This window comes from Antechinus flavipes, chromosome 5 (genome assembly GCF_016432865.1).
Source record: "Antechinus flavipes isolate AdamAnt ecotype Samford, QLD, Australia chromosome 5, AdamAnt_v2, whole genome shotgun sequence".
In the NCBI taxonomy this organism is placed as follows: Eukaryota; Metazoa; Chordata; class Mammalia; order Dasyuromorphia; family Dasyuridae; genus Antechinus; species Antechinus flavipes.
In genome coordinates, this window is record NC_067402.1 from 280,172,102 (window position 1) to 280,316,280 (window position 144,179).

Consider the following 144,179-nt stretch of genomic DNA (forward strand, 5'->3'; position numbering starts at 1 on the left):
AAAAAAAAAAAAAGAGTCTATGGGTAGATTTCAGAGTCTCTGAACTTGATTGAACTTTATTTCAACACCACAGCACTGGTTTCCTTGTATTACTATGTATTTTATACATTTAAAAATATTATTCTGAGAAGTGGTCCATAGGCATCAGCTGATTTCCAAAAGTATTCATGACACAGTAAATGTTAAAGAGTCCCTAGGCTTCACTATATTGCCTGGGCTGGTTATTAGGCAAAGGCAAAGGAGAACCTCCAGAGGAGGGAAGCCAGGATAAGGAGAGAGTAAGGTTTTATGTCCTGTGAGGACCAGTTGGAAGAAGAGATGAATGAATGGAGAGGAGAGAACATAACCATAACCAAGGATAACTATATCCAAGGGTTGGACAGGTTGTCATGTAGGAGAAGGATTAGTTTTATTCTATATGGCCCCAGAGAGTTCATCTCAGAGCAACAACACCAGAAAGAATTTCTCTCTCCTTCCTTCCTTCCTTCCTTTCTTTCTTTCTTCCTTCCTTCCTTCCTTCCTTCCTTCCTTCCTTCCTTCCTTCCTTCATTTCTTTCTTCCTTCCTTCCTTCCTTCATTTCTTTCTTCCTTCCTTCATTTCTTCCTTCCTTCCTTCCTTCTTTTCTTTCCTTCCTTCCTTCCTTCATTTCTTTCTTCCTTCCTTCATTTCTTCTTCCTTCTTTCCTTCTTTTCTTTCCTTCCTTCCTTCTTTTCTTTCCTTCCTTCCTTCCTTTTTTCCTTTCTTCCTTCCTCCCTCCCTCCCTCCCTCCCTTCTTTCCTTCCTTCTTTCCTTCTTCCTTCCTTCCTTCCTTCCTTCCTTCCTTCCTTCCTTCCTTCCTTCCTTCCTTCCTTCCTTCCTTCCTTCCCTCCTCCCTCTTTCCCTTCTTTCCTTCCTTTCTCCCTACCGTCCTTTCTTCCTTCGTTTCTAAAGCTTGTTACTTTCAAAATATATGCTTGTGTTCCAAATCTTTTTCTTCCTTTCTCCCATCCCCTCCCTTGGAAAGCAAGTAATCTAATATATGTTAAACATGTGCAATTCTTCTATATATATTTCTACAATTAGCATGCTGCACAAGAACGATCAGATCAAAAAGGGAAAAATGAGAAAGAAAATAAAAAGCAAGCAGACAACAAAAAAGTAAAAATATTATGTTGTGATCCACACTCAGTTCCCATAATCCTCTCTCTGGATGCAGATGGAAGTTCTCTCCATCATAAATCTTTTGAAACTGGCCTGAATCATCTCATTGTTAAAGAGAGCCACGTCCATCAGAATTGATCATCATATAATCTTGTTGCCGTGTACAGTGTTCTCCTGGTCCTGCTCATTTCACTTTGCATCAGTTCGTGTAAGTCTCTCCAGGCCTCTTTGTATTCATCCTGCTTCTCGTTTCTTATAGAACAATAATATTCCATAACATTCACATACCATAACTTATTCAGCCATTCTCCCACTGATGGGCATCCACTTAATTTCCGTTTCTTAACACTACAAAAAGAGCTGCCACAAACATTTTTGCACATGTGGGTCCTTTTCCCTCTTTTATGATACAGGAATACGGGATACAGGCCCGGTAGATGCTAGATCATAGAGTCTGTAAGGTTTGATAGCCTCTTTGGGCATAGTTCCAAATTGCTCTCCAGAATGGTTGGCTCAGTTCACAACTCTACCAACAATGCATAAGTGTCCCAGTTTCAAGAAGAACTACTAACTCCACAAGTACGGCTGGCTCCTTCCTTAGTCCCACTTCCCTGCCATCACGGGGAGGCAGTTTCCTTCCTTGAGGCCTTAAAACTGGGGCTGGATGACCATTTATGGAACATGCTGTAGGAGATTCCCTTAAGGTATGGGCTGGATTAAATGCCAAATCTGTGGCGCCCTTCAGATATACCATAAGGGTCCTTTGATTTTAACTGAAGAGTCCTCCAGTACGCTGGGGACTTTAAGGGAAGATGTGGACAAAAAGCACGCAAAGTGGGCAGACACGGGACCTTAGGTTTAGATCCTGAGGAGACATTAGAGACTCCTTTTACAGATGGGGAAACTGAGGCCCAGAATGTAGAAATGGCTTGCTTAAAGTCCCACAACTAGGTCTGTGCTTGAGGTGGGATCTGAAGACGGTCTTCCTGCCTTCTGTGTTGGACGGCCTCTCCACTACTCCCGGCTGCCCCTCCCAGCATGGCGAGGCTGTGCTCTGCCAACATGCCAGAACACCCACGCTACCGAGATGACACTGAGCAGCACCTGCACCCACCAGAGGGACTCACACAGAAGAAGCTGTTGGCCAATGTGTTTTAAAAACTCATTCACTAAAGTGTGAAAGTTTCAGATCCCTTTTTTTTTCTAAGACCAGGAGGGCATGGGGTGGTGAGACAGAGACGGGAAGCAGGGAGGCTGAATCGGCCAACTTCATCTTTTTCTCTAATATAGGAGAGACCGAAGGAGGATTCCAGTAGGTTCTGGTGGAAAAAAAAAAAAAAAAAAAACCCTTTTCTTCCCAGCAACAATCCAGATATTTGAGGAAATCTCTTTGCCCCATTAACCCCCATTTGGGGGATTAGATTTGACTTTTGGGCTTCAAAATCTTGTTTCTGCCCCCTGATACCTATGTAATGTTGGGCAAATAATTTCTTCTCTTTGGCCTCAGTTTCCCCATCTATAAAATGGGGAGATTGGGCTAGCTCATCTGTAAGAGCTTTTCCAAAGGTACAACCCTGGTATTCTGATTCTCTCAGAGGATTTGGTCACCAAGTCAGTCAATCAATATACATTTATTAAGCACCTACTACATGCCAGGCACCGTGCTAACATAACTATACATAAATATAACATAACTAAAAGGGAAAACAAAAGCGAGTGAATTTTACTGTGAAACTGAGTGTTTCCCTTAAAGATCCAATTCACAAGGAGCTTCAAATTTTGCCAAATCATTGTTCTGTAACTTTTAAAAAGTCGCCTCAGAGTTTATATCTTCCAGGATTTTAACTACAATTTAACTGTAAGCCTTCTGCAATCTCCCTCCACTCATCCTACATGGTTCCATGTGTGTTTCGGTAAATTTCTTTTTGGAAAAAAGTTTTAAGTTTCCTAAGCACAACTATTCAAATACATATAGGTAATAAGGTCAGAGCTGTAGGGGTCTCAGATCGCACAGGATCTAGACTATTAACAGATTTGCCCGGGATCCCCCAGGTCGGGAAGTGGAGGCAGCGGGATTCGAACCCACGACTCTGCTTCTTGGCGTGCTCTAGCTCCCTCTGCCTCCTCGCCCCCTTCAGCGGATGAACAAGTCCTGGGATGTTTCGTTATGCTGGGGCAGTGACCGTTAGGGGAGCCCGTTCGTTGCCTGGCAACTCCGCCCCGCCCTTCCCCGCGGGGCGCTCGGGGGCGGAACCGGCAAACGGAGGTTGCGCCCCACCAATGGCGGCGCGCGGTGGGAAGGGGAGAAGAGGGAAGCTGGGGGTCTGGGGGCGCGCGCGAGAGCGCCGGCGGCGAAGATGGGAAGGATGGTGAGGGGAGGAGGGAAGAGAGAGGAGGGGTCGCGCGTGCGCGCTCGCGGACGCCTGTACGCAGGCGCGGGGAAGAGGTCGCTGGGCTGGCAGCGTTGGGGAGCGCGCGTGCGCGTCCCCGCGGGAGCGAGCGGCGGCGGCGGCGGTGGCGGCGGCGGCGGCGGCGGCGGCGGCGCTGGGAGGAGGGAGCGGGCCGGGTGGGCGTGGGTCGGGGCGGGGGGAGGCTGCGCGTGTGTCCGGGAGGAGGGCGGGCCGCGCGGGCGCCACGTCCGCAGCCCGAGCCCAGAGCCCCAGACGCCGCTGCCGCCGCCGCCCCGGCCCCCTGGCCCCCAGGCCGAGCAGCGAGCACCACGAGCCTCCCGGGCTGCGGTGAGTGAGGAGGGGGTGGTCGCCTCCCGGGGCCTGTGCCCCTCCCGCGGGGTCTCCCTCTCCCCCCCGGGTCCCCGTCTTCTCCCCATCCCTCCTGTGGGGGGTTTCCCCGTCCTCCTTCCCCAAGGTCCCCATCTCTCCTCGGGGGGTCCTCACCCCTCTCCTGGTGTCCCCCTACCGCCCTCCTGCGGGGTCCTCCCCTCACCTCCCCCTAACTGCCTTTTCTTTCTGTCTCTTCTAACTGCGTGGGAAATCCATTTTCCTCTCTGTGTGTCCCCCCTTTATTCCTCCATTTTCTCTTCATAGGTCCCCCAGTGCTCTCTGCTGGGCTTTTTTTCCTTCCATTGCCCTCTCTGGGGGTCCTCCAGTTCTCCCACTCCCCTTTCCCCTGCTATCCAACCCTATTTCCCTGTTGGTGGGGTCCCCCTTTTTCTTCTATAGATCCCCCATTTCAGTGACTCCCCTTTTGCCTCTTTTGTGGTCCTCCATTTCCTCTTCCCTGGGTCCCCTTTTCTCCTCTATGGGACCCATTTTCCTTTCAGTGAGTCCCCTTTCTCTATTATCCCTTTTGTGGGTCTCCCATTTCCTCTTCTGTGGGTCCCCTTTTCTCCTCTCTGGGTCTCCCATTTTCCTTTCAGTGAGTCCCCTTTCTCTATTATCCCTTTTGTGGGTGCCCCATTTATTCTTCTGTGGGTCCCCTTTTCTCCTCTATGGGACCCATTTTCCTTTCAGTGAGTCCTCTTTCTTCCTGGATTATTACTTTTGTGGGTGCCCCATTTATTCTTCTGTGGGTCCCTTTTCCTCTCTGTGGCTTCCCATGTCCCTCTCAGTGAATTTTTCCTTTTGCCCCTTCTGTGGGTCCCCCAATTCCTTTTCAGTGATTATCTCTTTTCCCTCCCTGGGTCCCCCATTTCTCTTTCAGTGCTCTCCTTTCTCCCTCTATTATCCTTTCTGTGGCTCCTCCATTTCTTCTTTCATGGGTCCCCTTTTCCCCCATGGTCCCCCATTTCTCTCTCGTAAGTCTTCCTTTTTGCCCCTTCTCTGGGTCTCGCATTTCCTCTTCCATGGATCCCCTTTTCCCCTCTATGGTCCCCCATTTCCTTTCAGTGAGTATCCCCCTTTCCCTCTATTACCCCTTCTGTGGGTCTCCCATTGCTGCCCCTTTCCTGCTCTCCTCCCCCCCCCTCCCCAGGCATCCCTTATTCTCTCTCCTCCTTTTTCCAGGCATCCCCCTTTCCTCCCCTTATTTCTTCTCTTTCCTCTGCAGACGTTGAGAGGGAGAGTGGGTATTGGAGGGGTCCCCCCCTGAGAAAGATGTCTGGGAGAGGGCGCTTGTGCCGCCTCCCCCTCCAGACTCCCGGTGGTTCTGTTTGCCTTGGCTGGGGGAGGAAGGCAGCCGTCCCCGCCCCGCAGCAGGCGCCCCCCCCACTTGTGCCTCCCGGAGACACCCCTGGGCGCGGGAGGGCAACGTGGAGGAGGAGGAGGTGCCACGCCGAGGCCTGGGTCACTTTCTGCCCTCCTGCCACGTCACTGCCTTTCCCGGAGAAAAACAGAAGGCTCGTCCGGTCTCAGGGGAAGCCGGATTCCCCGGGGAGAGCCCCCGGGATTGGTTCCCGTTAGCTGGGAAGCTTAGCCGCCCACGAAGCTCCTCCCGTGGCTGTGGCAGCCGCGGGGACTGATGGTGGGAAAGGGGTGCGGGACCCTGGGATGCCCGAGGGCAAGGGGGGCCGCCTCGGGAAGGCAGATGCCCCGGACCGAGCCCCTGGGCTCCCGGAAATGGCGGTGCCTTTTCCTCTTATTTAGTCCGGTTATCAATGGGGCGCCTTAAAAAACCAACTCCGGTGGGTTTGACGCTTGTTGGCGCCTTTGGGGTTGGGGTGAGAAGCGCCACCGGCGGGTCCCCGGGGAGGCTCAAGGAGGGCATCTTCTTAAGGCGTGCGGGCCGGCGGTCCGGTCGGACCCAGGACTGAGTCCCTACAGAACGAGAAGGGCCGAAGCTTTGGGCCCGCGGCGGCCCCGCGTCTGTCCCTGTGGGGCCCCGCTCTACAGCTTGCGCCCTACCCCGCACCCGAGGCGGCCTCTTTCTTGTCTGCGCGGCTCGTTTTTAGGCTGGGACCAGTTTAAGGCTCTGGGTGAAGGTGAGGCAGGGCCTACAGATCCAGGACTGACGGTCCTTTTGTCTCACACAGAAACACTGGCAATTTAAATGCTGTAAATAAAGCGTTGCCTTTGCTAACTAATATTTGTTTTCTGAAGAGAAGTGATACCAGTAGGGGAATATCTTTGATTCATCATGCTGGGTTTATTTTTGTTGTTGTTGTTGTTGTTGTTGTTTTACAAAATTACATTCCCAAAGTATGGTTTCTTTTTTGATATGAATTGAGTAGAATTTGGTAAAGTTTAAAAAACAAACATAACTGTTTTCTACCAACATCTTTTTCTGTATGAACAAAAAGGAAACACAAAACCCCCAACAAAAAAGACAACTCCCAAGAAGCCCTTGTTTTTGTGTTCCTATTTTTGGAGTACATTGCCCTCTAGGGCATGTTGTTGTTCTTTCTTGCTCACTCAATTTGCCAGATGCTTTTCTGTCCTGTATGACAAAGGTTTCCATCCACCAGTAACACTTCAGTGACATGGAGGTGCGGAGTCTCTCCATCAGTGCTGCTCACCACCTGTAAATTCATTTCTTCTCATTCAGTTCTGATCCTTGGTCTGCCATGGATCCTGCTCCTTTCTTTTTTCATGGAGAATTACTAGCGGCGAAGTTAGCTGAGCCCACCTCCTTTTCTGCTAAGTGTTTTGCCCAAGGCCACTTAACCTCTCACTGTCCACGTCATCTCTCCACGTCTTTTACCAGGCTCCGACCACCATGGGTAGGGAGTCCCTGTGTCCTTGAAACCGATTGTCCATTCTTTTAGAGGAGAGGAACTTAAGAGTAGATTAGTTCCCATTGAGGGTTGGATTGTGAACCATTTTGCCACAGGGAAGAATGTTTTACACATTATTTGTGCTTATATTTGTATCCACAAGACTAATTGTGAGTGAGAGCTTCCATGTGCCAATAGTAAATTCAAGTGATTTTGCATTTCTTTAGTTGAGGCTCAGCTCTGACAGGTCTTCTGAGCTTTTGAATCCAATGGAGGCAGCAGGCTAACAAGTATGGAGCTCCCAGCAGAGAATGTGGCTCTTGAGTGGCAGAGTGATAAGGATTCCTCTTTTGGACTGTGATTATCTTCCATAAAAGGGGGCGGTCCAAATCTCACCCAACACCATGCCTGGGTTGGAAAGAAATTCAGGAGCATGGCTTAAGCCTAGGAGAAAATTGATTAAAATTTATAACTGATTCATATTTAAGTTCTTTGAAAAGTACAATTCTAAAATGATTGCTGAACCACCAGCTAAACTTTCTGTATGAACAAAAAGGAAACACAAAACCCCCAACAAAAAAGACAACTCCCAAGACGCCCTTGTTTTTGTTAAACCTCTTGTAGTTCAGGTCAGAAAAGTGTCTCAAAGGGTTGTTGTTTATGATGCCCTTAGAATAGTTTGTAGCAAGTAAACTTCTTGGGTCAGGAGCACCCAAGGTTTGAGGCTTTTGTCAATCTATAGCCTATGTATGAATTGCTCCAAAGAATCATATTTTTAAATGCAGGAAATGAAAGACAAAGGAGTACAAAGGAAACTTAGTATTTTTGAAATTGTCATCAAGAAATATATTTTAAAAACCACATTCACAAACCCCAGGTTAAGAACCTCCATCTTAAAGGAATTTAACTTTAGATTTTTTTTTTAAAGTTTCCTGTTAATTGATATGATAATGTCCAAAGCCTAAACTGTACAGATTAAAATACTAACCTCTCTAGTTGTGCTTATAATTGTGTGTAGGATATGAAAAATGGACAGAAGGTGATCTACTATTGGGTTGGAGAAGAGAGTTTGGATACTGTTATTAGAAATTTCTCATGGTCTAAACTCACTGGTTCATTACTTGAGTATCAAACAAAACGAATCGTTTCTGGTTGCATCTTCAGCATATGTGTATGGTGTAATGGAGAGAGCAGTGATCTTGGGGATGTGTTGAAGTGCAACTCTACTGTCACTTAGGTATAGGGCTTGTGAATTGGTCTTTGAGACCTTAGTTTCCTCATCTATAAAATGGGGTGATTCTTCTTGTTAACCTCTACATTTCCTTCCAGTTTTGAGGTTCTCTGTTCTTCATCATGAATGGCCCAGGTACTAAAGATCCAGAAGCCTGTATTTGGAGGAGGTAGCGGGCAGAAAGAAGCAACTTGGCTTTGTGTCCCATCTCTGGGGCTTAGAGTGTGACCTCAAACAAGTCACTTAACGCTGTGAACTCAGTTTGTTCACTTGTAAAATGGGAATAGCAAAATACAATCTATCTCTGTTGTTATTAATCAGCATTAGTCACACTTTTGAATTTGACAGTAAAAAGAGAGCTAGATTTGGGGCCGAAGTTGGGCCTGTAAGTGTGGCTCCCACTGTTTAATTAGCTGTGTTACCTTGGACAAGTCATTAATTAAAAACCTGTAAAAGAAGACTTGTTTTGGGTCATAACGGTAGCAAATAGGGGAGCCCCAGCGCGCTCGCGCTTTCTCTCTCTCCATATATATATATATATATATATTTTTTTTTGTTGTTGTTGTTGTTGTTGTTGTTGTGGCAGTTGGGGTTAGTGACTTGTCTAGGGTCACCCAGCTAGAAAGTGTTAAGTGTCTGAGGACAGATTTGCGCTCAAGTTCTCCTGACTTCAGGGCTGGGGCTTTATCCACTGTGCCATCTAGCTTCCCCCCAACTATATTCTTTACCCTCAGACTTGCATATTATCTAAAAGCACACATATAAAAAATTAATGGTGGAATGAACTCAAATGCCAACTTATTTTAGTCCCCTCAGCTGAAGAAAGCTGTTCACAGACATTGTAAACACCAGATTTCTTGCTAATGGTGGATTCAGCCAAATATCCTGAGTTCTCCTTTAAACTTAAGTGCTTATTGAGATATGAGAAAAATTGCAAAGGTTTTTTGTCAGCCTGCTGTCCACTTTCCTTTGGAGGCCAGACATAGCACTCAGGCCTTCTCGAGGTGCTGGGACATTGGTTTCCATAACTTGGAGCCTATTGGACTTTGCCTGGCCAGAAATGTGCAAAGGGGCGAGACAAAGGTCTTTAATTTGGTTATGTAGGGAAGAGAAAAGTTACTGAGTGAAGACTTGGGATGGAAGCAAGAAAGGTAGTCAAAAAAAAAAAAAAAAAAAAAGAACAGGTAGAAAGTGCATGTGAGCAGGGGCAGGATGTTAAGGTGGCTGTTTGGCCCAGCCGAGGTCTGGGGAGGAGGCCGCTGTACATTCGGCTCGGGCATCGTCCTTTGTTCATTTTCATGGTCTCTGCTTTACATTTTGCAGAGGTGATAAAGGCTAGTTGTCCCATCAAGGATTGCGCTGAGTGGAGGTCAGACTTGTTTCTCTTGGGGCCATTCAGGTGCATGAGTAGAGAGAAGTATTCCATTCCGTCGCCAGCGCTCCTCATCTGCCATCCCCCCATCCTGGGTAAAACCAGAGCCCCGCTGCTCACAGTCTCTGCCTCAGTGGTGGGCTGCTCTTGGGGGAATGATGCTGTGCCAGCTGACTCTTCCATGTGGGAAGCATTTCCAAGTGTGAATTGAAATTTCCCAGTGCCTGAGATCGGTGGTGTAAACTCACATAGAAGCTGAAGATCACAAATTACACATTATCGAGGTTGTTTTTTATTTACTTTGATTTCTCAGTTACATGTTAATTTGGTTCTGCCATACTTCCGAGTTCCATGGGCCCAGGTTTGACAGCTCTGCCTTAGACAATCTTCATGAACTGCTGAAACTGAAAAAACTCCTTAACCAGGGCTCATCCGCTAGTGGGGAGCCTTTCTGAGCTTTTGTGAAATGTTTATTGGTCTCGGGCTGTGCTGATAAGGGATAGATATGAAGAAGGCAGTGTGGATATCCCTGATGGGAGCCGGAGAGTCGCCTGCCAGGAGAGCCGAGGAGGCGTGTTCATGGGCTCTCGGACTGGCGAGGGCAGGAGGGTCAGACGGGAAAGCTCCAGGATGGGGCCTGCTTACCCGGGGCTTCGGAAACCAAAGGGAGGGAACGGGAGTTGTTGGCAGTTATTGGGTGGGGGTGGGTAGGTGATATGGTGAGAGCCTTGGGACCAGGAGACCAGCCTCAGCTGTCTGGGCTGGAAGGGCTGGGCGCCTGCCCCAGAGAGGGCGAGAGGGGCACATCCTAAAAAATGCTGCAGAGGTAGATTCGACAGGTCTCTTGTGGCAGATGGACAGCAGGGTATGGGAGAGGAGGAGTCATCAAGGATGGTACCAAAGCTGGGAGCCTGGGAAATGGGAGGTTAATGGGGTCCTCGACAGCGGGAGGGCATTCAGAGGGAAAGCTAATGAGCTTATCTTTGAACTTACTGGGTTGGAGATGTCTGTGGGATGTCCTGTTTGAGATTGTTTGCTGGGCAGTTGGAGATGCAAGACGGGTGGTCAGGAGATAGAATCAGGCTAGATGAATGGATCAGAGAAGCGTTTGCATAGCGATAATTGAATCCAGGGCTCTTGATGAGATCACCAAGGGACATGGTATTGAGGGAATGGAGAAGTAGGCCGGGCCAGAACCTCGGGGGTCACCTACTGCTAGTGAGTGTAGTTTAGATGGAGACGTAGCAAAGAAGGGGTTGTGGAGGGGGGAAGCCGGGACAGAAGAATATCATAGAAACTGTTAGGCTATGGAGAGCTCCGGGTGGATGGGAAAGGAGAAAAGGGCATTGGATTTACTTTAGCAAGTGAGAGTTTGGAATTATTCTTGTTTGAGTTGTGGTAGATTGTCATTGGAGACCATTGATCAAAGGAGAATTATTAACCTCCTCAGAGAAGGTACCACAGATTTCACCTACCAGCCTGTCTTTTCACTATTTTATTTGAAATGCAGTAATTCACTTGACATTTATTAACTTGCCCTGCTTTGTGCTAGGTGCTGTTCTCAATGCTTTGGACAGAAAAGGGTGAATAAAGTGTGGGAAGCGCCATGTGTTAAGCATGGGGCATAGAGCAGAAAGCGGGGAGTGCACGTTCCAAAGGGGCACCCCACCCGGGGAGGTCAGACAGAAGCCAGGGGTCTGTCCTTTGGGTTGGGTGTAGAATGCCCACGTCCCGGGCCGCAGAGGAACCCTTATCCATCATATGCATCTTCAGAGTATCCAGGAATCTTAGGGCAGTTTGAAGCTGTCAGAGCTTCATCACAATAATACCAGGAGGGAATCAGGGAAGACTTTCCAAGAGAGGTGACAGCTGTGGTGAGAGGATTCTGACAGGCCATGTGGCCTGACTGGTCTGGGCACCATGTATGGTTTGTGGCTGGGAGCAGGGGAGACTCTGCTTTGGCCCCTGGTCTGGGAGTGACAGTAGAGAATGGCTGGGGGCGTATATCTTTTCTGGTCTTGTACCCCAGATCAAAGCCTCTCATTGTTCACCAAGTATAATAATTAAAAAAAATCAGTAAAACTGACCAACCCAATGAACAGTACATGATGTGACATAGACAGTCCTTGGATCCTGGTGACTGCCAGTGAGCAGGTGTGGTCTTGCATGTCTTTGGGGCTGATGGTGAGAATACAGCTGCTCACAGATGAGCAGCTCTGCTCATTTTCCTTGTCTGCATTCAGCATGTTCATTGTTTTTGCATAAGAGTAATATTTTATTACATTCATGTGCCACAGCTTGTATAGATCACGTCATTATAGATCTATACACTTGGTCAGTGTGCCATTTCTTTGTTTCCAATTATTTGTTTGTACAAAAAGGTATTGGGAACTTTTAGTATATTGGAGCCTTTCTGTTGTCAAGGTCATTACCTCCTTAAATTATAGTAAATGCCTACTGGAATCTCTGGGTATGGACAAGTCATCATTTTATTTGCATAGTTTCAAATTGCTTTCCACAATAATCATATGATTTCACAGCTTCACCAGCATCGCATTAGCATTCCTGTTTCTGCATAAGCCCTGAAGCATTGACTTTCATTAGGTATAATGTAAAACATTTTATAATCATGAAAATGTAAAGTGAAAAGTAAAAGGATTGGGTTTTAGTCTAGTAAGTGTCTTAAAGTGTTTCATAAATGGATAGAGTTGATTGGATCGGAAATGTAATTTTCATATCAATTGTTTTTACAATACAGGATCATAATAATGTCTATTATATATCTTTTCTAGGAGACCATGAATCAGACAGACAAAAACCAACAAGAAATTCCTTCGTACCTAATTGATGAGCCACCAGAAGGTAACTATTAATTCAGAATGTCCAGAAGAGATGATTTCCATGGTTTTAATGCTGTCTCTTAGTCAGCTCACTCATGCTGGTGGACGCAGTCAGTCACTGGGCCCTTGCTTGTGGATTGACGTTTAGAACTCTTGGCCATCTCTACACCATCCTTAAGAAGCACTTTTGATTAGTGTAATTGCTTCATTCCTATAACCAAAGAGATGTTTGGCTTTGTGGTAAGAAAACACAGCTAATTTAAGAGGAAGAAAATGGTTAGTTGTAGGGGCTTATGCATCTGCAAAGTCTTGCTACTTGCAGTACATTCTCCAGTTCCTTTGATTTCTCTGGTGCCACCTATGAGTAAAGAAAGTTACCGAAGAATATTGTAGTTGCAACAACATCTGGCAAGCAGAGTTTAAGAGGCTTTGTAGAAGAAAGGCCTCTTGGGTTTTCTTGAGTTCTTTCATTCATTATATCACAGTTGGTAGCTGTGTCTATTGCATCATTAACTCCTTTGGGCTCTACTTAACCATCACTTTGGACCATATGAAAATTTGTGTCATGGAGTGTTTTCTAAGTTAATAGCGTAATTCTTCCTTCACTTGTAGAATAATCTCTGAAAATATAATTCTATCCATGAATTGCCTTTGCTATACCCAGAAAAGATGTCAATTCTTGTCCTTTTTTCCCTAATGGAAGGGAGCAATAGTGTGGATAATGTTAAATGTTGGCTAATCCACTTGGGAATCTCATCCTTAGTTCAAAAGTCTTTATTCCTGGAAAAGAAATCAGGGAAAAAGTTAAGGGAGAAAATATAAATTCATTTAGAGGGCTCCTTGGTAGCCATTCCTTAAACTGCAATAAGGGGCAAAAATGAGATTGCTAGGAAGAGAAATAGCACTTTTCTTTTATTAGGTTTTTCAAATGGGTAGGATTAGAGTAGGAATAAAGACTAGGACCTGTGATTTCCTATAGGAAACTCCCTGCATTAAAGCATGTTAGTTGCTGTTACTGGAGCACATAGCATTAGGGGCTGCCTTGCTTTGCCCAGACCCTTAGTTTGATGTCAGAGGCAAGATCTGAAATAAGGATTTCTGCTTCTGAGACCAGCTTTGTCTCAATCGTGACATACTGTCTTTTTTGAAAAAGTATTTTTTCTTTTGAAACCTAAGAGAGAGAAGACTGACCAACTTGGTTGCTTTTCTTTATGATGATAATGGACAGCTTCACAGCACTTTAGGTACATATCACAACTAAGTTTCTCCACAATCCTGTGAGGTAGATACTGGTACTTTCTCTTGGTTTGTAGAGTGACAGATGTGTTGTACAGCTAGGAGATCTCAGAGGCAGGATCTGAACCCCTTGCCACTTTGCCTTCTACTTGCTCAGGGAGAAATAGACTGAGAAATCATTGACTCAGCTCCTGCCTTCCCCTCTTGGCTTTTTAAAAATTAGATTTGGACAGATGGCAGTAGAGTAAAAGGTAATGAAGGGAAGACTAGGGTTTGCACAGGAATTTCTTCTTAGAGAAACTGACAGATTTTGTGAAAGCAAAGGGAAGATAAAAGCCCTGGCCCAAGGGATCGACGAAAGAAACACGTGTGCATTGTGGGTAACTCTCATGTAAATGGTGGAGAGTTTTTGTAATTCATTATGTTGAGGTTATGAATATTGACTTCGTTTGATTAAAAAGAAATATTTTAGTCTCTCACATCTCCTAATACTCTTTAACAGTCCACGTTTGAAATTCTCAATGGTAAGTAGTGCCCCTTGGGCACTTATCCTGAGACCTAGACTATGACTAGTCTCTTGATACCAGTTACCCTTCTTGGTTACAATTGGCTGTGATCATTCTCTCCCCCAGTAATATATTCCAAATGCTGGATTATTTATTTCATTGCACATATCTGGACTTGGTAAAATATGTATTAACTTTCCTTGGGATGGGTTTTAACAAGAAAACTTGATGGGTTGGATCTCAAGCAATTGTTTTAAGATATGTGCTTGTTTAAGATTTTCTATCCACAGCAGTGATGGAGATTCTTTAATAAAAGATTGGGAAAGAATGAATTTGTTCTTATTGTTCATCAGAAATTATTTTCAGAATGTTTTCTTTTTCTCTGTTCACCCTTTTTTTTTCTGTTAATCTCATTCTGTTAAGGTAATTTTTACAGAATCCACTCTTTTAAAGCATATAATCTTTTATTAGATAAAATGGAGAATGTTTATATATCGTGTGAGCATAATCAGAAGTAAACTATCTGAGCCTTTGAAAATATAACATATAAAGGAAGCAGGGAAGAGAAGTGTGGTTACTTAATTTCTTAATTTACTTTTAGATTTCAGACCATTATTTATGGGCAGGGCACATGCCAATTTGACTAGATTGGAAGAAAAGAAGGCTTGAGTGTCACATTTAAGTTACCAAACTTTAAGAGTCGCAGGGACCTTAGAGCTTTAGTCCAACCTTTTCATTTTTTTCTTTTTTTAAGTGAGACTTGTATCCAGGTGGGGATAATTTGGGAGAAGTCTTGGTGAATTTTGCCCCAGTGTCATAGAATTAATTATTAGCTTTTTTATAGCAATGCTTTTTCTTTTCCTTTTTCTTTTTTTGGTCCTTTGCCTTCCTTTAATTTGATCCTTAGAGCAAAGTTTGCCATTGTCTTTTATGTCCATTAAAAGAGTGCACAGAATTGAGAAAATTAACTTGAAATAGAGTTTGGCTCTAAAACCTGATTGAAATGGCTCTATGAGACTACCATACTATGAAAAATGGGATTGCTTTATTCAGCATTATTCATTTTCTTAAAGCTATTAATACTTAACAGTTTAAACTTGAATATTTAAATCTACATATAGTGAAACCAAGTAACAGTCCCCAGTGTGGTGCTCTGTTCTATACACCAAAAATATTTGTTGGATTGAATTTCTGAGTCCTAGGTAGCTTGAGGGGCTGCTGGTCAGAAATTTCTCTTTTCTGAGTGTTGGGACCCAGGGAAAGGAGGATGTCGTTCCTTTCTCACTGCATCCAGCCTACCTCTTAACGATGATTTATTGCCAGAGCATGAGATGTTTAACTGTGGCTCTCTCTTGGTAAGCCGCCTGGTTGATTGGTGTTTGGGGTCTACCCAACGATTGGGCACGGTTCCCTTCAAAGACACTGACGCGGACGCTTGCGCCTCTTCTCTTGGCAGGCTCCATGAAGGACCATCCCCAGCAGCAGCCTGGCATGTTGTCCCGTGTAACCGGTGGCATCTTCAGTGTGACCAAGGGAGCCGTGGGTGCCACCATCGGGGGCGTGGCCTGGATCGGAGGGAAGAGTCTGGAGGTGACCAAAACAGCCGTGACCACGGTGCCCTCCATGGGCATTGGCTTGGTCAGAGGAGGGGTGTCGGCCGTGGCCGGCGGGGTCACAGCTGTTGGCTCTGCAGTGGTGAACAAAGTGCCCTTAACAGGAAAGAAGAAGGACAAGTCTGACTGAGGGAGAGCAGAGCGATGGAGAAGGTGACTCTGGCTCTCTGCGAGCAGCACCGCGATGCCGGTGGCTCTGGGACTGCGACGGAGCCACCTCCCGGGAACGCTTCTCTTGTCACGTGCTGTGTGGGAAGTGTCGGGGACTGACTTTGATCTGAATCGAGCAGGTGCCAAGACTCTCAGACAGTTTGTGAAGGTTCCTCAGACTTTGATTCCAGATTTTTAATTGGTGAAATGTTACACTCGTTCAGTAGTAACTGAAGGTATAGTATGTCTCAATATTTACTGTAGGTCTTTCAGTTCAGTTAAAAATGTGAAAATTATATTTAGTGGATAATCTTTGCCGTTCATCCATTGATAATGTGCCAGGGGACTCGTGGCCCTTAAGAGAGCTGTAAACTCTAAAAAAACTGTACCTTTGATGTGCCTAATAGTTTTGGATGTCTCTTAGTTTTTAAAAATTGTATTTTATTTAGGCTAAGAGGCATATTTTGCTCATTTAAGCTGGTAAGATAGGAATTGGAGATGTTAAAAAGTAAACTTTGTGTGATAATCTCTGAGCGCTAACTATCCTTTGTTAGATATGCATTATGTTCATTTAATCATTGATGCCTTACAAGAGGACATGTTTTCTGATGCCCTAAATATCATTGCAGTTCCTAGCTTTTGACTATTTCAGTCCATACATGAAATGAAGACTTTTTTCATTTAAGAAAAGAATCTCAGGAGTATTTAAGTAAAGGCAATTCTTGTCACCTGCAGATAAGAATTCACTCTTTTATTACCTGTCTGCCACTTACCAAAAACATGACGAGTAGACGAATCAACATTTAAGCCCATGTTCCACAAACTCTGGAGTAAATACCTTGTAGTGCCTAAAGATACCTTTCTTAGCTGTTCACTTAGAAAGTCATGTTGGATGAGTTTCATATTAAGAGGTGTTATACGTGTGACAGATAACTTTTATAGTTGCTCTTCAAGGAGTAGCTGCAGCAGCCAAGCCAGATACAGAATTCTTCACTCCTATTCAAAAAAAAAAAAAAAAATCTGTAGGGCTGGTTTAAATCACAGTGGCACTACCAGCGATTTTTAAGGACATTGTAAGTTTTTGAGAACTGCTTTTCAACTCTCCAGGTGAGCCTGAGACATGAAATGGGTATAAATGCTTCCTTTCAGATTTGTACCTAGAGAATATAAGATAGATTCTAAGCTTTATAGACAGAGGGTTTCCATCATTTTTCTTTCCATTTTTTTCTTTTAAATTTTCAGCCAGTGAATGATTTTCTTGCTAATGACAGTACTAGTTTCTGGTACTAGTGCTTTTGTTTCCCAAGAATGAATTTTTAGCATTCAGTGTTCTTACTAAATTCAGCTTCATGAAAACAAACTAAGGAAATTATTAGATGTTATCTAAGGAGATGATAATCTAGATAAATTTTAAGAGTTATATTTACACTTGAATTTGATGTTCTGTCTCTAATCTTTGTGCTTCGGTCCTATGTGTCTAAATTATATTACTCAGCTATGCTTTGGGCTTACTTAGGGGGTCATGTAGTGTGTTAAAGTGATGTCCAAGAGGACTTGAGCCAAACCACTTCAAGATCTGGAGCTAAATGTTTGTTTACAGTGAAGTAGTTTACCTTAGTGTGCATCCTCACATAGCTTGAGGATTGTGTTCCTTAATACTTAAAACTTTCTTGTTTTCTTTTTAAGCTTTCATTAGCACCGTCACAGTTTAAGTGAATCTAGAATGTTCCATGAAAACTTTATATTGGACATTGTTAGGACTGAAGTAGAGCGTTCAGTCCAAGATTTAAATAACTTGCTGTGTGGAGAATTAGGATGTACTCACTGGTTACAACTCTAATTGAAAAGCATTTGGAAATTGATACACGAACACTATTGAATTGGCTAAAGAAAACCTTTATTGAAGAATTTATTTACTGCTGTTTGGGAAATTCTTTTTTGCTTATCTAGTAGTTTATTTTATTCCTAATTTATATTCTGCAGTCATACTCTTCAATGCTTTGTACCTAAATTTCTTTTACATGTAGAACTTTAGGATTTGTTTGCATATTTATTTTTAATTGTGCTTGTCTCTAAATATTTTCTTGCAGTAAAAAGTGTTGAAATTTCCTTTTATGGAAAAATCATCCACCCATCTTACACGCTATATTATAGAACTTGGTTCATGTTCTAACCTTCAAGGGTGTTAAGTCATTTTACATGTATTTCTGGGAAGGGCTTCCAGTAACAGGGCAAGGGTTCGGTTAGTGTAGGCATCTGTGTCGGCATGAACTTGCCAGTTGATTATGTGTACAACTACATACTTGATGTTTTATTCCAATTTATTTACATAGAATAGCAATTTGACCCGTTAAACAGGAGGAGCTCATTTCAAGAAACTTAAGGACATTCATTATCCCTGGAGGCATCTGTCGTTTGTGATTGGATGGCTCGAATAACCCGACCTGTTGAGTGGACATTGGAAGAATGAAGATGCAGAATTATATGACTCACCCAAATGACTGAGACAATCATGTTCAAGTGGTGTGCCATCACTGTTGACATCACGGATCTGATATGGAGGGACTTGGTAACTGCTAATGGAATGAAGGTTTTCTACAAAAGGTGATGGGAAAGAGAACTCAAAATGAATAGATGAGGAAAAGCACTATGAGCTGCAAAAGATGAAATGTTTTATAAAGACATAAGAAAATAAAGAGAATTTCAAAAACACGTTTTAAGGCAGGCTCCTTTTCTCTGATTTGGGCTTTTTGTGGGCATGTAGTATGTAAATATCTTCTATTAACTTTGGGTTATTAAGCTATGCAAATTTGGGCATGATGTGCTTAGCAGAGTGTAAATGAAGGTTTAAAGAAAGAAGTGTTCTCATTTTGCTGATAAGACAGTTTGAAGGTAAAACATTTTGTAAGAAAATAGTAATATTTTGGTTCCTAAGATTGCCATTAAGGAAGAGTAGGTTCCTTTACACCCAGGAGGGCCTGGAGTCAACTCAAGGAGGGATGGTTTCTCCCATACCTGCTCTGAATCAGAGTAATCAGCTTTTAACCTAGGTTCTTTAGTTAGCTCCAGATCGCTGAATCAGATCTCATAGATTTGGAGAAAAAAGCTCCCCTCCACCTCCATCCTTTAACAGATGAGACTTAACCATTCATTCACCTATTGGCCATTGGGGTACACAATGGGTTGTGCAGAGTATATATAACCTGCTACCTGGAAGTTTCTTTCTTATTTATTGTGGTAGTTAATTACATTTGACTATAGAAATGAAGTCCAGTTATATAAAGTAAGTATGTGGTGAAATTACTCCTTGTTTTTGAAGGCAGAATTCCCCAACAGGCAAAACTGTAGGAGCTGTTTCTCTTCTAGTTCATATCTGACGCTTTGTGGAGTGGAAAATGGGTGGAAAAGTTTGTGAAAGGTTTATTACATACCAGGCAAGCATCTTGCTCAACACTGGGGGGATACACACAGAGAGAGTCTATCCTTGTTCTCAAGGAGCTTCCCGTCCCATTGGGTAAAACCATACATAATGGACAACATTGAATGGACATCCAATGGTGATTGAATGGAAGGATCAGCTGGTATTACTTTTCTGCTGTAATAATTTTTTTAAAAACAATTATCTGTTTTAAAACTTCTTTAATGATGTTATAATCTAGAATGTGTTATCAGGAATAGTAGAAAGAGAATTGATAAAAGTTCCTTCCAAAGGAGAGATACCAGTGCAGCACTGGTTGCCTGTTATCTTTGAATGTGGAGACTTCTTTCATAATCTTTCAGTTGGAACATTAGCCGTGGACTTTTTCTTCCTTTTCACATCATAAGCTCCTTGAGGGATCATCCCTTTTCCACTCTTTGACATAAGCATCCGGACATGTTTGTTGTCTGTATCTCCTGGTTAAAGGATCTTTCTGGGTAAGGATCTTGTTTTCAAAGGAAGGTGTTTTTACCTAGATTTTGAGTTGACAAAGACCGTGCCATTTCTCTCCTAGTTACATGATTATAATCCTGGTGTTGAAGAAAATTCAGACATATTTTGCCCACAAAATACTTTTGTTCTTTGAAACACTTTTGATGTATTAATCTTTACTGAGGATGTATGATTGCCTTTGTAGCTGAATATCTGTCATAATACTGTTTTCTGATTCTGCCATATCAGCAGGGCTAGAAAAGTGAGAAAAAATAATTTTACATAGATGCAGGACCCACATCTCCTGGTATGCAAATCGTATAAAATGCATGGGTAGCTTCTTGCTTTGCATAATAGGCTTATCAAATTTCAATTTTGGAAGTGGAATGATTTAAATCTGAGTGCTTCTATTTTAAGGACCCATGTGATATGACCTCTTTTAAAAGGAACTGTGCTTCCTAAAAATAGTTGTATACAGTTGGAGTTTTTGGTATATTGGGTTTCTTTAAAGTGGGTCATATTTACAATGTTATTTACAATTATTAGTTGGGATTTTCATGTAAAGTACAATCAAAGCATCATTGAATTTAAAAGCAAGACATTCAGGCTAAAAAAAGACACAGCTTCTATAATTACATGAATTTTAAGCAATCATATCAGATTACCAACATTTTACATTAATTTCTTCACTGATTGTAACATCATTGTAACAGAGATATATTTAAACTTGAAATCATTGGGAGATCTTTGTCAAGTTGCTCTGAAAGGATCTGTTTATAATTTAATTAGTTGCTATCCAGAGTAAACAATAAAAAACTAACATGCTACTGGATGAATGATATTAACTTTTATTGAAACATGGCTCAAAAGGTTTTCTATACACATTTACATTTCATGATTACATTTCATCACAAAAGTATGATTTATCACAAAGTCCAGAATATGTAGCAAATGATATGGCTGAGAGCCTTAGTGATGGCTCACGACTCAGATCCTCCATCAGGACCACAAAATGTGTGCTGGGAGGATAGTGTTCCCAGCCACTACATTGTTGGCCATGTTTAATTACTCTTCCATACGGTTGTACAGAGGCACCCTAATTACCTTATGTTACTCTTCAACATTTAAGGGTGCTACGGGATTAAATATTGGTCTTTCTTTCTTTGCTTGTATTTTACCAAAGTTGAACTCAAACTCTTTTTTGGTTCCATTTAGATTTTCTAGATTTCCATTCCTTATGCTATATCCCAAAGCATTTAGTTTTCTAATTCTGAACTGTACAATTTGTGGTGTTAACTCAAGTACCATTGGTGTGTCTCTTATTTGAGATAAAGAAACCCCTTCTTTCAAGAGACCCTGAATTCGCTCTTCTAGAACTGGGACAGTATAGTACAAAAGGGCAGGGCATTTTAAAATCAGTTCCTTCAGGTCCTGATCTGTGCACTTAAAAGTGTTTTTAGTGAAAAAGATGCTTTCTTGTACACTAGTAGGGGAAAGCTGAAAAAGAAATCCTTTGAGTTTGGACAGAAGTTGGAGAACTTCCAAGTCTGTGAATCCTTGCTTCTGGAGAAATTCCAGTGTTTCCTTTACGGGAGTAGAAGAATTTAATAGAATAAACGGGTCTTGACTCAACAATTTTAGCAGCCAAACTCTCATGTTGGCTTGGGAGCCCCCTAAATTCAAGTAACTTTCCTGTAGCATTTTGATCGTTTGTTTATTCTTCTCTACAGAATTACAAAAAATATTGGGTGCGGTTGTCAAGAACCTACTAATGATCACATTCTTGAGTCCCAATTCTTGAAAAAAATTAATATTAAGCTTCTGATTCTCCTGGTCTTTAACGATAAAGAAAGATTCTGGAAATTGTTCTATTAATGCCACTAACTCTTTTTTATTTCGGCAGACAGACTGCCACAGGTCTATCTGAGCATTGACTGCTGCTGGACTACAAAGGATAGCCTCTGGACAGCGTTCCAAGATGCTGGCTATTGCCGTTTCATTAGTGCCGATTTTCTGTAAGATGTTGGCAATTTCTTCTACATAAGTTTCCTCCTTGAAAAGCACCCATCCCTTTATTCTTCGGATTTTCCTGATGTCAACTGATAACCTGCAGAGGTTTCCCACGGTCGCATTATTCTCATGTTTGGGCTGTTGTTTGTCAGTTGTAGAGGTGAAGTACTTTAAGAAAGGTTCATACTTGGATGCTTCGATCTTTTTATAAGAAAACAGAGGGCATGGCTGGGATCTCATCAGTAACATCCTAAACATGTCTGGAATCCCGTGGCCAATGCCTCTCACCATTGCGGAGCTGGCAGTGTATTAAATATCTGGAAGAAAGCAAAAGTAGAGTTAGTGCTGCTTCTAGGCAGGATTAGTTTAACTTTAAACTAAGCCAACTGAAATTGTGTCATTTCCCAAAGATTCAGGTTAATTCCACTATTCAGCAGTTCACGTTTCAGTACTGCTTCCAGCATAAAAAGCCATTTCCTCAAAACAGCCCTGAGAGATATCCTCTCTGATGGAGCCCTCCGGGGAAGTTGGGAGACCTTGCCAAATTCATCTTGATAAAACCAGATGGGAACCTTGGCAGTTGTGGCCTCTGATACAGTACAACTCCACAAAACCTTCACTTTTAGAAGATGTGCATGTTACTTGATAAAGTAGTAGCTTATTTGCATAGATATCAAATTATAATCAACCCAAATGAAGTCTCACAAAAGCAGATACTATTAAAAGTCATTAAGATGGGGCAGCTAGGTGGTACAGTGGATAGAGCACCAGCTCTGAAGTCAGGCCTCAGACACTTAACACTTCCTAGCTGTGTGACTCTGGGCAAGTCACTTAACTCCAATTGCCTCAGCAGGAAAAAAAAAAAAGTCATTAAGATACACGAAAATAAAATGTACATGAATCCTGATTTTTAACAAGTCAGTGGGAGATTTTAGGAACATTTTTACCATTCCTTAGAAAAGCCAGCCAGTAATTACAAAACAGCATAAAATTTCAATTAAATTCGTTCTGGAAAATGTCCATTAAGATCTTGCATTTCTAATTTTTTAAATTGAAGGCTGGTCAAAATGAGAATGTTGAATCAGCAGAATTATACAGGAAGAGAATGTTTCCTTGTTAATAGATACTTAAATTTTCTTACTAATTATGTCAATTCTCATTTTAGAAGTAGAATTGTCACTTTGTAAACAACACCTGCAAGGGCCAACCTTTAAGAAGTTGTGTTTCTTCAGAGGCACTTGGCTTTAAATTAGGGAAAGTTGCCACCAGGTTATCCATGGTTCTCTGGCTAACAATCTGGAAGGCACGGCCTTCCTGCTGGTGTGGCTAACTAATGGAAAGGTAGGCTGCTGGGTCTCTATGTGCAGCTGTGCTTTTAAGCATAATCACCGATTTAAAACAGCACAGTATGTACATTAAAGCATACAGTAGAATTTTAAGATCAAGTTAAAAGAGTCAGTCTTTTAATAGTACAAAGATTGCTGGACCAAGAGGTGAAGGACTGGCGGTTTAGAACCAGACTTCTGGTATAACTGGTCACTAAGATGAGGAGACTGTTAGAGCCTTAAGATAGTCACGGGAAACAAAGAACTTAATGGTTAGCCATCACTGGTTTTCTGCCTCTTTTTAGATTCCATCAGCTTGCTTGTACATCATGTCATTTCCACTTTGTGCCTGTTTCCTCATCTGTAACATGGGTCTAAAGCCCTTACCACTTCTGGCTGATTTAGAGGTTTCTTTCCATAACTGTGGTTAAGGTGAGGACTGTGGTTAAGGTGACAATCGAATACTCAGTGCCATCTCCTCCCCACCTCGTCTTGATCTCTGACTTGCCTATGCATTTTCATATTAGACCATAGCAGACTGTTAGATTTTACCCTTTTCCCTCTCCCTTTGTACCTGCTTTCTTGCTCTTTCCTTCATAGGTAGAAGCAGAGAGAGGCTCTGTCTGCTAAAGTCTCTATTACATTTGTTTTTCTTTGCTATTTCTACTAGCTTCCTCTTACCGTCAGGATTTGGCCATTTGGTGTTGCTAGAATGTGCTAGCAATCTGGTTTCTGATTAATTCTATTTTATTTTTCCATATCAAATTCTCTCCCTTCATGAGTCCTCCACCCAACAAGAAGGCATGATTTACAATATCATCTGTTATACAAATGAAGTCATGCAAAACATTTCTGCATCACTCATGTTGTGAAAAAAGGTCTAACATCTGCACTGAGTCCATTATTTTTGTATCTCTGGAGGTGGACAGCATTCCTTTTTCTTTTTTTATAACAGCTTTTTCAAGACATATGCAAAGAAAGTTTTCGACATCCACTCTTGCAAAACCTTGTGTTCCAAATTTTTCTTTCTCCCTCCCTGTTACCCTGGAAAATAAGTATTCTAATACAGGTTAAACATGTGCAATTCTTCTAAATATATTTCCATTTTATCATACTGCACAAGAAAAATCAGATCAAAAGAGAAAAAAGAAAACAAGCAAAAATCAAAAAAGGTGAAAATAATATGTTGTGACATATTCAATCTCCTCTCTGGTTGAGATGGTTTTCTCCATTATAAATCTATTAGAACTGGCCTATATCTCCTCATTGTTGAACAGAGCCACATCCATCAGAATTGATCATCATATAACCTTGCTGCTGTGTACAATGTTCCCTTGGTTCTACTCACTTCACTCAGCATCAGTTCATGTAAGTCTCTCCAGGCCTCTCTGAAATATCCCATTGGTCATTTCTTACAGGACAATAATATTCCCTAACATTTATACAACATAGCCTATTTAGCCATTCTCCAACTGATGGGCATCCACTCAGTTTCCAGTTCCTTACCACTACACCAAAAAGGGCTACCACAGACATTTTTGCCCATGTGGGTCCTTTTCCCCCTTTTTATGATCTCTTTGGGATACAGACCCAGTGAAGACACTGCTGGATCAAAGGGTATGCACATTTTGATAGCTTTTTGGACAAAATTCCAAATTGCTCTCCAGAATGGTTGGATCTTTCAGAACTTCACCAGCACTGTCCTACTTTTCCCACATTCCCTTCAACATATAACATCATCTTTTCCTATTAGCCAATCTGAGGTAGGAAATGGTACCTCAGAGTTGTCTTAATTTGCATTTCTTTGATCAATAGTGATTTAGAGCATTTTTTCATATGACTAGAAATGGCTTTCATTTCTTTATCTGAAAATTGTTCATATCCTCTGATCATTTATCAATTGAAGAATGGCTTATATTCTTATGAGTCAATTCTCTATGTATTTTAGAAATGAGGCCTTTATCAGAAATCCTGGATGTAAAACTTTCCCCCCAGTTTTCTGCTTCCCTTCTAATCTTGGTTACATTGGTTTTGTTTGTACAAAAACTTTTTAATATAATCAAATTTTTTTTTTTTTTTGAAAAACAGATCATCCTTACAATATTACCGGGTACAACACTCTTGGTTCTACTCACTTCACTTTGTATCAGTTCATCTAAGTCTTTCCTCAAACCATCCCTTTTGTCCTTTCTTACAACACAATATTCTATCAATCACATTCATAGAGTACAACTTACCCAGTCATTCCCCAACTGATGGACATGCTACTTCCATTTTTCTGCAACCAAAGAAAGCTGCTACAAATATTTTTTTCATAAAGGTTCTTTTTTCTTTGATCTCTTTGGGATACAGACCTAATACAGAAATGTTTTGCATGACTTCATTTGTATAAAAGATGATATTGTATTTCATGTCTTCCCAATGGATGGAGGAGGGTGAAGGGAGAGAATTTGATATGAAAAAATAAAATAGAATTAATCAGAAACCAGACTGCCAGCACATTCTAGCAATATCAAATGGTTAAAATTTGTTGGTAAGAGGAAACTTTCTAGAAATAGCAAAGGAAACTACTCTCTAGCAGTGATATTGCTGGTCAAAAGTATGCAGAGTTTTATAGTTTATTGCTCTTTGGACATAGTTCCTGATTGCTTTCCAGAATGGTTGAATTAGTTCACAATTCCACCAACAATGTATTAGTGTCCTAGTTCTTTTAAAGTTCATCTTTTTCTTTTCTTTGGCCAAATTTGCTTCCACTTTTGTATTTTTGTTTCATTCTCCTTAATTTTATAATACTTGCACACTGTTGTCATGGTACCTAGCTGCATTTTTTTTTCTCATTATACCTTCTGTGATGATTATGAATCTATTGGTTTACCTGTCTGGGAACTTGTTTGTACTTCAGTTTTCTTCCTAGACTTTTGGTCTCTGTCCTTTCTCTTATGTTCCCAATTATTCATCTTGTCCTCCCCGCCTTAATGTCGGGGGAAGGAGAAGTAAGGGAGTGTTGGAGCCTTGCCCTGGTCCCCATACAGAGATAAACAGATACCAGCTGATTTTCTAGTTTTCCTTCTCCGGCGCGGAAGCGCATTCCCCTTGGGACAGTCTATCCTGTGTTCTACATCTCCTTTCCTCTGACTAGCCCCAGCTGTTCTTTCCATCAAGACTGGGCAGAATTTGAGCCTGCTGCCTCTTGTGAGGGAAAACAAACATTCCTCTGCGTGACATGACAAGTAGTGACAAGGCAGAGACCCCCAAAGTCAGGCTCTGGATATTCATGCCAGACCTGTGCCTGGTTGGGGCAGGGAGTCTGGGAGGGGCTCTCCAAAAGCTAGACTTGTACAGCATCCCTCTCTCAACAGAGATCCAGAGAGGGGAAATTAAATTCTTTTTCTTTTTTAATTAAAGTTTTCTATTTTCCAAACATATGCATAGATCATTTTCAACCTTGTGTTCCCAAATTTTTTCCCTCTCTTTCCCCCACCCCCCCTTCCTTGGACGGCAAGTAATCCAATATATCTTAAACATGTATAGTTCTATATGTATTTCCACAAATATTATGCTGCACAAGAAAAAGGAGATTAAATTTCTTTCAATGTAGCCAATTAATTTTCCTCCTCCTTATCCCACATGGGGCCTGAAATGGCTTTTATAGAATCCCTTTGCCTTATTTTAGTTTAGAAACTAGAAGAGGAGCTTCCTCTAGGGAACTAAAAAGACCTCAATTTGACCCTCTTTAACAAAGGGTCTGTGATATGCAAGCCATTCGGAGCATAAAGATGAATGAATGAAATGGTATTTATTACAGTACTTTATATTTTGTAAAGTATGTTCCCTGGTTTGAGAAAAGGCTGCAAGACAGGCTATAACTTACTCTGCTCCCCATTTTAGGGAAACGGAAGCTGAGACTCGGCTAGCATCGGAAGCAAGGGCTGGCCCTTGTTCTCCTGACAATATCCATTAGACCACCTTGTCTCTGGAAAATGACAAATGACAAATGTCTTGACTCTTAGAATATAAAGGGGGCAGGGCTCACGTACAAATAGAATGTCACCTAAAATGTGAGGGCAGAGGGCTTCCTCTCCTGTCTTCCCCAGAAGAGGGCAGAGACTAAATTGTCACCTGCGGGGAAGGGGCTGAGGAAATGGGTCCGGAAAGGAGTGATGGTACCTGGAGTGTAAATGGCCCGAGCAACAGTGCGGAGGCTTCGGCTAGGAATGGAAGGGCCCGGGGAGTACCAGGGGCAGAACGAGGAGTTGTCTGCCATGAGCCTGGACAGAGGACCATGAGGGCCGGCACTGGGAAGTCAGTGCAGAATAAGACCCCAACATAGTGAGATTACTATGGGATGGAGACAGGCGAACCAAGATGGTGCATTAGGAGTGGAGATGAAGGAAGAAACACATGTACCCATAGTGGAGGAAAATCAACAATTTATAAGAGGGGTTGGATCCTGACTAAACAAATCGTGGTAAGTGAAGATAACAATGTTATTGCACTGCAGAAACCTGGGCAACTGCTGGGTAGCCATTTTGCATTATGAAAAGGACTTCTAGTCAGTCATCAATGCTGCTTCCCGAGTTCACCACCTTGAGCAAAGCTCAAGAGGAAAGTTAGAAAGAAAACCTGGGGTTCTTGACTGTTATGAGAAATGAGTCTCTAAAATAAAAAGGTTATGTTCCTTCCATACAATGCAATTATAACAAGATTAGTGTTTGTAGCCTGGGATGTTATGAGGAAGAAAGTGATTCTAAATTCAATGTAGGGCTTTAAGCACATCTACAAAGAACTGAAACAGTCCTGTTTGTGGTAAGTAAAGGCTCTGCAATAGAAGCTTTGATCATCACCAGAATTATTTTGTAGAACTATTCAAAACACATCTAGAACTGTTCTCGGAATAATCACCAGAATGTGTTTTTTCCTCCCCTCCCTGGCTTTGATCCCTTCTTTCCACTCCTTTGTCCTAAACCTAGCCTGTTGTCCTCCTGGAGGTCCCATGTTCCCTTTGCTTCCCTCTGACTTCTCAGCATTCTTCTTGGGGAGCCCCAAGTGTCCCTATGTCTTTTATCATCTTCTGCAAAACCAGGCCCACCCTCTGTTCTTGATCTCCTCCTGTCCTGCCTCCTGTTGCTCCTCCTTCAGCCTCCCTCACCTGCACAGTTATAGCTGGCTAATCATGGATAGTGCTGTTCTGGGTGAGGGGTCGGAAGCCAGGCTTGGAGAGAATTCAGGAGGGTGGGCAGAAAGAAAAAAGAAGCGCCCAACATAGGCCCTCTTACCCCCACAAGGGAGCAGACACCCTGGATGGCTGAGAAAGAGGGATGGGAGAAGTGCGAGTACGGCGATGACAAAGGGGCAATCTGCTGGAGAGACTGGGTGCTCTGGCAAGGAGAAAGGTCACCTTTATGTAGGGCAGGTGAGGGAGATGTTTTGAGAAATGAGTCTCTAAAATAAATCCAGGATCCAGGAGGGATCCAGGAGGGTCAGCAACAGCGGGAAGGGAGCCAAGAACCCACTGCCACGAAAGCCAAAGGAGATGGCAATGTCAGGAAATGGGGGCTCAGACTGGAAACTGGATTATAAGGATGCAGCGGATGAGGGCCGCAAAGGGCCTCTAGTCTGTCCTGGTCACAATGTCTGTAAACTATCTGCCAGACTACCTCCAGCCCACAGTAACAGAGAGCTCACCACTTCTTAATGGAACCCCTTTGCTTTTTCCTTAGCTTGTGACAAAAACTTGTCTTCCTCTTATTTCCATTCATCTCAAATGCAGAATTAGCTACCTAGTTCCCAAATTAGGCCAAGAGTTCAGAGATTGGTTAGGTTAGGTATTCACACTCCCTCTCTCAAAGAATCTCTCTCCCACTCCTAGCTGAATATGCTCAGAAAGTTAAATGATCTGTCTGCCCCCCACCCCCCACCCCCCTAGTAGGAACAAATGTGAGAAACCTGAATACAGGTCTTCCTGATCCTCAATCCAACACTATCCATGAATAATGCCACCTATTATCCCAAATTAGGCCAGGAAACTGATTTAAATCACTAAGAAACAGAACAATTCTTTATTTTTTTCCCCCCAGAAACAAGACAGTGCCAGAAACATGCAAAGCCTGATCTTCAGTTGGGTCTCCCTTAAAAATATCCCTAGTTGCCAGGAAAATTAAAAAACCATGTGGCAGAAAGATCCAGACTAGAATTCACACTTTGTAAATCACAGGAAGCTGCAAATGGATGTAAAGGGGACCTAAATGTAAAAGCAACAGCAAAAACAAATTAGAGAAGATAACCTTTCACAAGTACTGATAAGGGACAATCTTGTCCAAACAAGGCATTAGAATAACCAAGAAAGTTAAAGGGGCCATTTTTGACATGATTGAAAAGCTTTTGTATGAAATCAAAGTGGTTAGAATTAGGGAGAAAGTCTAAAGTCTGCTTCCAAACAGTAGCAGTCCACTAATATAAATACATTACAATCAAAGCGTCAATAACCACTGTAGAAAGGACTTATAATTAAATCCATTTTTTATTTTATTCTTTGTAACCCACAGAGTGCCATGCTTTGGTACATACAAAACTTAAGTCCTGACATACAAGGAAATCCAAGATTAAGATGGGTCTTTAGAAACAATTTTATAAACTATGAAACAGGCCTGGGGGGGATAAGATGTCTCACACGGGTGAGATCACTCAGCTAGTAAGTAGCAGTCGGTCCTTAAAATCAGCTCATTTTGCTCCAATCTAGGGAGATATCTTCATATCATGCTAATAAATCCAATAATATTTAAGGCTAAATTTAAAAAAAGCAAAATTCTCATAATAAGCAAACAGAATTCAGAATCCAAAACGGACTTTTAACTCATCAAAGGAGGTGGGAAGGGAATATCGTTTTGGGAGGGCAGTCACTTGGAAGACTTTTTCTCCTAGGCCCCCCAGGGCTGTAAGAAAGAGCAAGAGTGGAGATGAATCGCCTCTGTTCCTAAATTGCAAAGACACAAATTTAGGTACGAAAATTGGGCGTAGGAGAGATTTATGGGGTCACTTCCCACTCCAACTTTCTGTGAACCGAGTGCAAAGGATGAAAAGTGTAAAGAGGCAGATGCCTGGGAAAACTTCCTAACAGACTCGAAGTGGAATGGGGGCTCCACCCCGGGATCAGTGGTCTCTCACCCAAGACTGAGTGACCTTGTTATCAATGGCAGTGATGATGAAACACTGTTGTGACACTATGCGCCAGCCATTGGCTTGAGACCCAAGCCGGATTAAAATGGAAATACTTAAAACTTAATAAAAAAATAAAGACAATTAAAAGAAATGCAACATAATTTTGTTTTGTGGTTTTCTAAGTCAAGGAGTGACCAGAAGGGATGGAGTCTATGATGCTGTCCAATCCCTTCTTTTTACAAGTAAGGAAACTGAGGCCCAAGGGTTAAATGACTGGCTCAAGGTCATGCAGGGTCCTCGGAGGACATCTGGTTCAAAATCCAGGCACGGAAACTGAGGCCCGTGGAGGCCGGCCCACGGCCCATGAGAACAAGGAGCACAGCTGCGATTACGGATTTGAGGCTGACAGGGATCATAGTAAAAGGTCACTAAGTTCAAAGCCCCCATTTTACAGAGGAGGAAACTGAGGACCTGGGAAGTTAAGTGACTTGCTCAGTGACACGGGAGTACGTGGCAAAGCAGGATTTGAAGCCAGCTCCCTAGATTCCGGCTAATGCTCTTCCTGTTGCCTCCCTTTCGGTTCTAGGGACCCCGCCCAAAGCCCCCCGAAGTTTTACAGGACGTGGCGGAAGTTCTAAAACGTGCCCCTAATGCCTGACAAGATCGCAGGGTCCAAGGGCTCCGGCGCCACGGGGCTGCCCTGGCCCACTCCAGGTGAGCCGGAGCAGGCGGCGAGAAGGAGCCAGCGCTCCCCGAGAACCTCACCTGCCCGGGACGGCAGCAGCAAGGAGAGACAACCAGCTCCGAGCTCCATCAGCGGAGACTGGCTCCTCTCTTCCGGGAAGTTCGCCTACCTTCATGAAGGTCCCGCCTCAGCCTATCACGGCTCAACGTAGCCTGGCCCCAGCCTATCAGAGCCCAGCGCAACCTCATCTCAGCCTATCACAGCTCAGTCAGCATCGCTTCCTCTCAGCCTATGATAACTCAGGTTGGCTTTTCCCGGCCTAGTACAATTTAGCATTGTGACTCTCACCACAACTCCTCCTCCTCTTCCTTAATCTAGCCTATCAACACAACCGAATAGACCCTGGCATAACCTCACTCAGCCTATCATAGCTTGGCTTGTGCATTTCGGGGCGGGAAATATAATACGTCCTTTCTGGACTGTTCCAAATACTTCTACGGACGGGGGAGTGCCTCGGGGAAGAGGGATTGGACCGTACCAATCACATCTATTCAAATCACAAACTAAACGGGGGCTAAACTCCGCGGATGGGCCAAGTGGGATGGGCCACAGGCTCAAGTCCTGCCTCAGACACTTACTGACACCATGACCCTGATCAAGTCATTTAAATTTTCAATACCTGGACAATTCTAAGAATGCAAATTGCATATTTACTGCTTTCCATTGGTTGTACCCAATCAATCAATCAGTCAGTCAGTCAATTAAGGGCTGGAGAAAGATACAAAAATCAGATACGGTTCCTGCTCTTTGTCTAGGAAGGGGCGAGGGCACAACGTGATGGGCTGTCCCCGCGTGTGGCCCTGGGGGGGCCGTGTGCGGATGGAGACCTCTCAGAGGATCCTCCTCCACGGGACTTTAATCCTTGCTCTGCTCTCCCAGCCTCAGAGGGACGGGGTGCCCGGCTCTGGGTGTATTTGGGGCTACTTCTGGGCCGGTGCCCAGGGCCATCCGGGTCCGGTGGCCAGACGCAGATGAGGGAGACTGGGGAGGGGCAGCGGCTCCCTGCGGCGCAGGTACGCCCGGTGGGAGGGACGGCCGACGCCTCCGTGTTGTGTGCTAGAGCTCGGACGCCCTAAAACACACCTCACTGGATGAGGCTCCTGGTGGTTTGTGCTATAGTTACCCATCCGTTCCATGCTTGTGTTATATAGGTTATATATGGGCAGGGACCCCGTCTTCCCATAGTAGGAACTTAATGTTTTAACATTTAAATAAAACCATGCTCCAGGAAGATTTACTGGGCAGGGTCAGAGTCTGGAAGACTCAAATTCAAATCCAGCCTCAGTCACTTATTAGCTATGTGATCCTAGACAAGTCACTTAACCTGTTTGCCTCAGTTTCATTAACTGTAAAATGGGGAGAATAATAGCACCTACCTTTAAGGATTGCTTGAGATATATCTGTGAAAAGTACTTAGCACAGCACCTGAGCACCTGATAGATACTATATAAATGTTAGCTATTAACTATTACAGGAATCTTTCAAACAGTCCCTAAATTTTTATTTATGCATCATTTAATAATTTGACGGAAAGATCAGGACCAGGGAAAAGACAAATTAGACAACAGGAACTCCTGTTAAATCATAACCAACCAGAACCCAGACATCTCAGAGACTTTTAAAACCACAAAATACTTTTTTCTAAATTTATTTCCCATAACTTTTTAGCAACTCAAGACTGGCAAAATACAAACGACAGAAAGCAGAAATAGGTAACTGGTGATCGATAAAGATTAGTCTAGTATGGTTTGGGTGCCTCAATGCAGATTACGGTTTTATTAAAATTTGTTGCTCATTTAAATATATCAAACTTATTAAAGATGAAGTCTGTATACTCCATACATTTCCAACAAGAAGGCTCAACAAGGGACTTAGAATAGACTCTGTACATAGCAAAATTTATAATACCATAGTTAAAAGAGTTGGAAAGGAATCACAGGATTATCTATGTCGTATCCACCTATCTGTGTCTGTCTGTATCTTTGTCTATCTCTGTCTATCTGTCAGCATCTGTCTATCCATCCATCGAGACAGAGAATGGGGTTGGGGAGAAAAGAAAGAGGGAAAGAGGCAGAGGCAGAAGGAGATGGTGTTTATCGCTTTCCCAAATCATGAACCTCATTGATATCACCTTCGAAGACGTCATCCAGAAATCACTTGAAGACTTCCCTTGATAAGGAAGTTCCCACAGTACCATTCCGTTTTTGTGCAGCTGTTAGGAAGGTTTTTTTCCCCTTTGTTTTCCCTCTATTCCATTCTATGTAGCTCTTTGAGGATTCCAGGTTTTTCACTCAACCTATTAGCTGTTCTTCCCAGTTTTTTGTCATCTGATGATGTCCTACATCGATTCTCCATGTTTTCACCAGTCAGAATGTTGAAGGGATTATACTTCCTCTCCAAGTTGCCATTAAATTAGCACTTCTGGGGTCTGGTTGACCATTCTGAATCCACCTTAATCTATTATCCGTCCATATCTCTTCATCTTGTTGACAAGGAGAGTCTGAGAGAATCTGTTAATACCTCACTGAATACTACACTTATTAAATTTCCCTTTGCAAATAGGGAGAGAGTGATGCAGTGGAGAGAGCACTGGACCTGGAATCAAATTCAGCCTCAGACACTTAGTGTGTGACCCTGGGCAAATCACGTAATCCCGTTTCCCTCTCTTTTCTCATTAGTAAAAAAGGGAAAATAATTGCATGTCTCTCTCAGGGTTGTCGTGAAAATCAAAGACAAATTTGCAATCACTTAATCCTGTTTCCCTCTTTTCTCATTTGTAAAATAGGGGAAATAATTGCATGTCTCCCTCAAGGTTGTTGTGAAGATCAAAGAGATATTTGCAGTCACTTAATCCTGTTTCCTTTTCTTTCCTCATTTGTAAAATGGGGAAAATAATTGCATGTCCATCTCAGGGTTGTTGTGAAGATCAAAGACATATTTGCTTAGCACAGTGCCTGGTATACAGCAGGTGCTATATAAATGCTTATTCCCTTTACTCCCTCTTTAAGTCTATAAAAAAATCAAATAAGTTTAAATTGGCATGAATTTCCATGGTGAACATTTTCCTCCCTAAGTATTTTTGGCAGGAAATCGACCTCAATCTGATGGGCAGATAGTTTGAAATAACCGTCTTTTCAGACCTTTAAAAACTGACTCACATTTGCCTTGTCCACTGTCATTTCTTAAAGACAAGAATATAACCATATATCAGTTTTTGCACTGCTCTCTCTCTCTCTTTTCATAGAATACTTGGACAACACTATGGAAGGGCAAGGCTGGAATAGGTCTGAAAGGGAAATCAGAACATGCTTGTAAACTGCAAGGAAGCAGCCAGGAAAGATGTCAGTAAGGAAAGATTACTGCCACAAACTCCTGAATGAAGGAGATAGGAAGGAATAGTACGCAGGGCACAATAGAGTGCTCAGCTTTGTTTGTCAACAAGACGGGTGATGTTCATTCATTCTTTATTTTTTAAAGAAAAACTTCTGATCTCTGTTGAGACATGAGAATGAAGTAAGTCATAATAGCAACAAAGTTCTTTTAAAAAAAACACCCTATTTTCACATGACTATTTTTTTCACATTAGTCATGCTGTGAAATTCAGAATAAAAAAGGGGAAAAACATAAGAGGGAAAAAAAGTGAAAATCGTCTGCTTCCGTCTGCATTCAGACACTGTAATGCTTTCTCTCGTGGATAGCATTTTCCATCATGAGCCTTTTAGAATTGTCTCAGACTACTGCGCTGCTGAGAGGAGCAAAGTCTCTCAAGGTTGCCCGTCGCAGTGTTGTTGTTGGACAATGTTCATTTTCCAGGAAGAGACTCCAGAAAAGCTTTTGAGGTTTGTTGGAGAGTTAGCGAAGCTCAAGGTGGACGTCCTCAATCCTCTAAGTCATTTGCTGAAAGGATCTGGCAGCAGAGGAGGTAGAAATGGCTTCTTGAAGGATAATATTAAGGCTCCCAAACTGGCAATAAGTCCTGTTCCTTCTGCCCAGAGATCCGGCACCTTTCTACTTCCCCTGGCTCCTGAAGCAAGCCACAGGGCCACCACCAGAAGATCAGAGAAGGGAGAGCCAGAATGTGGACAAAGAAAGGCAGCGGCCATAAAAATCACCGGTTGTTCAAATGCTAGCTCCCTGGTGAAAAATCCCAAGCGCGTATCAGGTAAGCAACTCCAAAAACTGAGCAGTCACCTTTCCCTCAAGAGGACTTATAAATCCTTTTGAATAAAGAAGCCACGAATGAGTGGAAAACTCAATTAGAACAGCAAGACTTAAGAAACTGCTTTTCACCAAATAAAAGTGACAAGATCAATGAATGAGGGCAGCAGCCAATAACTATTGCAGGGACTGGGAGAAAGGAAAGAAACCTTACTGCTTTAGAGACCAAATTGAAGAGTTTTTGCGACGACAAAGCAATGGAACCAGTGTTCATGGGGAACTTGGGCTTTGGTCTTATTGATTATCACCATGTGGCACCTCTTCCAGAAACCCCCAAACAACAACTCACAAACATGGGGCTTTGTATTTACACTTTATTGACAAGGCCACTTGAGCGGTAAACAAAAAATAGAGATATTAAGGGAAAGGGGACATATAAATGATGTTTCACACAAGTATGGCTACATACCAGAGCCCATGAAGTTTTCAAAGAGACACAGCTATGTTTGGAAGCGCTCTACCCAACAACTATGGTTACATACATTTTCTAAATTTTATATTATCAAAGTATGCAAAGTTGGATCGTACAATGAGGTCAAGAAAACTGTGCCTCAAAATGTTAACAAAATCACATCAGAAAATCAGAGCCTCTTCATGTTTTCCCCCACGTCTGCTGGAAACTCTCAATTTTACAGCAGTTACAGCTTTGACTTTTTCCACACATGAAAGATTATCAAAAATATATTGAGAAGTCTAGCACTAATCATGAATATTTTCTATTTACATTAAACAATTTCATTACCGAGTACTTTATATACAAATTACCATTTGTCCTTTGTGAAATTCAATAAAAACTTAAAAATCATAGAAATGCCATTAGAAATAACGCATCTCAAAAATGTAACTGGTTTCCATCAAGAAAGAACATTTTGAAATAATTTATTGAAAGGGAATATTACTTTCGACTCCAATTTCACTGCAACAGCATTTCTTTCTGAATGGAGGGGAGCAAAACCACAAAGCAAAAATTCTGATTACGAGAAATCCATCAGATAATTTCCTATTCATCTCCAACTATCATCTGGGCCCTCTGCTGGCGAGGTCTTGCAGCAACTCCAAAATCTGAGCAATCACCCTTCACTCAAGAGGGCTTATAAATCCATTTGAATAAAGAAGCCACGAATGAGTGGAAAACTCAATTAGAACAGCAAGACTTAAGGAACCGCTTGACACCAAATGAAAGTGACAAGATCAATGACCGTTCCGGGGGCCGGGAGAAAGGAAAGAAAGCTTTTGGCTTTAGAGACCAAATTCAAGGAGTCCGGTGCGCTTCTGAAGCTAGCTTCAAATCGTACATAATTAAATACATGTCGGCTACAAGAAGTCTACCCGGCCTCTTCGAGTCATCTGAACTCCCCTTGAGCCTCAGAGAAAGGGCATGGGGGAAGGCAGCTTTGGGGCAGGACATGGGGTGGCTGGCTCTGCAGCTTCAGACAAAGGCCAGGACCCCACCTCCTTGCCCAGCCCCATTCATTTCCAAACTTGAATGGACCTCTGCCTCTAAAGTGGCGGAATGAATGAAGGAATCTAGAAAAAACTGAAGGTGAGGGGAAGTGCTTCTAGATGGGAGCCTGTGACAACCACCTAGAGCTAGCAGCCCTGCCGTTTTACATAGTCACACAGTCAGGGAAATGGGATGTTTGATCATCGTTTCGACATTTACTTTCGCCAGAAAGTTAGGGCCCGCAAGCTCCCTGCTTTGTCCAACATCAGACCATACAGTCTCCTCTCCAATTCCATGATTCAGTCTGTGACTCTGCCCTTTCGTGGAGGCGCAGTAACAAGTCTGTGGGTCTATTTTGTTGTTTTTTTTTTCCACACCAGGAGAAGAGATGAGGTCCTAGGGCAGAGACTCCTAGTTCACGCTCTGTCGCTGCACTTTGGGGCCAACGCTTTGAGTCTCCTCTTCTTGCCTAGGCCGCTTCCCGCCACTGAGGGAGCTTCTTCCTATATATTTAGAAATGTAAATTTAGGACAGAAAAGGCAAAGAGAACATTACGCTCATTCTGCTTGCTTCTTACCTTGCTTTAACATGTAAGCCTGCTGACTGTCTTCATGAGAATAATGTGAAATCCCACTCCCCTGAGAGTAACCTAGTTGTATTTGAAAAACAAGACACATTACTTGAGCTAAAGGACTCATTTTACTTCCTGGCTACCAGGTTCCTTATGAGACAGAGTTAAAATCCAAACGAACAAATAAAATTAATTTATTCAAATGTTGGAAACATTCCAATTTGGCCCATGACCAGTGTTCAAACTAGAGAAACATGAAGGACGTATTTTCCCATCCGATAAATAACAGAAAAGACAAATCCACCCGTGTGGGAGGAGGTGAGGCAACCGTTTTCCTCGATTTATGGGTGACAATTGTGTAAATACACCTCCTGTCACTCTCTCCCTCAATTTAGTCTACTTTTCTTCTGCAGTCCTAAAATATTCATTTGATTTCAGAAGAAATGTTGGAAGTTTTCTTGGTGTACTGAACTTCTTTAGACAATATACAAGAATTCTTCACAATGCTCTCTCTATAAACATTTTGGTTATTTGGTAAATCTTCTTAGTTTTACAAGTACAGGCAAATAGCCTCCTCTGGTAAACACTGACAATAAACGTTTTCGACACATACGTCACCTCTGAAAAGGTTCTGAGCTAAAAGGTTCCTTAGCCCACGATGTTTTGGCACAAGGGTGCCTTAAAACACCCAAGGTTTTGGACATTCCTCTTCTAATCGGGAGAAAAAGAGAATGTATAGTAATAAGCCATCTGCAAACTGTACAAATTTAACACATGGGATGGAGGCTGGAAATTCTCCACAGTCAATTAAAATCTAAGAAGGAAGAACGCAGAAAATCTTTTCAAAGATCTGCCTGCTAGGAAAAAGCATTATCAACGAGGGGCAGAAGAGAACACAAACAATAGAGGAATCTCTAATTTCGATCACATCGTATTAAGAAGGCTGTGTGTGAACAAACCCAATATAAGTATCAGCTGGGAAAAAAATCTCATCAAATTCTGGATAGCCAAAATATCCCGTGAACTGACCCATCTGTCTGTGGCCCAGAGCTGGTGGTTAATGGAGGAAGTAAGGAACAGACACAATTTTCAAAAGAAATGCAGAATGCTTTGAGCTGTATGAAAAATGCTGCAGATGACAAATGGAAGAGAAACGCAAAGGAAAATAAGCAAGGTTCCAACTCTCAATCTCTCAAACCGGCAGAGACGACAGCAACGGAGACGTGTTGGGAGAGGAAGCACTAGAAAGGCAAGCGCTGGGGGCTCAGCAAGGAACGTTCTGGGAAATTCAGCTAGAAAAGAGGCTGAACAGGTAGCGCCTCAGCGGTCCCAGTGCTCCTTCAGGTGGGCACGTAGTTGGGGGTGAAAGGCGGGTGAAAAGGTTTTGTTTCTATTACTTTTTAAATAGCAAAGAGCCAGAAATATGTCCGTCAGGGAGCAGTTGACCAAGTACGTAATTTTGCTTGTGAGAAAAAATGAATTGAGGAATTCAGAGAAGTTTATCCAGATGTTAATGACTAAAATGATGCAGAAGGAAGGCAGCAAATAAGATGCAATATCAGAACACACACAAGACCACAATAACGTAAATAAAACAACATGGGAATCATGTATTGGCCTTTGGAAGGCAAGAACTGGTTGCGGGCAGGTGGACGGCCTGCTCAGCGGGAGAGTGCCGGACCTCTGGTTTTGCTCTTTTCTGGCCCTGGCTCACCGATCGGCCCTGCCCTCCCTATTTGGGGCACTCTCACGTGTGCTTCCCGGAGAGCCGAAGCTCTGGGTCTAGGTCAGGAAAGTTTGACACATTCAAAGGTGTTCTGTGAAATACCTGGTTGCTGAATGCAGCTGGCTCCTGCAGGGGGCTCTGGGAGGGCACAGGACTGAAGTATCTGACCGTCGCTGGCATTCACTGGGGCTCCTGGGGACCAAAATGCCAGATTCTTAGAAAGATATTTAGGTTTTTAAGGAGCATCTACCATTCTACCACCATAGCACGTGAACGTTTGTTTGGAAAACAAAACAAAGACTACGTTTATTCTCTATTTTGATACTTGGTTCTAAAAGACATTTGTTTTTGTTCGCTACAGATAACAAAACTGAACATTCTAACTGCAAAATGAGCATCCCTCACAGGCAGTCTGGCTCTTTGATTTCCACTTGGTATGTTGAATAGAAATTGATGACCTTATGACATCATGGAAATGCTTTCCACCTTCCATCTGCATTCACATCCCATCCACTTAAACTAAACTCCAGAAGGTCATTTCTATGGGTTTGATCGATGACCAACCACAGCCACAGAAGGCCATCACCAGTACCAAGGCCCATGGTCTTTCCCTAAGGGTTAAGGGATGTGGAGGGGATCCCTGCCTGAAGAAGGCCCTTTTAACCCGTAGAATCTCCCTTTCGGGCAGTGTTCTGACCGACACCCTTCTGGGGCCCATGATGATGTGAGATGTGCATACCTCCACCACTGTTACAAGCAGGAACGTTTTCTCCAGATGCATAGCCCATGAGGCCCCCGTTCCCATTCGGGTTGGAGGGCACAGAAGCAAGAAGGCCTGTAGGGGAAAAGGGAAGAATGCCCGTTAAAATGTGATGCAGATCTGAGTCAAGGACAAAAGTCCAACTGTGCCAGACAACTCTGGACTTACCCAGTCCTCGATAGCGCGACAGCTGCTGATAGATCTGCTTCATCCTCTCGATGTTCAGACGACTCGCCTCGGCGTGATTTACCATTGGTTTAGGGTAGTTGACGCCTATCAAGCACTTTGCCACCTTCTGGATACCTTCTGGCGCATTCCAGGGATCGTAGATATATTTCGCAGGGAAGCCTCTCAGGACAGGCAGGTAGCGTCTTTTTGTGAGAATAAAGGAGAGAAGGGATGTGAATGAAGGGCTCCGAGACCGAATCCTCCATTTCCCCAGAGGGCCCAGGCCATGGGCCAGCTTGACTGCACGCAGGGGACCTGCTTGCAGCCAGTGAGCTCCGCCGGGAAGGCTTTCCCGGGGTCGGCTCTGCTGGTTACCTGATGTAGTCTCCATTGGGATCGGTTCTCCTACCAAAGCCGACAGGACAGTAGCAGTGGAAAAACTGCTGGAAAAAGGAGCTACAGGACAGCCACATCCAGCTCCCCGCGTTGATGCTCCAGTCAGCATCAAGCAGCAGCTCTTCAAAGACCTTCAGAAACAAGAGCAGCCCATGAGGCGAGCCCGGGCAACCCCCATGTGGCAGGTGAGTGAGCAACTTAAAAATCAGTCGCCTTCTCTGTTCCTGGGAAAGGGGAAGGGAGGCCGACTCCTCAAGAAGTGGAGGGAAAGCAGCCCCGGTGACAAACAAAACTGGCCTCCCCAGGGTGACTACACTAGGGTCCAGTCATGTCTCCATGATTTCAGGAGATAGAAATTGCCTCAAGTAGGAGGATTTTTAAATTGTTTAGAAAGCGATTTCTAATGATCATGGGAGTAACAGGGCCCTCTGTCTAATCCCTGCCCCAGGACTGGACTGACACCTCCTCACCCATCCTGCTCTCCACATTGGCTCCTGTCTACAGCTCCCCCACCCTAATGGAAGCATTCTGGGGTGCAGCCATCACCCCTAGTTGGCTCTGCTGCTCGCTATCTCCACACAAAAGGAAGGTGACCAGTGTAGGAGTTCTATGCTCTTCAGGAACATGGAAAAGCAGAGGACCCTCCTTTGGTCCTTCCCTCACACCCTTCCACCTCTGCCCTCTCCTTCCTCTTCTGCCCACCACCTCTACCCTCTCCTTCCTCTTCTGCCCACCTCTGTCTCTCTCACACACCTACACTAATATACATGATACACACACACACACACACACACACACACACACACACACACACACACACGTTGTTCTTTATAGCGGCAAAATTTATAAGCACAGTCCTTGACAACTTGGTCACTGTCACTTGCTTTGGTTGTCTGCCTGGCTCAATGGCGGGCACTCAAAGTTTCCTGAAGTTTTGCCAACTGAATCTGATTTCCTCTGGCCTAGGAGTGTCAGGAGCCTGACTGGAGGCACAGGACGTTTCTTGGGATACCCACGGGAACAAGAGGGAGACTATGGGCTGGAGGGCAGGACACAGCCACAAGAGGAACAGGCCTTGGGAGTGAGAAAACCCCTCCCAGTGAATGAGTCGCTTTGCTTTTTTTAAGCCTCAATTTCCTCATCTGTAAAATGAAAATAAATAAAGAAAACCCACAGCACCTACCTCTTAGGATTGGTGTAAAGAAGGAACTTCATGAGTGTTACAGTTCTATATTGGTGAACTCTGCTTTTTCAAAACAAGTAGTGTTGGCTGACGGGCACCTTCTCTCTGCCAGTCACCGTGCTCGCCGCCGCCCAACTACTATCTCATAATAGAAATGAGTCAGCCAGGCCGTGTGACCCCGAACCCCACCTCGCGCCCTGCAGAGCTGGCTATCTCTGTCACTGACTTGCTTATCAGATTTTCAAGTGAGCAAACACTGAGAGGAATACCACGAGAAATATGATGGAATTGGGGATATGAGAGCTCACAGCGGGTTTGAACAAGGCTCCAAACAGCAGCATACACTTAGGACCAAAAACAATCCGAATGTTACTGCACCGGCACAGAAGGGGAGGCTGGGTTTAGGTGGGGTTGCTATGAAAAATACTGCGGTCTGACAGGGTTTAGTGGACTGGACTTGGGGGGAGGGGGTTAATCCTGAAGAAGAGAACTGGGACAGCAGCAGGGAGCGGCACATTTGCCTTTCCATGCACAAGGGGCTACTTTGTGGAATGGTGATCAGAAGAGTGGGGCAGAAGAACGTTTACACTATCCCCAGAAGAATGGGCTTCCCCATGAAATAGGGATGTCCCAGCAGCTACCCCGTGGATGTGAAGAGGGGTGGTCCTGGCCAGCTGAACTTGGAGGTTCCTGCCAATCAAAGGTTCCAGATTTCTAGGACTGGGCAGTTTATAAAAAGGGCCACTATTCATTATGCCTTGAATGGCAACAGTCAGGACCCTGAGACTGGAGAGTAAATGGGACAGTTCTTCAAAGAGAAGGAGCTTCAGTGGGACTCGGGTCCTTCCTCTGAAGCAGAAGCTCTGCCACCAGGCCCCTGGAGGGATGGGAACCTTCCTGTAGGGCTGGTTGGCTTGGCCACTGCATGGGGAGGCCCTAGCCCCTCATGCCTGAGTCTTCTGGCCTCGAGTCTCTCTTGCTCCAGCCCATCTTCCATGGAAGGAGACCAGATCTGTCTAAACTTCAGGTCTATGTTCCATCTATTTAACAGATATCGATGGCTCCCTATTATTTCTGGGATCCACAGACAATGACTGATGTGGCTTCTACAACCCTCTAGTTCTTTTCTACCTTTCCAGTCTTTCCATCAGCCTCACGTGTGCCCACATGGATGCACATAACACACAAGTGCATACACACACACACACACTCACACTCTGGAATCTAGTGAGGCAGCCTCCTAGCCGTTTCCGGAGCACGCCATCCATTTCCTGCCTCCTGGCTTTTTTCAGGCCTCCTCCCACAGGAAGCCCGTCCCAATTGTCCCTAATTCAGTGAGTGCAGTTGTATGTATACAGAATGGGAGCTCCTTGAGGGCAGCAAATGGGCTTCTGCCTTTCTTTCCAGCCCTGGGCTTCACACTGTGCCCAGCCTCCCGTGGGCGCTTATTAATCAGTGCTGACTCTTGAGTCTCTAAGATTCTGAGTCACCAGAAATTCTCAGAACCTCAGCCCTGAGGACCTTATGGATCCGCTCACCATTAGGTGAGGACACTAAGGTCCAGAGAGGGATACACAGCCCCGGGTCATCCGACCTGGAGAGCCCGGGCTGTGCGGGGAGTGTGCCCACCTTCATGCCTTCTTCCCAGCTGATCCACAGGTCCCCTCGGGTCAGGAAGCAGGCGACCGCGTGCCTGGCCAAATGGTGAATCCAGCCCTCCTGACGCAGCTGAGTCATGATGGCGTCGATCCACGGGAAGCCCGTCCTGCCTTCGGCCCACTTGGCCAGTGCCTCAGGGTTTCTATCCCAGGGAATCTGAACACAGATGGGGTTTCCTTCCATTTTATCAAAGCGTGGGTTGTTTGTGGCCGCCGTGTAGAAAAATTCGCGCCACAAGAGCTGCCCATAGAGAGAGAGGGGAGGCGAGCTGTTCTTCTTTACCTGACAGGGAGAAAGCAGAGCGTTACGGGCGTCCAGAACGGCCAGGAGCTGCGGCAGCTGGGTTGGGGCACCCGGAACCAAGATCCTACCTTCTTGTAAAGGTCCGTCAGCTTGAAGTAGAACAGCCGACACGACAGACAGCCGAAGCGCAGGTAAGGGCTGAGGCCGGTAGGGCTCGCGAGAAGGGAATTCGCATTCATTCTTGGCCTTTCAAAATTAGCCACCCAAGCCTAAAGCCACAGAGAAGTCTAGTTAGTCATTTTTCCTGCTCGTTCTCTGACCCAGCTCTTTTTGGTGGACAATGGACAGAACTTATTCCATGCAATGCCCCTCTGACAGTGTTAGAAAGGAAATCAGGAAGCAAGAGGTCGGGGCCTCTGCTCCGGCTGTCCCGCGGGCTCAGCCATGGGAAGGAAGAGCCAGCCACAGCAGGCAGAGGTCTCTACACAATGTGGTCGTGTCTGAGGAGGTCTGGGTGAGGAGACAAGCAGGGGGCCGGGCTTCTCCCGTGCAGAGGGCATCACTTGGCCCACGTCAGGCGCGGGATCCCAAGCAGTGGCACAGAGATGCACTCCCTCTCAGGGAGGGACCTCGGAGGTGCGAGGACATGCAGCTCAGGGAAGGGGACGGGCCGCCCACCCAGCAGCAACCAAAGTGGCCCAGAGCCCCTTTGCTCAGCCAGGCACCTTCTCGCCCCATCAGGTTTAACCTGCCTTAGCACTCTCTGCTCAAATTATCGGAACCTGGAATGTGGTTCCTGCAATGCCCCTGCCACTGTTATTTTTAAAGGGAGGGGGAGAAATCGTTTCTAAAGTGCTAGCTTGGCAAGGGGGCAGAGATGAGCGTACTTTTCTTTCCAGATGCCTCTCCAAGCGCGTGAGGGCTTCCGTCTCCCCACCCGGCCACACTGCAGAAGGTAAGCCGTCAGTATCAAAGCCTGTGGAAACAGAAAAGACGGCCTTCAGTCAGGGAGAGAGCCAGAGGCATACAGGAGGTGCTTAGCTAGTGTTAAAGATGAACTAATGTAACATCAGCAATTATGTGAGTGTGAATAAAGCAATGGTTCTAAAGCACTTTAATGTTTGACTCATGAGTCTCACTACCCGTGCACCACAAAACAAAAGAGATTATTGTCTCTAGTGACATCTGGGGAAACCGAGGCTTAAGAGTAAATGTCTGGGCTTACACGGACACTGTCAGATGTGGGATCCGAATCCAGGTATTCTACCGTATTTATTTGAGAAGTTGCTGAATAATGCCAAAGATTCCTTTCGTCTCTTTTCCCTCTATCCAATTTCACTTAGTGACCTCATGATCTTCCTTGGATTCAATGGTCATTTCTAGGTTGACGTTTCTCAGATCGACTTTTCCAGCCCTTACCTCTCTCCTAAGCTCCAGCCTCACATCCCCAACTGAGCCTACTGGATGAGCACCAGGTCCCTCAAATTCACTCCAACATTGGACCCAATGGGTCTTGCCCTCTGGGGCCTTCCCTTTTCCCAATTTCCCTATTCCTTTTGAGGGCATCACTATTGCCTACGTTGCCCAGGATTGTCCCAATGTCACACGGGGTCCTCCTTCACTCTCACCCCACATCCAATCAGCTGCCACACCCTGTTTCTTCTAGCTCTGAGGGGTCAGCCCCTGCCACCTCATGACCGTATTCACCTGTCGGCCTCATCTGTCTACCCGCTCCCTCCCCCGTGCACCTGATTCTCCTCAAGCCCCAGTCTGATCCCCTGGCCAGTAAAATCTACAACTTCCCTGTCACCTCCAGAATTCGGTATGAAATCCTCTGCTTGGCTTTCATTGCCCCCTGGTCCCCCATGCCCTTCCTTCCTTAACCCCTGATCTGTGACCTGTTCCTGGCACCAGATATGCTGCCCCTGCCTCTGGGGGCCTTCACGGATGGTCCCCTGTGCCTGGAAAGTTCTGTCTCCTTGCCACCACCTCCCGGCTTCCCGGGCTGCCTTCAAGTCCCAGCTAAAACTCCATCTTGTACAGACAATCTTTCCCAGCTCCCTCCAAGAGGACTGCCCCCCAATCCTGCGTCTGTCTCATCTGCACACGGCTGTTTATGCATCTTCCTCATCGGACGAGCTTCTGGAGGCCAGCCTCAGGCCTGGCACATAGAAGGCACTTGCGTTACACTGGTATAGAGACTAAGGACAGGCCTGTTCTTGAGGCTTGCATCAGAAAGCTGCAGGATTGGCCCCAACGTCACAGGGCACACAAACGCAGATATCTCTAATGACTAATCTGTTAGTTTTTGACTTTCCTTTAGCATTTTTTGTCTTCCTTCCTCAGTAGATAGATTAAACGTTGGTATGGCAGAAGCTGAGTGCTGTGACTTATAATCCCTCTTAAATTCCAGCTAGAATCGTTTATTTTAACATTTTTATTCTATACTTAATTCTAAACTTAACATTGAAATGGACATTTCCACATATGAAAGAGATGCATGAAACTGCAATTCTCTATTCTGGACAGTGCTTAGCACATAGTAGGTGCTTAATAAATATATACTGATTAATTGATTGGAGGGTTGGCCTTTCCTTTTAAGTTTATAAGTTCAACTTCCCAAGTGTCTGTGCTTTTGTAATCAACACACAGTCAAGCAAAACCAATCACCACCATAGTCTCATCCCGGCCCCCAAGTCCTTTACCTCTGAGTTATAAATCCCTTCAACAAATCACAAAGAAGAGAAAAAGGACCCACATGTGCAAAATGTTTGCAGCAGCCTTTTTTTGTGGTGGCAAAGAATTGGAAAATGGAGTGGATGCCCATCAATTGGGGAATGGCTGAATAAGCTGTGATATATGAATGTTATAGAATATTATTGTTCTATTAAAAATGATGAACAAGCTGATTTTCGAAAAGCCTGGAAATATTTACATGAATGGATGCTGAGTGAAACAAGCAGAACCAGGAATACACTGTACATATTAACAATAAGAACGTATGATGATCAACTGAGAAAGGCTTGATTCTTCTCAGTGATTCAGTGATCCAAAGCAATCCCAAGAGACTGGGCAGAAAATGCCATCTGCATCCAGAAAAAGAACTAAGGACACTGAATGTAAATCATTACATGCTATGTTAATTTCTTTTTTCTGTTTTTTTCACCTCCACTCCATGGTTTTTCCATTTGCAATGATTTTTCTTTTCCAAACTGATTTATAAAGCAACGCATGGGTGGGAAGGAAGGAAGAAAGGAAGGAAGGAAGGAAGGAAGGAAGGAAGGAAGGAAGGAAGAAAGGAAGAAGGAAGGAAGGAGGAAGGAAGGAAGGAAGGAAGGAGGGAGGAAGAGAAAGAAGGAAGGAAAGAAGGAAGGAAGGAAGGAGGGAGGAAAGGAAGGAAGGAAAGAAGGAAGGAAGGAAAGAAGAAGGGAGGGAAGGAAAAAAGGAAGAAAAGAAGGGAAGAAGGGAGGGAAAGAAGGAGGGAAGGAGGAGAGAAGAAATTACTTCAACACACCTAGCTCTTCCAGTGAGGGAACGCCATATTTTTCATCATGTTCATCTGAGAGGGGAGTAACACACTTGAGCATCACTTCAGGTGTTATCGTCTCTACTGGCGTTGCTAATGGCTCCATTTTGCTGATCAGAGTTTGGAACCTTTTATACGTCAGAGGTGGTTGTCCACCATTCAATTCTATGATCCTGTTGTATAAGGAGAAACAATATCTAGTATTAGTATTAAAAAATATGAAACTAATTCCTAATTAACTTTGCAACATCTCTACTCAGAGATAGGAAAATGAAATTCATTTATGGTAGGTTAATTAAAATCCTTATACTGAAACTTAAATGGAATACTCTCTCATACACACACACACACACACACACACACACACACACACTCTCTCTCTCTCTCTCTCTCTCTCTCTCTCTCTCTCTCTCTCTCTGTCATTTGAAACACAAAGAGGGAATGGATGCTTCAGGACAGAGATGCCTTTGTGGAATAGGTGAGGAAATCTCCCTTCTGAGGCTATCCTGGTCTCCATAACTTCTTCCTAAAAACATAAATTTAAATTTGTCTGTCCCTTTATAATCTCTTGGAATGTGTACATCTATCCACATCTATCAGCTGATTTAGTCAGCTAATCTCACCATTATTCATGGTTTGGATTCTAATCTAAATGTAATATTTAGAAAGGTCTACCTTTCTTTAAATATATACACAATTACACATACAAGATATGAGAACAAAATGGTACAATAATGCTCAGTACATTCCCTCTATTTCTGCTGACATGAATGACTTGAAACCAAGAGTAAAGCCTTCCTCCTGGGAAGCAAATTTAAAGTTCATTATCAAAGGCATCTGAATTCTAGATGCAAATGAAGACATTTGGTAGGTCAAGACCATAATTATTTTCTGCTATAATTATTTTTTGCAAAGGCACTGAATAAATTACTTTGGTATAAAGTACACCGACTGTAGACTGGTAAGGCAAAGGATTTATAATACTAATTTGTGAAAATGAGCATCTAACTAAAGGAACACCAATTTGCCTACAAAGACTGCTAGGAATTATAACATTTCTGCAACATGTTATGTTGTTCTGTACTTATTAATTCAAGAAATATCAGTGGGCTTACTATTATCAACCACGAATTGCAATGAGTTATGTAAGGGGATATAGACATATTGCGTGACCCAAGGCCAAGGTCCCTCAAGAGCCACTTGTGTTCATTAAAGTAAAACAACACAAGGGTCCTCTGAGGTATAGACAAATACTTTGACTGGACAGTAAGGACTGATCACCGTGAGTCAGAATGAAGTGGTCAAGCACTGTTCTGTGACTATGACCAGCAGGCAGGTAACTATGAGCCCACCATGGAAAGCTGGCCTTGATTACTTCCTCTCAGCCCAGCAGATGAAGAGTACAATCGCTGAGAAATTCCCAGAGTCCATTTTGATTCCTGATGATGATTCCTTTTTTGGATGGGAAGGAAAGTGATGAATGGAGGAGGGGGCAGAGCATTCCAAACAGAGGGATGATATAGGATGAGCTAAGAAGATTTAAATCATACCCACATATACACAGTACTTGGCACACATAAAGTGCTCACTAAATGCTTATTTATTGTTTGTTAATCCCCACATGAAAGCACGTTTTTAGGATCCTGACACAGAACTTACTTGTCAAGGTCATACAGAGTGTGTGAAATCCGAACGATGACTTCCACGCCTGCCTCACTGGCCAGTTTCTTAATAGCTGCATCTCGTTCCTTCCCAAAGGGTTCAGAATCATATTCAATGGAAAGCTTAGCAATGTTCCATTCCTAAAATAAAAGAATGCAGATCAAACAAACAGATATTAATAAATTATTTCCCCTCATTATAATAATAAAAAAATACAATTAGGCAAGATTCTTCTGTAAAGATACATTTTGAACACCATTAATTTGTATTGATTCATCCCCTTTAATTACTTTGTAGGTCTCTAAAAACTGCTCACGTCTACAGCTTGTAAGATTATCTTACGTCCACCTCACAACAGTTAACAGGTGTATTACATGTTATGAGATCTACGGAGTTAATGTTGTTCATGGCAATGTTATCTTTTGCAAACATTTTATCTCAAAGAATACAGGGAAATGGGCTGGCTGCCTGAAAAGTCTAAATCTTAAAAGAGGTACCTCTGCAGACATCCACAGGAGGCAGGAGAAGACCACAAGAAGGCGAAATCAGAAACTATATCCCAGGACAGGGGAGGGATTACTATTCCATTCAAGAACAATTTATCCTAGGATGTCAAATGTATCACTTACTTGATACTTTAATTTGAATAACTATACAACCAGGGCAATATCAGACATTGACATCAAGAATGAAACGACAGGACCAGAGTGTGCATTTGTCATACACATATTCCTGAATTCAAAAAGCGTTGAGAGTTGAGGGGACATCAGAAGTTGGCGGTCCATTGACAAGATTTCTCGTAAATGGTTGCATGGTGGCTGTTGCACTAAATGAACATTTCTAATGACAGGGGATTCACTCCCCTTTCCCCAAGAGGTCATTTAATTTCTGGACAGATAAAATCATTAACAAGTCTTTCAGCCAAGTTTCTGAGAGGAGAATCACATCCTTCAGGATCTTTCTGAAATTGATCCACTCTAAGTCCCAGGGAGCCAGAGGTACCAGGATAACCATTTTCTCAAAAGACTGGGAGTTAGGTGTTTCTCTGACATGCAGAATATATTCTGGCTGTCTTGTATGCCCACCATGATGAGGTTTTGGAGTAAATGTTCCATCTGGTGTGGGCAAGTGAATCCCCAGGTGTTTCCTAATGCTTAAGACTGTCTCTATGTATATCTCTGACCTCATATATACCTCAGAATTCATATGCAGTTGGACAGCAGTAGAAGTAATGATTGTAGTTCAGATGCTTCCCTCACTTTCACCCAGGGAACCCAGGGTACAGAAAGACAAACTATAGAGGTTCCCACTTCCAAAGCTGATTCTGTCTATTACTCCATAAGTATTCATTAAATGTGCCAGCTACTGTCAAGTGCTAGGAATACAAAATACAAGCCTAGAGTCAGTTCCTGCCCTCAAGATGCTTACATTCAACTGGGGAAAAGCAACACAAAAAAGGAAGCTGCAAGGAGATGAGGATGATGGAGGATTCCAGACAAGTGCAGTCAGGTGAAAATGGTTGGCCCAGGTACTCTCACTGATGGAGATTCTGGGAAGGGAGCACCTGCTATGTCCCAAGCCCTGTGCTAGGCCCTTCACAAATTTGACAAGAGGAGCTGTCCAATGGGGGATAGAGAGGTAGAGAGTCCCCCTGAGGCAAAAAGTCTAGAGCAGAAGAGAGTGAAGGGCTTTCTGGGATCTCATGGAGAAAGGCAGAACAGCACAGAACATGCTCTCCAGTGAGAGGATCCTCCTTTCCTGCACTCTCAAACACAGGGCCAGGATGAGAGTGCTTCTTTACGACCAATGTAGTCTCGGCTCTGTGGCCTTTAGTGTTCTGCTCCTTTCTAGTCGCAATAATATACCAATCTTCCAATGATCTCCCGTCTTTTTCTGTGGTTCAGTAGCTGGCTCAGTTTTCCTTTCTTCTCCAATCTTGTTCTTATATTTGGAGACTTCAGATAGATGAATAAATACTTAGAGTTCATCAATCACCTCAGGTCCCCGACTTACATTTTCATTCTATCTCAAGAATGGCCAGAGTTTATTTTTTCTTTTAAAAAAATTTATTTATTTTTAATATGCATTGCTCTATGAATTATGAGAGAAAAATCAGAGCAAAAGGAAAAAACAATGGGAGAGGGGAAAAAAACCATAGAAAGAAGAAGTGAATATAGCATGTATTGATTTACATTCAATCTCTTTAGTTCTTTTTCTGTCCAAAGTCTATTGGGATTGCTTTGAATCACTGGACCACTGAGAAGAACTAAGTTTTTTATAGTTGAGCATTGTACATTTCTTGCTGTTATTGTGTGCAGTGTATTTCTGTTCTGCTTGTTTTGCTCAGCATCAGTGCATGTAAATCTTTCCAGACCTAGGAATGGCCACAGTTTAGATCTCACTGATAATGTCACCTCCATGATTGTAAATTCTGAAATTCCTCTTTCTGATCATACTTTCTTGGCCATCCATCTCTCCCTTTATCTTATATTTCCTAAACCTATTACTTGTCAAACAAGCAATCCACAAATATTTATTAAGGAACTACTATGTATCGGGTACTATCCTCCAATGACTGGAGATGCTCAAAGATGGATGGTCTGCCTCAGGAGGTAGTGGGCACTATCTCCTTAATGATCTCCCAGAAATAAGAATGAAATCATCCCTGATCTCAGAGAGCTTATAGTCTCAGGAAATGTTTGTATGTATGCTAATGTGTCCAATTAGAGAGGATGGAGAGAACTAAAGTATAAGAAGAATGCGAAGGCAGGAAGGGGCCAGCTGGAAAGGGCTGAAATGCCAGAGCACTTTATATCTGACCCTGGAGGTGATGGGGAGTCACTGTGGTTTACTGAGTAGATGAGTGACAGGTTTAGAACAAAATCTTTTTGCATGCTGAGTGGAAGGTCAGATTGGGCAGATTGGCCCCCGGGAGGTAATTAAAGAGGCAGCCTAAGCATGAGCCAAGGGCTTGACCCATGAGCCAGGCCTGCCAAATGGCTACATGAGTAGAGAGAGGAGGCACTGTATGAAAGATAGTATGAGGTGGAAGTGAAATAAGGTCCCTTGACAGACAGGTGGGAGGCAGCATGGGCCAGGAAAGTCGTTACTGCCTCCTTGACTACCATTTCCTCCCAGATCTCAGTGGAGACAGTCCGGGACCTTAAACTCAAGAGCTGTGGAGCTATCATTGGCCCACATATCATCAGGCCTGCTTCCAGTCTTATTCTTGAAACTATCATTTAGGGGAGAAATTACTGTGGAGAAAAGGGCCCTTTTCCTTACACCTTGTGAAGTTTAGATTACTGATTATTGACTTAGATTACTGAATGATTAGAGTTTTAGTTAATCAATGAAACTAATCACTATGGATCACATTAATTGCATCAGCCTTAGTAAGTAGAGCTTGTAAGACCCAAAGATGATCCCTTGAGGGAGATAATGAGGATGAGTGCAGGAGGAGTCAACTGGGCAGGAGGCTTTGCTCAGCACGGGAATCTCTCTGACACTGAGTGATTTCTCAGAGCTGTTACTCAGTTCTGTTTTCTCCATTGTTGTGGAACCCCTCTTGCTAATCCCCAAATGCCGTGCAGCCCTACTCTTCAAAGTCATACATTTGTTTGCATCTCTGGACCTCATGTAACCACCAAACTGTTTAAAAAGTTGTCTCTCTGGAGACTTACATGAACTGATGCTGAGTGAAACGAGCAGGACCAGGAGATCATTATATACTTCAGCAACAATACTATATGATGATCAATTCTGATGGACGTGGCCCTCTTCAACAATGAGATGAACCAAATCTGTTCCACAGAGCAGTAATGAATTGAATCAGCTACGCCCAGCAAAAGAACTCAGGGAAATGAGTATGAACCACTACATAGAATTTCCAATCCCTACAGTTTTGCCTGCCTGCATTTTGGATTTCCTTCACAGGTCAATAGCACACTATTTCAAAGTCCAATTCTTTTTGCACAGCAAAATAACTGTATGGACATGTATACATATATTGTATTTAACTTATACTTTAACATATTTAACATGTATTAATCAACCTGCCATCTGGGGGAAGGGGTGGGGGAAGGAAGGGAAAAAGTTGGAACAAAAGGTTTTGCAATTGTCAATGCTGAAAAATTACCCGTGCTTACATCTTGGAAATAAAAAGCTATAATAATAATAAAAAAAGTTGTCTCTCTGGTCACTGGGGCCACCAATCTCTGTCATTAGCCACTGCTAACTCTCACAAAAAATTACACTTGGACTTGTGGACATTACACTTGGACTTTTGTGCCTCAGATCCTCTATCACAGATTTTTATCACAACAAGCACAAGCAACAACTGCTGACCCAGTGTTACCAAAAGACCGATAGGGACAAGAATCCCGGGAATGGTAGTATCATCACATACCCAGACCATTAGGTCTGCTTCCAACACAGCTCTCACAGCCTCTGTCTTTTATTTCATTCTATACTACTACTACTTCCAAATTTCATCATTGTCATGGGTTCAAATGAGATATATAAAGTAATGATTACTCAATTCCCACTTTTATGTAGATGACTTTCAAATCTATTCTGTTTTTCAAACTACAATCCCATGGAACCAAGGACCCACAGGACATTTCCACTTGGATACCCCATTAGAATCTCAAAATCAGCACATCCACTCTACTTCCTCCACCTTTGTGCCATCATTACATTCTCCCATGGTAGTGATGCTGCCAGTCCTGAGGTTAGAGTCCAAATGGGGTCAGTCCAGTATCACTGACGACAGGAAGAGATTCTGAGAGTAATGCAAGCAGATCTGTTCCTCCTCTTGTCTATTTGTTATTCTCTTTCCAATTTCACCTACAAATGCTTTCAGAACAATAAACTTAAACTGGGCTAAGCACCTACAGACTTGTTTTCCTCTTAACTGTTGTTCTTGTTTTATTTGAGGGAAAGCTTTGTTCATTCTCCTATATAATGAGTAAAAGGCTTATGATCTGGATGGTGCTCTCTTGGAATGCAACATTCTCCACTTAAGAAACAAGGCACGCCAAAGCAGTATCCGCATGCCCCCAGCTTTCTTGCCACCACTCATGCTTCACAATGGTTATGCTTCTTTAAGCGTATGCTTTTACATACTTAAGAAATGTGGGTAAAACTCTACGTCTTTGTTTTTGTTTGGTTCTCATTTTTGAAAATCAACAATTTGTTTAAATAATTTTGACTGAAGGTATCACAATCAATTTCAGTATCTGTATCCTTTCTTTTGGATCCAGGTGATAATCTATCTGGGTTGAAAGTATTAAAATGACAAACAGGAGAATTTAAACTTGGGGGAAATCACAGCTCATTTTGTAGATGGGGAGCAGACAGGATCAGATGCAAAATGAGATTCAATCCAAAGAGAGAAAGGCCCTCCAGCAAGATGCTATAGAGTAGGAACATGGTGAAAAAAACCTGCAGCCTCCAGAGCAGTATTAAATGGTCTAAGACTGGAAATGCCAACTTCTTGTTGCTTAATTAACAAAGACTATTGAGAAAAACAGTGCTTGTTATTGGGTATTTCATTCTATTAGTAAACTAGCAAAGGATAGTCAAATCATATTATTATCAAATCACAGAAATCAGAGATAAAAAGATTCATGAACCTAAAAATCTATGTCTACATAGTTATTAGTGTTTGCTACTATGCCATCAACAAAAGAATTAGTTTTACTATTCTAGACAGAATACATCAAATTTCTTATTAGGGAATTTAATACAATAACGTGTGTGAATGTGTATATATGTGTATATGTTTACATATCCATAAACAGAAAAAAGGCAATTTATAAACTGGTAGACAGGAGCTACCTAACTTGACAAAACACTTTAAAAGTTTAAAACAATTAAATGTATCATATTTTTGAAAAAAAAAAACCCAGTGAATTAAAAAATAATCCAATCAAAGTCTGATTTTAGTTCAAATAAAAGGGTTTTTGCTCCTACAATTAAATGTATCATATTTTTGAAAAAAAAAAAAAAAAAAAACAGTGAATTCAAAAATAATTCAATCAAAGTCTGATTTTAGTTCAAATAAAAGGGTTTTTGCTCCTAATGTTACTGGTCATACACTGGCTCATGTGTATGTGTATACATACATACATACATATATATGTATGTATGTATGTATGTATATGTGGACAGATTTGTACACTCAAGTGTTTTTTACTTACTTTCTACATGAAACTCTTCAATGTAACTGAGAGAAAAGCAGGGCCCATGAATAGATGCAGTCATGGTCGGACTTTAATAGGGCCAGATTTCTTTCATGAAGGCCATGGAAAAAGGTTGGGAGTGAGATAGAATGGTGGGAGGCAAATAGGAGAGAAAAGCCACCACCAATTCTGATCACATCTTCAGTCTCTACTTAGCAAGCAACAAGAAAGCCCTTGTGGCCCCATTTAGCACACAACAATAGCACTGTCATCAGTGAGAAGAAAGTTATTTCTCTTTCACTCCCACGCTGGCTTCATGACCAGGAGTTATAGGAAGATTAAGGGAAGCAGAGGTTTCCCAGAGAAGTTGAAAACTGTGAACATGAGTTTTATCATTTGTGAAATAAAGATGTGACCCAATTCTAATAATAACAAATTATGCCAATTTGAATAAAACTAACTACTTCTCCAGGATTTATTTTGTGAATAAAGCAACTGGATTAGATGACCCAACATTTTATGAATTAAGATTCAATCACACAATTTCCCTAAACTTTGGTCCTTGGCTAAAATTTATACACCAAATATATTATTTTCGTAGTTGAGAGTATCAAATATTAAAACATACCTTGAAAAGTCGAGGAAACACATCTGCTGGCTGGCCACGAATTACAAACAAACGAGAATTTAATTTTCTTAGATTGGCATCAAGATCCTCAAGACACTGTAGCAGAAATCTAGAAAGGAGTAAAAAAATTTGTTTAAAAAAAAAAGGTTGTGCTGCATTACAAGAGATCTAGAAATATGAAATATACCAGAAGCTAACATATTTTCCTCCAAATCATATTCACTCAAAAATCTGAAAAGCGGAAGCAAGTAGCATTATGGTGAACTGTGTGCTAGACTTGGAGTCAGAAATGTCAGTTCAAATTTGGCCTCAAGTACTTACTAGCTCTTTGACTCTAGGTTAGTTATTTTATTTGTCCCGGCCTCAGTTTCCTTATCTGTAAAATGAAGATAATAGCTTCTTCTCAGGGTTATCATGGGACTCAAATGAGATATCTGTAAAAGGCTTTACAAACCTGGATGCCTTGTATATGTTAGCTATTATTATTAAAACTACAAGAAAAAAACCCTCAGAATTATATTGGATTGCTAAAATTTTATGTAAGTGAGAAGGTACAGATCAAGTTATCAATACAGCATTTAAACATTGTCACAATTTTTTTTAAATTTTCAAAGTTATCGAGATCCACTCTCCTTCTGAGTTTTCTTTGTTACCAAAAAACAAGGTCCTAATGATAGTATACATTTAGAAAAGCCAAAGATGTGCAGATTGACTTTTGCTTTTCCTGATATTAGTGAAGAAGATTCTTTTAATGGCAGCACAAATGTTTAATTTTTTGAGATGTAACTTCAGTAAAACAAAGCCCTGAAACATAAAGGGACACTTAGATTTTAGAAGAATAAAACCAGTTTAGACACTTGTGTATGGGTCTAGCATTTCTATGAGAAAAGCCTGGTGACCTCCTCTTCATGCAAAAGATCCCATATATTTTTCTAGGAAAATTACTTATTACAAAATCTTAACAACTGATGAAATAAGTACTTATTCAGTAGGTACTTGATGGTTATTGTATTCAGAGTGTTGAGTGTTCTAGACAATAGCAAAGCATAAAATACAATCAGTCCCCACTCTTAAGGGATCTACAATTTAATAACAGCTAATACCTATAGACTACTATGTGCCAGGCATTGTGCTAAGACCTCCTCCATGGAACTTTACAAATCTACAAAGTAGGGACCACTATTCCCCATTTTACAAATGAGGAAACTAGGGCAAACAAGAGTTTAAGTGACTTGCTCAGGTGACATGGCTAATACATGTTTGACACTTGATCTGATCTTAGGTCTTCCGGACTCCAGACATGGCAATCTCTCCACTGAGAAAAGTTCCTCTAAACTAGAAAAACAAGCCTAATACCCCAAGAACTAAGTAGAGAACAAGTGGGTATTATTCAGAAGAGGAGTTCAGAGAAGGCTTCCTATATAAGACAGGTCTGTAGGAGTTTAGGCAAAATATTAATGGAGCTGCTACACTAAAGGTTTCTTTGTAGCCTGCAGGTAACGATGGAAAATGGTGACCATATTCACTGTATCTGCATTTGTGAAAACATGAGGCATTCAACTAATGACAAATATTAAAAAGTTCAGAATAAATGGACCTTTCCTTATATATGATAATCTCTCTTAAACTCAGAGCTAGCACCAACTACATGAAAAAATGTTCTAGGCCTTTTCACCAAGACCTGTAGGAAAGCAAAAGCATTATTTCCTATATTGTGATTGAATTCCTGAATTCAAGGATTAGACTTTTCAAAAGAGGAAATTCCTTCTATAGCAACTTAGTTCTCCCAATGTATCTTGGGATCGAGTTCCCCAATTTCATTGATTTTATTTCCTTTCTCTAGTCTCTGAACTTGATCTTAAGGCTGTTAGGAGATTGTTCTCTCCAGTCCCCTTTGAAACCAATTCCTTACAACAATCTCTTAGTTCTTCATAAATATGTGCCTGGGGATATGTGTTTCCTTACTCTGATTTGGAAGCTATCTTAAGAGGGGTCAGGAAATCTCTCTTTCAAGAAGCAGGCAAGCTCAAATACAAACGAACATATTAGATACACACTCATTGTTTTATCCTGCTCATTCTGCATTTTTTTCCCCTTAAAAGAGCATTTAAAAGTATCTTTGACCTCATGTTTCATTCATCTCTTCTCCCATGGGATATGTAGGGGATCTCCTGAACCTTCTATCACTTCTGGGAGAAAGGGATGGATGCTTTTAATATAGCAACATCAAAGCATCTACATTTATATAATTATTCATAACCAAGTTTAACTACTGGCAGTAAAACATGGTAATAAATAAATACTCATTAAAGAGTAACTTTTACTTGTTTGGTAGTAACATTTTTAATGACCTTGAAACAAATAAACCAAGAGTTAAAAGGTGGAATATCACTAAATTGGCTTGCTGAATTATCCTCCAAAATATTAACTAGCAAGAGTAGGCCAGTGATGGCACTTCTTTTTGGCTATCATTAATTGATTTTTCTTTTATCACTAAAGTTGTCACACAAATAGGTGGTTCTAGTATCCTTAGGGAGAGGCAAGAATGTATAGTAAAAGAGTAATTTTTAAAAAAAGGCAAATTTTAAGAAGGCAAAGGGGAACAGAAAAAGACCAGGATTAATGAACCACTGTGGCTTCCTGCTAGTAATGGCCAAATCAGGATCCTCGCCACCTTCACAAACACTTTAATACTCAGCATTTCTGTACAGCAAATGGGTGGAAAGGAAGGTTACAATGGAAGTAGCTTCACAGCTTTAGAAGGCTCTGTATTTGGTCCCACTCAACACACACCTGAGGGACCGCAGCTAAACCATGGTGTTCACCTGGGAGAAAAGCCCAGCAGTGGAAGAAGTACCAAGAATGTGATCTATCTGGGGGAACCAAAGTCAGGCCAGCTATTAGTAGATATGCTCCTTTTTAAAACACAATAGCAAACAAACAACGTTAAGTTTTGCATCTTAAATTTCATTACAGCAAATAATGAAGCCTCAAGCTCCATTCTCCTTGCCCTGAATCTTCTCTTAAAGCTATGACTTTTAACACAGAGCTAAGATGAGAATTACAATGATCAATTTGGTCGTTACTCTTCTTTATGACAAGAATTATCCCATTCAGCAGTTGGAGACATGAGGCTGAGCACCAGTGGAAAGACCAGGCCCGAGCAGTGGCTTGGAAGTCAGTTGCATGAACACGGAACCAGGTAAGATCACTACCGAGAGAAAAGAAGGGAAATGCCAGTTTGGACTAAAGGGGGCTGGAGTAGCTTTGTGGAGATGCCCACAGTTAGGGAGAAGGAAGTCCAAGCAGCAAAGGACAGAAACAGAGACGTTGTGGTTAGGAAAGTGAAGGGAGAATCAGGAAGGAAAAGGGTGGGCTGAGGAAGGTTTTTTCTTTTCAGCAAAAAGAACAGAGAAGAGGCCACAGAAAGAGGCTATTAAGAAGCCATATGTGGACAGGCAGCACGGTCTATTGGAGTCAGACTAAGCGGAGCTCGGCTTCTGTTTCAGGCCCCAATCTGTATTGGGAGAGAGAGGTTCCTCACTGCAAGTTCTTTACACCAGTGGAATCCTAGGTCCAGCCCAATAAAACCAAACCCAAAGTGCGTCACTGTTACATGAGACATTTTGAGAGCCATGGGCTGGACAAAGCCCCAGTGTGTGTGGGCGTGGCCCAGACGGATGGCCAGGAAGTGGAAGTCTACAGTGTTAGCCCTTGGGAAGAGACACCGGGAACTCTGATTAAAGAGGGCACCACTGAGGTCAAACTGAGTCTTAGGGAAGGAGCCAGCTTTTCTCTTTGGCTCCTTCTACCTTCTGGCAGTCTCTGACCCGGCCCTCCTCCTGACACGGCCCTGCTGGCCATCCTTTCCCACACTGGCTGTACTTTCCCTACTTCCTCTCTGATCTCTGGGGGAGGGAGCATTTGGAAAATGTCTTGCTTCTCACAGCCTCTTCTAGGTTCTCCCCTTACCCCACAACACTCAATAGCCTCTCCTTGGAGGACCAAGCAACTCACATACTGTGTCCCCCACTAGAATCCGGGAAGCCACTCTCTATAGACTTCAGATATCCCCCTTTCTTCTCTCCCTCCTTCCTTCCCTTTCCTCTCTCACCAAGCTCAATGATCTTTCCTCTTGGGGAACTTTAACACACAACACTTCCCTCACAAACCCTACTCACTTCTCATGATCTACTCTTCCTACCTCAGCCACAAAAATGGTCATAGATTATGCCCACAGATGATCTACAAATACACCATGAAGCTCTGAAATTCTCTTATTTGACCAGGCTTTTACCTGGAACCTTTCCATCTCCATCTCGGCCTCTCTTTACCAAATGCTACTCTTTGTCCATGTGAGCAGCAAGGTATGCTGGGAGTCAGGAAGATTCATCTTGCTGAGTTCAAATCTGACCTCAGATATTAGCTCTGTGACCCTGGGTAAGTCACTTGACCCTGGCTGCCTCAGTTTCCTCATCTGTAAAACGAGCTAGAAGGAAATGCCCAACCACTGTAGTGTTTGTGACAAGAAAACCCCAAATGGGGTGACAGAAAGTTGGATACAAATGAAAAATGACAGCACAACTTTATTTACCTGGTGACCTTCAGGTCCTTTACCCTCAGTTCTCTCCCAGGCCATCCCTGCTCTAGTCACTTTCTCTTCTTTTCATCTTGACCCCTTGGTTTATCAGTTTAGCTTGACCCTGCCCTCTTCTCTGGAATGTTTGGCACCTTTATATCATCAATTGTGCTCTGCCAAATCTCAGCCTTGGGTCATTCCCACCACTTCAGCTTCTACATATGTGGCTGAAATAAGGTGGAGAAACTTATAGCACCAATCTGACTAGATCTTCTACAAATTTATGTTATATCACCTCAAGTGGGCTCTCACTGCTGTTTTGGCAATCTGACCAACTCACTTATCCCATTCCCCATAATGACTTCCAAATGTCTCCATCCTTCCTCAAACTTTCCACCTTGCCTCCCATTTCACAAAAAACTGAGGCCACCTGTTCTTTTCTCTCCTTTTCTTCATCTCACATCAGACACCTTCTGTTACTTTCTTCTTCTTTATTCTTGTCTTACAATAAAGAAGGTAGCCCTACTCCTACTCCTACTCCCCAAAGAGATTGAAAAACTCCCTATATAGGGGAACACCCTATATACACAAAAATACCTATGATAGGAGCAGCTAGGTGGTGCAGTGGATAGTGTACCAGCCCTGAAGTCAGATATTTAACATTCCTAGCTGTGTGATCCTGGGCAAGTCACGTAACCCCAAATGCCTAAGGGGGGAAAAACCCCAAAAAATTGTGTTATGTGATTATGATGGAATACTATTGTGCTATATAAGAAGTGATGAGCAGTATGGTCTCAGGAAATTCTGGAAATACTTATATGAGCTTATGAAAAGTGAAATGTATTGCGTAAAAAGTAGTAATAAGATAGCTGGCTGTGAATGACTTTGCTATTCTTAGCAATACAATGATCTAAGGCAACTCTGAAAGACTTAGGATGAAAAATGCTATCCCTATTTCCAAAGAACTACTAGTGTTTGAATACAAACAAAAGCATATCTTTTTTTAAATTTCTTTTTTTTTTGTCTATATTTTCTTTCACAACAGACTATTATGGAAATGTTTGCATGAATGCACATGTATAAACAGTATCAAATTGCTTGCCTTCTGAATGCAGGGGAGGAAGGGAGAGAATTTGGAACTCAAAGTTTAAAAACATGTTAAAATTGTTTTTATACTAATTGGGGAAAAATAAAATACTAAATTTATTTAGTATTTAAAAAAAGAGGGGGCCCTACTCAACAAATGATGTCACCATTCTATCCTGTCTTCTCTAACATCCTCACTTCTTATTTATTCCTATATTCTAGATATATTCTAGATATCTCGGCATCCTCACTCCACCCCCAACATGATCCTCCTATCCCCATTAACTACCCTTCTTTTTCTCTTCCCACAGAGAAGGCCTCTTCTCTTTTTCTTCTTAAGCCCTGTCCCGTAATCTGGATTCTGACCTTCTGCTCTCTCCAAAGATGCCAATGAGCCCCTAACTGCCAAAGCCAGTGACCTTTTCTCATCCTCATTCTTCTGGACCTCTGTGGTCTTGGACCTTCTCCATCATCCTCTTCTCCTAAGTTTAGCTCTCTCCTGGTTCTCCCCCTCCTTTTTGGGAGGCCACTCCTTCCCAGTCTCCTCCAGGTCATGCCCACTAATGGGGGGATTTCCCTGGGCTCTGGTCTGAGTCCTCCTTCCCTCAGGGATCTCACTGACTTCACCACCGTTTCTCTGGGTGGCTGATTCTGATCTCAAATCCACTCATTCAATGCTAGGTTTTCTGCCAACCTCCAGTCTCACTTCTCTGGCAGAATTTCAGGCATCTCTAAGTGGATGCCCCATGGACATTGTAAACGTGTCCTCCATCCTCTCTCCCCTTGGCTAAATCATTTTCTCTTCCAAACGTCTCTGCTACTGTCAGACGCTGCTGTGTGCCTGTCTCCAGGTGCCTGATCTCAGTTATTATCCTAACCCATCTCTCCTTCACCCCACGTATGAGATCAGTTGCCAAGTCTTGTTCTTTCCACCTTCACCTATCTTTTGCATGAGTCCTTCTCTAATACTTACACAGTTGGTCACTCAGTCCTAGGCCCTCTCACTCAAAAGTAGAATAGCTTAGGAATAGCTTCCTAAGAAGTCTCCTTGCCTCTCATCTCTCCCCAGTTAATTCTTTTCTTCACCCATGTATGCCAAAGTGATTTTTCCATAAGCACACATCTGGGTTTTTTCCTACTCATAACAGTTCCAGCAGCCAGCCATATTGCTTCTAGGATTTCCCATAGACCGCTAAGTGTTCAAAGCCCTATCTCACCTGGCCCCCATTACTCTTTCCAGCCTCACTAGACACAGACCCCTCTTCCTACACTTATCTTTCCAAACTGGTCATCTGTCCGTTCCTCAGGCATTTCTACCTTCATCTCACCTTTTCACTCCTTTCTCACATCTGTCTCCTAGACTCTCTCCATAGACTCTTCTAAGCACCACCACAAGAAGCTAGTTCCGATCCCCCCAAATACAGTCAAAGACTCTCTTCCCAAATCCTGCTTTCTACTATCCTTATACCTCTGCACCCAGTACCATGCCTGGTCTCTGGGAGGTACTTAATCAATACTGCTGATTGATTTTCCTTATCTCCACACATCTGCTGACTCTCCCATTAGAATATAACATCCTGCACAGTAGGGATGCTTTGTGTCATATCCCTACTACTGCCTAGCACATAATAGAATTTGACTGAGTTTCTCTTCCCAGACAGATTTCACAGATACCCTTAGCTAGCTTCTCTGCTCACAGGGAAACATGATCCTGGGCTGGATTTTCCACGGACAAATTATATAATCACCATATTGTGATACAAGATAGGCCAATAAATCCAAGAAAGGAACAAAAAGATTTCAACAGTATTCTTCTTATGGGTAAATTTAGGAAGTGTTAGATGGAGGAGGACGAAGTTGATCTCCCATCCTGCTCAGATTTACATCAATCCTTAGTATTGCTGTTTTCTCTCTTTCTCTCTCTTTTTCCTCTCTCTCTCTCTCTCTCTCTTCTCTCTCTCTCTCTCTCTGTATGTCTGATACACACACACACGTACACATATCTCAATAAGATTTATTAATTCCCTATACCATGCCAGGCACCAGCAATGGAAAGATGATAAGAAAACAGCCTCTACCTTCCAGGAGCTTAGTATGTTCTATTTTGGGGGAAACAGGGACACAGACATATCCAGAGGGAGACATTGGCTGTCTTTCTGTATTGGAAGGGCTTGGAAGAAGGATTAGACTTATTTTGGTTCTCCAAGACCTGTGGAGAAAAAGTGCCACAGAGCAATTTTGGTTTGACATGTAAAGGAAAGGAACAAATACTTATATAACACATACTATGTGTCTAGCATCATACTAAGCACTTTTTACAAATATCTCATTTTATCCTCCCAACAGCGCTGGGAAATGGGTATTGCTATTTACAATTGAGGAAACTGAGGCAAACAAGGTGACTTGCCTAGAGCTAGAAAGCATCTGAAGCTGCAATGAACTCAGCTCTTTCCTATCAAGAGATACAGGGAGGTACTAAGATCCTCACCCTTGGATGGCCTTTGAACAGAGGCTAACGTATGCTAGATGGTTATGTTATCATTTTCATGTGGAGCTGCTGTGGTCTCTTAGAACTCTCAAACTTTGTGACTAGATATGGGAGGACGACACATGTATGAGGAAGAGAGACCCTCAAAGATGCCTTGAATGGATACTAATGCCTCAACCTTGAGTGCCTGGAAATATGATAATGGCTGCAACAGTAATAAAAAAATTAGATAGAGGAGTGATGTTAAGGGGTGAGAGTGGAAAAGACAGTTCTCTTTTGACCTCTTGAATTGGAGAGGCCTATGTAACACCTAGTTCAGTGAGACTGAAAAATAAAAACGCTCTCTTAATTCAAAGCCATTCATACATATATGGATGTTGAAGTTTGTGGGTAAGAGTTTTACCAGAATGAAGATTTTCTTTAGTATTCTATTTTAATTTTTAAAGTAAAATAAATTAGATCCTCATAATTTAAATTTATAATTTCATATTATTTAAGTTTAGTTCATTTAGAATGTGAACTATTTGCATTTTTGTTTTTCTTCCCGGGTTATTCTTACCTTCTGAATCCAATTCTCCCTGTGCAACAAGAGAACTGTTCGGTTCTGCACACATATATTGTATCTAGGATATACTACAACATATCTAACATATACAGGACTGCTTGCCATCTAGGGGAGGGGGTGGAGGGAGGGAGGGGAAAAATCAGAACAGAAGTGAGTACAAGGGATAATGTTGTAAAAAAATTACTCTGGCATGGATTCTGTCAATATAAAGTTATTATAAAATAAAATAATATATATATATATATATATATATATATATAAAGTTTAGTTCATTTATCAATGTAGCGACATTATAGCAAAATTTACTTTATAATATGGTGTCATCTTTAGATTCTTGTTAGTCTTTGAACTAAGGCTCAAAATTTATCCTATAATCCTATAATTTTTTTTCTCTCAATAGTCATCACAGGTGAATTTTCATAAAATCTCAACCCTAAACTTCCAAAGCTTACAACATTCCCACTCAACCAGAGTATGAATCAAATACTAATGGAAATGAGGTCTTTTTTAAAATCAAAAATAATTTTTTTGGAAATGAAGTATTTCTAAAGCTAGTTAATTACAACACTCAACAAAAAGGTAAGCATTAATGGAGATGAGTTTTTCTTTTCACTCAAACTGAAAAAGGCTCAGTTTTCTTAACCTCTCAGAAATTATGACTTTTATATAATTCAATGCATATCTAACCTTGATCAAATCTCTAGGCTTTAAATGAGTGCACACACTTGGACATCTTCCAATTTCGCTTAGGTATCACATCTTCCCCCAAAGTTTGTTCGAGTGTTATCTTCATGTGAGACAGAGCTGGTTTTTAAATAGGCCACTTGATAGTACACACTACAATACATGGCCTGACATAAGAGCCCTATTTCTGTGGAAGCACAATTCTCATACTACTTAATGATATTGTGTGACTGTACCGATTTTAAAGCAGTCTGATGAGGTCAGGAAAAAAAAAATGATCTATTTCCTTAAAATAACCCCAACATTCCCGAGTCCCTTCTCTCTAACTGCCCCCCACCCTCTCTAACCTCAACATAAATATTGCTATTAGGAAAAAACTACACAAGGCTGGCTTCCTTATACAATTTCCAAAAGAACATTTCAATATGAATCAACAGAAATAGTTTCTTAAAGTAGGTCGTTGCTCTAGCAACCAGTGGGCGGCTTGGTTTATTCCCCGTCACAATGACCTACTTTCTCCCTTGTGCTAGAACAGCTTTATGTAACTAGAATTTTTAGTTCTGTCTATAAAAGTCAATAAAAGATAATGGCAAGTTACAACATAATCCTATCACTGCTCAAAACAAGGTATTAAGAAGAAGCATGTATTATACCAGAATTAAACCATATGGCCCCATGCTTTAGTTTATAATTAATTCAGTAATGAAAACTATACTTAGGTTATCTAAACTAAAACAATTTACTGGTGACCTTGAGAGAGCTGCACGCAAAAAATCTTTCCCCAAAATGTTTCTTCCCTCATCTTCTCTGAAGTGAAGGATGACAATTTAAATTATTCTCCATGTGGGGAATCTTTAAAAAAAAAATACACAAGAGAAAGGGAACTTAGAGAAAAGTCTCCATTCACAGCTGAAGATTGAAACTAAAAAAGGTAAAACTCTGAAATAATGGCCAGCTATTATACTCTCTGAAGATGTACACTATCACTAGGTCACTTCTATTATTGGCCTGTCGATCCACATCTCTTCCCATGGATGATCATTTGCTTGAGTTCTCAGGCTCTGTGGGGCAACTCTTTCACTATGGTGTCTGAGCAATGGCAAATAACGTGTGTTAATTCAGAGGAGTCCCGCTAGGGACTGAAAGCTCGGTACATCTTCAGCCACTACGTTTCTGGCGTACCAAGTTTCTGATATTTAAAATATTCACAATCAATACTTAGGACGTATATCAGAGTTCTTTCTCTCGACAAATTTGCAGTCTTGTGGGCGCAATATATCAGGGACTCATATATGACAAGGCAGACAGTACCTGGTGTCAAAAGCAAGGCTCCAATGAAGGGCTGATGGAAATGGAAGAGATGACACCAGAGAGAGGAAGGGAAAGGGTTTCTAGTTGGACCTCAACAAGGCCAGGAAGAAGAGCCAGTCAAAGCAAGGCAGGTTAATGGGAAAGTGCAGGCCAATTTTAAGAAATGAAAAATTATCTAGGAAACACAAGAAAAGCAGGCTTAAAAGATGGCTCCTTTATTAATAAGGTGTTCTCAGAGAACTCAGAATGTGAATTCCTTCCTCCAAGCCATACAATATTAAGATTAATCTGGCAACCACTGAATGTAGATTGGAGAAGGGAGGTAAACAGGTGAGAAGGGTCAGAAAAGGACTGCAGTATTTAAGGAGTGGTAATGGGCCTGGAAGCACAGTGGTTAGACATGAGAGTATTTGTCAATGTCTGGATCCTGAAGGGAAGAGAGACTTTCAAGTTTCATTACAGGATAGGAGGACCCTAGGACCATTAACAGAAATAAGAGAACCAACAGGGGAAGAAATTTGGGGAAGACAGTGAATATGGTTTGGACATGTTGGGAAGATGGACTTAACCCAACAACATGAAATTTATCAGTTCAACTGTTTATTTTCTATTTTCTTTTCCTCTTATTTTAATTATTTTCTGTTTTGTGTTTTTCTTTCAATTTAAATAACGTTTATTAAGCATTCATTATGTAGCAAGGTGCTAAACTATCTTCTGGGATTTAAAAAGAAAAAGAGTTTCTGCCCTCAAGGTGGTTCTATTCTCCAGGGGCATGGAGTTAATATGTACAAAAATAAGTAAAAAGGAGGTGATTTGGGGAGAGCAGTTGTCAGGAAAGGCTAAGTAGGTAGATAAGCACTTGAGCTAAACCTGGAAGGAAGGACTAGTGAATTTGGCTAGAATATAGAGACTGTGAAGGGAATTATTGTGAAATAACAATAGAAAAGCAGGCTGGAGCCAGATTGTAGAGGAATCGAAAGTCCCAGCTAAGTTTGTCCTTTCTCTGAGATAATAGGGAACACCTGAGGCTTCTGGGTGGGGGGAAAAGTGACCAAATTAGACCTGAGTCTTAGGAAAATTACTTTATGGAAGATGCTGACATTTTAAAAGGGGGCAGAAGGGGTGAGAAATTGTATACAAGCTACATATGGAAGCCACCATTGCTTCCATCATTTATTTTTTTCATTCAGTCATTATTCAGAAAGTCTTTTTTTTTTTTCTTTTTTTTTGGTCTCCGTATAGATCTGAATGTTGTAATATTTTCTTTACACATTTTTATTAAAAAGCAAAACAACCCCCCCTCCCCAAATTTTTATTTACTACATTGTGATTTGTAAATGTAACATTTAATTAGCAGTACATTAAAATCTGTAGTGTCTTATTTATTCTATTAGGGTTAATGCAAACTTGTACTATTACTGATTTTCTATCAATTTTTCTTTAGCAGTTCAGTTAACTTTTCCTTTAAAAACTGAATTCTACAGGAAGCTATAATGTATAATAATCACCTGGGATTGACTTAGCTATTCTCAGCATTACAATGATCCAAGACAATTCCAAAGGACTTCCTACTGCTTATCCATCTCCTGATAAAGGATTAATGAGTCTGAATGTAGATCAAAGCAGACTTTTTTTCTTTCTTTATTTTTCTTGCTTCTTTGGTCTGTTTTTTTTTTTTTCAACATGGCTAATACAGAAATACATTTTGAATGCTTGCACATGTATAATCTTTACCAAATTGCTTGCCTTCTTATAGAAGACAGAAGGAAGGGATTTGGAACTTAAAACTTTTACAAAAATGTTAAAAATTATTTTTATATGTAATTGAGAAAAATAAGTATTAAGAAATTATGTTTCTGGGCAATTAGGTATAGAGATATTTTAGTCTACCTTATTTTAAAACTAGATACATACTTTGGCATTAAATGTGTTTCCAATGTATTAATAGATTGTTTTCTTTCTTTCTTGTCCAGAAGGAATACAATTTTCCATTTCCAAGTCTTATACAAAATCTTTGTCTTTTATACTATCAACTTTTATAGAATCTCAAAATTGTTAGGCCATCTAATCTGAGACGTTGTAACCTGGAGTCTGCAAACTTGGTTGTTTAAAAAAAAAAAAGCGCAAAAACAAAAACTTGATAACTACAATTATATTTCAGCATAAGCGTTCTCCTTTGTAATTTTTAAAAGCAATTTTATTTTTTATTTTTGTGATTTTATTTTATTTTATTTTAAGCAATTAGAAACATCCTAAGCTTCAACTGGCTGCCTGCCAAGAGACCTAGGCCATAGAGGGGAGACACCTTGAGCCAGCTACGTCTATGCCCGAGCAAGAATTGCTGCCTCAACATCCCTGTCTGCCAGACTTTACTTGAATGCCTCTCCATAGTGGGAGCCCAGCACTTCTAAGGCAGCCAATTCCTCTTTTTGATTACCTCAAATTCTTAGAAAAAGTTTCCTTATAAGTTGAAATTTTCCCTCCCCACAATTTCTACTCACTGTTCCATGTTGTGCTCTGGGATTAAGCTCCCAGAGTCCACCAATCAATCCTTCTTTCACAGAACAGACCATCATCCATTCCTTCCCCTCACTCCCAAACTGGCCTTTTCCGGACACCAGGACCATATCTCCATACCTCTACCATGCGGCACCTAGAACTGAATGCAGAGTTCCAGATGAAGGAATAAGCAGGGCCCAGGACAGAGGGACTATGGCCTCCTTCGTCCTGGATGCTGACTCTTTCTTGCATGTTCTCTATGGAGGATGGTGCTGTACTTCTTGGCTTCCAGTCCAGAGGACTAGCTCATAGTGAGTTCAAAGTCCCATAAAATTGTCAGATCTTTCTCAGAAGAGCTACTAGGTAGCCATGCTTCCCCTCATAGGTTAAAAAAACCCTCAATCCTTAAGTACAGGAATAAAAGGAAATTTTTGAATACAGACTACCAGAGGGCTGTACTCCTCCTAGGTCACAAGAAGACCTAAGGAGGAGTTAAAAAAAAAAAAAAAAAAGGGCAATGACCCCAGATCTGGCCTCCACCTTCTAGGCAGGGCTCTGAGCACTGGCCTGGCAGAGCCAGGTTTCATCGCCCAATCTCGTTTCATTTCCTAGTGGAGTCACTGGGTAATTACATCTCTAAGGGTTAGGTGAGCAAAGTACTCCACAAACGCTAAGCACTTTAAAAATGGGAACAGAGATAACTAAACCATAAACCAGCACATTTCAGTTCAGCAGAAATCTCCCTAAGAGGGAGCAAGAGCGGCCCGGCATGGAAGAGGGCATCTAGGAGTTCTGGCGGAAGTGAGGGAATGGAGGAGCTTGTGTCACGATTTTCCCCACAAGAAACAATTTCTTTGCCATGATGGCAGCCACCAAACCTTAATCACTGAACGGGTGAGCTCAGTCAAAATGAGACTTTAGTGTAGAAAAGCTAACCTCTCCCACTGCATGGGACCATGTCCACCTCAATCCAGTTTCTGGGCCCAGAGATTCTGGAGGGGAAAGTGGGGCGGGTCACCTTGCCCGGCCCCCCAACTCTCCAGCATGACATGGCCTCACCTCCCTGATGTCAGGGTCTTCTCCAGAGGGAAGAACAAACAACAGCAGCTTTCTCCCCAGAAATGGACCCAGCCACTTATGACTTGAAGAGTCAAAAATTAACTGGATTCCCATCTCAGGGACACACCAGGTCCTTTCTATTGCTAACCCGTTCCACTAGACCGGGTCCTCTTGTCTTCCCCAGCACAACATGACCTAGTGTTAGGCACTGGTGAAATCAAGGGATGGGAAAAACTCTAGGGAGGCTTTTAAACAATCCTCCCAGTTCTCCTGTCTTTTCCTTACTCATATTGGATGCCTGTGGCGGGGAAAAAAGCATCCCCAGAAGGCTATTTCTGGTCTAAAAACCATGTTTTAAAAACTTCAGAATTCATGGTCCATATTCTTCTAGAAGACTCTATGGAAATCTTTTAAAATTGACATTGTCATCATCCCTTGTGTAAGTTCCAGATTCATCAAGTGTGTGGATGCAGCGCAACACGCCTGACCTTTACCAGCATATCAGGTAACGGCCAGAGCTGCCGTGGAGGAGAATTCTGTGTAACTTAGGCCTCCCTGATCCCAATAGTACACAAAGGTATTTATTTATAATCTCTCCTTCTTACGAGTCCCTATTTTTGAAGCACCCTGTATTATGACACCACCAGGCTAAAAATCAAATAAAACATCTACTTCTAGGTCTCAGGATTTATAGGGAATCCAACAAGGTCAGTCTGACACGTGTACAACAACGTGCTGCAGTTCGTGTGACTCACGGTGGTCATGGGGAGCTCCTTCATGCCTTTTAGACAATGGTTTACCTCTCATCAAACCCCTGCAGCAATCTGAAGGTTTTTGGGTTTCACTTCTTGAACCAGGACAAAATATATCTGACTACCAAAGGCAGTGGCTTTCTTCAGGGAAAAGTCTTTGGCTTACTAACACCTAAAAAGTCATTGCCCTACTAAAACTATGGCCCACAGAACTGAAGCTGGTGGTCTCCTTCACTGCCTCCTCTCCATCATCCTCCATCTCAGCCAATTCCCCCCCATAGACAAAAGTCCCATCCCTGCTGACATCATCATCTTTGCACCAATAGAATTTTCTTATTTAAAGTGTCTCTCCAGACACTACCCATTTCTATGATGCTCCATATAAGTCTTTAAAATTCTTAAGGTGGCTGTTGGGCTCTCTGGGCATCCATGCTAGCAGTAAAATACAGCTATTTAACGTTCTTAAGAGTTCTCTACATATATTATCTCATGTGATCATTACAACCATCCTGGGAGGGAGGTGCTATTACTGTCTCTATTTTATTTTTTTAAATAACTTTTTATTTTCAAAATATATGCAAAGATAGGTTTTCAACATCCAGCACTGCAAAACCCTGTGTTCCAAATTTCTCTCTCTCTCTCTCTCTCTCTCTCTCTCTCTCTCTCTCCCCTCCATCCCCTCAGATAGCAAGTAATCCAATATGTAAACATGTGCAATTCTTCTATACATATTTCCACAATTATGTTGCACAAGAAAAATCAGATCAAAAACAAAAAAAATGAAAAAGAAAAAAAAAAGGCAAGCAAACAACAACAAAAAAAGTGAAAATACTATGTTGAGATCACACTCTGTCCCCACAATCTGGGTGCAGATGGCTCTCTCCATCACAATTCTATTGAAATTGTCTGAATCACCTCACTGTTGAAAAGAGCCACATTCGTCAAAATTGATCATATAATCTTGCTGTTACTGTGTACAATGTTCTCCTATTTCTGATCACTTCACTTAGCATCAGTTTCTGTAGGTCTCTCCAGGACTCTCTAAAATCATCCTGCTGATCGTTTCTTATAACACAATAATATTCCATAACATTCCTATATCATAATTTATCCAGTCATTCTCCAACTGATGGGCATCCAAACAGTTTCTAGTTTCTTGCTATTACAAAGAGGGCTGTCACAAACATTTTTGCACATGTGGATCCTTTTTCCGTTTTTATTATCTCTTTGGGATACAGACCCAGTAGAGACATTGCTAATCAAAGGGTACATGCACAGCTTTATAGCCCTTTGGGCATAGTTCCAAATTGCTCTCCATAATGATCAGATAATTTCACAACTCCTTACTTTTTTTCTGTTTTAAAGTGTCTTCCTATTGCTGAGAATCAAATCCAGAAGAGATTTTCTTATTTTTTAGATTCTATTAGCTCTGCTGCTTTCAGTCAAGAAAGCTTCAGCAAATTTCTAGATAACTTTCGTCCCCCATCATTACTGTATCATAGCTTTTGTCCAATCTTGTGATCAGATTACCAAACTCATTTAATTCCTTCTTCTATTTAGGTGTTCTATTGTTCAACTCCCAATATTGCCTTTTGTTCTTCCTTGACGTTCTTGAACAAATAAATGCTCTTAACTCTCACAATTCCTTAGAATTCTTCTCAAGAATGTATCTTCTTAAAACAGAATGCTACCTTATATCCCACATTCTCCCCTTTATCTACTTTGTTCCCTCCATAGCTAAGTTCTATTGATAACTCTGAGGTCAAATTTGCCTTGAGTAAGGTTCCCCCTTTTTACATTGATTTTTACTCTTACTTTGAGCATTTGTATACTTAAAGACACGAGATTACTTTTTCCTTGAATTCTGCCATCTATAAATGAGATAGCTCTACTGCTTTTTATGCTGTAGCTACCTTATATGGTTCCTAGCTTAATCTATTTAGACAAATAGCTTCCCCTGCAAGTCTTCAGGTAAATACATTTCCATTAGCCTTCCTTATGTACTTATTCTTATATTCATTTACATTCCTTTTTTAGATACCACATTTTGACTGTTGGTTCCCAAATCTCTCTCTTTTTGCACTGATGGTAAAGACAATACCACCTACCTAAATCTCCTAATCCCCAGAAAAACTTTTAAATTTCCTTTTAGCAGTATCATCTGCTATCACAAGTGCATCACAGCCATCAGGTCTGACAAGTCTTGGAAAGCTCTCAGCCATATACAGAGATGTGCCACAGGAAGGCAATATACACAGGAGGGTTCAAGTATAGGTTTCTCTAGAGCCTACGGCTACCAATCCTTTCACTCATTCAGTCATTAGGTCTCCTGGGTCCTAAACTAGAAGGACTAAGAGTTTAGGGAACTCTGAAATCTGAAGTACTTTTCTATATTATGAAGAAAAAAGAATCAAAATAGATCTGGAGTAATTATTAGATAGAGGAGTATAAATGAAAAGTAGCTACTACAAGAAGATAAAATTGCAGATCAATCAACATGGAAAATATTCTGGAATACTGGGGAAGGAAAATGTTCAAGTAATGATCATTTATATATACTTGTTCAAATCCTTAGTAGCATAAGAACAAACAGTTCTGTATTCATAGCAGGAATGCAGAAACCCACAGAAGAAAGAACAGAAAGCATCTGAAATGAGAAAAACATAGTATAAAAAAATTGATATTGATATATGAGAATAACACAGATCAAGCTTGTCAAATGAGGACACAGGTAATAATAAAGATGGCAAGGGGCAAAAGGAGAAACTTCTATTTAAAGCTTAATTCTGGAAAATGAGCAAGAAAAAAAGCAGAGGACTGAGAGTTAGAGGTTCTAGATTTTAGCATTTTAGAAATCATGCCACATGAAGAATGGTGGAGGGAATTTTGGATGACTCTACTGCAGAAGGGAAGATTGTATTGGTAATATGCTTCAGGTAGTTAACTCAAGAGCTTCTAGTGAATACTTCCCTGTCAGGAGAACATGAGTCATGATGAGGGCTGAACCTAGCAAAGCCGTCAAAGTTAAGAGCATGTCTAGATGAAGTGTAAAATATTAATTGGATCCAGTTGGTATCCATCTGGACTAACATTAATGGGGAATTGGCCAGAATGGGCACCAACTTGGGAATGGCTGGCGAGGAGAATGGACTTAAAGACAGACCAATCATCTCATCCAAAACAGTGGTTGGTTTCATGGTGGGATCAGGTCCAAATTTTAGCCAAATGGAAGAGGGGTAGACATGGAAACTATGTCAGACTTATATTCTGTAAGTCTTTCCTTTTACCTTATTTCCTTTGGTTGCTAGGGAAGTTCCTTGAGGGGAAAAAAACCCAAAAAACCCAACCTGTTTCCACAACATGGAGGGAAACAAAAGGAAACATCCATGCAAAGCTTGGGTGAGGTCTGGCGGCTGGAGAGGCTGTCACTGTGACGACTTTAGGGTGCCTGCCAGTAAAGACTGAGCAAAGTGGCAGAGGACGAGAAGGGCTCACGTCCTTCCTCCTTGAGTCATTCTCCTTCCTTAGGATCCTGGGAGGGAGAAGGGTGTTCTGGGCACTTCAGGAGGGAGGAATAGTGGACAATGGCGCACAAATTCGAAAGGAAGTGAGTTTCCTTTCAATCAGAGGCTGAAAGTCTATCTATGTGAGAGAATCTGCAAAAGAAAGCCTATGTCAGGAGGGACAATGATTTCTAAAGCTCTTTCACATCTACATGGAAAAAGACAGGATCCATATCACTTAAAAAAGTTAAATCATATCAACAAATATGATAGAATATAAATAAAATATAAAATAAATCAATCGATAAACATGAAACAAATATAAAATATGATGAAAAATGATCGCCACTTCCAGAGAAAGAACTGATAGAGTCTGCATGCTGACTGAAGCATACTTTTAAAGCTTTCTTTTTTATTCTTGTTTTATTGGTCTGTTTTCTTTTGCAACATGTGTAATAGGAAATGTTTTGCATGACTACACATTACAATCTATATCAAATTGTCTTCTCAAGGAGGGGGGAATGGAAGAAAAGAGAGGATATGAACTCAAACTTAAAAAAAAATGAGTATTAAAAATTTTTGTTTACATGTAATTGAGAAAACAAATTAAATTAAAAAATGATAAGTTTCCTATTACTGGAAATATACTAAATTGAAAGGTGCGCCACTTCTGTGTCAAGTGCCCAAGAATGGATCTGAAATGCCAAAGGATATAGGAAGTATGGCTGTTCTAAGATTTTTATTGTAGTACAGGACTCAAGAGATTGGTTATAGCCCATAAAATGTGACAGTAAAATGCAGACACACTATCAAAGATCTCTTTAAAGCACGACCAAAACCAAGTTCAAAAGACAGCAACATGTTTAATTTTCCCCAATTCTTTACTGGTTACTATTTACTAGTTATACGAGGCAGCTAGGCGGTACAGTAGGTAAAGCCTAGAGTGGGAAGACCCGAGTTCAAATATGGCCTCAGATATTTACTAGTTGGCGTGATCCTGGATAAGTCATTTAACTTCTGTCTCAGTTTCTTCAACTATAAAATGGGATAATAGCACCTACATCTTTGTAAAGTGTTTAGCTACATAAATGCTTATTTCCTTCCCTTCCCTTAATTAATAATAGTATTTACATCTTCAAAAAACGGTGTACTTAAGTCTACTTTAGATACAGTAACTGCTTATCAGATATGGTAAAATACTTTTGAAAAAGAAAATAAATTTTAGGAAACATTGAAATAATCATTATTGCAATTAATTTTCTTTATTGTTGTCTTTTTTTTCCCCCACTCCATAGACTGCTACATATTAGGTAATTTATATCATTACTCAATATGTCTCTGGTAGTTAATACTTATTCAGCTTTTTGTGGTTGTGTTATTAGAGGTATTTGTCGATCAAATGTCCTGCTCCTGCCTTTTTAGTGGGTACAGGAGGACAGGGAATAACAAGATTTATCATTTTGATTGCATCTTGTGCTTCTTGGAAACTATTATTTTATTCCCTTCAATAGTTTCTAGTGACTACAAAATAACCATTCTTATGCAAATTTTCATTCCTTCATTCACTTGAGGATCACTCTCCCAGGGAGTTTCAGTAGTAGGGTAGGCCATTGGAATTATTCAAGAGTATTCAAGATACTATGTATCTTGCTTGGGATGTGGCGCTTAGGGTTCTGTTTTTTTTTTTGCCCCTCATAGACAATGTATGGATACTTTTGACTGGTGCCTTGTTTTTGGTATTCAGAGGTTCTGAATCATTTTTCAGAATTCTTTCCTGGAATTAATTAAGGGTTTTAATCTGTCAGTTTCTTCTGGGATACCCAAGGTTCCCACATCATCTGTGCACATCCTGCCTTCAAGGTACATGGCTTCTCTGTGTTCTCTTAGATGTGTTATTTTTTTCTCTCTTTCCTGCCAGGATGTCTCCCTCTTCATATTGATATTCCAACTGTAATTTTTTCTTTTCATTCTCTAGAGGAACTTTCCACCAAGGACACACTTTTTCCCCTTAATCTGCTAAATCCTGACATTGTTCCTCCTTAATGTCTTCTTTTACGGATTTCATTTTTCTTTTGGGCCATTATAAGACTTCTTACCCTTTTATGCTTTTGTTTTATTTGGTATTAGCTCAATATGCTTTGCCTTGAAATAGTTACGAGGATACTGTATTTCTCTTTGAGGATTTAATATATATTATTCCTTCTAGTTTTAGGATCTCTGTTAAATCATTTCCCCCCCTCAATAGTACTTTATTTTTCCAATTAAATATAAAGATAGTTTTCAACATTCATTATTCTAAGATTTTGAATTCCAAATTTTTCTCCCTCCCTCCTTCACCTCCCCGCTCCCCAAAACAGCAAGCAATCCAATATAGATTATACCTGTACAATCATTTTAAACATACCTCCATATTAGTTATGTTGTGAAAGAGAAATCAAAACAAAAGGGAAAAATTCTTTTTAATTGGGGAAAAGGATTGAGAAGGAGTGAAGGACTACCCTGTCATTTAAATGTTCCTTTTTTAAAAAAAAATTGGCTGCATTCTTAAATGTAATTTTATCAAACTTGAAACAAAATGTTCATACACACAAAAAAATTGTACAAGAGAAGAAAATGAAGAAAATATGCTGACTGACATACAATCTGTCCAGTGAGAAAGTACACTCTTTTTTTACATCTTCATTCCCTTCCTCCTCCACTATCCTCACCAACGTGGTGGAGAAAAAGTGACTCAGTTATCCAAAGGAATGATTAGAAAATTTAGAAAATATTCCTATTTCTTGTTCTTCTGTCTGATTTCTCAACTTTTTGCTGCTTCTTAGCAACACTAGAGAAAAGGCACGTAGGCAGATGGTTTTCTTCCTTATTGGCATTTAAACAATTTAGCCAAGGGAGAAGCAAGTTACTAAAATGAGATTTCTACTTTGTTTGTACATGGTGCCCCTCAGCTTTTAACAATTATAATTTCACTGGTCCATTCAGATCTATTGTTGCTTGACATATGCAGATGTACTGAAAACCATAACTGATTATCTTGTATTTGTCACTTCCATTTTTCACTTAGTAGCTCTTTCACTGGCATATCTCAGTGACCTAATTAGCCATTTGTGATCTCATAAGATCTAAGTCCTTCTAGCCATCATTCTTGCAACATGATTCATTCAGTAACCTGACTGTTAAATTGCTTCCAGGATATCGTCATCCCTGACCTTCTTTGTACTTCATTCTTATGGAGAGTCACACATGGTTCTTTCTTCTCAAAGTCTGTGAACTGACCACAAGCTTCAGCTTTTTTCCAACATTTCAATCTGTAAATTGCTGTGGGCAGAATTATTGGGCTGAACATTTCTGGCCTCCTCATTGGCTACATTAAAATTTTTTAGTTGTGACATAATTTAATGCAGATTTAAAAATTCAATCTGGCAGGGGAAAATTCAGCAGAAAAAACAGACTCTGGAAGCTATTACTAAATTTCATAAAGTCTAGGATACAAAAAGAATATTTAAATGGCATTTTAAGTGATTCAGAACACTAACACTATCTTTGTGATACAGTGAAGATTTAAAACATAAAACTTGTTTAACCCATTTTTCTCTGAAATCTGTTTTTTATTAAGATCAATATAACAGGCAAAAAGCCAAGATGGCAGAATAAAGGCAGGAATTTGCCCAACTTCTCCCCCAAACTGCTCAAATTCCTTTAAATAATGACTCTAAACAAATTTTGGAGTGTCAGAACACCCAAAAAGACAGAGTAGAACATTTTCCTGCAAGTCAACTTAGGTCAGCAGAAAAGGTCTGTGGAACCAGGGTGGGATCCCAGTGCAGTCCCGGTCAGTGCAGTCCCATCCCCATCCCCCAGAACCAGCAAAGCAGGATTCTGCTGCTTTAGCACATTAAAACTTATAATGGGATGGTGACTCTCTGAACAGCTCCAAGGCAGAAAAGAGTGCTTGTGCTCAAGTCTCCATTAGGATCTCTGAAAACAGCTGTACAAAACCCCTGAAGCTCAGGACTGTGCACCCTCCGCTCAGGAAAATAGCCCTACTTTAACAAAGAGTAACAGCCAAGTAATAGGCTGGGAAAACGAGCAGACGACAGAAAAAGTTTCTAAAGTTACTGTGGTGACAAGGAAGATCAAAACACTCATTCAGAAGATAAAAAAGTCAAAGCTCCTACACCCAAAGCTTCCAAGAAAAACAAGAACTGGGCTCAGACCACAGAAGAGCTCAAAAGGAATTTTGAAAATAGAGATGGAGAAAAAGGCCCAAAAGGAAATACAAAAAGCTAATAAGGAGAAGAATGCCTTAAAAAGTAAAATTAGCTAATTAAGAAAGGTGTAAAAGCTCACTGAGGAAAATAATTCCTTAAAAATTAGAATTGAGCAAATGGAAGCTAATGACTTTATGAGAAAGGAGGAGGAGAAAGGGAGTGAATGAATCTTACTTTCCATCAGAATTGTCTCAAAGAAGAAATACCATACTCACTCAATATGGATATAGAAATTTATCTCATCCTGTAGGAAAATAGGAGGGAAATGAGATACAGAAAGAAGGGAGGGTGATAAAAGAGAGGGCATATCGGGAGATGGAGTAGTCAGTAGCAAAACAATGATCAATGACTCTTCTGAAGGACTTATGATGAAAAATACTAACCATATTCAAAGAAAGAACTAATTGTCTCTGAATATAGATTGAAGCATATTTTCTCTCTTTCTCAACTTTATTTTCTTGAGGGTTTTTTTTAAAATTAGAATTGGGGATTTATGTTTTCTTTCACATAACTTGACTTTTATGGAAATGTTTTGTATAATTTCACATGTAGTTTCTTAATGGGAGTTGGAAGTGGGGATAAGGGAGAGAATCTAAAACTTAAAAATTAAAAAAAACAATTGTATAAAAAGTTTTACATGTAACTGGGGGAAAATATTAAATAAATAAATTTAATTTTAATTTTTAAAAAAGAAACCAATATAAACAAATATTCATGTGTACAGAGGGTTAAAGTTGTTGGTTTGTCAAGAAGCTGTCGTTTTGTCCAGGAAAGACCAACAGATAGTTTATAACCAGGTTATTATTTATTAGAGAAATCCTAAAGAGTTTCTTGGTGCTCTACAGTTAAGCATGTCAATATATATAACTACTCCAGGTTTTTAAATACTGGAATGAATCACAAAAGTAAAAACAAATTTGTGTATTTTAAAATACTTTTTGTATGTTAGGATATTCTTGGTTGTAAGCCTCTTAACTTTTGCTTTTTGGTATACTGTATTCCAAGATCTACTCTCATTTAGTGTAGAAGCTGCTAAGTTTTGACTGAGATTTCATAGATATAATCTTACTCCTTTCTGAATATCTGCAATATTTGTTCCTTTGATGTGGGAGCTCTGGTATTGGCAGTGATACTTTTCCTTTTTCTGAGGAGGGAGGAAGGTAGGGAGGAGAAAAGGCTGGTATAGTTGGAATGGAAGCAGTAATTGGTAGAATGTTTCTACCTTCACTTTAAATTGAATCTAAAATATCTGGGCAATCGTTTACTTGGGGTTTTCTGAAATACAGTATTCAGCCTTTTTGTTAGTTTTTATTTTAACAGAATTTTCGGGAAATTTAATGATTCTTAAATTGTCTTTCTCTGAAGTTGTTTCCAAGATATTGTTTTTGTTTCAGCTATCCTATATTGTGTTCTATTTCTGAATCTTTTCATTTTTGTTCATTTTTTCTTTATCCTGGTGTCACTGATTTCTGTTAAAATTATCTTTCTCTGAATTTGTTTCCATAGTTATTATTATTTTTTTTTGTTTGTTTCAGCTGTCCTATATTGCGTTCAATTTCTGAATCTTTTCATTTTTGTTCATTTTTTTTTTTTTTTTTGCTTTATCCTGGTGTCACTGATTTCTATTAGATCTGTTCTAGTTTTTTGAGAGGCTATTACTTGGGTCAGATATACTACTTTCTCTTTTAAAATATTTATTCTTCTTCCAATTCTTTTTCTATGGTTTTGATTTCATCTTTTATCTCTTTATTTCTTCTACGTACCATGTAGAATTCTTGCACTTTTGGGGTCTTTCTTCTAAACTGGTTTTTTGCGCATGCTAGTCAGGGATTTCTTTTACTTATTCATCTTTCCAGTTTTAATTATTGATGAGTTAGGCCAACCTCTGCTTTTGAGTGGACATAATTGGCCCTGCTTGGTTTTGTGCTAGGTCCGCTCTACTTCCTGTACTGATCTCTAACCTATTGGATCTCTGAGGTTCCAAGAGCTAGGTCTTTTAGAATCCTTTATAGTGTCTATGAACTGAATGCAAAGATTCTTAGATATCCTGGGCACATAGGCTTTCCTGTGTGACTATAGACATACTTCATTAAAATGAATGCTTTGCAGATTTTTTTTAACACACATTGGAAGTTTGTGACAGCCCTCCGTTGAGCAGATCTATAACTTCCATTTTCCCAACGGCATGAGCTCACATAATATCTCTGTGTCAAATTTTAGTAATTTTCACAATATTTCAAACTTTTTCATTATTATTTTTGTTATACTGATCTTTGGTTACTACTGTAATTGTTTTAGGATGCCCCAGAACCACACCCATATATGATATCAAACTTAGTTGATGAATGCTATGTATGTATGAGTATCCCACTCACTGGCCATTCCCATCTTCCTCCCTCTCCTCTGGTATCCCTATTCCCTAAGACACAACATTATGAAAGAATATTATATAAACTCAGTTGATAAAGCAGTGACAGGATTTGAGAGGACTAACTCCAATTCTGAAAGAAGTTCTATTGTAGCTAAAACACTATCAAACAGTATCACATGTGACAGAGGAATCTTTCATGCAAGAAAGAACCAATCAGTGTAGAAAACTTTTGTTGTCTTATTTTATGAACTTGCTACTGCCATCCCAACCACCACCCCAATTTGTCAGCTGCTAAAGATATCAAGGCAAGACCTCCCACCATACCATAATAAAATAAGGTATAGATTATGTTTAGCATTTTTATCAATAAAATATTTTTTAACTAAAGGATATACATTTGTTCTTTTAGACATAATAATATATTGCACACTTAATAGATTACAGTGTAGTATAAACATAACTTTTGTACACACTGGCTTTATTGAGAAAATTCGTTTTATTCTAGCAATTTGGGAACTCCATATCTCCGAGGTACAGCTATAGGTTGTACTGCCTGACTACACTGGCAGTCCTTACTCCTGATGACTTTTAAAACCTTTTCTTGTTTCTGTACAAAAAAAGATTGTCCCCATTTATAATAATCTCATTTATAAGAATCAATAACTTGCTCTTTTTTTATAATTAGTATTTTAACAAGATTTCCCAAATTGCCTTTCTGTATTTTAGAAAGCTTTATCATGTTTAAAGCTATATCCAAAATGCCTTATAAGTAGTACAGAAATAGTCACCCATTGGGTGCTAAAAAGTATTTTTATTATCACAAATGGTTTAAGGAAAAATACAGGAAGTAGCACCAGGTCTCCTCTGAAAGTCAAAGGCAAAGCCAATTACTATGAATGCCTACAAGAAATTTCTCCTTCCTAGCTTTACCATATGAAATTGTGGTGACCTGAGTGAATCACTTTACCTCAGGCAGGTTATTACTCAAATTTCTCATTAACTATCAACTTGCCATTATGCTAGTCCTTTAGAAAAAATTTTCTCAATTTTTTTTTTCAAACTCAAATATAAATTTGTAACATTTCAAACTTCATGAGGTGGTCAGTTCCTAAGGCTGAAGCATGACTAGTTCTTAATGTGCCAGCTACAACAAAGGTTTCTTTAGCCCTACAGTGAAATGGCTCAGATCTACCACATTTGTTTTTATAGAGAAAGTCAGAATTCAAAAGGTAGAAAATGGAATAAAAGCACATCCAGAACAATCCTTTAATAGGCAGCCCTTTTTTGTTCATTTCAGCTGTTCAATGTGTCAAAGTGCTAATATTTCAAAGATGACTTTAGAACATGTTGAAGTAGTAAATCCAGTCTAAAAAAATTAGCCTGCCACATTGTTGTCTCTCCCCTCAAAAAAGCAAAACAAAAACAGAATCATCTGCCATAGACAAATGTTTTAAAATAAGAATGTAACCCATGAATTATTTCTTTAGACTGTATTTTTCAATGCCATCTCTTGACTAGAGAGAACTCTTGTTTTGAAGGCTATTGAATACAGTTTCTAGTCTTAATTTTTTGAACTAATATATGTTTTGATCTATTCACTAAACACGTTTAGTGTTTAACACTAAACACATTCCTAAATAAAGGGAGACTTCTGTTTTAAAACTTTTTTTTATAAGTCATAAACTTTAAAATTATTCAGCAGCTCCCAATCTGAATATTCTTACTCACTTTCAAAAGGTAACTTTGTAAAGAAAGTACTGCTTCTCCAGTAGGCACTTGTAAAGGTATTAGTAGACACCTTGCTTCCCAGAGTTAAGGCCCAGCAAGCAAGCTGTTTGGCATAACAACAATCCTTTGCCCTCGCTCTCTGGCAAAATCACAGAATTACTCTATTGCTCTGAGCAGCTCCAGGTGTTCTGGAAGCTCAGACAAGCTCAGTGTTGTTCGGATCATGAAGCCTTGCTATCAATCAAACTTATCTCATTGCTGCTCTTACTCCTCAATGTCAGGACCAGACCATTGGAAGAATTATCAAGGTTTAGCCATACCAAAACAGGTCCCTTCCCTAGGGGCAGAACCCCAGCACATGTCTCTCACCTGCCTCCTTTCTTGCAAGCCCTTTCTCTCTTTTGCATTTAAACTATTGTTTGATTCCTGACTCTCCTGTCTCTAGTCTGCTCTGTTTGGCTTCAGTCACCATAAAGGTGAGAGGCTGGCTAAGTTCAGTTGACACACCTTTTAATTTATTACATCTCAGAAGGAAACTCTTAGCCAGGAGAGGATCTATCCCGACTACAGAATAATGAAAAGGCTAAGTTAACTTTTGGTCTATAAGGAATTGTCTTCTTCCAACTTAAATTAAAAATAAAAACCCAGTCCCAAGACAAAGTTCTTGATTCAGTATTTGTAATCAAGGATTTTTTAAATGAAATCACAGACACCTGTAAAGCACCTCCTATGTGCAGGGCACACTCAGCACGCTAAGGCCCAGGCCCAAATCCCGGCCCTGCCCTTGCTGCTGCACAGCCGTAGCCAGACCTATCATCCCCTTTGCTGCCACAGCCCTAGCCAGGCCACAACCCCCTTCTCCCCCCAGCCCCTCAATGTTCTCTCCTGGAAAACAGGAAGCAAAGCCTCTTCTACATTCCAGCACCAAAGACTGGGGGAAGCCCTCTTCCGAGGGCCAAGGCGTGAGCGCTGAGCAGAGGGTTCTTAAGCTTAACAATATTTAAATCTGATTTGAGCTGTATGAAGTTCTGACTGTGCAGGCACGTTTGGATAACATAACTTAGCCCTCATGAAGCTTCCAGTCTGCAGGAGGCTAGAATACTTCAACAAAAAGCCCCGAGAGCTCCAGCAAAATTCCAAAGGCCATGCGAGGTTCACAGGAGAACAAGTTCATTACCTTGATGGGGTGCAAGGGCCCTGTGGTCTGAGCTGGGCTTTTAAGGATGGATGAAAATTCGCCAAGCAGAGTCTATGGGGCTGTGGGCCTAAGGGCGAGCAAGGCCATGGAGAGGAGACAGCCCATCACTACATGGGGGAGCTCTGGCTAGAGTTTCAGGTATGGGAAGGAGCCTGGCAAGATGGGGCGGTACCATCTGGTAGGGGGCACCTGTGACCCTCAGGCTGGGAGTCTGAAGCTCCCTCAGCATGGTACTGATGCAGTTACTCCAGACGACAGGGTTGGGGGCAGCCTAGAGACAGAAGGATGACAGGTCTGGCAGAGATGGAGAAGGGGTGGAGAATACAGCCCAGGCTGGTGGCAGAAGGAAGAGAGAGAAGGGGATGGAGTCAAAAGTCCTAAAAAGAAAGCCTCTGAGAACTAAACAGATGGGAACAAACTTGGGCATTGGAATGAATGGTGGTCGAGCCTGGAAGTGGAAACTTTGAAATGAAGTCGGTCTTGGTGGGAGATGTGCTGAGCCTGGGGGAAGAGAAGAGACCCACGGGGACTGGGGGAGCAGCCTGCCAGCCTGGCCAGCCTCCAGGTTCTGAGGGAGTGTGAGAAGTGACTGGAGGCTGGCTCAGAAAGAGAAGGTGAAGGGCCCTGAAGGGCAGTTTGGACCGCATTCTGCAGAGGTTAATGATTACCCCAGCAGAGCACATCAGGACTGTTCCATCCTTATAATCCATTATAGCCCTTTCAGGGTGGCTCAGATCTATCTGACTTAATGATAATATGTCTACATCAAGGACTTGTGAATTACGTGTGAGTTCTCCCTCCACCCAGGGAGGTCATCGCCCGCCCATACAACTCGGGAGTTACTGCGGCCAACCACTTCGTCCCTGGGCCTCTGCTGATGCAATCTCGGCCGTCTGAAGCGGCTGGCCTTTGGACACCTGGTGCTCGCCACTCACAGGACCTGAGAGCTAAGGTTCTGCTGGCCCAGCCTTCAAAAACCCAGGGTTACCCCCATGCCATGAGGAGGCCTCAGAGAAGGGCTTTAGTGGCGCTGAGTGATCAATGATTCTAACAGGTGAAGGGTTATAAAGCACTGACCTCGAAACTCTTCAAGGCAAATATTTTAAGCCTTGACATTCTCATTTTACAGATGGGGAAACTAAGGATCAGAGATATTAGGCAAGCCCAAGATCAAATTATAAATCAAATTCAATATATAGCACCTACTGTATGCAAAGGAAGGTGAAAAGTGGCTCCAGCAAGGAAGAGGCCAGATCAGAACTTGACAGAGGGGCGTGGCCATTTTTCGGGCAGAATAAGCAGCGCTGCTGTACCCTTGGGAAGCAGTTAGCACTTGGTCACAGTGACATGTCTGGGAGAGAAGGCAGCATTCCCTCGGACTACTCTTCGGGGGATCCCACTCTGTCATCTTTCAGGGAAGGTTTGCTAACAAAGCTTTTCCACGGGGAGGGAGGGGTGGGGCCAGCCCGGGGTATGGGGGGAGACGTAGGAAGAGGGGGAGCATCATCTCCCAGGGTTTCTGCGCTGGCCTGGGTGGGAGGATCCCTTTCTGCCGTGCCTAGAAAGTCAGAGTGTGCTGGATGGCATGAGCCACAAGGAGGAGCCAGGAAGAGCGGCGCACGGGGCCCAGGCTGCCGCCCTTCCCTGGCTGCTCCCGGCACAGCCTCCGGGTGGAGGAGGCCAGCTGCCTCTGCTGGGGCCTTTCTGCCCTGGCCGCCCAACAGAGAGGCAGGAAGCCCCAAGAACTGCGGGGAGAGTCCCAGGAGCTGGAAGGGGGCCAATCTCTAGTTCCTCAGACACACAGAGAACAGCACAGATGCTGGGCCGGGGGAGGCCGGGAGAACCCCGGTCATTTTCACTTAGTTCTTAAGTCACGGCCCTTCCTCCTCCAGCATTAAAACAAGCTAAGTTCTTGCTTTCAAAGCAGACCTCCTTGGAATGCGGATCTGGCGGCTGGCTGGGGCACATGGGAAGTCCCACCGAGGAGCATCAGGTTGTGCTGACTGAATCCCAGGCCCTTTCTCGCCTAGTGCCCTGGACCCCTCTTAGCTTCAAGTTCCTCAGCTCTAAGAAGGGGCTGGAACTTTCGAGCTTTTCCAGAGGTGGGAAACAGACGGAAGGCCAGCTTTGGAGACAGGTCGTGTCTGACTTGAGAGTGTGAGCTGGAGCAAGTGGGGAGCCCGCCCCTGACCAGGGTCCTGTGCAGAGAACATGGGCCAGGCCCTCTTGGTTCTGTTCCTTTGGGAGCTTCAGGTCCTCAGCTATGACATGGGATGGGGGATGGTCTCGGGGGTCTCGGACTTCCCCACCTGCCCAGGCAGCTCTCTGACACTGTCCACCTGGAGTTTCTCCACAGAGCTATAAACACAAACCACGCCATAATCTCACGCACAGCTGGAAGGGCTTCTGGGACAGCTGACACGGAAAGGCCAATACTCCTTTTTATATTACAGGATGGGGAGGTACAGGGAAGTTAATCAGTGCCACAAGTGGAATTTGAACTCAAGTCTTGTAATTCCAGAGCCAGGGTTTATATCAATCCCATGAAATTACAGATCCCCTCCCCCTCTTCAAAAAAATGTCCTGACTGATGGCTGGGACATACTGCCTACCCCCAACCCCAGCAGAGAAGTCACTCTTTTGAGGTCAGAGACCTCTGACTCTCACCACCAATGGACCTTGGTCAAGACATTTAAGGGGGTGGGGGTCACCTTCCTATCCTTAAAATCAGGGGATGGGCTGAGGTAGGACCTCCAAGCCTTCTAGCCTGTCTTCCCCCACCAAAGCCCAAGGGCAAGCTGTCTTCAGCTCCCCCATAGCTTGCCCTTAAGAACAACTCTGATCGTGGGGCCGTTTATGCAGACTTAAGTTTGCTTTACTTGCTTCCTCCCTCTGGTCTCTTATAAAATGGGTGGCCACGGAGGGACCATAAACATCACCTATTTAGAGCTCAAAGGGCTCTCCAAACCCATGTAATCCAAACTGCCCATTTTACAAATGAAGAAACTGAGGCTCAGAGGAGGCCCTCTAGAGACAAAAAAGTCCTTCCAGCCCAACCACTATAATCACATTACAGTTAGCTACAGAGCAAGAAAACTGAGGCTCGAATACTCAAGCCCTTTATTCCAATGTCCTCGTATTACAAATAAAGAAAATGAGGCTCAGGGACTCTAACAGGGTGTCTAGTAGCGTCTGAGACCTCCAAAATCTACAAAGAAACAAACTGAGGCTCAGAGAAAATTGCAACATCACATACTGACCGACAGACACGGGGCTCTGGAGCCCCCCTTTCCATTTTAGCAGAGGAAGAAATCGAGGCATCACATATTGAGTGATTGGCATGGGCTCTAGAACTCCCCCTTCCATTTCAGAGATGAAGAAACTGAGGCGTCCCATACTCCGCGACTGCCAGATAAACCTGAGGCATCCCATACTGACTGATTAATCGGCAGCGGCTCTAGAGCCCCTTCCCTTTTACAGACAAAACTGAGATAGCCTATACTGACGGCCAGTCATGTGGCTCTAGAGCCCCCCTTCCTTTTTACGGATAAAACGGAGGCACCCCATATTGAGTGAGTGATTGGCATGCGGCTCCGGAGCGGGCGGGGCCCTCGGAGCCCGTGCTTCCCTCTTGCGGACGAAGATTATGCCATCACACATTGACTGACATGCGGCTCCGGGGCTGCGGGAGCCCCGAGCCCGCCCGGCCTGACTCACCTCCACCTGTTGATGCCCACGTTGGAGGAGCCCGCGAACCAGGGGTCCAGGATGTAGACGCAGCGCACGGTGTCGGCGCCCTCGATGCACTCCTTGAGCGCGGGGTTGTCGTGGAGCCGGAGCCCCTTCCGGAACCAATGCACCGCGTTCACTCCCATCTCGGGGTCGGCCCGTCTCCCGGAGGGGCCCGAGCGCGGAGGGCTCTAGGACCCGGCGAAGCCCGCGGCCGCCCGGCGGGGCCACATCGCGTCCCGGCGGACCTGGGGGGGAGCCTCGCGCCGACGCCCGGGAGGTCACGTGGCCAAGCCGGCCGGGGTAGGGGGGCGGGGGAGAAGGAGAGGGAAGTGAGGCTCGCGTTATGGCTCCGGTTCGGGTCCGGGTCCGGGTCCGGGTCCGGGTCCCGCTCTCGTCCTCCTGCTCCTGGGCTCCGTGAGTCGGCGGCAGCTACAGCTCGGACTCTGGCTCCTCGCGCTGGGGTGGACGCGTCAGCGGCCCACGCCCCGCCTCCGGCCCCTCATTGGCTGATGCCCGGGCCACGTGACCTCCAGCTCGTCACGTTTCTGAAGTGTGTTTACTACACCCGGCAACCGGCAGCAGGGCGGAGCTGGGGAGCTATGGGCGGTGCCTCTCGTTCCCGAAGCGGTCTCTGGGCCTCTCACCTCCAGCCGCTGCCTTTTCAGACGTACGTCGTAGCTGACGACTTCCTGGGCCCCCGGCTTTGCCTGGTATCAATGGTATCGTAACCTCCCCGTGTCTCTACTGAGACGGTGGCAACCGCTCCTCGTACCGCGTGAGCGAACACTTAAGCCCCGCCTCAGAGGGCCGTGATTGGCTGCTGACGGGCCGGGGGCCGGTGGAGCCCCGGATGAGCACGGGGCTGCAAGGAGTTCCGAGGCGGCCGCGCGCGCGCGCGCACTTACCCCAAGGGCTGCCATGCACGCTCCCCGGCGCGCGGTCCCGTGTGGAGCCCTGAGTCGGCTCGGCCTCTGTGTTCCCTGCCCCTGCCCCATAGGCGGCCCCGGGAAGAGGAGGAGGAGGAGGAGGAGGAAGAAGAGGAGAAGAAAGAGGAGGAGGCTGGGGAGGAAGGGCGCTGGTCCCAAGGGTTACATAAGGCTGATGCTTAGTCGCCTTCGTGCTCCCCGCTTTTGCCGCCCCCCCGCCCCGCGCTCCTCAAGGCCCCCAGAGTGAGCCCTCTTTCTCATGGACACCGTCCCTGACCCTGCCTTCAGGTGACCCCTCTTTAAAGCACCCCAAAATTAACTCCGAAGTGACGTAGTGAAGCTCTCTTCGAGAGAACCTGAAGTCGGGACACTGACTGGGTCTCAATTTCCTTATCTGTAAAATGGGAATAGTACCAACCTCCCAGGATTGTAATTGAGAGTCATTTTGTAGCACAGTTTCGATACAAATTCTGGGTACCCTCAGTGACCCTTTGTTCCCCAGCACTCCTGGGGGTGACCTTCCTCTTCTGGGGTGACCTCCCCTTTTCACACGCATCCCTAGTGACCCACTGTCCCCAGCACGTGACCGCCCCCCCATATATCCATGGGCGGCCCCCCTTGCATTTTGCCCATCCATCTTTCCGATGTCCTCCCACAGGACCCCAGGGTCCAACTCTGGGGGATGAGCAGCCTCTTAAAAGGGACCTGAAAAAGACTTCTCTACCCCTCCAGGGAGAGGCGCGGGCCCCTGCCCCAGCCTGCAGATCCTCCCCCTTGGCCCACATCCTCCCAGGCCCTGCGGCCCTCCTGCACCCTGGCCCTGACTCATCAGCTCTCAAGTCTCGTGGCCTGGAAGCTGGTCCTGCTTTCTCAAGAAGCTGTGACCCTCTTTGCTCCCACTCTCTGCATAAATATTCACCCCCACATGGGCACTGTCCTTTGGACTCCCACGGTGGGTGCCCCCCTCCATCCATGGGACTGAGCCAGCTTGGGTCTCTCCTTTACACCAAACTATGCTGCCTTGAAATGTGATCTTGGGACCTGAAATCACCATCTCCCGTCTTTCAACATCATCCTGTTTCCTAAACCTGGTTTTTGCTCTCACGAGCAGCCTCTGATTTCCTCGGAGCCTTTCTCCTCCTTTCTGGGGCATTAGCCCTGCTGTTTGCCCATTTTCTTGCCTTGATTGTCTCATCCCCAGGGTTAACCAGTTCTACAAGGCTTCTTGTTCTCGTTTAATACTTGTGACAGTCCTGAGTCCCTCCATTGTCTTTCTCTTTTCCTGCTGCCATGTTGAAGAACGCCTAGCAGAGGAAGCCACCTGGTCTGCTACACATTCATGCTCTCTACCCTCAATTGACTCCTCACTGTTCCAGGGCGTCGAATCGGAAACTCCTCATAGATCCATGGGGTGGTTCCAAACCTCAGTACTCTCCACACCGTCGTTTCACCCTGACTTCCTCTCTCTTAGCTGCCTCTTAATTTATTGGCAATCGCGGCAATCAATTTGTTTCCATATCTCTCCACATCTATACCTCAACACCTGTTTACATTTAGACTTATCTCCCTCCTTCTTTGTTGTTCTGGAAGAAGATCGTGACATCAGGGAAGTGATTCCATGGCATGCAAGTGAACTGGATTTAAGTGAGGGAGGTCTGAACAAAATCACCAGCCTGGCTTACTCTCCAGAGTGATCTGGATCCAGTGGCCCAGTATAGATCAGAATGACTGTAAATAGCCTTAGATGTTGTGAGAGATCTTTGCCTTTTTAAACTAAGATCTTTAACAAGTCTCATTTTCATTGAGGCAACTCCCGAATCCCAAATCCCAATCAAATCCCATAAAGACTAGGTAAGAAATGAGGCAGAGAATGGCCCCTTTTACCTAATTTTTTTTAAATCATCTTCAGGATTTCTGTTCAAAATAAAAACAATTGTTATTTTCACTCTGAACCAGTCAGGAGCCAAACCGTGGCCAAATGGGGTTTGGCCTGGAACTGTTGTTGGCCAATCAATGAGGGCTTCATTGGAAAGAAGTTCAACTTGTCCAAGTAAATCCCTTTTCATATATCCCTCTTTTTATACTTCCTCATATCTTCCAAAAATTTGTCCATCCCATCATTTTCCCTCACTAATCTTCAAGCCATCGTCCTATGACCTTCTTTCATTGCTTCACTTCTAAGCTCCCTCTGCTAAGAGATTGAGGCACCCAGACTTAACCAGGTAACCTTACTATGAAGCCCATCTACATTTTCAGTATCACTTTTCCATCTTAATTGGTTTTTGGATCTTGGGAATTTAGAGAACTAGAGTGACTGGGAAGCATTATAGATTTTTCTTCCTTTCCCATCTCAAATACCACTCTCTTCTATTCTTTGTATGGAACCAGGGCTTGCATATGACCACCAAGGAATAGATTGTGGGGTTCAGTCATGGGTGCTGGTTCCATGATGGTCAGTGGAGCAGGTGTGTACCACGTGCTCCCACTTCCCATTATTTCCCATGAAATTTCTATGAGGTGGATAGGAACTCTACTTGATAGGAATTTTCACTCCTTCCCTAGAAGAATAATAGTCTTAAGTGGGGCAGGAAAGTCATGGAGTGCCTGCTGGTTTGCACAACCCATTGGATACCCAGAATGGGAAATACTGGGGGAGCTTTTCCAGTCATGGTTGCTCTAGTTGACTACTTCTCGACTATGGACCTATCATGAGGTGGATGATGGATAGAGCTAAGACTCTAGCTTAGGTTGTCTTCCCTTTAAAGACTCCCTTAATGACATTATCATCCCTGGGAGGTTCAATGATAACTTCAGAATCTTTGTCCAACCCTAGTCTTTCTCCTAAATTCCAGTCCTGCCTGTCTGAGCGACTACTGGATGCCTCCATCTGGATAGGCTGAATACTTTTCTCCCCACTAACTACATGTCCTTCTTGCAGATTTCCCTCTTGATAGTGTCATCTTCCTCTTGCTCACTCAGTTCAAAACTTCAATCATTCCAGACTCTGCCCCCTCCCCATCCAATAGAAAATAAGCTTCTTGAGGACAGGGACCATTATTTTTATTTTTCTCTACCCATTGCCAGAATGTTACAGTTAAAATCCTGATCCTTCACTGGTATATAGTCTAGATGGCTAGAGATAAGAAAGAACAAGAACAATAATAACATCTAGCATTTGCACATTTCTTTGAGGTTTGTAAGCTCTTTATAAAAACTATCTCAGCTTTATAGCCATCCTTCAAGGTAGGAGCTATCATTATCTCCATTTTGTACATGGCATTTGACTGGCAGACCAAGGTCATGCTTCTAGTATGAGTCTGAAAATTCAATTCAATTCATAAAGTATTTATTAAGCACCTATTATATACAAATTACCCTGCTAATTACTGGGGATATGGGAGGGAAAGTTCCCTTCCTGTAAAGGGCTAATGTGGGTAGGAGGACAGGGTACAGATACAACCATTACATAGGTAAGAAAATTTGAGGTGGGGAAAAAGTATGAACATCACCTAGGGGTTCTTAACCTGGAGTCCAGAAATTTGTTTTTCAGTACAAATTGGTATTTTTGGTGGTTTATGCATTCAAAACCATCATTCTGGGATGCCCTAAAGAACACTTGAAAAGTAGAGAAGTCAAAAGGGTTTTCTTAGAGAAGGTGGGATGTTGGCAGGAACCTCAGGAGTAGCTGCCATCTGCAACATTGGAAGGAGCTCCCCCGTTCAGCTCATATTCAGTCAGCATAGGGACCTAGTTAGAGGGTGTGCCATTCCTGGTGTATGGGATGGCAGATGCACTTTCCTGGGCTTCTCTATCCATTTCTGTGGCCAGGGAGCTGCAGGGAAGTTGGACACGGCATTTGAGGCAGCAGAGCTGGGTTCCTGGGCTAGTACAGGAAGGGAGAAATGGGAGAGTTGTTAGGAGTCAAGAGAAGAAACACAGCCGTAGGCACATGCTTTATTTGGGGTGGTGCTGGCTGCCAAGCACCCCCAAGTCCCTTTGGAGGAAGAGCTTTGTTCATGGAAGCTCAGGGTGAGAGAAGCGGGACTGGAGGCAAAGGAAGACTGGGCATCATCCATCGAGAGCAGAGTGCCCAAGGATCCACACGTGGATCATGCTAAGCAGGGACTAAGGATCAAGAGCTCTGGGTGGCTGAGACCCCTTCCTCCCTTTGCAGCCTTCCTTCACTTTCTCTCCTCCACACCTTGGGTAGCTGGCTTCACTGGCCTTCTGGCTGCTCCAATTCACTGGCTATTCAGTGATGTACTATCTCCAGCATCAGGCCTTTGTCCAGACCGGATCCATCCTGAGAGTCTCTCCTTCTCAGTCTCCTCTCCTCTGGTTTTTTCCAACTTCTTTCAAGACTCAACTCAAGGACCCCTTCTTTCTGTAGGAGGCCCTTCCCTAGCTCCCTCCCCTCCCCTTCCTCCATGCCTTCCTCTCTGAGATTGTTCTCTGTATCTTGGATGTACAAATCCAGATGTTTACTGATGTCCTCTCTGTTAAGCTGTGAGCTCTCTGAGGACGGAGCCTATGAGGGCCTTTACATATGATAGACTCATTCATTTGTTTGTTGTTGGATGGATAAATTCAGATAAGCTTGGGAGGGTTAGCAGCCGAAGCTATTGCCAACTAACAGGACAGTTGGGATTCACCTGCAGCTAAGAGGCACCTCACCACGTGATAGGAATGGTACCCTGGAGGCGGAGGAGGGAGGGGAGGGGGAGAGGCTGTCACCAAAGACAAGAGAAGACCAGGGAAAGGAAGATGCAAGATCGACAAAGACAAGCCGCTGATCCAGTTCTGCCAAGAACTCCCCAGCCTCCTCTCTGGTTCAGACTCTTGCTTCTAACTGGGCTTCCGGCCTTGGGGCTTTCCCTTCTCCATCCAGAACCAGGATTCTCTCTCTGAAGCATGATCTGACCCAGTCACTCTCCTATTTAAGGAGACACGGGGGCTCAGGCCTTACTTCCTAGTGCTTTCAGACAGAGTAAAGCTGGAAACTGGAGGGAGGCAAGTCTCCAGGTGCAATCCCTGCTTTTCCAGGAACTCTTGTCCCTCGGTCACCTGGACCCTCCAGAATATGGCGCTGCCTCTTCTTCCATCAGCAGTGCTCTTTTGGCTGGTCTAGACAAGCTCAGGCCCCTCCAGTGCACTGTACTTGTTGTTTACACTGTTCCCTGTAACTGGGGCCCAGGTTGCTGGGAGAAGGTTGTCTTAATGAGTCGTAGGAATGAAAAAGCATTTTTTAAGCACCTTCTGTGTAGGAAGCACAGTCCATCAAGTGATGGAAGACATACACAGTGCTAGGCACTGGAGATCCCAATAGATAAGTCCTATAGCCCCGGCTTTCAAGGAACTCCCGTCTCTCATCCAGGAGGTTTCCACGGTAAGTCAGAAAGGCCTCATAGTCAGGGGGATGCCATTCCCACTCAGCTTCCAATCCTCTCACAACCGAGTGAGCTTCAACTTTTTTTGAATTTAAAATTGTTTCATAAGTATTTATTCTCTCCCTCCCATCTCTGCCATCCCCATCCCCTCCTACTGAAAAAGAGAAAAGAAAAACCTCACAACAGAGTCCGCAAAACGATCTTCCTTGCAGGTGTTGGCGGAAAACGGGGGCTTCCTCCAGACTGAGATGATCCCTTCTCTGGCCAGACAGGCCTCACCTTGGGGCCTCTGAAACTTATCTTTGTAATGCATCTTCTTCAAACCCTGAATGATTCCTGATGGCCAACCAGCCTCTGGGAGCAAACTTTCTCCAGTAATTTTGGGCTAAAGCTACAGGGACTATAGAACATGGAGAAGCCTGAGCCAGGGATTGCCTTTACCAGGACCGATGAACTTTGGGTGGTGGCTGCAGGGGCTGGGCCAGACTCAGGGTTGGAACCAGGGCCAGTGGTTTGAGGGGCGTCACACTTCCTGGGACTGCGAGTTTGGGGGCCCATCTACATAGGGGCACATTTGTTTTGTTGTTCAATTATTTCAGTCATGCCCGACTATGACCTCTGGGGGTTTTCTTGGCAGACGTACTGGAGTGGTTGGCCAATTGAGGTAAACTGAGGCAAACAGGGTAAAGTAAGTGACTTGTCCAGGGGCACACAGATATGATGTGCCTAAAGCCAGATTTGAGCTCAGGAAGATGTTTCTGCCTCTCTTCTCTTTCTGTCTCTTTCTCTTCCTGTCTCTTTGTCTCTGTCTCTCTCTCTCAATCTGTCTCTGTCTCTCTCTGTCTCTGTCTCTGTCTGTCTCTGTCTCTGTCTCTGTCTCTCTCTGTCTCTGTCTCTCTTTCTCATACATACACACACACACACACACACACACACACACAAACACACTCTCTCTCTCTCTCTTTCTCTTTCTCTCTCTCTCTCTCTCTCTCTCTCTCTCTCTCTCTCTCTCTCTCTCTCTCTCTTTCTCTCTCACATTCTTTGAAGTTCCTGGAAAGGCAGTGTGGCATCATGAATAGAGCATTGAAATTGAAATCAGAAAGACCAGGTTTCACGTTCTATCCTAGACACTTAGTAACTGACTGTATGAACCTCAGCAGGCTTCCTGTCATCTCTTGGTACCTCAGTTTCCTCATCTGTAAAATGAGGATAAAAAATAGCAAGTACCTCAAATTTTGTGAGGATCAACTGAGATCATGTATGCAGTGTTGTGCAAACCTTAATTATATAAATGTGGATTATGTAAGTTTGCTTTTTTTTAGAGAAAGGTAAATAGGGCAGTAGAAGGGCTGGGCCTGGAGTTATATCTCACCATCTTACTAGCTGTGTGACCCGGGGCAAGTTAAAATAGGGAAAATAACAGCACCCACCTCCCAATGTTATGAAAATCCAGTGAGATAATAATCGTAAAGTGCTTTGTAAAGTGTCTGGCACACAGTAAGTACTCTATCAATCTTTATTTTCTTTCTCCTTTTCCATGTACAGCCTTCCCTTGGTCACACCTAATAAGATTAATTATAAGATTGTAAGCTTCTTAAGGGCATGTATTATTTCCCCAACTTTATATCCCCAGGAGCCAAGTCAGCAACTTGCACACACAGTAGGAGATTACCAGATATTGTTGGAATTGAATTGAAGAGCTCCTTTTTTAAACAAAAGAAAAAAAATATTTATACTCTTCTCGCATTAGAGAATTTAGATAAAAGAATGGCTGGTCTTGATTATTTTCCTAAAACAATTGGACAAAATCCTGTATCTACAAGAAATGGAGGCAGAAGCCATGATGAACTAAGTGTGAACACCCACTTCATTTATGTTGTTCTTTGCTTCAAAGATGACCTACCCATTTTTTTTTTGCTCCAGGCAACTTGAAACAGTGAGACAGGAAGAGCTGCCAGGGTCATAAATATTTCTGTGACCTCTTTGAAAAAAGACAAAGCAGAGAGCGTCCTCAAAGAACTCTGTGCCAGACAGACCTAGACAAGGCTTTGAACAAGCTGTTGGGAGCAGGAGAGAAAATGTCACCAAGGGGAGGAGGGATGGTGATGGTGGGGAGAGCTGGGGGGAGGGGGTCTTCCCACTGGTACTAGATGGGCTGCAGGTGCAAGAGGCTGCTGGGAATCAGTGGCACACTTACTTAGTTTGAGCGAAACAAACTTTCTTGCCTCCCCAACCCCAGTGGCAAAATGGGGAGATGCTGGATGTACTACCTCCACTTTCAGATTCATTTCTGATATGAAAACAGCTCACTCTCACTTGCTGCTAGGCAGTGTGGACAAGGTCATCTTTGTGTGACATGCTCCAGATGTGATAAGGTCATTCTTAAGCCTCTAAGTGGGAGAAAACCATCACTGTAACACATTTGCAGGAAGCCCTTATTGCATTTCCTGAAACCTTTGGGCAACAAAGTCATAATTTTTTAAATGTCTTAGAGAAATTTTCTAGGGGCAGAGTAAAGGGATGGGATATCTTCTAGAGGAAAAACATACATTGGGAAAATGAAAGTATTCACTGGCATACATGCACATCCCTTCTAGCTTTCTTCAGGACATAATTCTCTGTTATTTTATGTTCCATAAAGTATCGCCCTTGTTTCAGTAATGAGCATGAATTCAGACACAGAAAACCTCATGTTAAGGATCTGTCTGCTTCTTAAATCTATGGGGGAAAGGGATAGTGATCATTTTATTGGTATAAGGAACTTCCATTTAAAGAAACATCTCCCAAGGCAGGCTAGCAACTTTTGGTAACAGTTTGAGTAGAACCTTAATGAGGTTCAGGAATAGATTTCAGGGGTTTATGAACTTGGATAAAATATTTTTATTTTCATTAATTTTTAACAAGTTTGTGTTTCAATTTTTTTTTAATTCAAGAAAGATTTATTTTATATTCTTGCAGGAATGAGTGCCTAGATGAAAAGACACACCTTTGGGATTCAAAGGGTAGCATTTTATTTCTTATGCTGAAGCACAAGTCCCTTCCTCTGGATGTTAAAGTTATGCAACATAAATCTTCACCCCCCTCATTACACAGCCAGTCCCTGCTCCCAAAGGAGCTTCTATTCTAGAAGGAGGAAGGGCTAAGGACCAAGAATATGTTTCAATTATTTAAAGATTGAGAAAAGGTCCCACAGACTTCGCCAGGTTGTCAAAGGTGTCTATAACACATAAAAAGCCTAAAACCCCATGGGCTTAGAAAGTTGCCAGGAGCACTAAAATGTGTCTTGCCCAGAATCACCCACAGGCAGATCTTGGACCCATGTTTTCTTGCCTATGAAATCGAATCATTTTCTCCCCCTCTCTTTCCCTTTCTTTCCTCCTCCTTTGCAATGGGAGAGCAGGTGAGAATTATCTAAACATTGAACTACTTTTTCAAAGAAAAATGCTTTATTGTATAAGGCAGCATTAGACCAAACAGCATCAGGGAACTGGTTGGTCTAAGGAGGTATGCCAGAATGGGTGTTTTATAGGGATAGGGAGGAAGATGTTTATTCTTTGCTCATTGGTCAAATCTCTCTAGGGAGATGTTTACTTCTTAATTATTGGCCAAATTTAGGGAAAAAACAAAGAATAGAAGCATGTAGTGGGACCCAAACATCCTGGGTTCCTGTCTACTAGGACCCGAGCTACTTGCACCTGGGTGTTGATTAACCATGTCCTTTTTACCACAATTCAAGTTCCTTGCAACTGTCCTGGTGGGCAGCAACAACTTGACCCTGCCCCTATCTACAGAGGCCCTGTGGGTGCCCATTCTACCCTTCCTCTTTCCCTTATTTCTCTCTTCTCTCCCTCCAGATTCTCTCCCTTCTCCTCTTCCCTTCTCTTCTCCCTTCTTTCTCTCTTCTCTCTTTAATCTCTTTTCTCCTTAATTTTTGGTTATGTCTGGTTTTTTTACATCATATTTTTATGCCCTTCACACTCCCTATCCCACTTCCTACTCTGAGACTTCTTTCATAACAAAGAAAAAACATTTAAGCAAAAGTGACCCAAATAGCAATTGTGTCTGCCACTGTCCACATCACTTGGTGTTGTTACTCTCTAACCTTTAAACTCAATACTGGTCATTGGTTTTTATCTTTGGTTGTCATTTGGAGCTATTAAAAATTTTTAAAAATAAATATAATGCAAAATAAAAATATAATATTGACAACCTTCCCCCCGACCCCGAGTTCAGTCTAAGAAAGAAAAAACAATTATGTTGTAATCAAAGCTTTATTCTTCCTAAGTAAATGGACATGTATACATGGGAGCACAGTTAGAACTTAGCTGAAGGTAGATTATAATCACAGGATGGAGGTATAATTGAATAGTGGTCTTTATCAGGCCATCTTTGGGCTGGGCTCTCTTTTAGAACTGGAAGTTGATATGAATCAATATCACGTGGTTATCAGCGTAGCAGGGGAGATTCTGGGTTCAATATATCAATACTGCAAGGTATTTCTGATATACCTAGCAAGGAATGCTCAGTTTTAGCTGATTCTCAGGTCAGTCTGGCCTCTTCTGGATAGTAAGGAAACATCAGCAAACTAAGATGATTAGTGAAGTCATTAACCATTCCATTTTCTATATATATACATATATATTTGTGTGTGTGTGTGTGTATATATATATATATATATATATATATATATATATATATATATATTAGGGCTTTTAAAAATTCACGTTATTGTCATTGTGTAAATTGTTCTGGTCTTGCTTCTTTCTGTATCCATTCATACAAATCATCTCATTTGCTGAATTCATCTTCATCGGCTCTTACGGCATGAAAAGATTTCATTATATTTGTGTCTTGCCATTTTTTTCATATTTTGTTATCACAAAAAGTGCAATATGAACATTTAGACCAGCATAGAGGCTTTATTTCTGTAGGCACATGGAATGGAGGTAGCATGACATAACAGAGAATTGGCTTTCTGGTCAGAAGACGCCTGTACAAGTTTAGTTTTTTTAGAAACGTAGAAACTTTCTTAGGCAAGTAAGTCCTTTAACCTCTCAATACCCCCAAGGAAATTTAATAAAACTTAAGTTGTAGAAGATTCTGATGTGCCTTGGAGGGAATTCTTTTCTTTGCTAAGGCGCTCCTATCCTTATGAAATTACAAGTGCTATTAAAAAAGAATGAAAGAACCCTGGCCAGCAAAGAGATTTCTTATTCAGAGGGTGTGAAGTTTAGTAACTTTTTTCACATCCAAATTTTTATTCAGAATGTTTGGACCAATTCCTCAACTGGCAGTTCTATCAACAGTACATTAATGTGCCTGTTTTCCATATATTTTAAACATATGGGTCCGCCACTAGTCATTTGACTCCTTTATGTAAAGTGGAAAAATTAATCATAGTCAAAAAACTCTTTTCTGGGAGATATGTAACAGAGGGTGTTTCCACTAGTGTAGGAGGAGCTCTGTGTGTGTGTGTGTGTGTGTGTGTGTTGGGGTGAAGGAGGGATAAATAAGCCTTTTCCAGGCAAGCAACTGTTTTTGGAGGAATTTTGCTTTCAAGAAAATGATAGGTTTTTATCAATGGGTACATGTTGGCAAAAAACAAACCATTGTCTTTCCTGAAGATAGGTTTTCTGGTTGTCATTAATTAACAAAGCCTAATTATCACCTAAATTCTATCATATGTAATATATTATTTATAAATTAATATGATACTAATCTTGCTAATTATTGGTATGATTATCTGTAGAAGATTTAGGGTACCTAAGAATACATGATCCCACTGACATCTTTTGAGGGACAATTCTGACAATATCCATATGGAAAGAAGGATTTTGTTAAGTATTTATTAAACCCTAGGCATTTTGGGTGACTTGGTACTGGGCTTGGAGTCAGGAAGACTCCACTTTCCTGAGTTAAAATCAGACCTTAGACATGAATAGCTGTGTGACCTTGGGCAAATCATTTCACCCTGCCTTCCTCAGTTTCCTCTATTTGTAAAATGAACTGGAGAAGGAAATGGTAAATCACTCAAGAATAATTGCCAATAAAACCCTAGATGGGGTCACAAAGAGTCAGATACCATTCAACAACAATAGCAGCCACACACTTTACAAATACTCTCTCATCTGATCCTAGCACCAACCCTGAGAGGGAGGAGTTCTTTTCTAACTACACCATATGGGTGCACAGACCATCCATCTGACTGGTGTGAAGAACGATACAAAACTTAGAACACATTAAAAGTAGAAACATGTGTTTGTAAATGATGAGAAATGTCAGATGTCCAGGCTATTTGTGCACATTCTTGTCCCCATGAGGATTTCTGGAGCCTTATTGGGACACATTTCCTAGGTAGCTCTGGGTAGACGCATACTTTGCAATGGGCAGCTGATGGCAGGAACTGTGTATGGTATTCAGTTCTGGACACCACACTTGAAGAAGAATATTCACAAGTGAGAACACGACCAGAGAGCAGGTACTAGATTGGGGAAGAGCCTTGAGAGAAACAGACAATGGAAAGAACTGGAAATGTTAGATTACCAAAGAAAGCCTTGAAGATAAGAAGCATTACATATAATTTCAGACATTTGAAAGTTCCTCAAGTGGATGAGAGATGGACCTTGTCCTACTTAATTCCCAGAGAGCTAAAATAGAACTCATGGTAGGAGATGCAGAGAGACATTTAGGAAATAGTGGTCTAAGTGACCGCTTCCCTGCAGCAGGGAGGATTAACCACTTGTGGAGCATTTTGTACAAGGGACTCTTGGTCCAACATAGATTGGATTTCATGACTTTCTGAGATTTGTGCCTGAGGCTGATTATGGGACCTGCTTCTCTCTTTCCTAAGTCAGCTCTCCATTTCATCATCTGAAAAACAAGGCTTATGGCATAGACCCTCTTGTGTGATCCCATGTGGGAAAACTAGGACACTAATGCATTGTTGGTCCAACCATTCTGGAGGGCAATTTGGAAATGTCCAAAGGGCTATAAAACTCTGCACACCCTTTGACCCAGCAGTGTCTCTACTGGTCTGTATCCCAAAGAGAATATAAAAAAGGGGAAAGGATCCACATGTGTGAAAATGTTTGTAGCAGTCCTCTTGATAGTGGCAAGAAACTGGAAACTGAGTGAGTGCCCATTATCTGGAGAGTGGCTGAATAAGTTATGGTATCTGAATGGTATGGAATATTATTGTTCTATGAGAAACGATCATCAGGATGATTTCAGAGAGGCCTGGAGAGATTTACACAAACTGATCCAAAGTGAAACAAGCAGAATCAGAAATACGTTGCACATAATAGCAAGATTGTGCACTGATCAATTATGAAAGAATTGATTCTTTTCAATGATTCAGTGATCCAAACTTTGGATAGAAAACACCATTTCTCATTTTTTCCTTTTTGATTTGATTTTTCTGGTGCCGCAAGATAATTGTATACATTGTACGATATATTCTATTTAACATATATTTACTGTAGGTTTTAACTAGGTAGGTTTTTTATTAAAGCTTTTTAATTTTCAAAAGATAGCATGAATAATTTTTCAACATTGACCCTTGCAAAAAACCTCATGTTCCAATTTCCATCTCCTCCCCTCCACCCCCTCCCCTAGATAGCAATTTAACACATATTATATTACTTGCTACAATAAGAACAATAACAAAAATGTGTGTTAAAACAAATCAATGTACAGAATAAAAAAAAAATTTAAAAATCCCTGTAATCCTGGTTTCCACTTTTGTTTCCCAATGGAAAGGAGATCACAGGCTTCCCTGCTCCATTCTCTTCTCTCTGCATGGCTTTCTTTTTCTGGTAGCTTGAGGAACCAGTAGTCCCTGCTCTTTTCTCTGCCTGCCTTGTCTCTTCTCCTCTCCCCTTCTTTCCTTCAGCTTCTCTTCCTTTTCTTTCTCCTCGCCCTCCTTCTCCCTCCCCCTCTCTGTCTTCCCTTTTTTTTCCTTCTGAGTGGAGAAGTCTCTGTGGCCTTGTGCCATAGTGACCCCTGCTGGGTCGAGGAGTTATCTGTTACTATATGACTTTCAGGAATGCCTCAGTGGCTCCCAGTTTCAGGGTTGTTCTTGGTGCTTTTATCCTTTTTGCTCAAGATTCATTTTTGATGGATCTCCATGTTTGTACTACGTGAGAACTTGAGTCTATGTATTTGATAATTCCCATTAAATATGACTCTCTCCCTCTTCCCTTGTTCTTAAATAAGAAGCAAATCACTGTAAAAGAATTCATCATCCAGACAATATTCAAATGCAAGCCAAATCAACCAGAAATAAAACTCTGACCAGCACAGATCGGTTTCCTACGTAAAAAGCAGCCTTGCTTTTACAGATGCCCTTCTCCCTCTACTCTATTAGCCACCTGCTAATTCCTAATAGCAGCCTGACCCCCTCATTATTATTCCACATGGTTCTTTACCCTATTTGACAATGACTAAAAGGATAAATGAATATTGAATATCAGAAGCAGAACTTGGAGGCCAGTTTGCTCTCTTTGTGTCTCTCTGTCTCCATTTCTGTTCTCTCTCTCTCTTACTCTCTGTTTTGTCTCTCAGTCTCTTGTATTGAATGTTGTAGATATGGAATATTGAATACTGGAGATTTTTCATCAGCTGATTCTGTGCCAAAGCTCTATCAAGAGCCAGAGAGAAACCAAGGAACCTCCTCCCATTTCACTTTGATTATTGCTCATTAGCTCAGAGACGTACTTTGTATCTTTTTTAATTTTGAAATCATTCCTGAGACTTTTCCCTTTGCCATTAAAAAAGAAGCCCAAGATACCCTGTAAAAGAAGTCAATTATGCTGAACAGCTCCCAAAGGCTGGCTTTTTATTTTTAACTTTTGGAGGCCATACCTCTTTCTACTCACAAAGCTACCTTACTGATTCTTTGGTTGCAGAAAAAAAAAAAAGTCTTGCCCTCTGACTGATTCATGGTCAAAGTTGGGTTCAGTTTCCTAGGGAAAATAATTCCCTGGCTCAGCAGACTACCTGCCTTAAAGTCTGACGTCTGGTGACTCCCCCACCCTGCCCCCAACAAGTCAGCCAAACAAAGGTGTCAAGCTGGTCATAAATTCAGTGGCTAAATTTACCCCGATTCCGTGCAGGGTTGTGTTCTCAGCTTGACTTGATTACAAGGCCATGTTCCCACATGTTCCCGTGGCTTGTACTCACCGGTTCCAAAGGCATAGCCTGTTGGTTACAATCAGATCCCTGGAGGATTATTTGTTATTTTGACAGGGAGCCACTCACTTTGACATAACTCAATACAGCTGGCAGCTGTCCCCCAAGGGTATCTCAGATCTAGACCCAAAGAGCTGTATCCCCTTCAGCTCGGAAAGACAGTGACAGAGACAGCTCCCAACCTCGAGGCACAAGGCCTGCCGGCCTTAATTATTGGGCTCTTTTCCTGTCTCTCATGGAAAACCACGAGGCGAATCAAAATGAAGAAGGAAGCCTTTGTGCCCGAGAAATGTCTTGCATTTATAACCTACGTAAACACGTACACGATGCACGTGTACAATACATACACATGTGCATGTGTGTGCCTGCACATTTATACACGTATGTGTACACACACATGGATATACACCTGAGATTTAAGTGGGAACTATCTGAATTTAATTAGGGAATCTGTGCCTTCCAAGGCAGGACCTGAATGGAGGCCTTCCTGGCTCCAAGGCCGAGTCTTTCTCTCTCTGTGTCTCAAACTGTCTTGATCTCTGTTTTTGATTTCTCATAGTCTCTCTTTCTGTCTCTAAGTTTCTTACTTTTCTGTCTGTCTCTTAGTCTCTTTCTCTGGATCTTGCTCTGTCACTGTCTCATCTTTCTGTAAGCTGGCTCTCTAACCACTGCCTTAGAGAAAGAATAACACTATAAAGATAAAGAAAAAAAGTGTAAAGGAAAGATTTGATTGAAATAGCTTATCCAAAAAAATGAAGTTATTTTGCAGAGTTTTAAAGGTTTCTAAATCAACATATCTTACAGAACTTAATTTTGCAACTAAAAAAAACCTAGTTTTTAAAAATTATCCTTTTTTTTCAATTAACTGATGAAAGATGAAGAGATCGTAGGTTCAAAAACTGCTTCTGATAATCACTACCTGTGTGATCTTGGCTGTCATTTAGCTTTTTGGAGCCTCAGTTTCCCTATCTGTAAAATAAGGTGGGACTAGATGGCTTCTGAAATCCATTTCAACTCTCCATGTCTGCATTTTGTATTTTTAAAACTTATTCATGTATGTGATGTTCCCTCATTCCCCTACCCCCTTAACAAGATGTAAACTGCTTGGGAGCAGGGACAATTTCATTTCTGGTTTTGTATAGAGGGCCTAACACCATACTTGATATACAGCAAGGGATTAATAAGTATGGCTCCTCCTGTTATAACATTAAAATGCTCAAACTAGAAAGGACTTTGGAGATGTGGATTCAACTTTCCTGTTTTACATTAAGAAAGTGACTTTTCCAAGATCATGTAGCTAGCTGGGGATGGTCAGCTCACAGCCCAGGGCTTTTGCATTCTGATGCAAACCCATCATTCGATGGATAAGGAAGCTGGACCGGGATAGGGCACTTGTCCTTTCGGTGGGACAAGAGCACAGGGCTGTTCTGCCTTTCCTGCTCCTCTCACTGGACCACTAAGCTCCACAGCCCTGCCCTTCCTCATGTTTGTTAAGGATGCAGAATTAAAGAATCTCAACAATGAAAGCCTCAGAGGGCTTTTGTCAAAGGCAACTCACACTTAAGTATCTCCATTATTTTCTATTTAGTCTTTACTTGAAGTCCCTCACCCCCTTCTAGGCACTTCTCTCAGGGAGAGCTCTCCTTGGTAGCAAGCTTTTTCTAAAATCAGGCCCAAATTTAGGCCTCTTTCTCTTTTCTACCTGTTGCACCCAAATTTGACCTGTGGGGCCCAGCAGGATGAATCTGGTCCTCCTTTAGAATTGAGAGGCTGGTACTCCTCCCACATAGCATCTTTAACAGAGATGAAAATGGCTCTTTTCTCCTGTCCCCCCTTGCACCTTCCCCATTTTTTCTTCTCAGATTAAACCTCAGCTGGTCCTTGTATAATATAAATTTGAAGCCCTTTACCGCCACCACCCCATCTTCTTCATTTAAGTTTCCTAAAATGTGAGACACCTAACAGTGTTCCAAAACTATGGGCAGAGATCACTCACTTATCCCCCAAACCATGGCTCTCTCAATGCAGCCTAAAATCAAATAATCTTCCAAAAACTTAAGTAAATATTTACTAACTGGCTTTCCTTCCCAGAAATGTATATAGGACACATTTTTCAGTTTAATCTACATTTTAAAGCATTTTTCTGTTACTTTCTTAAGTCTAGACAGTCAACAAATCAATATATCAAGTTCTTATAAGTAGCTTTTGCCAATCAACAAAGTGTAAATGTTCATGTTGAAAATTTAACAATTGGCTTCCCAATATGGGTTAGCTCTAGCACACCCCTGCAACAAACAGACTTTGTAGCACACTAACCAACTCCCCAATCTTAGTTCTAAGATGTTCCTTGGGGGACAGAAGAGGCCCCATCCTCTGGTTTTTGGTGTAGGGAGCTCCTCAGTGAGGGAACTTTTCTCCTAATGCATATTATATATAAATCACAAAAAGCTGCAATGGAGGGGACTGTCGGTGTGGGGGAGGATGTATTGGGAAGTTAAATGACTTGCCCAGAGACACTTAAGTCTTTTGATCGATCCTCCTGTATCTCTCCCTTCAGATTTCATCTTATACATGTAAAGATGATTTTTTGACTCCAATTTAAGACTTTACATTTATCCCTATTATATTTAATCATAATTATGTGATCCAGTATTCTAGCCTCTCAGGATCTTTTTAGATTCAGTCTGTGTCATACAGCACAGACCATGGCACACCAGTCCCTTCTGATCCTCCATTATCTCCCAAAGTCTGTTCATTACTTCAACATCTACACATTCATCCTCTGCCATCCCCTTTTCCTTTTGCCTTCAATTTTCCCCAACACCAGGATCTTTTCCAATGAGTCACGTTTCCTCAATTTGCGATCAAAATATTAAAGCTTCAGCATCTGACCTTCCAGTGAACAGTCTGAATTAATTGAAATATTGACTAATTTTATCTCCCTGCTAACCAAGAAACTTTCAAAAGTCTTCTCCAGTCCCACCATTCAAAAGCATAGATTCTGTGGTATTCAGGTTTCCTTTCTTTGTTTCTCAGTGAACCAGACATTTAATACACATTGGCTGTATTGCGTCAGGAAGTGGGAGGTTGGGGGGATAGAGGAAAAAGTTTTTTATCTAGAATCAGTGTGCTCAGGTTCAAATTCTGGCACTAACTTACTATCTTTGGGACCCTTGGCAGGCTAATTAATCTGTGTGGGCCGGGTTTCTTAGTTGGAAAAAAAAAGGGATATTACTTTCCTCACCGGGCTATTTTGAGTGTCACCTGAAATAACATATGTAAAGCATTTTCAAATTTTTAAAGTACATCTAAATACTATTATGATTTTTCGTTGTACTCCTCAACTCCCACCCCTAACTCCCACTAGAGGGGGTCTCCCACTAGGTTCTGTTGAATAGCAAGGCGATGGATTGGTTGATTAGACTGAAATACCCACTGGGGCCTTTCCTGGGCTGGACATATGACAAACCCAAGATGGATCAGCCAAGAGGGCACTCTGGGAGCTGTCAAACGGGAGCGGGCCTGGCTCCGGGCAGCTCCCCAGCACCTCATAAATGACTCCCTCCTGGCCTTCCTCTCAACTGCCCGTCTCCGGCTCAGAGTCTGTGGGGTTTGGGGTTTGTCTGCCAGCACTCCGGCTGTCCGGGGGACCTGGTGTGAGTTACAAGGCCGGAGCACACAGCGCTCTCATTGCAGGGAAGGCCTCCCCTTCCTCCCTCCCTCCCTCTCTTTCTTCTCTCCTCCCTTCCTTTCTTCCTTCCCTCCTTCCCTTGCTTCTTCCCTCCTTCTCTCCCTTTCTTCCCTTCCTTACTTCCTTTCCTCCCACCCTACCTTCCTTCCTCCCTCCTTTCCTCCCTCCCTTTCTCCTTTCTTCCTTTTCCTCCCTCCCTCCCTCCTTTCCTTCCACCCACAGGAAAATAAAATTACACTTTCATTTCACTATAATGGGTTTGTGACCCTTTGTACTCTGCATTTCAGAACGAGATTCTGGGAACGGGTGGGTCTCTAGGCTTCCCTCAGTGACCAGAGGAGTCCAAGATACAGAGTAGCTCCTGCTGCCGTTATACAATTAACCAGTAGATAGCGCGCTAAGAACTTGTTTCAGATTTATGGACTTTTTTCTTCCCCCTAGAGCAGAAAAAGAGGGTTTCCAAGGTCATTTCCATTCAGTCCCTTCACTTAATTGAGGAGGGGGGAGCTGAGGCCCAGAGAGGCTGAAAGTGCCTTGGCCAGACTCAGGCCCAGGGAAACTCACACCTTGAAAGTTGGGAGGCGGGTTCCGTGCAGCGCGGTGCCCCATCCCTCCCGTGGGGACCAGAGAGGCTGACTCTGCGCCGGCCACGCCGGGAGCTCGCCGCGCTGCCCGCAGCTTCTGGCTTTTTTAAGGGCCGGAGGGGCCAGGAGCGCCTCTTGCTCGGCCTGTTCCTCTAACGGGGGAGGGAGAGTGACGCACTTTCCCCATCCAGCTGAACATTTGTTGAGCACCTACTATGTGCCAAGCACTGCTGACCTCAGCTGGTTCCTCCTGCCCTCCGGCCAGCGCTCCCCCCATAATGCCCCGAGAGATTCGGTCCGACGGCGGCGGGCCCTGGACCGCTGGCGGGCGCCTGGGCTTCTAGTCCTGCCTCGGACTTCGGGAAGGGAAGGACAGCCTTAGACCGGGGCTGCTGGTCCTCGTTTGTGCGCCTCTTGGACTCTGGTCACTGGGGGAAGCCTAGAGACCCAGCCAGAATCACGTTCCGAAATGCAGAGAGTACAAAGCACCACAAAGAAAACCAATTATATTGAAATGAAAGTGTCATTTTATTTTTCTATCCAAGTTCATTGTCTCCCTGAAATCTATAAGTGGCCCTAATTTGGGGTCGGGACCCCCTCCGATCCTATCCCCTCCTTCCCCAAGGACATCCTAGCTTCATCCCTGCTCTGTGGCTGTCCCGGCCCCTGCGGATGGGGCGTATAATCCGTGTGTGTGTGTACAAGTTGTCTCCCCAGCAGAATATAAACGCTTTGAAGAGCAAAACCAATTTTTGGCTTATTTTTGTATTTCTAATGTCTAGCAGACTGCTTGTCATATAGAGTAGAGGCTTAATAAATGCTTGTTGAATAATTGAATGATTCTCACAACTCCTTCTAGCTCTCTGTGATTTCCTCCATGTTTCTCTTCTTTCATTCTCTCTGTCTCTCTATTTCTCTCTGGTTCTCTCCTTCTCATTTGCATATATACAAAATAAATATTACCCTATGTTCTTCAGAAACACCTTAAAGGGGAAGATGACAGACAATTCTATCTTCTTTTCCATGAAAAAGAGGCAGAGATTGCCGGTAAGAAGGGAAATGTGTAAAATGCTGCTTTTGGAAATGGAAATGAGGCGTCAGGATGCTCCTATGAGAAGTATTTATTGAGATGCCTATGTGAATATCTACCAGCCTGGGAGAACAAGAGCAAAAAAATGACCTACTAACAGTCAATATAATAAGAAAACCCATTAACAGATAGCCTGAATGTATGCAACACATAAATCAAGGAGTGATTATACTGTATCAGATATAAAAAGATTTTTTTATTTAATGAAAGGATTCCCAGCCAGCTCCCTCAGCTCATTCAGAATAGGATTCAATTTAAAAAATCAATTTAAACTCAACTTTTCCTATCCGAGCTTTGCAACAATGCACACCTGGATGGGGAAATCTGCCTAAGCAGATCTCTCTTGTCTCTTGTTCACCCACGGGCCCAGTCTGCTCCCCATCACACACCCAGAGCCACAGAAAAGAATGTCTTTAAAAATGAATGAACGTAGGGAGGACCTCTGATGACCAGCAACTCAAGAAAGAGTCACTAAGTGTCGACTATGTGTGAGAGATTGGAGAAAGCTGTAAAAACCATAGACAAGCCTTTCCTAGTCTCACTGAACCTAGATTATCCTAGGGAGAATGAGCAGATAAATCAAAATCAGTACAAGAAGAGGGACCAGTAACAGTGCAGTCAAAGAAACTTCTCATAGGAGGTGACATTTTAGATGAGCTTTGAAATAAGCAGAATTTTCTAAGAGGCAAAGTAAAGAGGCTCCAGGAAGGGGGATGGCTAGGCAAAGGCACAAGATGGAAAGTGGGATTCTAAGAACATAAAATAGGCAAGATTGCTTGGACAGAGTGCTGGGAATGAAAGAAAGAAGGAAAGGAGAAAAGGGGAAGAACATAAAACAGACAAGGTTGCTTGGACAGAGTGCTAAGAATGAAAGAAAGAAGGAGAAAAGGGGATTCCAAGGACATAAACTAGACAAGGTTGCTTGGACAGAGTGCTAGCAATGAAAGAAAGAAGGAAAGGAGAAAAGGGGATTCCAAGGACATACAATAGACAAGGTTGCTTGGACAGAGTGCTAGCAATGAAAGAAAGAAGGAAAGGAGAAAAAGGGATTCCAAGGACATAAAATAGACAAGGTTGCTTGGACAGTGCTATGAATAAAAGAAAGAAGAAGAAAAGGGGATTCTAAGGACACAAAATAGGTAAGGTTGCTTGGACAGAGTGCTAGGAATGAAAGAAAGAAGGAGAAAGGGGGATTCCAAAGACATAAAATAGGCAAGGTTGCTTGGATATGGTGTGCTAGGAAGGAAGGAAAGAAAGAATGAAGAAAAGGGAGAAAGCAAGTATTTTTGTCATACTGCTACATAAAATTTTAAAATTTAAGTTCCTATGATGACCAACTTTGAATGACTCAGCTTTTCTCAGCAATATTCCAATGAACCAAGACAAGTGCAAAGGATTCACAAAGGAAAATGCTATCTACATCCAGATAAATAATGCAGATTGAAGCATACTTTTTTTCACTTTATTCTTTTTTGTGGGTTTTTTCTTTTGATCTGTTACTTCTTTCACAATTGTGCCCAATATATTTTACATGACAGCACATGTATAAGCTATATCAAACTTCCTACCATCTTTAGAAGAGTGGAAGGAAGGGAGGGAGTAAAATTTGGAATTCAAAATCTGATAAAAATGAATGCTAAAAGTTTTCTTGATATGTAACTGGGGGAAAATACTATTAATTTTTTTTTAATAAAATACTTGGGGACACCTAGATGATGCAATAGATAAACCACTGGCCCTGAAGTCAGAAAGACCTGAATGCAAATCTGGCCTCAGACAACTAATACTTACTAGCTCTCTGACTCTGGGCAAGTCACTTAACTAATTATTTTGCCAAAAAAAAAAAAAAGTATCTACTATGTGCCTGGCACTAGACTAAATACTTTACAAATATTATCTCATTTTATCCTCATGACCACCCCTAGGAGATAGGTGCTATTATTACCTCCTATTTTATAATTGAAGAAACTGAGGCAAAAAGAGGTTAAGTAATTTACCAGCATCATTTCCCGGGTACATGTCAAGAAAATTTCTGATTCAGTAGCACAGTGCACAGGGAGCCTGGCCTTGAGTCAGGAAGACTCATTTTTCTGAAGTCAAATCTTCCTTTAGACACTTAAGTCACTTCACCCTGCTTGCCTCAGTTTCCTCATCTATCAAATGAGCTGGAGAAGAGAATGACAAATGATTCCAGTATCTTTGTTGAGAATCTCCCCCCAAACAGGGGTTATGAAGATTTAGATGACTGAAAATGTCTAAATAACAACTTTCAGACTCCAGATCCAGGGCTTTATCCGTTGGGCCCTCTCTCTACCAAGAGGGAAGTAATATGAAATAATATGGATAAGACTAGAATCAGGTTGTGAAGGACTCTAAACAGGCTGAGGAGTTTGTATTTTATCCTGTACCAGTTCCTTAGCTGGTCTCTACCATTCTGGGCTTTTTCACAACCCTCAAACTTCCTTTAATGTATATTTACTGAATTTTACTATACTTTATGATAGTTGTGATTTAGAGGATGAGTGATTTAGAGCTGGCAGGTCCTTCAACACCATTGCATACAATCTCATCATCTAAGGGAATGAAATGGAGGCCCAGGGAGCTTCTCAGTGACTTGTGCAAAGTCCCACGAGTTATCCCAAGGCACAACAATGATCCTATGAAACTCAGGTTTTTTGATTCTTTAGACAAATTGCTTAAACTCCAGCCTCAAATTGCTTACCTGTGAAATGATAATCATCTCCTACCTCAAGAGGGCTGTTGGGGTGAAAACATTTGGTGCCTATGCCATGCAGTGAGTGCTATTTAAATGTCAACAAGTTGATTTATTAACAGTATTCTACATGTGTCTTTTAGGCCAGTGCTGTTCCCTTGAGAATAAAACCAGTATATAACACAGCCCTTGGGTCAGAGGAGGTGCTTAATGATGTCCAGAGTTTGATTGCTCATCCCAAGACCTTCATCTTGACATTGTAGAACTGTGTGGTTTGAATACCTTTCCAGTGGTCCTCTACTCCCAAATCCTCTGAAGCATCTTCATTTTTTTCCTCATTGATTTTGTTGCTGTGTAAAATTTTACCTTTTTTTTTTTTAACTAGAAGGGAAAGAAAATCAGAGATTTGAAGGAAAACCTTTTTCCTCTCTCTCATACCTTTCTCTTAGTGACTTCCCAGAATTTTTTGTTTGTGTTTTAATACGCATAATACTTTAAATAGCATAGTATTCACAGTAATACTTTAAGATATGCAAAGCACTTTAAATAGACTATCTCATTTTAATCCCCACAACAACCCTTGAAGTAATACTAATATTATTCCCATTTTACAGGAAACTGAGGCTGCAAGGTCCCAGGAGTAATAAATTTCTAAGGCAGGATTCACTGACGTCTTCCTCATTCCAGGTCCAGCTTATACAGACTTTTAAAATGGCAGTACAAATATAAAACTCCATATAGCTACAAAATCAATGAGAAAATTCCTCTTTTAGGCTGCTGCAGAGGGTTGGGGAGTGGAGGCAGAACATGAATACCACACAATTCTGCAATGTGAAGATGGTGGTCTTGGGTTAGCAACAATCAAAGGCCATTAGTTTTTTCCCCTTTAGAACCTGTAGGATGTTGTTAGCTGTGTTCTTTTACACAAGCACATGTCACAACAATCGCTTATTCTGTATGGAGGTCCAGGGGATCCCTGATTACTTTTGGGAACCACATCCTTTTAGAAACTTGAGTTTGGGCTTAGCAGCTTCCAGAGTACTCATTTTTGCAAAGATGATGGATATTTCAAGTGAGGAAGCAAGATGTGGGAGAATAGCCGTACAAAGAGGAGGGTATCAGCGGTGAGAAAAGAAGTTGAGAGTTGAGAAAGGAAGCTGGTAGTTTGAGAGGGGCAATTGTGGTCTGAAGAGGTAGAGCTGGAGGATAAGGAATAAGGAAAATGCAGCTGATGTGGTCCTGTGGGTAGGAGCTCTATGCCAGAGACATGTACTAGTTCTACCTGTGACTTGGAGCAAGGTGATTGAACAGAGACTATTTGCTACCACTACTCTAGACCTTGCTGAGAATTTAGAGATCATGTCCTTCTCTGGAATGGTTCAAACATCTGGTTATTTCATGGGACTATAATTCACTGGTTGCTTCTGGGGTTTGATGTGGGGAGGCAGAGCAAACTTCTGGGTCTACACACTGAGTACATTACCTAATTAATTTCCTTTGTGATTAATCTTTGATTAAACATTTCATTGGCAGCTGGATAAAAACTAGATTTGGAGTCAGGAAGATTCGAGTTTTGTTTTGTTTTTTAATTTAAAAGTTAAATACAAAATAAGAAAAAACAAAATGCAAAAAGAAAGAAAAAAAAACCACTAAAAAACATTGTCATATGCCCAGCAGAACATGGGGAGGATTCAAAATAGGTAATAATAAATTTCCATTTCAAGAAAACATATATATTAATAGAAGACATTGTATTCATAACTACCCATCTTTTCTTGGCTTCCTTTTGGTTTTCTTTTATTCTTTGCTACATAGTTTTTACTTTATTCTACCTAATTACTAATGTCATTCTTAGACATATGGTTTACATTTCCATATATAAAACATAAACAATTTGTCTATTGAGTCCTTTGAAATTAGTCTTTGATGTTGGTTCTTATGTGTTAAATTTTCAATTGTGTTAAGATTTTTTTGAGACAATATTCTGAAAACCTGACTGTGTCAAATGTCCAGTTTTTCATTTGATATTATACTTAATTTTGCTGGATATGTTTTTGACTGAAACACTTGTTCTTTTGATTGTTGATATATAGTATTCCAGGGTTTTCTGTCTTTCATTATAGCTGCTGATCAATCTTGTATATATGTCTTATTGTAGCTCCAGAATATTTGAATTGCTTTTTTGTTTTTGTTGTTGTTGCTTATAAAATTTTCTCTTTGATCTGGGAATTTTGAAATTTAGCAATGATAGTTCTATGTTTTTCTTCTAGGATATCTTTGAAGTGGTGATAGGTGGATTTTTAAGATTTCTACTTTCCCCTCTTGTTCTATTACAAGATTTTGTTTACTTATTTCTTGTTCAATTATTGTGTCCTTTTTTTTGATCATTATTTTTCAGGCAGTCTAATTAGCTTGTTTTTTCTTCTTGATCCGTCCTCCACATCTGTTGTTTTTCTTATAAGATATTTAAAATTCTCTTCTATTTTTTTCATTCTTTATATTTTGTTTTGCTTTGTTTTTCTTGGTCTCTTGTAACTTCACTAGTTCTCCTGACCCAATTCTAATTTTCAAAGAGTCATTTTCTTCTTTAAGACTCTGGATTCCCTTTTCTAGTTGGTTGACTTTCTTTTCATAATTATCTTGTTTTTCTTGGATTGTTCTTTTTTATTTTTTCTTGATCTAATTTGATATTAAAGTCTTTTTTGAGTTCTTCTGTAAATTCTTTTTAGGAAGATAGCCATTTAATATTACTCTTTGGGGTAGGGGAGCTTTTTTTTTTTTTTTTTTACACTTCAGTGTTCTCCTCCGAAGATGAACTTAGTCTCCCTATTTCCATAGGAACTTTCAATGATGGAGTTCTTTCTGCTTTGTTGACTTTTTTTAAAAAATAAGAACTAAATACTGGAATCACTTCTAGCCCTGGGGATGGGGGAGGATGATGCCTCTAGCTTCAGGTTTTCCTTCCGTTCTCTTCTCTGATCTGGAATCCCAAACCAAGAACTGTACACTCCTGTAAGTGCCATAGCCAGAGCATCTCAGATCCACCGCTTCTGCACTCACTGGGTATGTTGGTTCCTTCTCTCCCAGAGCCAAGTCTCAGCAGTTCAGCTGGGCCTGAACTTATCAGCAGAGATTCTCTCAATTTCCCCAGGGACTCAGACCCCAGACTCCTCACCTGGTTAATCTTTTTTTCTGGGAGGGCTTCTTCGGGCCTTCTCTAATTCACTAGGAAGAACTTTGTTCTGCTTCAGTCTGATTTGTTTTCCACCAATCTAAATTCACCCTGAAATGTAATTTTGTTTTGCTTTTTGAGGAAATCTGGACCTACTCAGCCATCTTTCCACGATCTTGAGGACTACCATTTGGATCCTACTGCAGACCTTTACTATCTTTGTGATTCTGAACTACCTAGCTTTGTTTCCTTTATAGATAAGATATTTTATAAGATAGAGATCGATATTTTATCTATAAAATAAGGATAAAAATATCAGCTAAAACACGGAGTTGTGATGAGAATGAAATGAAATAGAATATAGAAAGGGCTGTCCAAACCATAAAATATTGTATAAATGTTAACTATTATTATTTATGTGTTTTGAAACATGTCTGCCATTGTATAGAGGCTCATTTATTTTATATTTGAATAAGTGATTACCCACAAATAGCACTGGAAGTAATAAATGGTCCCAGAGCCATAGGAGAAATTGGATCATGCTTATAAAACATCCTGAATGGATTGGCGGTGTGTTAGACCAATTGCTTAAACTAAATGGCTAAAATAACTTTGTTGAGTTAGATAATACCCTACACACACACACACACACACACACACACACACACACACACACACACACACATACCCTTTTCTACTTCCAATTTTACTCTTCAATAGTTTCATTAAAATTGAAACTTTAAAAGTAGAATCCCTCTTTCTCCCACCTTTTGGGCAATAAATAACTAACAATCAATACTTTGTTCTTTGTTCCTCCAAATTGTGGAAGCATCAGCATTTTGGAAGTCCCAAAAAGCCAACAACAGCACTAATGAGAAGAATTTGCTTATCAGTTGATGCAGGAGCACAAACAGCTTTGGCTCAGAAGCTCAGAAGAATCGCTTTTAGCCCTGGTTCTGCCCTCAGGAATAGGTCCAGTTGTATAGTTATATGCTGCCATTAGGTGGGTAGGAAATGTCACTGCCAGTCACTGCCACGTGAGGGGGGATAAAACAGGTTGTCCAAGCAGGGTGGTTGGTCATATGGGAAAAGAGCTCTTGGGAGACTCCTGGTCCTATGAAAAGAAAACCAACAGACTTTCACACACAAGAGGATGCCTAAAATGAGGTCAGGACAAAATTCAGGATTATTGTTAAGTAACAGTGTCTTCTTGTCTTCTATGATCTAATTATGAGGAGAGAAAATGTCTCCATCACTCAAGGACAAAACATTTCAGCAGGAGAGCCTGGAGAGCTGATAGTTAAATTTCTATTGTGAGTAATTATACCTTGGGGATGCCCAAATGCTACAAATCAAGGCTTGATTTATTCTTTTATTGATTGTCTGGACTCCAGAAAATAATGGAGAAAATGTTAATGCAGATTAAGCTTTAAAGTGTGTAGAGAGTGAGTACATTTTTTTTTCTGGAGACCTGGTTATTAAATATTTACCAGGACACCCTTGCATAGGGCAGAGCTGGAAGGGACTTTAATGATCATGTTGTTGAACCGTCCCTACATTCACAGAAGAAGGAATGGAAGACTCCAGTAGTTGGATGCTGAGGTCACAGTGTTAAATAATGGTCTGACCCAGACTAGAACCAGGTCTGCTAATTTACAATTTAAGGCTCTTTCCAATAGTGTATTTATTTTACTTCATCCTGCTGCAAAAGCATCTTTCTGCAGCTTCAGAAAAAAGTGGGACTTCCTCCTCCAATTTTCCTCCACGAATAACTTGGGATTCCTTCCTTCCTCACCTCCAGGAATCCTTGTTTTTCTTCAAGAAAAGGGCTTAGTGTCCACCTCACATCCAAGCCCTTTTCTCATCTCTCCAGGTGTCTGACCCTCCCCCCATGACTTAATTTACCTTTTATATTTATTCTGTGCACTGATTACCAGCATGTTATGGCCGACAGAGAACTGGCATCTCAAGCCTGGATCTGAGTGCTGCTTCTGCCACCTGCTTAGCTGTGTCACCTTGCACAAGTCATAGCCTCTCTGCGCTCCAGGCTATTCTCTAAGACAATGTGTGGTGGAGAAGGTGCCAGTCTGCACCGGGAGAGGAGGTTTCCTCACCTGGGAGTTCCCTAAAACAATGAAATCACAGTCCCTATCTGTGCACCCTCGGGAGACTACAAGTTGGATGTAGGCTGGAGAGCTCTCACGTATTGGGTGCTTTGAAATATTGACTGAATTAAGTATTTTTGTTGTAGTAATCCACTTCTCCTTCTTCTCCAGGCCACACTCCTGAAAATTCTTGGATTTTTCTTGTATTAGACACTTCCATCTTTCTGAGCCCCTCCCTCTTCCCCCTTCAGCTCCCTTTAGGGAATTACTTTCCCCTATTAGAAAGTTAACTGAGTTATTGGGCTTATACCCCAAAGAGATCTTAAAGGAGGGAAAGAGTCCCACATGTGCAAAAATGTTTGTGGCAGCCCTTTTGTAGTGACCAGAAACTGGAACCTGAGTGGATGCCCATCAATTGGAGAATGGCTGAATAAATTGTGGTATATGAATATTATGTAATATTATTGTTCTGTAAGAAATGACCAGCAGGAGGATTTCAGAGAAGCCTGCAGAGGCTTACATGAACTGATGCAAAGTGAAATGAGTAGAACCAGGAGAAAATTGTATACAACAAGAAGACTATATGATGTCTGATGGACGTGGCTCTTTTCAACAATGAGATGATTCAAACCAGTTCCAACTGTTTAGTGATGAAGAGAGCCATCTACACCCAGAGAGAGGACTGTGGGAACAGAGTGTGGATTACAATATAGAATTCTCACTCTTTTTGCTGTTGTTTGCTTGCGTTTGTTTTCTGTCTCATTTTCCCCCTTTTTGATTTGATTTTTCTTATGCAACATGATATTTGTAGAAATATGTATAGAAGAATTGCACATGTTTAACCTATATTGGATGACTTGCTGTCTAGAGGAGAGAAGGGTGAAAGAGGGGAGGGAAAAATTTTGGAACACAAAGTTTTGCAAGGGTGAATGTTGAAAATTATCCATGTGTATATTTTGAAAATAAAAAGCTTAAAAAAAAAGTTAACTGGTCTAAGGCAGGGACTGCCTTTTCTTCTGCTTGTATTCAGATTCCCAGCCTTTAGCTCAGGGTCTGGGATTTACTAAGTGCTTGATAAATACTTCATGTTCTTGACCCTGTACAGCAAAAGCAGCTGGGTGGTTCAGTAGATAGTGTGCCATACTTGGAGTTAGGAAGACCTGAGTTTGAATGCATCCTTCCTAGCCGTGCTATCTGGCCAAGTCGCTTGACCCTGTTAACATCCTCTGTAAATTAGCTGGAGAAGATAATGGCCGACCACGCTAGTATCTTTGTCTAAGAAAACCCCAAATGGGGTCACAGAGAGTCGGACATAACTGAAAAACAATTGAACAACTTCCAAGCCCAAATTTATTTTGACAGATAACCCTACCCCACTCTTCTCTACAGAGTTATTAATACCACGGCCTGCAGAATAAATTAGGGGCCCTGGAAGAAATGTTGAGCAAGCATTTGTTACGCTTGTTTGCCACTTACTAAGCTCCAGCATTCTGAAGGGCTAATCTTAGGATGCCCACCTTGTGTCAGGTATTGCAGAGAAAACATCTTTCAGGCTTTCCCTTGGCTTTGAAAATAGGCCGTATTCTGCATCCAAATGAATCTCTGTGGGTTCAGACAGTGACCTTGAATTCATCACTGAGAATTAGGATTTCAATGGACTATAAGAGGCATAATGCTAGAGCATATTCAAAATCAGAACAAAATCAGGTAAACAGATTTCCCAAGCACTGAAAAATGGATCTCTCACTTGTGGAATGATTTAACTATGTATTACCATTCATTCAGTCTAGATATATTTATAATGGACCTACTGAATATAATGTGCTGTTCTGTATGACAAATAATTAAGCCATGGTCCTTTTCCTCAAGGGAGATTTGAGAGATATTCCAATAATTAGAATGCAAATCAATATTATAATTCACTTCCTCCCTCCCAGAAACTTGGGCTCCATCCCTAGAACCACTCTCCTCTCTGAAGGGTAAACTTTCCCTGCTTCTTCCTAGGACCCTGGCTTCTGTCTTACTTCCTTCAAAAATGCTCCTACATTTGAATTCTATTCTTCCTCCTTTCCAGATCGCCCTTATATGTTGTCTTCTCCCACTAGAATGGCACTAATTCTTTGAGGCTAGGGCCTGTCTTGTTTCCTTATGTTGGTATGATCAGTGCTTAGTTTGGTATCTTAGTAACTACATATTAAATGCTTTATCCATCTCCCTTTAATAATATATCTATTTAATTGTTTTTCTTGTTATCAATCTATTTTATTGATTCTATTTATTTTTCTATCAATCATTTATCTTTTCTTTCAATTTTCTATTGATTCTATTTATCTTTCTACTAATCATCCATCCATTTGTCATTTATTTTTCTTTTTTATTTCAATTAGCTATTTACAATCTATTTTTCAGGTTATAAGAGTAACAGATATGACAAAGGACTGAGAAACCGGAGAATCAATAAGCATTAATTAAATGCCTACTCTATAAGAGGTACTGTACTAGTTTCTGGGGATCAAAATATAAAAAAATGAAATAATCAATTTCTACTTACTAAGAGCCTAGCATCATGGATAGGAAAGCATTTCAAGAGAAAGATTGGAAAGTTTCCGATGTTTCAAGTAGGTCAAGGATGAAGACTAGGAAAAAAGGGTTCAAGGATTTGGAAACTAGAAGGTTGTTGCTGATTTCAGCCAAGTGGTAGAACCACCAGGAGACCCTAAGCATGTGAAGACTCCCCCCACCCCAGATGGAATGGGTGGATGAGAACAATTTATCCCAATGGCCTTGAAGGCAGCTTAGTCAGATGTCAAAGACCACCAGATCCCGGGCCATCCTTGTCACTGGGTGGCTTAAGTCAGTCATCAAAGACCACCGGATTCTGGGCCATCCTTGCCACTGGGTGGATTTTAAATTGTCAGAGACCACTGGATCCTGGACCATTCTTGCCACTGGGTGGCTCAGTGAGACGTCAAAGACCTCCAGATCCCGGGCCATCCTTGTTCCTAGGTGGCTTGGTAAGTCATCAAAGACCACTGGATCCTAGACCATTCTTGCTACTGGACTTGGATGACCTGAAAGACAAAATGATATTGATTCCTTTGTGCAAGTCAGCCTCACTTAGGTCTGATTCACAAAACATCAATCCACTGTCAATCTAAGAGGAACCAGATTGTACATAGGTAATGAAGAAGAAGCATCAGGGAGTATAGATTATTCTTTCTAGGAATTTACTCAAGGGAAAAAATCAGTTTTATCTTCTGCCAATTGGTTATGTTTTGAACTGTGAGCTTTGGAAACCTTTTTGCTGAGGCAATTGGGGTTAAGTGACTTGCCCAGGGTCACTCAGCCAGGAAGTGTTAAGTGTCTGAGATCAGATTTGAACTTGGGTCCTCCTGAGTTCAGGAGGCTGGTGTTCTATCCATTGCACCACCTAGCTGCTCTGAACTTTGGAAATATTTTTTACAAAATATTGAGAATACAGAGAAATTTGACTGCCACATAGAAGAAAATATAATAATAGAGTGCTATATCATGTCACCCTTCGTTTATACATGGATTTGAAAAAACACAACAGAAATCTAATGGCTAACAGCCACCTGATTTTCTGGTGCACAATTATCTTGTACTTGTAAACTGGGCTCTGAAAGAAACCAGACACTGGGTTTTTAAAAGACATTGGCCAAGGAAAAAAAACAAAATTCAAATCTAAGTGACTACAGATGAATGCTCTATTCAAAGGCAGCCTTGGCCTTGGCAAATTATTCACCCCTTTGGACCGCTAGTCCTCATCTCTAAAATCAGGCAGTTGGAATAGATCAGGAGTTCTTAGTTTGGGAGTCCATGAACTTAGATGGGAAAAAGAAAAAAATCACATCTTTCTTTTCATCAACCTCTAAGTGAGACTCAGCATTGCCTCCAATTATAACCATAGGCAACAACCTCAGGAGAATCCATTCATTCACTATAGTATTCATTTGCATTGTGGTTATTTGAGTATTTCTTAAATCTCCCTAGAGGGAAAGGACCATGGCTTAGTTTTAACTTTCTGTCACATGGAATAGGTGCATTTCTTCCAATTATGAATATAGGCAAAACCTATATATATATTTTAGGAGTTTTAGGAGTTCTTGGGGGTTTTTTGGACAGTAGCAGGAAAAAAAACCACATTTTCCTATCCATTTATAGTTGTTGCAAATATCTAGAAATATCGTTTACATTCATAACTACTTTGAAATTACTCTAACCTATTAAACTTACCATTAGATTGCACATGATTAAAGTCTACCTTTCCACAGACTATTTTTCAAAATAATTGGTTTCCTTTGGGATTCTATGCGTTTTTGTGCTTTTAAAAACATGATTCTGAGAAGGGATTGTAGACTTTTGTCAAAGGTATCCATGATACAAAAACATACTAAGAATTCTGGTCTGGATATAGTTTTCTAAGGTAGTTTCTGGTTCCAAATCAGTGATCCCATGGCTCTATGATTCTAATGTCTCCTCCATTTTGCTGGTGACTGAAAACCCTTTAACCAAAGTTAAGGCTTTTATTCCCAAATAGAGAGAAGCTGAACAATGAAATCATTCTGGAGAAAGATTAACAACAGAGCCATACCTAGAAATTTTGATGCCCAAAAAGAATGGCATAAAATAGACCTAGCAATAAACTTTGTAATTCATGACATGAAAAAACATACAAGAAATAGTTATAAGAAATTCAGTTGAATGAGGGATTAGATCTTGGGGTAGTAGCTACTTGCAGTGGGACAGGACCATGACCCCAACTCTTTGAGGGTGAGAGATGTGGAGACAATTGAAGAAGACAGAATCATTAGAAAACCATGAGACACCTGTAGGGGAGATTGCCATCCGGGAAGATGGGAGAGGGAAGAAATAAGGGATGACTTGGGGCAAAACCCATCAAGGGCTATGAGGCTGAAAAAATAAACCATCTGGTAACTTTTTAATTTATCTAATTGTTCCTTCTAAATATGTGCTAAACTCAGGAGTGAAAGTGTTGCCAAAAATCCAACAAAATTATAAATTGCAAATCATTATTTTCCAGCTCCCACTAAATTTTGGTGCTTTGAGGCAAATCTCTATGTGTCCTTTCCTAGTTACGGTAAAGATAACACCATTGACAATCTTAGTTCAAAATGACTTTAAAAAAATCTGGGGTCAGAGTTTGATGGTAATAATAATGAGTTTACATTTTATATAGTGCTTTAAGGTGTTTATAGAGTGTTTTGCAGATGTCATCTCATTTGGTCCATCACAACCACCCTGTGGGGTAGGTACTGTTATACCACCATTTTACAGAGGAATAAATAGGTTTAAGATAGCTAATGACTTGCCCAGGACTACATGGCTAATAAGTGTTTTGAGAGGAGGAAGAATGAAACCAGGTCTTACGCTGATGGCAAAAAGCCAGGAGTGTCTTGGAGGCAGCTGGAGCCCACCCTTGAGAGCCAATTGTTAAATTTTCAATGTGAGCATTTATACTTCTAAAATCTGCAAGCCTACATATCAGGGTTTGATTTATTATTTTGTTTATGATCTAGACTTAAGGAAGTGATGGAGAAAAAGGTTAATAATTTAGATTAAACATAAAAGTGTGAGCTACCTACATTGTTTTTTAGAGAGTCTATTATTAAACATTTAGCTGTACACCACAGCGAATCACTAAAGAAAAGAATGAACAAATAAATGAACAAAAAGAATTTGAGGTGAGTTTATTGTATACCAATAAGCAAGTTAGGAGAGCCTAAACTACAGTAGTGCATTTCTTTTCTTTTTGTGAGGTCCGGACCTGTGATCTCAGGGATCTGCAGGGAACTTCCAGCTGTAAAATTCCCTCCACCTTCTAATATTATTGTTCTTGGGTTTTTTCCCAGCTGCTAATAGAACCTCAATGCCACAGATTGACTACACAGTAAGGAATTAGAAAGGCACCGCTGAGATTGCTCCCCCCTCTTCCCAATTTCAAATTTCAAAACCTCCAAAAATCCCTGATTCATTTGGGATGGGTAATCTTTCCACAAGTTAAAATAGAGATCCAGCATAGTCCAAAGGACTAAATTTGCAATGAGAAGACTGGGGTTTTGACTCAACTCTGAACCAAAGTAGCTGTAAGACCTTGGACAAATTCTGGTGGTCTTCACAGGACTGTGTCTTTAACTGTTAGATGGCATAATAATACTTGCATCCTTTGGAGGGAAGCGCTTTGTAAGCCATGAAGTTCTATGTCATGTACGCATGAGTTATTATTCACAACTTTCTGATGGCTATAGGAGAGTAATAAATATTCCCATTTTATAGATTAGGAAGCTGAGGCTCATACCCATCTCAGAGAAATATGTTTTCAATAAGTTTTAAGAGTGGGCTGGCCTTAGAGTGACCAAAACCTGGATTCAAGTCTCCCTCCTGACACACTGTCCATTTGCTATAATTCTAGGTGAATCATCCAGCTGCTCCACATTCCAAGCAGCTCTCAGACTAAATTGTTGTGAGCAATTATTAATCTGGGCCATTAATCTGGGGATTTGGTTACTGAAAGCTCCCTTCTTTGGTAAGATCCCAGGGCCAGAGCCTGTCCTGTGCCCCTTCAGAGCAGAAAGACATTCCTAGAACCTAAGCTCTGCTATTTATGAGCTTATATGATCTTAAGTCACAGCTTCTTGAGCCTTAGTTTTCCTCAAGTGAGAAAAAGTATTTGACCTACTTATCTCAAAGGGAGATTGGGACACTCAGACTACCTAACGTACATAAGGGGATCTATAAATGTGAGCTATTAATTCAATCCATCAATAAGCATTTATTAAACACAATAGATCAAGTCCTGTTCTGAATGCCAAATTAATTAAATTAACAATTATTTTTTGTTCGGTGGCCTCTGGAAATATCACTAGTATGATCAGACTCATTTCTTTTAAAATGAAGACTAAAGGTAACTTTCATTAAGTTTCCCCTTCAGTGCCTCATGGTAGGAGGGGGAGACTCTCTCAGAATTCTCCAAATTTATACAGTGGAGAGCCAGCTCTGGTAGGTTCTTAACAGTCTAGCATATGGACTGATGTCTGTTTTCTGAGGATCATGGAGTCATCTGACCTTAGAGCTGGTTCCGTTTAGACTTGACCAAGAACCAGTCCCCTTGACAAATATCCCTCTATCACATAACATGTCAGTGAGTCCCCCTAGATCTGGGAAAGCTGTAAACTTGCTAAGCATGGATCTATGTCTTAATCCAAGCCATTGAGAAAATTGTTAAACATCATATGACCAAAGATAGATCCTTTTTATTATTATTTTTTATTAGAAACAGCTGTTGGTGCAGTGGAGAAACCCAGGTTCAAATGCAGAGCAAGTCGCTTCATGTTTGTTTGACTCAGTTTCTTTAACTATAAAATTGGGATAATAATAGTACCTATATTTCAGGTCATGTTGAGAATCAAATGAGATCTTTTCCCTATAAGAGATTTTTCTCCAAGGCTAATTGGCCAATTAATTTGCCAATTAATTTTTGCTTTTAGTCCAAATACTTCTGGACTCATCTCTTTAAGGCGTTATCTTTCTCTCTTGTTTCCAAGGAGAGCTTGAGAGATTTTCCCAAATGCTTGGTAAAATATAAGTTAACTATACTGGCCTGTTTTGCTTGCGTATGCTTATTTGTTTTCAGTCTTTTTCTTTATCTTAGAAGCAAAGAAGTAGGGGGAAGATAGCTTTAGGGTAGCAATAGAGAATCTGAAAAAAGAGGGCTATTGAAGCATTTTTTTTTAAATGTCCAGGAGAAAACTGAAGGAACTTTAAAAGGAAGTACACACAAACAGGACAGTTTTGAAAGTGACATGTAACATATTATTTTAATTATATTTTGATTTTATTATTTTATTTACTCTTTATATTACTCTTTTATACTTTCTATTTTATTATTTATAATTATGAATATTATGTTAAGATAATAAGAACAAGATGTAGAAATTCTCTTTTTTTGTGTTTAAGTTCAGAATAAATTTTTTAAAAAAAATCCCCCTCCCCACATGCTAGTCTGATAACCCTATCAAAAAAGGAATCAAGTTAGTTTGGCATAATAACCTGTCCTGGATGAAGCCATCCTGTTTCTGTGATCACTGATTCCTTTTATAGCTGTCTGGAAATGTACCAAAAATTGAAGTCAAGTTAAAAAAGCTTTCAGATAGCGTTTTCTTCCCTTTTTTTGAAAATTGGGACAACATTTATCCTTCTCTGGTTTTTCTCTTTAGTCTTTTGATAGTCATTGAACAGTGAGTAGCTCATCATTCATATCTGCCAGTCTATTCAGTGCCCTGGAATGTTCATCCTGGGCTGATAATAGGCAACTTCTCAGGGCATTATATGCTCTCTTGCTATTTCCTAACTTATCTTGGGTTTCAACTCCCCATTAACCATTTTCGTTATGTCTTGTCCAGTCCAAAGATCATTCTCTTTGGCAGGCAAAACCATGGTAAAATAGGAACTGGGATAGTTCTACCTTTTCTTTGTCACCCAGTATCATTGGCCCATCCATCCCGAGGAGTCATTCTATTTCCTTTTTAATACTCCTCTTGTCAAAGTGTCACAAAACACTTTTTTTCTGTCCTTTTCTTTAGCTCATTCTGAGCTTTCATGATCCTGACACCATGATTACAGACACACGCTTTTGCATTCATCCTTCATTATCGGTCATTGCTTCCATCTTCGTTAAATACCGTACTCCTCCACCCTCAGTGAATGTTACTGACAAGACGCCATATGTTCTGATGTCTTTATTGGGTGATAATAATGAATCAATCAGTCACTCTCTAAAAGGTATAAACTAGGTATGAATTTGATTAAAGTCATGTCTATCTCACAGGAAATGTCTTGTGATTGGTAGAAAAGAATCAATTATGCTGTTCATAACCTCCTCCATCCTCCTCCCCTTCTATGGGAGCTTGGATAGAACGGGTACTTGTTCAGGTTCCTATATTCCAAAAGCTGACCAGTCTTTTAGGAGCATCTCTAGTGAAGCTCCTTGGAGGCTGGCCAAGTGAACTTTGAAAGGTAGAAGATAGTGGACTTATCACCAGTATCCGTAACAGTATCCCTGGTGCTGAGGGCTAATAGTCCCGTCTCCATCAGGAGCCATCTTAGACCTGCCAAGGAAAGGCAACTTTCAGTATTGTGCAAGGGCTACTCGGCAGAATAAATCTCAGCAGAGAATTATAGATATCTCAGGGGATTAAAAACACCAGCAAGGCTGGCTATTTTTGCCTATTCACCCAGGACTTGTGCTCCCTACACTTAAACCCAATTTCTGTGGACTATTTACTTGGAGGAGTATTTTCTATATTTTTTAGTACTTTGTACTGAGTATTTTTGCTAATAAATACCTCCTTTTAAAAGTTAGTTAATTCTGGCTGGTTATTTGATAATTCATGGAAATAATAATGTTATTGAATCTCTAATCACCAGGGTGTTACCCCTAGAACTCTAAGGGGAGAAATGATCAGTTATCTCTGGGGATTCAGCCTGCCAAGGCAGGTTCAGGCGAGAGTCTGGAAGGATGTGCTGCATATATCTTTTAACAAATTGGAGTCAGTCAATTTCCTGTTAATTCACTCAGGTTTCTTTAGCCAGCCTTCCTTTTCTTGTTCATTATTCTCCCTAACTTCAATCTTGAGACTTTCCCATCCCTTCTGGGCTAACTTCCTTTGTAGAATTTGGGTTCCTAGGATCCTGCCTAATTTTCCTCTGAGCTGTTTGAAATCTACTACCTAAAAACTGAATATGGTTTTCAGACTATAGTGGGCTTTCCTCTGCTTTATCACGAATTCTAAGTAGTCTTTTGCTCCAAAGGTTCCTATTATTTCGACTTCAGCAATCAATTTCTCCCAGTTGGTGAAAATCAGGTCCAGAATAACTACTCCCCTCTTTTCTTCTGGCTTTTGAAGGATGAGATTATCATTAAGGCAGGGTGAAAATCTATCAGCTCCTGTGCTTTTGTCAGAGACAGTGAGAACTTCCACAGAAATTGCTCTAAGGATGGGGGGTGTGCTCCAGCCAGTATAATCACAGAAGGTCCAGGAATCTTAATCAATAACAAAATAAACTATGTTTGAATAAGTTTTTAATCAATTTAAAAGGATTATAGGAGGAAACAGTTAACCCTATACAGGAAATATCTCATGAGTGGCTAAAAGAATCAGACACACCCTTATGCCTTTCCTGATCTCTTCAACAACTAGCACTTTATTTCTTATACTATCTTGTATTTAGTGACTTTAGAATTATTAATATTTATTCTCAATTGACTATATCTTTCTAGCTATATTCATCCATCTATCCACCCATCTAGCTAGTTGGCTATCAAATATACATACTTATATATGTCTTTTTGTCTCTTTTGCTACAATATAAATTCTTTGGAATAAGGATTCAATGGAGGTAACATCCAGGTGATCTTTAAAGAGCCCAAGCAAGTCTCTGTCTCTGTCTCTCCAGGTCTCATTCTGTCATTCTCTGTCTCCATCTCCTTCTCTCTTCCTTCATTCCTCTCTCTCTCTCTTTCTCTTTCTCTCTCTCTCTGTCTGTCTCTGTGTCTGCTTCTCTCTGCTTTTGTCTCTGTTTTTGTCTCTTTGTCTGTCTTTCTCTTTCTCTCTCCCTCTCCCTCTCTTCCCCTCTCCTTCCCTCCCTCCCTCTGTCTCCCTCTCTTTCTCTGTCTCTCTTTCTCCCTCTCTCCCTCCCTCTCTGTCTCCCTCTCTATCTCTTGTCTGTTTCTCTCTCTTTCTTTCCCTCTCTTCCTCTTTTCCTCCCTTATTCACTCTCACTCCCTTTTTTCTTCTCTGTCTCCCTCTCTCTGTCTCTGTTTCTTTCTGTCTCTATCCTTCTCACCCCTCCCTTCCTCTCTTCCTCCCTCCCTCCTTCTTTGTCTCCCCCTCTCTCTGTGTTTCTGTCTCTCTTTTCCCTCCCTCCTTCCTTCTCTATCTGTCTGTTTCTCTGTCTTCTTCTTTCATTCCCTCTCTTCCTTCTTCCCTCCCTTCCTCCCTCTTTCCCTCTCTATCTTCCCCCTTGTTCTTTCTCCCTCCTTTCTTTCCTCCTTCCCCCACTCCTCCTCCCTGCCCTCCAGCTGACAAGAATGGGAGAAGGATGGAGAAGCTCGCCACTAACATCATCTTATAAATACTGAAGCCCAGGAGGTTAAATGACTTGTCTGAGTAGTCCATAAAATGAATCAGTGATGGAGTTGAAGACATTATGTAGTTACAGGCTCTAAGATCTACAGCTGAAAGAGACTTCTGAGACCCATGAGTCCAGTTTCCTCATTTTATAGGTCAGGAAAGTTGAACATTGATTTAGAACTGAGAGAGATCTTAAGGGTCATTTAACAGATGAGGAAACTGAGGCTCTAAGAGAGGGAAATTTCCTCACCCCCAAGTTCCACAGCTGATAAGCATTTGATGTGGGATCTGAGTCTAAGGTTTCCTGACTTTGTCAGAGCTGAAAAAGGGGGAGGAGAGAATTCTGAGAGGGAGAGATTTTGGAGGCCTCTGACTCAAAGATGAGAATGTGATTTTTCCTCCCTTTAAAAGAAACATTTTTTTCCTTCTCCCAAGGAATTCAGGCCTCGCAGCTGATGTCTGGAGAACAATGGACTGAGTGTTACTGACTCCAAGACACCAGCCCGGGAGCTGCCTAGGACTGAAGGAGCATCATGAATCACTGTGACATTTGAACAAGTACCTTGGACAAAGGCTGGAAGAGCATCCTCGCGTCCTGTAGCAGCCTCAGATTCATTCTCCATCCACCTCCTGCTTTGGATGTCACAAGATCAAGCCGGGGCTGGGGCTGGGATGGACATTTTGATTCAGTGGTGGATGTGAGTTCCCCAAGATGCCCTGGGAAGGTCCTATGCCCCGACAGCCAGTTGGATGAGTGAATGCTTTCTCAGCGTCTCTCAGGCAGGAGGCCCATTTGATGACCCCCAGTTTTTCAAGGTGGAGTATTTTCATAATGAGAGGAAACTCTGAGGTGGGGTTATGAAACACCTGAGTTATAGGTATCATTGCTAGTGATGGAGGAGCTGCCTTTGGCTGCGAACAGCTAGGTATATATCATCAGGTCATAGGATCAGGCATCTAAAGCTGTAGAATCCAATTCCCTCATTTTACAGATAAGGAAACTGAGGCACAGAAGGGTCATGGGATCATTGCCAGGGACCTTAGAGGTCATGGATTCCAACCTGCTCATTTTACAGATGATTAAACTAAGAGCCAGATTAGTTAGATGACTTGTCCAAGATCACAGTTAGGAAGCATCTGAGATGGGATTTGAACTCTGGTCCTCCTGACTTCTGGTCTAGTGCCCCTTCTGCTATACCATTCTGAAAGTTCCTGGAGGACAGAGCTGGTCTTTGCTTTTTTGGTATTTCCAGGACTTAGCAACATGACTTGCACATGGCAAGTGCTTTATATATGGTTATGCTTGTTGATTGATGGATTGATATGACTAAAGAGAATTTTAACAGAGAGATATTGAATCATAGGGAAGGCTATGGTTTTGGAATCAGTAAAGCTGTGAGTTCTAATCTTTCCTCTTCACCTACTCAGAAAATCAGATCTTGTAAAAATAAAATTAAAAAAGAGAAAAAATGGGATTGTTGTGAAGATTAAATCATTTAATGTATTTATTTAATTTTTTAGAATTCTTAAAAAAAAATCTGTTAATTATTTTTATATCCCTTTTATTTCCAAATCTACTTTTTCTCTTCCCCTGCTCAGAAAACCAGACCATGTAAAAATAAAATTTTTTAAAGAAAAAAAATTAAGTCCATCAGAAACAGCAATCTAGCATCTAAGTCTGACATGACAGCAACCCTCTTGGTGCCTCTATCTCTGGAAAGAAGGACAAGAGATGCCAAACAATCTAATTTCTGCAAAGCACTTTCTAAACCATAACATGCCACCTGAATATCAGAATTTTATCATCTGGACCAATCCGTGTACATGTCTTCTCCCCCACTGGAGTGTAAACTCCTTGACGGCATAGGTTATTTTTGCCTTTCTTTGTACTTTCAGTTCTCAGAACAGGACCGGGCAAACAGTAAGTGTTTAATAAATGCTTATTAATGAAATGGAAACTTATTTCATTAATTCTGGTCAATAGCTCACAGTCTTATAGATTTTCTTGGAGTTCTGAGAAAGGAAATACTTTACCTGTTGGGAAATACCTTGTGATTGATTAGCCTGTGTGAAGGCAAGGTAGGACATAAATCAAAGACTTCTGACATGAAGGTCAGGGCTAGATCTGCTCCTGTCTCATGTTCTGTCTCACTGGGGCAAGGATGGTTTCTCCCCTTCTGAATGAAGATGAACTTGACTCCATTCTTGCAAGTTTAAAGTCACTTAGAGTGCTGTGGGCCTGTGTTGGATACGTCTGTCTAGGCCCAGGAGGAGAGCCCATTCGGCTCTACCTTACTGGGATGGACTTAATTTATGTAGGCCTGATGGCCACTGTGTGGGGGCTCTGGAACAGGATCACCCCTGCCCAACTGGACCAGTGCACTTTCATCAAATGTTCTCAGAATCCCTGAGGTGCCGGCCCTTTCCCACCATGTGGCTTCTCTAAATCCCTGGTTATAGAAACAGCTGCCACTCCCTTCAGCTCATTACAGAAGAATTGGCAAGGTGGGAACATAGTGGGGACATTTCTCCTTGCAGTTAGTGGGTACCATTTGTGCTTCTCCCTTTCCCTCTCACCCTGTTCTGTTCTCCCCATATATTAACAGAGTCCTCATTTGTTGTCAGTAGAGATTCTTTTGGGGTCAACGTGTGAACTCGGATGAGAAAAACAAAAATGACATCTTAATTTTTACTCATCTCTATAGAGATGTAGTATTTCCTCTAATTATTTAAAAAATAGGAAATTAACATGAGGTCCATAGACTCCCCCAGACTGCCAAAGACAGGTTAAGAGCCCCTGGTGTATGGAGAACCATCCATCTGGGAACCATCCCAGGGCAGGCTTTGATCTCGCCCAGGATACACATGGGGGCACGCAGCCTCCTTAGATCCTATCTACCTTGTGTTCACATGGCACATTATAGCTTACAATGACCTTTTATGAGTGTTATTTCATTGGATCTTGGTTGTGGGCAAGGCAGTGTTCCCATTTGGCGTGCTTATCACATTTGCGAATGACATAAAGCTGGGAAAGAGAACTAACATTCTGTCATAGAGCAGAACTGAGATCCAAAAAGATTTTTTAAATACTCAAATAATGGGCTGAACCTGGTAAAATGAAATTTAATAGGGAGAAATGTAAAGCCCGCCATTTAGTTCATGGTCTATTCTGGCCATTATGAGACTCAAAGGAGGTTTTTACAAAAGACTCAGGCCCTTAATAAGTGAAGCAAGAGACTTCCCTTCCAGCATGTTTTTAACTAGCATAATGGAAAAATTAAGGCCTAAATGGAGACAGCCAGAGGCCAGGGCAAGACAAAAGCCAGAGAAGAGAAGTTCAGACTCACTCCTTTCCTTTGAGACCCCCAAAGTCTTCCTTGAGGAGAACAGAAGAGGGCTGGTCTCTGACTAGAATTATATTTCTTTGCCTCCTTGACTATCTCTGGTCTGGATATGAGTTTTAGGTGTTTGAACCAAAAAACCGTTTCCTTGGTCATTCTTAAGGGGAGGAAAGCCCTCAATTTACACATAGCCCCTTCCCACCAAACTCTGGTTATATAAAAGACCTTCATCAACAGTAATCATGAGTAAGCTCATTTGAACGAACATAAAACTGCAAACAGAAACGGGAGAGATTCTACAGATCATAATATGGTAGAAAGTACACAAAAATGGAGGAGGTCTTTGTAAGAAGTGAGATGGGATCTTAGTTCAGAGAGAGAAGCCCCAGTCTCACCTAAGGGCAAAGTACCCATGATCCCCAGGGAGGCAAGCTAGAAGTCAGGGATGTGTTGAGGAGCTGACTTCCCCTGCATTTCTGCAGCATCTAAAGTCTTTTTAAAGCTTCTCTCCCAAGAGTGTGTCAGATCTCGTGAAGCCCTCTCCCAAGGAGCTCGTGCATCAACGCCACCCCATAGAGTCCTCTCCACTAAGAAGATTTCTCAGCTCCTTTTCCATCTGGAGTAGCTCGCAAAATGCCCCTGGTCTGGTTACAAAAGAATCGGTTGAAGAAACAAGGTTAGAGAAGACTTAAGAGGAATATAATATTTGCTTTCAAGTAGGCTGTTGGGTGATAGAGAGAGCAGACTTATTCTATTGTTCCCAGAGGACAGAATTAGGAACAATTGTCAGAAGGGCAGAAGGATAGATTTTGGCTTGATATAAGTGTAAGTATAAGTATTTTGGGGAGCAGGTAGGTGGTACAGTAGATAGAGTGCTGGGCCTGAAGTCAAGAAGACTCATTTTCATGAATTCAAACTTAGCCTCAGACACTTAATAACTGGGTGACCCTGCTCAAGTCACTTCCCCTGTTTGCCTCAGTTTCCCCATCTGTAAAATAAGCTGGAGAAGAAAATGGTGAGTAATTCCAGTATCTAGCTGTGTGACCATGCTCAAGTCACTTCCCCTGTTTGCCTCAGTTTCCTCATCTGAAAAATGAGCTGGAAAAGGAAACGTCAAACCACTCCAGTAGCTGTGCCAAGAAAATCCCAGATGGGGCCACAAAAAAATCAGATACAACCAACCACAATGTAGAAAACTGACCAATTTTAGAATTGGAGAGAAAGTGATTGTTCAAGATCATTCAGGGAATAAGTGGGAGAATCAGGATTTGAATCCATTCTCTGACCTGCCCCAAAGTGCCTTTAAGTGATTTCGAGGGAAACCCTTCCTTTATCCCTCCCTCCTTCCTTCCATTCTCTTCCGAAAAGAGGCCTCTGCAAAGCAAAATGTGACAATGGTGCTAAGTGTTGGATAAATCATCCTAGGAGATTTAAATGCGCAGTGAGGCTGGAGTCAGGTCCATTACAGGCAAGCCCACAAATCTGAATACCTTTGAGAAATAACTGCATTTGAGGAATGGAGGACTCGGGGCGGGATGCCCAGGGAAATACAGAAAGCCGTGAGAAAGAACGAGCATATGAGATCGATAAATCAAAAGAATAATTTGACACAAGAGGTAGTGTGTAATTAGAAGCACCTGAGAAATTGATAACCAAAGGCAAGATGGAAGATGGTGAAAGAAATGAGAGGCAGAAAGGTGGAATCGAGACTTGGGCATCAGTTGGCTTGGAGCATCCCATGGCTTACTTTCCCTCCCAGTTGGGTTGGTCTTTCCCTCCAAAGTCAGTTTTCCCCCTTTTCCCAGCCTCCTTTCTTCTCCCCCTCCAGTCATTGAGTGCACAGAGGAAGCAAATGAATTCAAATTTATCTTAAGGAAAATGTAATTAGGAAGCCAAGTCTATAGCAGATGTGGAATTCGGAACATAACAAGGCCAGATTTTATTTATTTATTTATTTAAACAAATTCTAGGGAAAAGAACCTTGGTGGAAATGGATTCTAGTCCCAGCTATGGTCACTCATTAGATCTGTGACATTCAACCAAACATTTAACCTCTCCAGGCTTCTGCTTCCTCTTCTATTAAAAGTTAGGAACTGGGTCTGTGATTTCATTGGTAAAGGGAACTCCCGTATGATCAAAACCTCTTCACACAACCTTAGAGAGCTGCCCAGAAGAGGGAGTAGTTCAATTTCTTGCCTAGGATCACTCAGCCAGTAGTTAGGATTTGACCCCAAGTTTTCCTGGATTCAATTTTTTGTCTGTATGGCATGCTGCCTTATATAGTAACTGCTTCATCAGTCCCACAGGGCTTTCAGGAAGAAAAAATAGGTAACGTGGAGGGAAGGGCTTTGTGAGCCACAAATATAAGCTACATTTATACATGCCCAATTTTCCTATTGCACGGACTCTGATTTTGTCTATCTACCTATCTGTCTCACTCACCGCTCTGCCATAGAATAGCCTGGCAGAATCTGCTCTTACAGACCCAGGCCAATACCTGCTCAGCACTTGAGAGTCTTCCAAACATCTGTAAATCGGTGGTTGGAAGATTGGATCGGTAATCTTGCCAGAAAGCAGCATACACAGAAACAGAGACTCTAATATCAAGGAGGCCTCTCAGCAGCCCTCCAATGATCAGATCATAGACCTCAAGCTAAAAGAGGCCATTGAATCCAGCACCCTCATTTTACAGAGGAGAAAACTGAGACTAGTCTCACTCATGGTCACCAGGAAATCAGTGATAGATCTGGGACTTGGTTCTTGCGTATCCATCTAGGTATTTTTCTCTTTGTATTTCCAAGCTCCTGAGCAGAATTCATGGCCTGAGTGGGACAGAACACAATGGGCACTATTACCTTCCTCATTCTGGACACCAGGGGTAATGGCAGCTTGGAACACAGGAAAACCTGGGTTCAAACTCTGCCACTCATACAAACTAGCTGTATGGCTCTGCACAAGCCATGTGTCCTCTCCCAGATCTTAGGCAAGGCTAAAAGGCAAGGGTGTGCTTGTAATATTTAACAACCGGGTCTCCAAGAAACCCTTTTAAGTTTAACCTGAATTATTAACATTTTCTTCATCACTTTCTTCAGCCTATTAATCAAGCCCTGATTTGTACAATTTTCTGGTTTCTGAAGAATTAATGTTAATACTGAATTTAACAAGAATCTAGCAATGCTGGCATGCTCCCTCAGAAGAAGATGGAAATAGTTTCCCTGTCCAGAACCTACCCTATTATTGATGTTATGAATGCTATAGTCAACATTCCTTTGTTCCTTCCTTCCTTTCTTCGTTCATTTGTTTGTTCCTTTCTTCCCACTCTCCCTCCCTTCTTCTTCTCTCCCTTCTTCTTCCCTTTCTCCCTCCTTTTTTTCCTCCCTCCCTCCCTCTTTTTCTTCCTTCCTTTCTTCCTTCCTTCCTTCCTTCCTTGCTTGCTTCCTTCCTTCCTTCTTTTTCTTTCTTCCTTCCTTCCTTTCTTCCTTCCTTTCCTCCTTCCCCTTCCTTCTCTTAAGCATAGATGTGGAATTTTTTCCCTTTTAACATTTTTATTGATGCTCTTTTAAAAAAAGACAATGAGAGTTAAGTGACTTGCTCACAGTCACAGAGCTAATAAGTGTCTGAAGTCTGATTTGAACTCAGATTTCAGGGTCAGGGCTCTATCTACCTAACTGCCCCTACTCTTTTTTTAACATAATTTCCCAACAGTCAAATAAAACAAAACAACATATTGGTTCAGACGATGCATAGCTTGGTGTACACACCTATAGGCTACCACTTCTGCTAAGGGGCATAGATTCTCTGATGTCACAGCCATCTTTTATGGAAAAGGATTCTTCTGTTTTTTCATGTTGCCTTCCTTCTCCAAGTTATTGTTATCCTTCTGTCAACTGTTCTGCTAATTGCAAAGAGCTGGCATTTTCTCTTATATAGCTTTTAGAAATGTCTAACCCCACCCCTTCCACCCATCCCATGAATACTTGGAAATTAAAATCCTAAAGTAATTCCACCATTTTAAAAAAAGGCATCTTATAGTGCACGTGATAGGGATTATTGATAAAACAACAACTTTTGTCTTCATTGACACTCATTTGTGTTCATTGACATTAACACTTGCCTTAACCTCAGCGTTGTTTGCTATAATTCTTCTTCACCCCCCTTCCTCCTTTATACTTGGTCAGCTATTCATCATGAGTGCTGAGCTTCAGGCATAAGGATGTATCAGAGCACCAATTTTATCTGAGTAGGGGATTTCAGGTACCATAGAGTAGGTGAAATTCAGAGATAAATCTCTTCCTCAGAACTGGATACCTCTGCTTAGCTAGGAGGCCAGTCTGTTCTTATCCTAAGTCTGTGTCCTTCTGATTTTTTTGAGAAGGGAGTCATCTCAACTACTACTATCCCATTTCCCCAGTGGCTAGAGTTCTGTCTCCCTAAAGTGCCTCATATTTATTTTGTGTCCGACTCTTTGGGACCCCATTTGGGATTTTCTTGACAAAGATATTCATTAATTGGTTATTTCATTCTCCATCTAATTTTCCAATTCAGTAAACTAAGGCACACAGGATTAAGTAACAATTAGTAAGAGTCTGAAACAAGTTTTGAACTAAGAATCTCATCTTTCTGATTCCGGCCCAGCACACTATCACTATGGCGCCACCTAGTGTCCCAATTCTTCCTCTAAAGAAGTACATATGTGTTTCTGTATCCTCTCAATGCAGAAATATTTAGAGAATCAGTACAAAACAAATACCTCCACACTGTTTCCCTCTATAGAATGGAAGGTCCTTGAAGGCAGGTAGTGTTTCACTCTGGTCTTTGTATCTCCAGGGGCTAGAACACAGTAGGTACTTGATGAATGTAGATTGATGGATTGAAATGATGAATTGATTTCATCCGGCTTCTACTGAATGGATTCTTAGACCTCCTTCCCATCACCATAATTTCATAGATTTAGAGCTAGAAAGAACCATAGAGATCATTTTAGTCCAACCTCTTTATTTTATAATTGAGGAAATGAAATCCAGAGATTGACTGAGCTGCTCAAAGACACATGGGTAGTAAGTAGAAGCATTGAGATTTAAATGTCAATTCTTTTGATTCTGGGCTCTAATCCCAGTTTACTTGTGTGACCTGGGACATATCGATTTACCTCCGAATCTCAGTTCCCTCATCAGGAAAATGGAGATTATAGGACTTTGTTTATCTCATAGAATTGTTGTGAGGATAAGATGAGATGACATATACAAGGAAGTAAATAAGCGGAAGAATTTATCTATGCAGCTGTTGCTTAATGTTAGCCATGATCAGGAGAATAAGGAAACTAGGCACTGAGACTCATGTGAAGCTGGATGGCCTTTTCACCTACAAATACTTCAAGGCAACCTGAGCATAGGGAATCGGGAGGCGTGCTGTAGCTCAGAGCCTGGTCACTTATGAGGCTGCTGAGCTGCTGTGGCCAAGCTTGACTTTCCACCTCTTGCTAACCGGTTAATGCAAGCAGTTTTTACCTTTGTGCCCCATCAGTCTGCTAGGATGGATCCATCCCCAGAGTCATGGTTTTAAATCCATAAAATCAAACGCAGAGAATTACAAAGTAAGCCAAAGGTTAGTGGAAATAAATATGGAAGATATTTTGTTTTTTTCCTCATCCAAATTCATGAGAAATCAGTGAAGAACCCTCAGACTGAAAACTTTATGCTGGGCTTTGCCATGATCTGGCTTCTGTTTTAGACTCTACTTATTAGGAACAGCAACTGACATTTAAAAGGATTTTAAGCTTACAAAATGCTTTATGTCTCATATCTCATATGATTCTTCCAAAAACCTTGTGATACAGGTATTATAATTTCTGTTTTATAGCCCTTTACAATTATTTCCTCATTTGATTTTCACAATAACTGTGGGAAGTAGGTGCTTTTATTGTTCCCATCATATAGATGGGGAAACTGAGGCAAACAGTAGTCAAATGTCTTGTGCAGGGTCACTCAGCTAGTAAGTGACTGAAGTTGGATTTGAACTTCCTGTCTCCAAGCCTGACATTTTGTGCATTGTGGTGTCTCCTAACTGGGCAAGCTATTTTGCCTCTATGGACCTCATTGTAAAATGAGAGGGTTGGGTTACAGGGTCCCTGAGTTCCCTTTCAGCTTCAGAACTATACCTATTCCTCACACCAGAAGGATATTAGGAGACCCACTCGGTCACAACCTATAATGAGACCCACCCAGGGGCAAGGACATGGGGAAATAATCAGTCCATACCAACAGGACTAGATAAGTCAGAGGGAGTCTGCAAGATTTTTTGTGTCTGGAGGGTTCTTGTGGGAAGCTCCAGAGCTGAAACCTTTGGTATGAAGTGGAGATGCAGAGTTTTGTGGAGAATCATTGTTTCTAGCTGAGTGATCCTGCACAAGACATTTGACCACTGTTTGCCGAAGTTTCCCCATCTATATGATGGGAACAATAACAGCACCTATTTCCCACAGTTATTGTGAAGAGAGAATGTGAAAATAATTGTAAAGGGCTACAAAATAGAAATAATACATATCCATATATAAGGAAATTATCTCTTTTTTAGTGTTGAAGTTGAGAATTTTTAAAATGAAAGAACAAAAAGAAGGAAAAAAGGAAGAAGAGAAGAAAAAGAGATGGGGGTGGGAGGAAGAAAAGAGAAGAAAAAAGGAGAAAAAAGAGAGAAAAGAAAGAAAAAAGAAAGGAAGAAAGAGAAAGAGAACAGTGACTAATTTTCAAGATCCAAATGATTAAATTTGGATTTTCAGTGAGAGAATAGTTGTGTTGAGGAAAACTCCATTCAAAGAAAGGATTGATTACTTCTATGTAAGGGACAGAGAAACAGAAACTTGGAAAGGATGAGGCAGGGAGGGAGAAACAGAGAGAGGCAGAGCAACAAACATAGAAACACAGAGAGAAATAGAGAGATAGAGACAGAAGATAGAGACAAAAACAGAAAGAGAGATATAGACTACACATACACACACACAGCGAGAGAGAGCAAGAGAGCAAGAGAGAGAAAAAGAGAGAGAGACAGAGACAGAAACAGAGACAGATACAAAGATAGTGACAGATTTTCAATGAGTATATATGGGAGAGAGAGTGAGTGATTGTAGAACAGACCTGGGAACTGGCCAGCCTCTGGCTTTATGTGAAACCCTGATTGGAGAAAGATCCTGGGCCAGAATCTGATTTCCTATCCACCTATGCTCCCAACACAAAGCAGGAAGAGCTCTGATGAGTGGTTACTAAATAGACTTGGTTTCAAACCTTTAACCAGAATCAGATCTATTTTCTGAGATCTCCTAGTTTCTTATTTGAAGGAAAATACTGGGGAGGAGAGGATCAGGGGACCCAGTGTATTAGGCAACTTATATGATACATGTTACCTTAACTCAGTTCACATTTTTTGGAAGGTTAAGAATATCCCCAGTGACTTAGATATTGTCTTCCTTATTAGAATGAGGCCAGGTTCCTTGAAGGGCAGGACTATATTTTTGCCTTCTTTGTATCCATAGGGCTTACTATAGTGCCCTGACATATAGTAGTGTTCATAAATGCTCATTGACTTAATAAATGCCTGCCTAACTGCATCATAGCCTTGTGGAGGTGGAAGGAGGCAAGCCCCTGACAAATGTCTCTTTAAATTCCTCTCTTCTTGTCAGAGGCAATGCTTTCTCAGGAGATAAGGATTACAAACGATTTCTTACTGTCATTGATCTCATGAAAAAGTGGAACAACCACGTTCTTACATTGGCTTTCCGGTCGGGTTTCTCCAGCATCATGCTAGCTCTTTGTGCTGGGCCATGGGGACTTGGCCCAATTTCTTATTCTTTTTGGAATTCTTATTTGCTTTTCAGCTTTCTGAGATACTCTGGTGAATTGATTGGTCAACTGAGGCTTAGGCAGCTTTGAATTTTGTAAACCTACCTTTGTTTCGATTGATTATTCCAGCCCCAGAAGTGATTAGTTTCCAACAGGTTCGCTGTTTCAGAAAGTGGCCCGAGTCTCTTAGGATGGTAGAATAATAGGATATAGAATTAGAAGGGACTTTGAGACCATGTGGTCCAACCCTTTCATTTTACAGATGAGGAAACCAAGGCCTAGGTAGTATGACTTGCTCAAGATCATACTTGCTAATAGCAGAAGCAAGTCTCTGCTAACTCAGACGTTTAGCCCTGGCGTTTGTTGCTTACACTGCACTGTTCTGTTTCTATCCATCTGACATCCAACATGTGTTGTTTCAAACAGAATAAAAATCATCATTAGAACAGTTCCCTTCATCCCTTTATGCTCTTAGTACCTTTTCAAGACTATAAATTAATGATCTGCTTTCGTGAAGGGAATTTCCTTACTTGGGAGTTCCCTATATAGAAATCACACACAGGCTTGGTCCCTCTCCCAATTCAACAGCTCACACTTCCGTAGTGCTTCTAGATTTTTAAAGAATCCCATGTTGTAGACACTGAAAATATTATTCTCATTTATAGATAAGGAAACTGAGGCTCAGAGAAGTCAATCATTTACTGATCACTTGGCTTCTACCTATTAATTTGATTTAATCTTCTTGACTCAGTTTCTTCCTCTACAAAATGAACTGGAAAAGGATCTTTGTCCAGAAAACCCAAATGGAAACATGGAGAGTTGGACATGACTGAAATTACTGAATAACAGCAACAACAAGTTTCTTGAGGGTAGAATATAAATTATTTGATGGCAGGGACTACTTGGCCATTGTCTTGGGGCATTGTAACTGCTTCCTGAATGCCTGTTCATTGATTGACTAATTTACTATCCCAAATCAAGATATATATAATGTTTATGCCATGGACTTATAACCTGAATTAAAAATGGAAACCTGAATTTTGCTTTTGTTTAAATGCCAAAAATTATGGGAAGACATCACTTTTGATATGAATATTTCCAGTTTTGTCAATATCTCTCATATGTGAATATTTTATGTGCATTGGTACTCTTACACTAATTCCTTCTCTTCCAATCCCACACCATTGCTCAGATCCTGGCTTTTATTACTTCTTTCCTGGACAATTGCAGCAATCTCCTTGCTGGTCTCCCTGTTTCTAGCATCTCTCTATTCCAATTCATTTTCCGTCTGCTGCCAGAGTAATTTTCCTAAGGCACTGTGCCGATCACATCATCCTTCCATGGCTCCCTGTGGCATACAAACAAACCTCAAATTCTTTGGTCTGGCATTCAGGGCTGGTCGAAATCTGACAGCATCCTGCCTTGACATTCTTACCTCCACCATGCTCGACAGGTCTCTGCCCTGTCCAAGGTCCTGTGTATTATCATCCAATATGTCAATGCCTTCTGAAGACCTGAGCCTTGCCATCTGCCCTGGGGCTGAGTCCTGCCTTGATGGGTTATATTTGCCAATAAAGAGTATGAGCTTCTTGAAAACAGAAGAAAAACTTTCATTTTTCTATTTGTGTTCTCAACATTTAGCAAAGAGCAAGATCCACTGTAAAAGCTTAATAAATACTTCTTTATTCATTCACATGCTCTTAAAAAATTTGAACGTATTCATGGAATAGTGAGTAGGCTACTTACTATCTCATGAATATATTCAAGTTCCTTCCTCTCTTTGTGCCTCAGCTTCTTCGTCTTTAACACGAGAGAGCTGGACTAAATAATTTCGGAGTCCCTTTAAGTTCTATGTCCCATGTCCTGTTTTTTTTCCCCCTATGTATTTTCTCCTGCTGGAAACTCTATCAATTTATTGAAATCTAAGCTACCTTTAAGATTCAAGTGCCACATCTTTCGTGAAATCTTTCTTCAACTTCCAAATTCCATGACTCCTGTCAACAGCAGCTCTAACCTCTGTCTTGTTCTTGATTTCCCAGTTTGCAGCTGACACTTTGGTCTTTCCAAAACAGAATTCTTCTGGAGACTCAATTGGACCCATTGTTCGTACTGCCATTCTCCTTGTCACTTATAAGCACTGATTTTGGATGCTTTCTTTTCTCTTAAAACCCATGTCCAATCAAATGCCAGTCTTGGCTTTTATTCTAAAATACCTATTGCTCTGGCCCTGGCCTGAAGAAGGCCCCCAGGTCTTATACTTTTTCAGCTGGCCTTGCTGTGGACTCTCCAGTACCTTGCTGTGTAGTCAGCACTTACCATACAAATGTATGGGCCAAATTGTGTCTCTTCCCACATTCCTTTCTCTGGGAACAGAAGGCTCTCTCCATCACAAGACATTGAAACTGGCCTGAATCATCTCACTGTTGAAAAGAGTCACGTGCATCAGAACTGATCATTATATAATCTTGCTGTTACTGTGTACAATGATCTCCTGCTTCTGCACTTCATTCAGCATCATTTCATGGAGGTCTCTCCAGGCCTCTCTGAAATCATCCTGTTGGTCATTTCTTATAGAACAATAATATTCCATAATATTCATATACCACAATTTATTCAGCCATTCTCCAATTGATGGGCATCCACTCAGTTTCCAGTTCCTTGCCACTACAAAGGGCTGCCATGAACATTATTGCAATATAGGTTCCTTTCCCCCCTTTTATGATCTCTTTGGGAAACAGGCTAATAAAGACACTGTTGGATCAAAGGGTATGCAGAGTTTGATAGCCCTTTGGGCATAGTTTCATATTGCTTGGATTCATAGTTTCATATTGGTTGGATCAGTTTACAACTTCACCCACAATGTATCAGTGTCCCAGTTTTCCCACATCCTCTCCAACATTCATCATTATCTTTCCTGTCATCTTAGCCAATCTGAGACTGTGTAGTGATATCTCAGAGTTATTTTAATTTGCATTTCTCTAATCAATAGTGAACTAGAGCATTTTTTTTTCATATGTCTAATCCAACTCTTGCTTTATAAATGAAGAAACTGAGACCCAGAGGAGCTCAGTGACTGAAGGTAATAATTATAGAGGAGGAAGGGACCTTTCTTGGAAGCCATCTAGTCTAATCCCCTTACAGAGGAAAAAATTAAGGCCAAAAGAGGCAATAGGTCTCAAAATCTAGAGCTGAAAGGAAACTTAAAAGCAGCTAATTCAATTCTCTCCCCATCTGGGGATCAGGAACCCCAGAGGCCTTAAGTGATTTGCCTTAGATCACACAAAGGACAGAAGCAATCAGAAATTGAGGCACATCCTCTGATACCAGCACCCCTTTAGTCACTCAGCAATCAATATATATATTTATTAAAGACCTACTATGTGCCAGATACTTTGCTAAGACAGAGAAGCTCCCAAATTCCACATTCCAGATTTTGGAGATGCTGCAGTCTGCCTCAGCGGAGGGGGTGGAACTAAGAAATCCATTATTAAGTACCTACTATGTGCCAGATATTATACTAAGCCAGAGCAGCTCCCAAATTCCACATTCCAGATTGTGGAGATGCTGCAGTCTGCCTCAGCGAAGGGAGTGGAAATAAAAAATCCATTATTAAGTACCTACTATGTGCCAGGTATTATACTAAGCCAGAACCACTCCCAAATTCCACATTCCAGATTGTGGAAATGCTGCAGTCTGCCTCAGTGGAGGGAGTGGAACTAAGAAATCCATTATCAAGTACCTACTATGTGCCAGGTATTATACTAAGCCAGAACCACTCCCAAATTCCACATTCCAGATTGTGGAGATGCTGCAGTCTGCCTCAGCGAAGGGAGTGGAAATAAAAAATCCATTATTAAGTACCTACTATGTGCCAGGTATTATACTAAGCCAGAACCACTCCCAAATTCCACATTCCAGATTGTGGAGATGCTGCAGTCTGCCTCAGTGGAGGGGGTGGAATTAAGAAATCCATTATTAAGTACCTACTATGTGCCAGATATTATACTAAGCCAGAGCAGCCCCCAAATTCCACATTCTAGATTGTGGAGATGCTTCAGTCTGCCTTAGCGAAGAGAGTGGAACTAAGAAATCCATTATTAAGTACCTACTATGTGCCAGGTATTATACTAAGCCAGAGAAGCTCCCAAATTCCACATTCCAGATTGTGGAGATGCTGCAATCTGCCTCAGTAGAGGGAGTGGAACTAAGAAATCCATTATTAAGCACCTACTATGTACCAGGTATTATACTAAGCCAGAGCAACTCCCAAATTCTACATTCCAGATTGTGGAGATGCTGCAATCTGCCTAAGTGGAGAGAGTGGAGATAAGAAATCCACGAATTTCTAAAGGATTTCATTAAAAGGACAGTCAGATTCAGAGAAGACAGTGCTCTGCCTGGAAGCATGTGTGTTCATGCTGTGGGAAGGACAGTGTTTTCTTTGTAAGCGGGGCCTTTATTGGACATAAAAAGAGAGCAGGCCGGCAGTGCTTTGGGAATATTTAAAAAGACTATAGAAATGCAGGATGCAGCTGGATTGGTGTGTGTGAGCCTCTGGGTTCTTGCTGTCTCTTCTGTGCATTTAAGACCACAGTCACATTAGAGCATTGATTCTCCTCTCTCCCCCTCCCCACAGCTATTTACATGTTTATATACCTCATCAGTCTTTCTGGGACTCTATTAACACAAAATTCTTGCATGCAGTTGGCCCTGGACATAAACTATTGGCTTGGGTTAATGAGAATTCTTTATCTCTTTTATTCATTCCAGGAGACCTGACCTACAAACATATATACAAGCAGTCACAAGTCCTTTGGCTCAGAGGCTAAATTCTATAGAGTGGGAAAACAGAGGCAGGAGACTCAGCTATGTTAGAAGGCAGAGTAAGAATTTCCTGTCTGCTGTAAACAGAGGGAAGTCAGGAGGTCCTTGATCCATAATATCTCCCCTATAACTTGATACAGAATCTGAAATGCTGTCACTGAAACCACCACCTGCCACAGGGCCAGAAATTCCACCATTAGTACTACCATCTGTCATAATAACTAAAATTTCATCATTTGAACTGTTATCCACCAAAGTGCCTAAAACTCTATCTTTACAACCTAAAATCCCACCATTTGAGCTACAGTGCCTGAAATCCCACTATTTGCATTTTCTGAATTGCTACTTTTATAACCATCCCTTACAGTATCTGAAATTCTATCTTTTGAACTTAATTTATATATTATCTATATTATAGATTCATATATGATATTTTTTGTCATTTGATAATTTTCATTCATGTCTGACTCTTTGTGACCCCATTTGGGGTTTTATCTGAGGCTGGATTTGAAATCATGAAAATGAGTCTTTTTTGATTCCAGGTCCAGTATATATACATACATATATATGTGTGTATGTATATATAATACTATAAATCATATACTATACTATTTATTTGGAAATTACCATACAGTATCTTAGGTTGTTATTTCATGTTTTCTCTCTGCTGTGCTCACATTCAATTTAAACATTTATTTTAAAATGCCCACTATATCTGAAGCTTTATGCTAAGCATTAGAGAGATAACAAGTAAAATACGAGACAGACTTTGCTCTTATGGTAACTGATAATCTACTTGGAGGGCAAGATACAAATACAGATAATAAGAAACCCAGTAATATATTGGCATGAGCATTTCAAAGAGCAAACAACAATATATTCCTTGATATCTAGGAGAAATGGTAATGGGGGTCATTATTAATGGGAGTATCAAGTTAAGTTTCTTGGTGGAGTTGGCATTGACTTGGGCTTTTAAGGATGGGCAGGGACTGAGTAGACAAAGAAAATAAGAGAGGACATAAGAAATAGGGTGAACAAATATTCAGAGGATGGGTTGTGCAGGAAATTTGGGGAGAAGAACTGATCTAGTTTAATTGAATGGAGTTGGTGC

At 41.7% G+C, this 144,179-nt stretch overlaps 3 protein-coding genes across 5 annotated transcripts; 1 reads left to right on the plus strand and 2 right to left on the minus strand.

Moving 5' to 3' along the window:
• Positions 1–3,755: 3,755 nt before the first annotated feature.
• On the plus strand, positions 3,756–18,409 carry TMEM263 (transmembrane protein 263). Its single transcript, XM_051961497.1, has 4 exons — positions 3,756–3,879; positions 12,145–12,214; positions 15,391–15,933; positions 18,031–18,409. Exons 2-3 carry the CDS (start codon positions 12,151–12,153, stop codon positions 15,675–15,677), a joined length of 351 nt encoding a protein of 116 aa, XP_051817457.1. The 5' UTR covers positions 3,756–3,879; positions 12,145–12,150; the 3' UTR covers positions 15,678–15,933; positions 18,031–18,409.
• A 2,030-nt stretch (positions 18,410–20,439) lies between these two features.
• Positions 20,440–21,908, minus strand: MTERF2 (mitochondrial transcription termination factor 2). Its single transcript, XM_051961496.1, has one exon. The coding sequence runs from the start codon at positions 21,906–21,908 to the stop codon at positions 20,718–20,720; it is 1,191 nt and encodes a 396-aa protein (XP_051817456.1). The 3' UTR covers positions 20,440–20,717.
• CRY1 (cryptochrome circadian regulator 1) lies at positions 21,846–87,784 on the minus strand. Of its 3 annotated transcripts, XM_051961492.1 has the most exons (13): positions 87,026–87,784; positions 55,215–55,323; positions 48,399–48,541; positions 46,728–46,912; positions 44,101–44,189; positions 43,342–43,482; positions 42,941–43,252; positions 40,108–40,259; positions 39,733–39,935; positions 39,544–39,639; positions 38,907–38,996; positions 37,085–37,156; positions 35,364–37,010 (listed from the first exon to the last, which is right to left on the minus strand). In XM_051961492.1, the coding sequence occupies exons 1-13, from the start codon at positions 87,181–87,183 to the stop codon at positions 36,919–36,921; spliced, it is 1,842 nt and encodes a 613-aa protein (XP_051817452.1). In that variant the 5' UTR covers positions 87,184–87,784; the 3' UTR covers positions 35,364–36,918. The 3 variants fall into 3 exon arrangements, with proteins under 3 accessions (XP_051817455.1, XP_051817452.1, XP_051817454.1); XM_051961495.1 differs by lacking the exons at positions 35,364–37,010; positions 37,085–37,156 and adding an exon at positions 21,846–21,934; XM_051961494.1 differs by lacking the exon at positions 37,085–37,156 and having other exon boundaries at positions 87,026–87,783.
• Positions 87,785–144,179: the final 56,395 nt, after the last annotated feature.

What these genes read in the sequence shown, in the direction of transcription:
- TMEM263 (XM_051961497.1), top strand. Translation starts at nt 12,151, where the DNA reads ATGAATCAGACAGACAAAAACCAACAAGAAATTCCTTCGTACCTAATT. An exon ending in AATTGATGAGCCACCAGAAG is followed by an intron (nt 12,215 to 15,390) that starts GTAACTATTAAT and finishes TTCTCTTGGCAG; the next exon opens with GCTCCATGAAGGACCATCCC.
- MTERF2 (XM_051961496.1), bottom strand. Translation starts at nt 21,908, where the DNA reads ATGGTGAGAGGCATTGGCCACGGGATTCCAGACATGTTTAGGATGTTA.
- CRY1 (XM_051961492.1), bottom strand. Translation starts at nt 87,183, where the DNA reads ATGGGAGTGAACGCGGTGCATTGGTTCCGGAAGGGGCTCCGGCTCCAC. An exon ending in GTCGCGCTATCGAGGACTGG is followed by an intron (nt 39,640 to 39,732) that starts GTAAGTCCAGAG and finishes TTTCCCCTACAG; the next exon opens with GCCTTCTTGCTTCTGTGCCC. An exon ending in GGCTTACATGTTAAAGCAAG is followed by an intron (nt 37,011 to 37,084) that starts GTAAGAAGCAAG and finishes CTAAATATATAG; the next exon opens with GAAGAAGCTCCCTCAGTGGC.